Source organism: Equus asinus, chromosome 20, assembly GCF_041296235.1.
Source record: "Equus asinus isolate D_3611 breed Donkey chromosome 20, EquAss-T2T_v2, whole genome shotgun sequence".
NCBI classification, from domain to species: domain Eukaryota; kingdom Metazoa; phylum Chordata; class Mammalia; order Perissodactyla; family Equidae; genus Equus; species Equus asinus.
Window position 1 is genome coordinate 50455918 of NC_091809.1, and position 118935 is coordinate 50574852.

General features: G+C 49.7%; 2 protein-coding genes across 9 annotated transcripts; one reads left to right on the plus strand and one right to left on the minus strand.

Moving 5' to 3' along the window:
• The first annotated feature begins 22000 nt into the window (after nt 1-22000).
• Nucleotides 22001-83651, plus strand: DRD2 (dopamine receptor D2). Of its 5 annotated transcripts, none has more exons than XM_070490268.1 (9): nt 22001-22351; nt 26918-27051; nt 68743-69058; nt 74420-74529; nt 75585-75721; nt 76897-77087; nt 78040-78126; nt 79372-79699; nt 81468-83651. In XM_070490268.1, exons 3-9 carry the CDS (start codon nt 68774-68776, stop codon nt 81659-81661), a joined length of 1332 nt encoding a protein of 443 aa, XP_070346369.1. In that variant the 5' UTR covers nt 22001-22351; nt 26918-27051; nt 68743-68773; the 3' UTR covers nt 81662-83651. The 5 variants fall into 5 exon arrangements, with proteins under 5 accessions (XP_070346369.1, XP_070346370.1, XP_070346372.1 ...); XM_070490269.1 differs by having other exon boundaries at nt 26937-27051; XM_044753331.2 differs by lacking the exon at nt 26918-27051 and having other exon boundaries at nt 22002-22351.
• Nucleotides 83652-90576: 6925 nt separating this feature from the next.
• ANKK1 (ankyrin repeat and kinase domain containing 1) lies at nt 90577-103166 on the minus strand. Of its 4 annotated transcripts, none has more exons than XM_070490272.1 (8): nt 102864-103166; nt 97450-97798; nt 96178-96329; nt 95866-95915; nt 95096-95251; nt 94228-94400; nt 93605-93641; nt 90577-92686 (listed from the first exon to the last, which is right to left on the minus strand). In XM_070490272.1, the coding sequence occupies exons 1-8, from the start codon at nt 103043-103045 to the stop codon at nt 91380-91382; spliced, it is 2406 nt and encodes an 801-aa protein (XP_070346373.1). In that variant the 5' UTR covers nt 103046-103166; the 3' UTR covers nt 90577-91379. The 4 variants fall into 4 exon arrangements, with proteins under 4 accessions (XP_070346373.1, XP_070346376.1, XP_070346374.1 ...); XM_070490275.1 differs by having other exon boundaries at nt 94282-94400; nt 97504-97798; nt 102864-103165; XM_070490273.1 differs by having other exon boundaries at nt 97504-97798; nt 102864-103165.
• Between the last annotated feature and the right edge of the window lie 15769 nt (nt 103167-118935).

Genomic DNA, 118935 nt, shown 5'->3' on the forward strand with positions numbered 1-118935 from the left:
GGTAAATTACCTTGGCTGATTTTTCTAATGTGGACTCAGCCTTGCATTTCTGTATCACATCCAACTTATTCATGATCTATATCTTTCTATAAATTGTTGGATTCAATTTCTAAAATTTTTTTTGAAAATTTTTGCATATATGTTCATGAGTGAGACTTGCCTATAATTTTCCTTTCTTTCAATATTTCTGTCAGGCTTTGGTATCAAGGTTATACTTAAGTTGGGTTCTCTTATTTTTTTATTCCTCATGATTGTATAAAGATTCAAGTAATTCTTCCATTAATTGCTGATAGACTCACTGGTGAAACCATCTTGACTTAGAGTTTGCATTCAGCAATACGTATTTTTCTTTACTACTCATTCAATTTCTTTAATGCTTACATAGAATTATTCAGTTTTTCTCCATAATTTATTTATTTGAATTCTATTGATGGAAATGTCAATGGCTTTCAGTTTTTGCTATTACAAAGGATGCTGCAATGAACACATTTATACAAGTATTTTGCAATTTTGTGTGTATCTTTACATTTTTAACATATTTTTATCAGATCAAGTCTTACAAGAGAAGTTGCTGCATCACAAAGTATGAACTTTTTTTTTTTTTTTTGCAGGGGAAGATTAGCCTTAGTCTAACTTCTCTTGCCAATCTTCCTCCTTTCCCCCCAACAAAACCCCAGTATATAGTTGTATATAGTTGTAAGTTCTTCTGGTTCTTCTATGTGAGCTGCTGCCACAACATGGCTACTGATAGACAAGTGGTGTTGTTCTGCACCCGGGAACTGAACCTGGACCGCCAAAGCAGAGTGCGCTGAACTTTAACCACTAGACCATCAGGGCTGGCTCAAGTATGAACATTTTTAGACATCTTTGTCTTAATATCAGACCATTTCTTTCCTGAAGAAGCAGCATTGGATAGAGAAATGGACTCTGTATTAATTATGTGGGTAAGAAATTAGCCCAAAACTTGATGGCTTAAAACAACAATAAACATTTATTATCCGCATAGTTTCTGAGGATCATAAATTTAGAAATGGCTTAGCTGGGTGATTCTGACTTGAGCTCTCTCATGAGGCGGTCATCAAGATGTTAGCCAAGGCTGTGTCTCAAGGCTCAACTGATGCGGGAGGATCCACTTCAAGATGGCTCACTCGTGTGGCTGGTGAGTTGGTGCCAGTCTTTGAAAGAAGGCCGCAGTTTCTCCCTCAGTGTGGGCTCTCCACAGGCTGCTTGAATATTGTCACAACACGGTGGTTGAGTTCTCCAGAACAAGATGAGTGACAGAGAGAGAAAGAGAGCAATGCCTTTTGAACTGGCTTTGGAAATTACACACCATCACTTCTGCTACATTCTATTCCTTAGAAACAAGCCACTGATCCTGGCCCACAGTGAAGGGAAGAGGAATTAGACTCCTCTTTCTGAATGAACAAGTGTCAAAGAAATTGTGAGCATATTTTAAAACCATCTCAGCCTCCCTCTAAGCCTTGTTTAAATGGATTGATCTCCTTGGTATAAGCCTTCACCAAAAACACGTTTCTGAGGGGAAGTTCTCAGTGTGTTGAAGTCACTGAGGAAAATGAGATCAGCTGGTAAGAGTGTGGAACCGGGGCTACAAGCTGCCGAGCACCTGTTGTCCTTAGTGTCCAGTGTCCTTAGTGTCCTGGCTGCTATCCAGGCTCAAGATTTATGTCTTAATTATGTAAATGGAGTGATTATGCCATCAGGGGCTCTGGTAAGCTAATTACTAAACAAGAAATCAATGCCGCTGAAGTCAAAACTAATGAATCCCAAGGGTCCCAACACTCTGGCTGTAATTGCAATATTGAGGATCTTATTTCAAGACACTGTGCCGGAGGGCTTGGAGGGAAGAGGGAAGAGGGGAGAGGGAAGAAGCCTTCTTATCTAGGCTTCCTTTGCTCATTGATGCTAGGGGCTGGAAACAATCCCTAGCCACCCCTGTCCCATTTCATGGCCACCTCTGCACTTACCCCATCAGCCTGTGAAAGCTCAGGCTCTGGGAAGTGACCATATGGACTATTGTGGCCAGTTCCAGGGGGATGGAGGGACTTCAACCAAAGCATCAACTCAATTAGATGTGACATTTGCGTTTGGAGGATGGAGGCAGGTGAGAGGGTTTCACTAGGGCCCCTTTCTCCACAACTCTCTGCTTTTCATGAGATGTCTGATTCCCCCTGACAACAGACAAGACTGGACAGAGAGGTCTCTTGACTCTAAAGACCCTGGAGGCATGAGAGCGCCTACTCTCCTCGTTGTCCACCCTTCCCCCTCCCCCACTCTGACATCACAGGGCTCTGGGCTCTGTCTCTCTTGCTTTCTGTGGCTATTTTTCCTTTAATTCCAAATTGCCTAGTCTTGGCCTCAGCTTTTATCCAGTGCTACTACAAGAAATAGCCATGTGCAATCTGGTTTTGCAATTATAAAAATACTGTTGAGGACCATGACTGGTACATCTACAACAAGATGGTGAGGGGGATTTATCCGGTGTCCCGGAATTGTGACTAAAGTCCAAACTAAAGCAGTGGACAAGAGGCACTGAGAAACCCTGCATTCTATAGAGAGCTGCTCAGGAGCAGAGCCAGCGCATCCTGGCAATATGACAATGTGGTTTGAAAACCATACATTGCCGAACCAGCTTTCCATCTTCAACCCACACTCCATCCTGACCCTTGTTCCTCCACCCTTTTTTATAGAAGGACAGGACTGAGGAATAAGGGGAGATGGCACCAGAGCAGCCAACCTTACAGTGTTCATGATGATGGACAGTTCCCTTTTCTTCCCATGGGAAGACATACATACAAAGACCACTGGCTACTTCTGGTCTAGAGATTTCTGTAAGAGGCCTATAAAATGGCCCATGTCAGCAGAGGGAGAAGGGACTGTAGAGAGCCTGGGAAGGAAGGACTGGAAGTACCCCATCCCAGTTCCCCTTAGACCCTGGAGAACACAGAGGAAGCCCACAGCCTTTCCTGTGGTTCCACCTAAAGAAGCGTGGAATGAGAAGGGTCAGGAGCTATGAGCTGCCCAGGTGGTTGCCACAAGTGAGGAGAGTCTCCACTCAGAGAAGACTGGGAGCCATAGCCCAGATTGAGGGGGACTTTGCCACCTCTTTTCTGAGTGGGTCCTTGTGTGAGAGGAGACCCAGGTTGAATGGAGCATTGCTCCAAATTATCACCCTACCTTCCATGTGGAGACTACCACTTCAGCACTAGCCTCACATGGTCCAGACTGAACCAGGCCAAGATCCAACATGCCTCCTCACCACCACTGGCCCTCAGCCATGCTGAGATGCCTCCCACCTCCCTGTCCCTCTTTCCTGCCCCTAAGCCTGGAAAGCTAGACCCAGAAGCGAGAGGAGGAGCAGAAGTAAAAGAAGAGACTATGTTTCTAGCTCCTTCCACCTTCGGTCCCTAGAGCCACAATCTTCCTGGGGCTTATGGTGGGGAGGAAAAGCTTTGAATCAGATATGGATTTGGAGTTTTAAACTGACTGGACTGAGTTTTTAATAACTGAAAGTGACAAGAACATTCACTTTCTGCCCAAAGTATCATTAAGTGATGGGGGAAAGGGATTCAACAGAACACAGCAGAAAGCAGTGACTGGAAAAAATTAACTTTTGTGTTTATACCCCACTGAGTTGAGGCTCTTCAATAACTCACTGCACTTCGTTCCAGTCAATGCTCTCTAAAGAAAGGCCCATGGAGGGAAATTATTCTCAGAATTTTTTGCAAGGCTGTCCAGGACTTGAGGAAATGAGCACATTCACACACTGTGGGAGTTAAGGTAAATTGTGAAGTTCTTTTGTGAAGCCTAAAAAGTGTGTATCTTTGACCCAGCAGTTTTTTATTCTTAGGAGTAGATTTAGTTATTGTTCAACAGATTTTTATGGAGTACCAATTATGTGCCAAGCACTGTTCCGGGTATGTTGACAAAGACAGACATGATCCATGATCTGTATCCTCATGGACATTACAACTTGGTGAAGGGGAGAGGCGGGGAAACAGGGTATTACAATACAGCTCAAGTCCTGCTCTAGCAGAGTGAAGGGCAGGTAATGGTGGCCACCATGAGAGGAACGTCTGACCCAGTCTGTGCTGCTGATGGTGATGGCGGGGTGTCAGGGGAAGATCATCTGAGTAAATGATGTCTAAGAGAGGAATAGGGGTAGCTAGGTATGGGATCGCAGGCACAGGAAGAATGTTCTAGACAGTAGGAAGAGTATGTGCAAAAGCACAGAGGCAAAGAGAACATGGCATGCTTAAGGGACCCAAAGAAATTCAGTTTGGCCAGAAAGCAAAGCAAGAGTGAGGGGATTAGGAGGGAGGCAAGGGAACCTAAGGAAATGATTCTGAGCACACGTAAAGACTCACCAAAGAATCATTTGTGATTATGATATCTGAAGCTCGGAGACAACTTAGATGTCAAACAATAGGTTCCTGGTGACACCAGCACAATAGAACACTACACAGCTATTAAATGATGCCGTGGAAGAAGATTTATTGACACAAAAAGATGTTCGATGTTATATTGGCAAATAAAAAATCGGGATATAAAATAGTTTATATAGTATGTGATTTTTTTTTTTTTTGTTAGTGCCCATTGAGTCAATTCCAACTCCTAACAACTCTGTGTACAGCAGAGCGGAACCCTGCTGGTCTTTGTGTGTGTGTGTGTGTGTGTCATCCTCTCATCTTCAGGTGCCATATCAGATAAGGCTCTGCTGCTATTCATTGGGTTTTCATGGCCCATGTTTTTGGAAATAAGTGGCCAGGTCTTCTTCTTAGTTTGTGTAGTCTGGAAGCTCCACTGAAACCTGTCCACCGTGGGTGATATTTGAAACATTGTTGGTATTTGAAATACTGGTGGCATAGCTTTCAGCATCACAGCAACACATAGCTGCTATAGTTTGACAACCAAAAGACAGGTGTTTGGTGTCTTTCCCTGACCAGGAAATGAACCTGGGCTTCAGTGGTGAGAGCGCCATATTTTAACCACTAGACCACAGGGCTGGCTATGTATAGTATGGTCTTATTTTTTTTTTTTATTAAATATTTTTTTTTTTAAAGATTTTATTTTTTCCTTTTTCTCCCCAAAGTCCCCCGGTACATAGTTGTGCATTCTTCGTTGTGGGTTCTTCTAGTTGTGGCATGTGGGACGCTGCCTCAGCGTGGTCTGATGAGCAGTGCCATGTCCGCGCCCAGGACTCGAACCAACGAAACACTGGGCCGCCTGCAGCGGAGCGCGCGAACTTAACCGCTTGGCCACGGGGCAAGCCCCAGTATGGTCTTATTTTTATTTTAAAAATTATACGAAGATTTTGGCAAAAATATGTATCAACAAGTTAATATTTATCTCTAGGTGCCGGGATTTGGGGTGAATTTTATTCTTTCCTTTTGCTCAATTGTAGTTTCTACTGTCATTTATCTGTGTGCAAGTACCGCTTGAGTAATAAAGGAGTGAAACTTGTAAGAGAGAAAATCACCAAAATGTAAACTTAAAATATTTAGTGTCAGGAAAATCTTAGCCTCTCTTTTAAGCATGAAGAAATTATTCAAAACTGAGAAGAGGAAGTTGGTGTAAATGCAACTGACATGGAATATCAACTTTAACACTTATGGGCTTCAGCAAATTCTGCATGCTCATTCAGACTGTCCACCCACATGCATGCTGCCATTCCCAGCCACATGCACGAGTAGCTGGGCCCCAGGAAGCACCAGCTTCTCATCGATGTCTCCAGTTCTGGCTCCACCTCCTTCTTGGCTTTTGTATAATAAAGCTATGTTCTCTAGTTTCATCTCAGATGCTTCTTTTTATTTTTTTAAACAGCTTTATTGAAATATAATGGATATACAAAACACTGCACGTGTTAAATGTGTTGATGAGTTTGGACACATGCATATATCTGTGAAACCATCCACCACAATCAAGGTAATAGACATAGCCATCACCTCCAAAAGTTTCCTTGTGACTCTTTGTGGTTTATACGTGTGTGTGTGTGTGTGTGTGTGTGTGTGTTTGGTAAGAGTACTTAACATGAGATCTACCCTCTTAATAAAATTTTAAGTCACAAGACAGTACTGTTAGCTATAGGTACTACATTATACAGCAGATCTCTAGAATTTATTTATCGTGCTTTACTGAAACTTTGTACCCACCAAAGGATTTGCAAGCAGATAAGTCTATAACTTTACACTAAAGTTGATTCAAGGCCTTATGAATTCCAGGGAGTCGCACAGCTTTGTCCAGGAAATAGGCATCTTCTGCTGGTCCTACTAGGGTGGCCCACTTGCACACACACATCTAGCATTATGAATATATATCAATGTCTTAGGGAGGCTTGTACAGTTGAGGGTAGAGAAGCTTGTGACGTACTTTCTTTTCTTTGGTAACAATCCTTGTGTTAGTTATCAGGTTTCCTTTTTGCCCTGGATGCCTATAATCAGAAACTCTTGATGCTCAAATATTAGGGTGACAGAAGAGCTCTTCAGAGTCAGCACTTTGAGTTCAATCTGATCCTTGGATAGGGCGCTTCTCCAGCCATGTGGCCCCTCTGTCTAAAGCAGACCAATCTCTTCTCTGTCCCTTGAAAGGAGCATGTGGTCCCCTTTGCCGTTCTGGTGTCTATGCTGGTCCTCTCACAAAGAATTCTTTCTTTATACCACTTTTGGTCTACCCGCATGCTACTGATCAGCCCAGCTCACTTCTCACCTTTGTGAAGGACTCCCCAATGCTACAATTTACACGTGTCCAATCCTATGAGCTTCGTGGAAAGAGCACAGACTTTGCCACTGGAAGCCCTAAGATCCAGTTGTAACTTTACCATTTACTAGTTGAGTGATCTTGGGAAATTTACTAATCTTTAAGAAATTCAGTGTTTTTCACTGAGATATTGTGAGGATTACAAGATGTCATATTTTAGGGCCCTCAAATTACCAAATACTACACATATTCAACAAGAATTTATTAAGCACCAATCATGCAACCGACATTAGACTAGACATTACTCAAATGCTAGTTTTGTTCTAACACTCAGTAATCAACAATAGTCTTCTGAGGAATTTATCAAATAGCATTCTGCTTTGTGCTTCTAATGTTTCACCTGTGAATGTCTAGTTAATTCTATTGTATTTTGCATGTTAATTCTTTCATATTATCAAATATTTATAAAATCCCTACTACGAGCCTAGTGAGGATAAAACGGTGAACAAGAACGTGACCTCCTGCAGTCATGTGGATACAAAGGGGAGATTTTGAAGGCTTTAAGCAAGGCTGTTTTAATGGGATTGATGTCTTTAAAAATATCATGTTTTTTCCAATTAGTGGAACTTTCTTCCTTTCTTTTCCTAGCCAGTCCTTCCATTCTTTGTTTCTGAAATTTGATGTTACCTCCTCCGGGGATATTCCCGGACCTCCTCGTCTGGGTTTGTGCCCTCCCATGTGCACTCTTCATATCCCTGAACAGCTCTCATCACATTGGGTTGCAATAGTCTGGTTGCCCGTCTATACGCCCCTAGGCCATGAGCTTCATAAGACAACAGAGCTCATGCATCCCTTTCAAATTGGTGTCCCCAGTGTCTAGCCAGAGCACAGAGCAGGCACTCAGTAAGTATTTGCTGAAAAAATGGTGACCCTGGTAAGAGCAGTTTCAGAGAAGTAGTGGGAACAAAACCAGACTACAGTAAGATGAAGCAAGAATGAAAGATGAGTCCTGGAGACAGTGAGAAGAGGTGCTTCTTCCAAGAATCTTACTTGAGAAGAGTTCGGATGAGATGGGCAATAGCTAGAAGAGGACATAGGGGACACTGAGGGTTTGTTTTGTAAGATGGGAGAGATTTAAACATATTTTAATGTTGATGAGAAAGATCTGTAAGGAAGGAGATTAAGGTATTGGAGATTAATATAAGGAGACTGTATTAGTCAAGTATTATAGCAATAATTTTGCATAATAAACAACCCCCAATCTCAGTGGCTTATGGTAAGAATGAACATTTACTTGACTCACTTATGTGTCTGCAGGTTGGCTCTGCATTGTGTTGCAGGTTTGTGTATCTGGGTCTGCTCCTTGTGCTTCCATCCTCCTTGGACCAATGAGCTAGCCAGGCCATGTTCTTCTCGTGGTTTTGGCAGATGCTGAAGAGGGAGGATCAGAAATGTGCGAGGTCTTTTAAGACTGTGGCTCAGAACAGGCACATTATCACTTTTGCTCACATTCCACTATCCAAAATACGTCATATGGCAATCTCAATCTCAACATCAATAGGGCAGGGAAAAAATACTCTGCCCACAGTGAGCCATGGCAAAGATGGGAAGCAAGAAAGAATTGTAAGCTAATGATAGAGAAGTATGCATGGCCGAGAGAGAGAGAGAGAGAGAGACAGAGATAGAGAGATGGAGAAAGAGAGAGAAAGAATAGATGGAAATAATTGATGAGGTGGATAACTTGAGGATTGAGGATGGCAAGAGAATAAAATATTGGCATATTGGCAATAGAGTGGTTCAAATGAAAATCCATGGAGTCCAGACTAGACAGAGAAGAACAAAAAGAAAGTGGAGGCTGATATGGTGAGTGAGTATGGGAATCAAGGGATGCTGATGAGGCTGAAGTTGAAATGGAGTACAAGGAACTGAGCCAGAGATGGTTAGACAAGAGGTCAGAGAGTAAGGCCTTTGAATTTAAAATTTTTGCAGTGGAGCAGTTCAAACTGCTGACCAGACTCAGGCTGTGGCTATGAATAGGAGAGATAAGGTGAAGGTAACTAGAGCTGAGGCGATCGAAGCCCTGGGAGGCCCAGGGCTTGGATGGGTGGTCATGCAGACAATGCAATCACCCAGGGTTACAGCACAGTAGAGCAGCGGCGGGTGGAGGAGACTGTGAGGCAGGATGTCACTGGGGGACCTGGAGAAGACGGGGATAAAGAGGAGTAGGGATACAGGCCTCAGGGAGGCAGGGCCTTACACAGAAGTAGTGGCGAAATTTCTGAAAGCAGCGTCAGGCGGCACGTAGGATGTCATCCCCAGCTGCTGACAGAGACATTTCTGGGTTGTGGAAGAAAGAGTAATTCTTCATTGAGGAGCCTGTAGGGGAAGCAACATTCTCGGGGAAGAGCCGAGTTTCAGTTAAGCTGGAAAGAGAAGGGCCCTTGGGGTGAAGAGATTGAGGGAACAGGAAGGTTTGTTCCTTGCAGAGTTGGTTCTGCAGGGAACCATGGGATCTCGCACAGTGGTGGAGGAAGCCCGAGGGAGTGCGAGAGGAGAGGTATGCCAAGGGGAAAGACAGCACAGCGTGGATGTGAGGCATGGCTGGGTCAGTTGGGGAAGGAGGGTGCCAGGTGTTTCTGGAAGGAGGGCATCTACAGCCGGGACAGTTAGTTTCTAGGACTCTCACCATGTGGGAAAAACAATAGTTGTCAGGGATGAGCAGCCCTAACTCACTAGAAAAGCACAAGGCCCTTAGAAAATGCTTAATAAAACGAATAAATGTCAAAGAAAATACTGGAAACATGAGCCACTTTCTCTATTAGAAAGGGCCATGGCTCTAATCTTGGTCCAAGCAAGCGAAAGGGCCAATAGTCTGCGATGCTACAGTAACCTGACCCCCATTGCTTCCAAAGCTTGAGAATTATCTGCCCAGAAATTTCAAAACCTCTGGTTATGGGTTTTGATTTCTCACTAATCTTTATGGGGCTTACCTTGATAATTAAATTACATATAATATTTACCAGGTCACCTCCTCCAATTAAGATGATAATTAGCTTCCATGTTGTACCAGGTATTTACCAGCCTCTGTATGGAAAAGGGCTTAATGAAACAATCAGGACATGTAATCACATTAACAATGGGGAGTCCATGGGGAGGATTTGAAATGTCTATTAGTAGAGTGGAGAGTAACAGGACTTCTTGGTAAACACAGACACAGGACTGACTGTCACAGATCCAATGGCACTTGAAGGAGAGTATGGGCCAGCTGAGAAGACTAAGCACTTTATACCATGGCAGGTTCATTGAAACAGGAAGATGGTGCATGGAACAGTGTGGGCAACAAGTCTTGATAGAGTGATAACCAACAACAACTTATACTACCACTGCCATTTGTCAAATGCTTATTATGCATAAAGCACTGTACCAGGGGCTCTACAAACATTATGCCAATTCATACTTACTGAAACCTTAGGAGGTAAGTCTTATACTCAGGTATCTTTTACTGACAAAGCAACCGAGGTTCGAAGAGGTGCCGTAACTTGCCTAAGGTCTTATGGCTAGTAAGCAGCAAAGCTGAGACTTGAATCCTGGTTGAGAAGAGGCATGCTCCTCCACAAGGCAGGAGACTCATGTAAAGCAGCGGCTCTGGGTACAGCGGTGCCTGCCGCTAAGACCACGTGGCTGCCACGAAAATGGCTTGGACCAAGGGTGGCAAGTATATAGCATATGTACTGCCTGTCACTCCCTCCAGTTCTCCCCATGCTAGACAGCTCTAATTTATCGTGAGACTCTTTCCCACTGAGCACAGATGTGGCCTCATAATCTTTCTCACCCCAGCACTCCAGGCAGCCAGTAAGTCAATCAGAACTGACACGTGGGATGAAATCTCTGCCATCCCTGGTGTGGATGCTCCATGGAAACATGAGTGAAAAGCACTGGGCTTGGAGTTTGAGGGACTCAGCTTTGAATCCTGGTTCTCCCTTTTCAAGCAGCTCTAGAACCCGTTTCACCACCCGTGACATCTGAAGGCTGGAGGATTACGTTAAACACCAATGTGTAAACCACAGTGTCTGTTGCAGTGTAAGCCCCAGGGAAGTGTTTGCTTTCTTTTGTCATGAATGATGATCAACATGTTCAGCCTTGTATCAGGGGCAAGGGTAATTTTCTCAAAGGCTTAGAAAACTCTCCGGTGGAGAAAGGCAATGACGGAATAGCCTGGATCCCAGTGCATGGAGAGTGGTGAGTCCCATGGGCAAGGACCTGCAGGGACAAGAAAGACTGATGTGTTAAAGAGCAGTCCAGCCAGGTTGGAGGGAGGCCCCATGGAATAGAGGGGCAAGGAAGCCAATTCTGGCAGAGACTGAGAATCCCTGGGCCGGCCCCAACCTGGATACAAATCCAAACCTATACCAGCCAAGGTGAGCCAGGCAAGGTGACTTGAAGTGAGGCTTTGACAACCCCAGGATAAAGAATGTGTGCTAGACAAACAGGGTGTGTCTTGCTTGGCCTTTGCTTTATTTTCCATTCAGTCTGTGTTTGGTTTTTCTTTAACTTTCTAAAGTTGCAAAATATCAACTTCTTCTTTATTAATCTGAGGGGAGAGGGGACTGTCTATACCAAAAAGGAAGGTTGGGGCTTCAGAGTGACCTGGATGCCAAGAGTCCTGAGGGCAATGATTGTCTTGGGGGAGAATGAGAAAGAGCCATGGAGCTAGAGAAGCCAGGGAGGGGATGCCCCGGGGTGTGGAGGGGAGGTGATCAGGGAAGCCATCAGCAAGACTATAAGGTCTTCTCCTGCCTTTGATTTCAGTTTCCTTCTGTCAGATTTAACTAGGCAGCTGCATGTCCCTCTTGAGTCCCGGTGACCTGCCCTCTCATTTACCCTTTCCAGGTCTCGACCTTGAGTCGATGGAGGTCTAGAAAGAGGCCCTAAAAGGAGACATTAGCAAGTCAGGGATCCCAGCTCAAAGCACTGTATCTGGGCATCTGGGTAGACCCTGCCTCTTAGGGAGAAGGAAAGAAACCATTATTCAGTACTAGGTTCCAGTTTAGGGTGAGTGTGTTAGGCTCTTTTGATGGAAAGGATTGGGGGCTTTCTTGGGTAACCTTGAGTCAGTGTATACATGTGTGTTTGGGGTGAGGGAAGAAGTGTTATAAGGAAGAACATGGAAATAAGGTTATTAGGAATCTCAACCACATGTTCAGGCCTCATGGGTACCAAGGAGGGTTTAACAACCAGGCCTTGCAAGAAGAACAGGAACTGAAGTCCTGCTGGATCATGCAGAGACCAGAACTGGAAGACCGGTCAAGTTCAGGTAGCTCTAGGGGTCAGGACAGATCACCACCCTCAGCACTTCCATCTCCACTGAAGTGTTTTCTACTCACAGGTCCACTTCTTGGTGTTTATCTCCTCAGGCTATGGACAAACCCCTTCATTCTACTCTTATTTTTGGCTTACTTATAATTTACTTTACTCATAAATGTGACTTACTCATGGTTGCTTGTGGCCCTTGCCTCCCCCAATCTCTCTCTGCATCAGTTTCTGCTCCCAATGCCAACAGAACAATCCTCTAGAGAATCTTATAGCTCAAATTCCTAATTAAAAAAATCTATTTGGTCCTGCTCATCATAATTGCCTCACTTGAGAAAGAACTCTTCTAGTCAAATCACCCCATGGATTGCCTGTCTTGGGTTGTCTAACTACAAGAGAAGCTCCCCCATTGAAGGCAGCCTGGGACTGTGCATGTGTACATCTGGTCTGTGTCGTCTCTCTGTCCAGATTGGAAGCTCCCAAAAGTCAGGCCTGGACATTGAGCAGTTCTCTGGCCTGAGACTCTGATACCACATTCTACATCAGTCAGGATGGTTCTAAGGACTAGGGGGTAGGAGCTGAATTTAACAGTGGGAGTCCAATGGCCCCATATATGGAGAGTGAAGGGAAGCAGAGTCTGGGCAGCAGAGCTGAGGGTCAGGCAGTGTCAGGCAGCATTAGTCAGCTGGGTCAACTCCAGTCTTTACTTGTATCCAGTTGTCTAGGTAGAGAAACCTGGTGCTGTTGGATGGCATCTTCCCAAACTGTACCTTGCACAATGGTAGAAGGAGCCTCTCCTGCTTATTGGTTTAAATAATACCCTAGAGCCATTAGTTAGGCAGGAAACTTATTTCCTCCACGCTGGATTTCTTTCCAATGTGGAAAATGCCTTTCAAATGCACATCTTGTCTGGGGCTTATCTCTGTCCAGACTGCCAAGGTCTGGTCACTGAGCAGTGCTCAGGCCAAACCTGAATGGCTCCATACCTCCAGGGTGCCCCTCCAATTCCCACAAAGCCTCTGTAGTCTGAATGGTCAGATAGCTGGTTGTTGCATCCCTGCACACTGGCTCGGGAGTTATCCAGCAGGAGAAAGTAACTAGGAGGAGTCACCCAGTATGAACCAGAAGGTGCAGTGCCTTAGGCTGCAGATGAGTGAGGCCAGGCCTTGAAGGGTTTGGGAGAGGGACGAGTGGAGATATCTGCATTTGAATGGCCCTCTCTGGAGGCTGGGCTGAAGTTGGGTCTAGGGGTAAGTCTGGAGGCAGAGAGAGCAATGAGGAGGCAAATGCTGTGGTCTAAGAGAGAGAGGACCCGGGCTCGAGCTAGGTAAGAGTGCCAGAGAGAACTGGTTCTACAAAGCCCAACAGGGAGCAGCCATGCTGAGCTCCCTGCCCCTGCACCCACCACTCCTGGCACGGGCCTGGGAACCCTCCCCAGCAGGGGCTGCGGGTATTGCTGCTGCTGCCTCCCCATTGCAGTCTGGCTTTCCACAGTTGGGCTCAGCAGTAATTTTCCCCAAACTGTCCTTAGAACTGTCATGGCTTTAACCAAATGATATTGCCTATAGGTAATTATAGGATTATCTAAGGGGCTCAGGGAAACCCAGGTCATTCTCAGGTTTCCAGCTTGAGTGGCAAAGAGGTGAGCCAAGGCCCTCTGGGTGGGAGGGCTTGCTGGATACTGCTGGGAGATGGGCAGGGTGTGGAGGGGGTGAGGAAGGATGGCCGTCCCCCTAGCCAGGGAGGATGTTCCCCATGGGAGTCACAAAGAGAGAAGGGAATGCCCATGCGAGCAGTGGGTTTACTCCATGGTTTCCATGAAGTCATCTGCCTGAGGGGTCAAGCACATCACTAACAATAGTAAATCCCAGCTATGGAGCACTTCCTATGGGCCAGGCATTCTCTCTCAAGGTGCTCAAATATATAGGATCACATTTAATCCTCACAACAATTTTTTTTTTGATGAAGAAGATTTGCTCTGAGCCAACATCTGTTGCCAATCTTCTTTTCTTCACTTGAGGAAGACTAGCCCTGAGCTAACATCTGTGCCCATCTTCCTCTATTTTGTATGTGGGTTGCCACCACAGCATGGCTGATGAGTCATGTAGGTGTGCACCCAGGATCCAAACCCATGAACCAGGGCCGCCAAAATGGAGTGTGCTGGACTTAACCACGACACCATGGGGCTGGTCCATCATAACAACTTGTTAAAACAAATTATTATGTCCATTTTACAGATAAGGAAACTGAGACTTAGTTAAGCAACTTATTCAAGGTCACAAAGCTAGGCAATAACGTACAACTTTTGGAGCCTTATGATTTTGGCCATCCCAGCACAACAGACCCCCGTAGCAGGTATGTGAGAGAACTAGGGAGGGGTAGTCAGAAAGGAAAGCCAGTCGCCTGGCTCTGAGAGAAGGTCAGGAACATGGGCAAGGAAGTTCCTGCTCCTGGACTTGTGTGCTTTTCCCTCTAACGCAAGCAGACCAGTTCAGGGCTGGGTGACTGGTGGGGTGGCTGCTTTCTGCACCATCTCTATGAGGAGGAGAAGGGGCTATGCCCAAAGCAACAGTATATCAAAGTACACAGAGGGACAGTGATGTATTTGTCTTATTCCTTTCCTCACCTTCCTCCTTCCGTCTCTGCTACCTCCTGTCTCTCCTCCTCTCTGTGTCTCTTCTCATCTTCTCTCCTCCACTTCAGCATCAAGAGATCTAACAACATCCAGCTATTCTCTCAAAAGCCCTGACATCCAGCTCAATCCAGTTGGGCTCACCCAACCAGCCACCGTCTGTCCTGACTCTAGACATTTGGTCCTACATCTGGACCACTCTCTTCCCCTGCCTCTGATTCTCCCCATCCCTATCCTCATCAAAACTTCCAGACCCCCAGAGCCTCTCAGCTAGGAAACTGGAAATCAGTCAAAATAAACCAACTCACACTAAGTTGAGTATAACAGACAACTCACCTTTAAGCCCTCGGGAGTGGGGGTGTTTATTAAGCCAAATGGATTACTAATCAGAGAGGTTTCTTTTAACAAACATTTGTTCAATCTACCCTGTGATGGGTTCTGTGCTGGGGGGCATGCAGGACACAGGGGAGCCAGAGGGTCTCAAGAAGTAAGATAAGAACACAAGTAACAATGCCATGAATGTCACAAAGATGACTGTGACTTTATTTAGAGTAGGGAGTTCTGTCTTAGTAAGGTGTGGGAGATGAGGAAAGGCCTATGGAACACAACCATTTGAGCAGGACCTTGAAAGACCAGAGAGAATTAGACACATAGATGTGGGACGGGGTGGGGCGGCGGGGTGTCAGGCATTTCAGACAAAGAGATCAGTGTGGGCTTAGCCCTGGAGGTCGGCCTGGAACATGTATCCAGAACACAATGGGCAATTCCAATGTGTGAGAAAGATGCTTCTGCTTGAAAGTAGGCAGAGAAAGGGATTTCTTCAATACCGTCCCTCAGTTTGTTCCTGCAAGTGAAGGACCTGAGATCTACAATTGCTTTTCCTCCTCTTCTCACGATGCCCCATCCAGTCCAGTCCCTGCCTCTCTGGAAGGAGGGACCAAGTGCTCTTTTGCCTTTCTCCAGGCTTATCCAAGGGCTTGCCTTGAATTACCTCCCAGCAACCCAGCTCCCACCTGACCCTCCAAACCTGTGGGCAGACCCACCTATCATCAGATCTTGCGGAGCCCAGGTGACAGACCTAGGAACCCTCTATGTGGCCCCAGAGCAGCTCCCCAATCTTTCCCAGTGGCTCCTTTCTTTCCTCCAAGTTGACCCCCCCCCCCAAATACTTGGTTTCTGTAGCTATAATAATTGTCCTCCCTCTAAATAACTTAGCCACTATTTATGCCTAATTACCATGTAGCATAATAATGGTATCTATAGCGTGACCTTTGTCAGATTAGCTTTGCAGAAAGTTTTGCTTCATTATAACACCAAACTTGATTCATCATATACTTTGAGTATCTAACCTCTCCGGGCCTTGGCTCCCACGTATATAAAATGAGGGGTATGGTTTAGATTAGTGCTTCCCCACCTGGCTGGTGCTCAGAACTGCTTGTTGGCTTCTTAGAAATACGGAATCCTAACCCCGTCCCCTAAGTTCTGATCTGGTAGATCTGACATTAGGCTCCCAAATCTGCAGTTTTCTCTCAGTTTCCCGGGTGTTTCTATTGCATCCATCCACGGACTGACATTTGAGATACACTCTGGGGTGGATCATCTCTGTGACCCTTTCCAAAACTCATTTACTCCCTCATTGGTTCATTTACGGCAGGGAGGACACTAGCAGAGATGAGGCTGGAGATAGGCAAGGGACAGATGTGGCAGACTTTTAATCCATTTTAACAAGATTAGAATTTATCTCAAAGGCAACAGGAAAGACTTTGGAAGGTTTTAAGCAGGGGTGACATGATCAGATTTATGTTTTAGAAACAGCATTCTTCTGCAGTGTGGAAGATGGGCTGGAGGTGGGAGGCTGGGAAAAGGCTTTGGAAATAATCTGCCTGAGACGATGATGGTGATCTGGATTGGAGTGGTGGCAGTGAGGGTGGAGAGTGGACAGATTCGTGTGGCATTCACAGAGCAGAAAGGACGGGACTGAGTGATTTCTTTTTTCCTTTGGATCTGGGAAGGAGTGGATTATTATTGTTTGGCTCTGTGGGCTTCATCCTTTCCTAAGCTGGAGAACCCCTCAGTGTATGGTTCTTGGTCAGCTCAATGAGAGGCACAGATGCCCCAGATTTTGACTCAAGAGCTGGTGACGCGGCATAGCAGTTAAGTTTGCTCACTTTCCTTCAGCGGCCTGGGGTTTGCCAGTTCGGATCCTGGGTACAGACCTATGCACTGCTTGGCAAGCCATGCTGTGGCAGGCATCCCGCATATAAAGTAGAGGAAGATGGGCACGATGTTAGCTCAGGGCCAATCTTCCTCAAAAAAACCAGAAAAGAGCTGGTGACTCAGAGAAGCAGGGACAGCAGAGCATCCATTCTAGAGGCAGCACAAGTAGCTACAACTTTCAGCTTCCAGAAACAGCATGACAGAATGCCAGGGGGACGCCAGTGTCTGATGCCAGCAGTGGTGGCCATGCCATCTGGTGCCCTGTGTTTACCAGCAATAACTTAGTTCTCACTGGACTGCTGTATGGGCTTAATATTCGTTGAAGACCTAACAGCATCTAGCTCTTTGGTTCCAGACTGTTTTACAAGCCTGGTTCTCTAACCTCCCCTATGATTCTGTGAGCTACTACAATATTGTCAATGAATTCCCTTTCTGCTCGACCTGCCTGAATTGTTTGTTTCTCACATCCACCTTCCCTGACCGCTACCCTGTCTGCATCGGAGGCGGGGAGGGCCTGAGCAGCCAGGGTTAGTCCTCAGCCTCAACTAGCACATGCAGGCAGAGGAGCAGGTTGTGAGGAATAGAATCCTAAATGCTGCTGGTTGGCTTATAGACTAACTATCCCTCTACTCCTGATTTGCTCACACTCAACAAAGAAAGCTTGGACTGAGCTCTTCTTCACTATTGAGAGCTTTCTCTGAACAGCACAACTCCATTCAAAACCTGAGTGGTTGAACGGTCCTTGCACTGCGGACTGTCTGGAAACTACCATCCTAGTTTCACTGCACGTTCCCAGCTTCTGGAAGAGGAAACCTTTAATAACCTTGCAGTGCTCCCCCAAATTAATGATATTCTTGACCTCCCAAGACGGTTGAAAGGTAAATGAGACCATAAAAGAGAAAGTGCTTTATTATCTACAGAAAGGGCTGAAGAACTCCAAGGCAGTGCAGATGGTACATCCCTAAACGCGACTTTGGAAGTTATATATGTTGATTGTTTTCTAAACTCAATCACTTTACACCTATTTACCTGGTAATTCCCAAGATGTTTTATTTTGTTTTTATGTATATGGCGTGTGCAGTGGCCACTGAAATACAACGTTTATATATTTTTTATTGTAGTAAAATATAATTTATCATCTGAACCATTTTTAGGTTTACAGTTCAACGGCATTAACTACATTCACATCGCTGCACCACCATCACCATCATCCATCTCCAGAACTTTTTCATCTTTCCAAACCGAAACTCTGTGCCTTTTAAACACTGACTCCCTATTCACCCCTCCCTCCAGCCCCAGGCAACCACCACTCCACTCTCTGACTTTTCTAGGTACCTCATAAAAGTAGAATCATACAGTGTTTGTCCTCTTGTGACTAGATTATTTCACTTTGAAGTTTCACCCACCTCATAGCATGTGACAAGATTTCCTGCCTTTTCAAGGCTGATTCATAGTCCATTGTTTGTACAGACCACACTTGGTTTATCTATTCATCGATCAGTGGACACTTGGGTTGCGTCTGCCTTTTTGCTACTGTGGATAATGCTGCTATGAACATGGGTGTACAAATACGGTGTATATTTTTACGACCTCTTCCCATCAAGTAATTAAACAAAATTGTAATATGGATAATTGCACTTTAATTTATCTGTTTTGTAACTCTGAAGAATTGTATAACAGACTTGCTTAAAGTGGGTCACACCTGTATCCTTTATTGTTCCAAAACAGGAAAACACAAAGAACATCTACAAATGTCCATTTCACACTGATGTGGAAAAGCCCATTACAGTCTACAGTGAGGAAGTCACTCCCTAACAGTGACTTACACATGCAGATGTCAAAACCCCCAGGTAACTCTGCTCTCCTGCCTTGGTCAGAGAGTGTACCCTGAACCTCTGTCCTCTTAGAAGGCTGCTCCCCTTCCCCACCCCTCCTTCAGGATGACCAGCCCAACCTACTTTCCCTAGACTATTCTAGTCCCTTCACTAGCTTATTCTGACATGAGACTGTGGATCTCAGAGCAACATCAGTAACCAAGAATGCTGCACCTCTCTAAGGTTTTCAGCACTTTGAGAGAAACAACACAGTATAAAAGGATGTGCTCATTTTCTTTTCATTCCACACCTCTTCTGACCCAGAAGGACTGCCACCTTAGTGTTCTTAGAGTCATTTGCAAATGGGGCAAGAACAAAATGACAAAAGAGAAGAAGACAAGAAAAGAAAAATTCCCGGAGCTTGAAAATAGGGCTCGGATTTCATCTGCAAAGTAGGTTAAGAATCCAGAGCTGGAATATTACATAGAGACGGTCTGCATTTCCTTCAGCACTTTCTCCAGGGGAAGTTTTCTGGAAGAGCAGAAAAAGGGCAAAATGTATGGAGCACCAATATGTGTCAGCTGTCATTCCCGCTTAACCTTCATGATAACACTGTCATATGGATTTCTGTCCCCATTTTACAACTGAGGAAACTGAGGCTCAGAGACATTCAGAACGTTCGGAAGGTTGTGGAGTTCGGACGTGAACAAAGTCCTGTGTGACTCATTTTCTCACTCCTCCCAGGAAGGCATTTCCTTTATCTTCTGTGGGATCATTTTCAGAAGGGCAGCTGTGACGGTCTGTGTCTCTCTTCCTGAGGTGCACCAGAATTTGATAGAGACCAGCAAGGGACGCTGCTATCCAAGCCCCAGCCATGCCTCATTCTTCACCTCGGAGGCCGTTCTTTTGGCACAGGAAGAAGTTCTAGATCTTCCTTATCCTCTGCTGGCTCAGTCCTTTGTTCCCTCATTACTGTGGGCCAACAAAACCCCCACATGCCTCCACCCATCTTCTACCCCCATGCCCATTACTAACCTTTTACTTACCACTTTTAACACTAAAAGTGGTAGAAATAAAGATTTAAGTCATACATCAGGAAAAACTTCCCGACTCTGAGGCTGTGGAACATACAAATGAGAAACTTATGAAGGTGGTTGTGCCCCTTTTTCCAGGAAAGCTATAAGGAAGAGGGCCGCCCTGCCCCTGCCTGCCTCCCTGGACTGGCTACAGTGCTGCCTGGAGGCAGGGGGAGGCCGTGAACGACCTCCAGAGAGCCCTGACAGCCTGGGAGGCAGACAGCCTCTCGTGCGGCCGCCTGCTTGGCCGCAGATGTTCCCTGCCATCAATCACTCAGTGCATCTGTTTGCTGTGCTGCTTGTTTAAAGAGCGAGGCGTTTGCTAATTGAAAACTAAAAGATCCATCTGTCTCGCTCGCAGCCAGCATGAAATCCACTCAGCCATGCAAGATTAGGGTGACAAAGGCAGCGTGGAGCTACAGTGTCCTTGGGTTGGTACACCCCATGGAGGTCATCTTGCTCTCTCTTCTGCCTCCTGAGTGAGCAAGGCTGCCCCCCTCAGAGCAGCCAGGGGTCACCCATATTACAGTTGGTCTAACATCTCATCTACAATCCTCAATGCAGCCTAGAGTGACAGGTATTTTTAGCCCCAACTTAAAGATGGGGAAACTGAAGCTCAGAGAGATTAAACAATTTAGCCAAGGTCACAAAGCTGGTAGGTGACAGAGGCAGGACACCAATCTAGGTCCTTTGACTGTCAGGAGAGGGGTGGCCTGTCCACTGGGTGGCTCCGTCTTGGACCAATGTAGAGGTGCTGAGCTTAGAAGCATCAAGTCCTTCCTTAAGTGGGTTAAACCTTGGAAAGAATGGCCTACGGGTAGACAAGAGGGAACATTGAAATTTCAACTATGGCTGCTAGATTTCATTGCTTTAAAAGCAAATATGGCAAAACATTAGGATTCCTGATTGCTATGCTATCTCCCTTTCAAGGCCGCTGGCGGGGTGGTCCAGATCCACATGATAGTGCCAAAGGTAAGGACCAGGAGAAGGGGCCTGCTGGGCCCACTTACAGCTTCTCCCTCTTGCCCAGTTCCTCCAGAGATGGCTGCATTCGAGATAAGTGCCGGCCCAAGCCTCAGGGGATGGTGGACTGGTCCAGAGCTGAATCTCTGTGGAATCTAGAAGGGCACTCCATTTCTCTGGGCCTCAGTTTCCCCTTCTGGAGCGATGAGGATGGGGCATTAGATTTATGCTAAAGTCCTTGCCAACTCCAATTTTCTATAATTGTGTGGGTTGTTGGAGGAAACACAAACTTAATCTTTGTGGCCCAGAGCAGCTTGATTCCAGGCACGGTGGACAGACCTGCTAGGCACGGTCAGTCCTTTGTCCTGTCTGTGCTGTTCCCTCTGCCTGGCATGCTGTGCCACCTTGCCTTCTCCCCCTTGGGAACAGGTGTTGTTTAAGCCACAGGTGCTGTGGTATGTTACAGGTATTATCTGAAGGTCTCCACTCAGCATTGCCAGGACGTGAGAGCAGGGGCCTGGTTTTATTCCTCTCTGTGACCCAGAAACCTGACATAGAACCCAGCAAAGGGAGGATAGTCCACAACTAATAGCTGAAGAAGAGAAGAAAGGAAGGAGAGAGGGGAGAAAGGGGAGAGGGAGGAGTTCTCTCTGCAACCCAAACGACCCTGGACAGAGGAGACCCTGGGCAGAGGATGGTAGCAGGACAGTCCTCACCACCACCACCCTTCCCCTCCTCCCCTCTCCCCTGCCTCCAACTGGAGTCAAAGGTGAGCTGGAATTCCCGAGGCCCCCTTTTGAATTTCCATCTCAGGTCAACTCTGAGCAGGCTTTCTCCTGGAAGAGCCAAGCAACAGAACTGACCACCGGGGTTCCAAGACCGGGCGTCAGAAAACGGACCCTGAACCTCTCCTCCTCACTCGACTCCCTGGATGGCTGGTGCTTCCCCCAACCCTTGTCCGCTGACCCCTCAAAAGAGGGAACAGACAAGCAGGTGATGAGGATGCTTGACTACCAGCAGCCCTGCGTATATACAGGGTGTTACTTTGTGGGATGCGGGAGCACAGCAGGCAGTTGACAGTCCGTTCCTGTTTTCGCTCCGATCGATCTCGGAGCCAGGGACAGCGGCCTCGCCCACCAGCTCGCCTCTCCCCCCAGGCCCTGGCACACGGAGCCCGCACACACACGAGCAGTGGGTGGGGCGGGGCCTCTCCCAGGGGCGGGGCCCCGGGGCCCCGTAGCCAGGGCGGCCCCGCCCCCTCCCTCTGCGCTCCCCGCGCTCTGGCGCCGCGGAGCTGTCCAGCCTCAGTGCCGGAGCCAGCCGCCTCCCGCGCGCACCGCGCCGCCTCCGAGCCTGGTCCCTGCGCCTCTCGCCCGCCCCGCGCCGGGCCCCGCCCCACCCCGCCCCGCCGCGGCCGGTCCACTGCTCCCGGCGGGAGGGAGCCGGCCAAGCGGCTGCCCGCCGGGGCTCTGAACGGCGCGGCGGGGCCGGGAGCCAAGGACCCGCCGAGGAGAGCGGCGGCCCCGGACGGCTGCCGGAGTGGCGGCCGCGCGTGGATGCGGCGGGAGCCGGAAGCCTCGAGCAGCCGGCGCCCTCTCTGCCCCCGGGCGCCCTATGGCTTGAAGGTAAGCGCCAGCAGGATGGAGCGACAGGCGGCCCAGGGCCGAGGCAGGTCGCAGGGAGAGGAAAAGGGAGCTCAAAGGGTGGCACGGCCGGGACCAGAAGTTTGTCCGGCTACTCCGGCGCAGTCTGCCCGGGACCGCCTCGCCTGCAGTGTGGGGCTCTCCACAGACCCTCCGTCGGGCCGTTTGCCTGGAGGGCGACAGGAACCCAGCGGCTACCATCCCCTCTCCCTCCGTCTCGGCATCCTTCGCACAGCCAGGTCGGGAATCCTCGCTCCAGGAACGAGCGGGCGGGGCTGGGGCAGCCTCCCCGCCGAGCTCTGAGAGCGAACCTCGCCGAGCCGCGGCTTCGCAGCGCGGCCGACTCCCGACGGTCTCGGAAGGGCACTTTTCGCCCGGCACTCGAGACTGGGACCCCAGGACACGCGGCCAGAGTTTCCGACCGCCCCAGAGAGAGAAAGGTTGCACTTGGCAACTATGCATTTGTGCGACCTGAGACTTCTCAGTTCCTAAGGACAGAAGCCAGGGATGGGGGAGAGGCTGGCTCTGGCTCTACTCTCTCACTCCCTAATGTATTAGCAGCTGTCCTTGGTCCTGAGTTTACCTTCTCCTTCGCCTTCTCTCCATTCGAGCTCCAGTTGAGGAGCGAGGCTGGGTTTTCAGACCCGTCTCGACCTGGGAATGGGAGTGATGGTGGGGGCAGAAGCGGAGGGTGGCTGTCCGACTCTAAAATGGATCAAGAGCCCCGGTATGGCCGTGTGCGGAGACAAGAAGCAGCTCTAAGCGCCAGGCAGAGCGTGTCCCCACATCCCAGTCTGCTGCACACAGCCTGTGAACGGTTCCTCTTGAAGAGCAGAGGTAAGAGGGTGCGTGTGCGTCTACAAAACAGGCTTCGCCATGGACACAAGTCACAGCACTGAAGCTCCGTAGGGAGCTTGCTGTCAGGCACAGGGAAGCTGTCTGAGCGAGTCACTGTTGTCCCAACAGGCACCCCACTACTTTTTGTGCCAGGGGCTCCTAAGATTGGTGAAGTGCGAAGCACTTTGTGGATCCCTCTCCAGTTCCTTCTGCAGATCTAACAATTTCCACATTTTGACCAGCTACAAACCTTTCAGGCTAATCTTTGCTCCTCCCTGGGAATTAGATGTTCAGGGATTCTCTCCCTCGTTCAGATATAAATACTCTGCTTATCCTCGATTCACTCTGCAGCATTAGGACCACTTGAAAAAGAATCATTCTTCTTGTCCCTCCTCACCACCCTCCCCCCCCCCCCCCCCCCCCCCCCCCCCCCCCCCGCTTCTGTTTGATGAGAGTGTACACAGAGAGAGGCCATGGTGAATGTGACCAATTGAAAGAGAATCAGTGAGCTGGTTTGCTGGCTCCCAATCCCTGCCTTTGACTTTTCTGTTTAGTGTTCAAAATTCCTGGTATATGTGATGGTGGGTGTGTGTGCATTTGATGCTGTCTCTGAAATCAGACATCTGACAGAGAAGACTCTTGAGAGGGTTAGAACTAGGGTCAAGTGAGGGCCGTGGTAGCCCCAGCCTTGGTCTCTTGAGGAATATTCTGAGTTCCTTCTGAGTTCAACCCCTGCACAGCCTGGGAATGAAATGCGCCTGGAAAATGGAGGGTTCTGACTCGTTGTAGAGGTCTGGGGCAGCATTTCTCTAAGGTTGTTTTTTGTTTTAATGTACTCCCTGCATCTGAATCATCTGGGAAGCTAGATAGAAATGCATCCTTTTGGTTTTTCCTGAAGAACTGCTGAATGAATCTCAAGCTGAGGCTCAGGAATGTATATTCTAACAATATTTCTGGGTGAATCATATGTACACTGGGTGAAAAAATCACCTCTCATAAAAGTTCTTTCTTCTTTGACTAGAGGGGGCATGGTTAACGTCTTTAATTGGCCCCACTTGCCTCCTGCAGTTCTACGTGCTAAATTCTTCAGGTTGGTACTATTGATGGAGGGAGGGACTATGCCCTTGATTCAATTCCTTTGCTGAAATAAAAGATGCAGCCCAATCTCCTCTCCCCCATGATCCTCCTAGTCTTTGCTTCTTGCTAAAACAGATTTTTGGCTTCCCTAATAATCACCAATGTGGCTCCAGTTTGACTTGTGTAAATACTAACTGTTCCCTTCTGGGGGCCAACCCAGTGTTCCCCTTACCCTCCCTTTCTGGGGGGAATTATTATCTTTTATTATGAATGTGCTGTGATCTGCTAACCCAACTGCTCCTGAAATGCCAAGGAGTGATTAGTTCAGCTTAGTAGCACGTCATGTTCCCCAAGGCTGGTAGACACTTGTGCCCCGCTGGTGGTGACATATTGACTGTATTGATTTGGTTCTTGTGCTCTCTAAGCTAGGAAGCTGGTAGGGGTGAATGAGGCCAGGCATGATGTTTGTGGGCTGGTCCATCTCCTGCTTCCACCTGCAAGATTGGATTATTTCTGTCTAGAACATGCAATGATGTAGGAGTATCTGAACTTGAGAAAAAACCTTCTGTTCCTCTTCCTATACCAGGGGAAATGAAGGGAGCACAGAGTCTCGTAAAAAATATGGCCTCATATACAACTGAGATTGACCTGCTGAAGCTCGACTTGTCTGAGGTCACTGTTCTCTGGGTAAACATATGTAAGGGGAAAGGCATGTCGACTGGGCCTGGAAAGAGGTGTCTCCATCTTCCCTGTAGGTGGAAGTTGCATTTTGGTGTTGAAGAAGAAGCATGGCTGTGAAGATAGCACGGGGGTGGGGGAGATAGAGGATGATGGGACTTCCTTGGGGCAACCCTGCCCCTTCCAGTGACTCATATTTTCTGACCTGCCGCCCGCCCCTCCCGTTTCTTCTTCCCTTGTGGCTTAATACCTATGAGACTCCAGCAGTGAAGGTGTTTTAGCACCCAGGAAGGGAGAGGACAATCACAGTTGAGGTTTTTTTTTTTTTTTTTTTTTTTTAGGAAGATTAGCCCTGAGCTAACTACTGCCAATTCTCCTCTTTTTACTGAGGGAGACTGGCCCTGAGCTAACATCCGTGCCCATCTTCCTCTACTTTATACATGGGACGCCTACCACAGCATGGCTTTTTGCCAAGCAGTACCATGTCCACACCCAGGATCCGAACCGGTGAACCCCGGGCCACCAAGAAGTGGAACGTGTGAACTTAACTGCTGCACAACCGGGCCGGCCCCCACAGTTGAGGTTTTATAACACCAAGACCCCAAGCCACGACTCCAGTATCTCCCAGCATCAGGTTGTACGTCACAGGTCACAATAACCTAAGATATGAGGTCCTGAAAATATCTTAGAATTGTTGCCCAATCAGTTGCAGTTCCCCTGGGACATAGTTACCAGGACTTTAGATCCTTCCATTATTTGGGCTCCTCAGAGGTCATCTTGAATGCCTCTGACCCTAAACAGGGTGGCTTTTCTTCTAGTCCGGAAACATGGTAATCTCTCTCCTGTTATTAAAGTCCTTCCAAAAGGGAGCCACATAAGCTTTCCAGTTCCGGGGCACCAAGATTGGACTTGGTAACTGCTTCTCCATCCGTCCAGGAGCTCTGCTTAGCAGGAGGGCATGCTGCATCTAGGAAATGCTTGGAAACTGCAGGCAGCAAGAAGGGCACAGCTGGGTCCAGCTTCTTAGCAGGCACCCTCCCCTGTATGTAGCATCTCACTTAGTTAACCCCAGCATCATATCCTCCCACCCCCCATAGGGCATCTTATGGCCCTGGGAGGACTCCAAGATTTGGCTTTGGGATTATATGCAGGTCCTCCAGCTCTCCAGGATACTAAATACAGGATACTCCGGAATACTAAGGATATGTGCAAGTTGCTTATTTACCAATTCTCGTTGGTAGACTGGTTGATATTATCTCCAGTCTATTAAATTACTCTAATAGTGTGGAATTCAATGTTAATATACCCCTGCCTCTCACCTGTCCCCATCACCAATGTAATTGAAATTTTCTTCCTTTTCTTTTTGTAACAACAGAATCATATTATCTAAATGCATCGGCTTGGAAAATAGCTTGATTATACTGTCAGTACATGTGGGTGGAGGAGTAAAACTACAAGATTCAGCCACTTGGTTTGCTCCTGTTTGGGTCCAGAGAAAGGAGAGAAACTTGCCCTTTTGGACTGCACAGTTTCCCTCTTCTTGTCCCTTTCACCTCAATCTGATAAATGGGTTAAATCAACACCCTTGGCAGCTGGGATGTCCCCTGGGAGGGTGCAGCCTCCCTCCTGGGAGGGAGCCATGGGAATGTTTCTCTGCAGAGGAGCAGAGGCCCTTGCTGCCTCCAGTGTACAAGGAGGAGTCAGAGATGACGCATTGGGGCCTGGGGACTCCCCCCTCCCCTGGATGCAAGAGGCTGTCCTGCTGCAGTATCCCAAACTGAGAGACCTGGAGGCTGCCAGGGCATCTGAGAAAGTGTGGGGCAGTGTATGGGGGTGGGAGCCAAGGAGAAGTAAACTCTTGGGGGCACTTGGAGGAGACTGATATTAACTATGCACGTATAAGGCATCAGCTTAGTGCAGTTTTGGCAATTTGTCGTAATCTGATGGCACTTGCAGGGATCTTCACGTTTTCCAGGAGGAGACAGGGGAGTTCTTTGCTGCCTGCAGTGATGGGGAGAGGAAGGAAAGAGGACCCTTGGCTTTCCCTGGAGCCCTCTGAGTGATGTCAGCCTGCTCCCAGACAGAGGCTGGTAAGTGAAGTCAGGCAGACTCAGCCTCCAGGGGCCCCCTCCATAGTCCCGCAGTCAGCCTGGGCAGACCTGCCTTCCAGAGCGCTGGAGCTCATCACAGAATGGCAGCCGCAGCCCCAAGGATACTCCCCTGCAGATGTCTGGGAGCCAAAGTGAGTCCTGGGGCCCATCTGTTCCTCACTGTCCTCCTTCAGAATGTGCCTGCCCTTCTTGTTTCCACCCCTGCCTTGTTGTTATTGTTTGGATTCTAAGTGGCCCAGCAGGGGAAAGGCATTAGAAATGAAATTATTTTTGTTAGACGCTGTATAATTGCCTCCTCTCCTTCCTGTTACCCCAGGCAGCAGCATCACTAGCAATTCCCCAGGAACCCGGTCTGGGAAAGTGTCTTATTCACAGGCTTTCTTAGAAGGACTGCTTTTGACAAGTGGCCCTGCTCACCAGTCCCTCCATCACTGATCTAATCATCATAACAGCCAACATTTATGTGCACTTGCTGTGTGCAGGGTACTGTGTTGAACACTTGACACGTGTTTTCCATTTCCACTCTTGATCCTGCAACAGCTTTACAAAATAGGCCCTGTTATCCTCATTTTACAGGAAGAGCATGAGCTTAGAGAGGTAAGTGGCTTGCACAAGGTCCCAGGGCTAATATGCAGGATTGGGATTTGAAGACAGGCTGTCTGATGCTAAAGCAATAGCTGTCTCTGACCTCTGTAAGTGACATATAGGATAAGAAAGGGAAGAGAATGAGGATAAGAAAGCCCTTTCTTTGATAAACTGAAGAGACAGTGACCTTTGCATGTGATACCAGAAAAGGAAGAGATAGCAGAGGGGTAAGAATGGATGAAATAACTTCTTGGGGTTCTCAAAGTTGAGGGCCATCTAAGAAGTTGTTCTGTACCTGAATCTGGGCCCCTCTGGATGGAAGGCACTGGGAATGAGCCTCAGCAAGTGATGGGAAGAGAGGGGAGGGAAGCAGGAGCAGAAGGGAGGCAGGCTCAACTAGACCTTCTAGTTGAGGGGAGGGTGGGAAAAGAGACAGACGGATGGAAGTGGTGGTTTTCCTGTAAAGCTAGTCTGAAACTGATAAGATCATCTCCTGTCTCACGTCTTTTTGTGGTGAACTGAACTGTCCAAAGGATGAAACCCAGACTTCTGCCAACGTTTTGGCCTTTGGTGTTGCTTTCTTATTACCACGAGATGAAAGCTTGTCACATCCCCAAGACTAAGCTTCTTGATTTTACAGAGAGGGGAGGGATGGGATGGCCTGGGATCCTGCACAGATGTGGGAGTAACTCATGGGAGCTGCCTTTAAGAGCTAACTGATCAGTGCTTTTCTCAGGGACAGAGGCAGTAGAGGCCTGGGTGTCCCTGGGCAGGGCACTTAACCTGAGCATCAGCTTCTTCAGGTACAAAATAAAGGAACAGTTTATGTGCTGTCTATCAGATTGGCATTCCTAAGATTCAACGACACTGAAGACTCGGCAGAAATGATTAGATAATGAAGTTCACCTTGTAATAACCTTGAAGACTCTAGCCTGTGTTGTTGAACCTCACCATGAATTTTATGAATGAGACTTGCCAGCAACTGGTCCCTTATTTAAACCCTTTAAAAACAATGTAGTATGGTAGTTAAGCCTGGGGGCTCTGGAGCTAGACTGCCAGAATTTGAATCCTGATTGTAATACTTGCTTGCTGTGTTACCTTAAGTGAGCTGATTAACCTCTATCATCTTGGGTTTCTCCTCTATTTGGATGTTAGCACCGACCTCATTGAGTTGTAGTGATTAATTAAGGCAATAGATATAAGACATTCGAAAGAGTCCCTGGCAAAAGTAAGCACTCCACAAATGTTGACTATAATGATTATTATTGTTTTTAATAAGAAACTTGAGGGGGAACATTTTCAACTACTTTTGCACCTACTCCGCATCTGAGTTTAGATCGCTGAAATTAAGCACATTACTGAAACGTTCACAGAATTCCAGCTTACATTTCTTTCTTACGCTCTCCGCTTTTCTGCACCACAATTCTTTGGCATTCACCTGTCAGAAGCTCTTAGTCATCTTGAGCGAGAGGGGTTCGAGTTGCCTGTCATCCCTTTGAAATAGATTCAGCTGAACTCCCGTCTTACCACACAAAAGCCTGGAAGAGGCGTCCATCTTCATGGTGATGGCTTTGCACAGCCTTATTTTTCTTCCTGGCTTCCTGGGTCATTCATCTGCTTCCTCGTGATTGAAGCCATCTTGAGTGGCATTGTCACATGGTGTGGCGCACTCTGGCACAGGCCACTTTTTATTAAAAAGGAAAAATAGGGAGAATATAGTGGTGAACAAGAGGATTTTCTTTCCTCTCTCCGGGTTGAGAGGGCCAAAGAACCTTACGCTGAGAAGATCCCCAAAGCTGCGAGAAGTACATGCTCTCCATATTTTGGGGTCATTAATGGTAAGAGCAAATACCACCCATATTTTGGATGAAGTATGGTCCCGCCTGCGAAAGGAGGATGGAACACAATAGCTTCTGGCCCTAGGAATCTACAATCCTCAAAGCTACTCTCTCTCTTTAGCTTTTTTTTCCTTTTTTTTTTTTTGTCTTTTGCTGAGGAAGATTCGCCCTGAACTAACATCTGTGCCAGTCTTCCTCTGTTTTGTATGTGGTTGCCACCACAACATGGCCACTGATGAGTGGTGTAGGTCCACACCAAGGAGCCAAACCCAGGCCGCTGAAGCAGAGTATGCTGAACTTAACCACTAGGCCACAGGGCCAGCCCATCTCTTTGGCTTTTTCTTTTTCTATGAATCTTTCCTTGGGGAGGACTCTTTCCTAACTGATGCATCTCCTTCTGACTAATTAAGAAGGCTTACTGTTTAGCGAAGGTAAGAAACTTTTGAGAGCATGGCAGGTGTTCCATTGCTTGGTCATCTTCCTCAGGTCACGTGGTCATTCGTTTCTTGGACTTTGAGATCCCTCAGCTCTTCCATTCATTTTTGGCAGGGTGAATAAGAGAAGTGTATTAATAAGCAGAAACTAGTGTCCAGGGTCCCAAGCAGAAGATGTCAGGCCCCAAAGTGGATCTGTGTTTCCATATACACCTTAGCTTGAACAATGTGTATAGCAGAAGGCCTGAGATTGCTCTGGAAGACTAATGGCATAAAGTCTGCCCTTTGTCCAGGCTTCTCTGGCAAGCTAGAGGGAGGTAGTAGGAGATGATGACTGTTTTTCATAGATCCATGCTGCCCTCCACACGTTCTGGATCCTTCCTTATTTACATTCTGTGGTAGCCAGCCTCCAAGATGGTCCTCAATATTCCCTGCATCCTGGTGTTCGTGTTCTTATGTAATCTCCTCCTACGTTAAATAGGGCAGACCTGTGTACCAATGGAATAATGCCTAAATGACAGATTGTGACTTCTGAGGATAGGTCCTAAAATGTCTTGTGGCTTTCACCTCATTCTTTCTTGGATCACTCATTCTGGGAAAAGCCAGCTACTATACCATCAGGACACTCAGGCAGCCACATGAAAAGGTCTGCAAGTGAATGAAGCATCTTGGAAGCAGGTCTTCCTGCCCCACACAGCCTTCATTTCAGGTCTTGAACCATGAGGCCTTGTGAAGGGGACCAGACTCCAACCTGAGGGCAGCAAGAAGCCATTTTGAAAGGTTTTGAGTCAATCGACTTGATTTGCATTTTAAAAAATCACAGAGGCTGCCTGGTGAGAGAACTGATAATAGAGAAGCAAGACTAAAAGACTAATTAGGAGAGTTTTCAGCTGTTCAGGATGCTGGAGGCCTGGACTAAGGAGGAGCAGTGGATATAGAAAGACATGAGTGATTTGGAAAGTTATTTAAAATTCAGCAAAGCTTGGTGATTGATGGGCTATGGAGGATGAGGGGAAAGGAGAAGCCAAGGATAGTTTAAGGATAATGAAGCAAGGGAACTTAGGATATTGGTGAAATGTCTGAATATTGGGCCAGAATCTGAGCCAGGTAGAAAGGAAAGTGAAGATATGTGGTGGATTTTAGGGGGGACTGAGAATCAGTGGACCGATGGTGTTGATGAGGTCAGAGAAATGGTACACTTGGAGTGAGTGAGTGATTGACCTGCGATACAGAGGCAACTGTGGTCACAGGGTGGGATAACTGAATTTCTGATTCAGAGAGGAGCAGTCCTGGGTGATGACAAGGACCAGAATGCAATCATGGGACTAGGTGATTGAAGTGGAGAGTGTACCTGGAGATGGGAGGGTCAAGGAGTTGAAAGGCCAAGGTGCTGGAAGCTGATTTCACCTAAGTCAATAGCAGGACTTGGGCTGGAGTGGAAGACAGTGAGCTAGGTGCCAATGGCTTCAGTGAAGGAGGGGACGTGACTAGTAATCTATGGATGACTGTGACAGAGAAGCATAGAGGGTCATACATGGGTGACATGCACCTCAAAAGAACAGGGTCGTTACAAGCGGGTAGACATGGGGATGTAAGGATGAGAGACTCCTGCAAGGGCTGCAGAGGAAGTGGTGCCCTCAGTTGAGGCTTTGAGGGGAGGAGCCTGTTACTGCGGCGAAGTTCAGCCTCCATTCCAGATCTCATCACACTGTCTTCCCTTCTTCTCCCTCACCAGCTCATGAGCTCACTAGATCACATGCCTCTCCTTATCTAAAGGGAATGGAAGAGAGAGGGGAGAAGAAAGGAGAAAAGAGAATGTGACAAGTGGGTATAAAGATGTGGATGAGAGGGATGCAGGGAGTGGAGGTCATAAGGAAGAAGAAAGAACATGGGTCTGTTGACATTTGTTGTTCCTCTGCACTCACTGAACCATATACAACCTCTGAATATGTTGCTTTCTTTGCCTGAATTCTCCAGCCCTTGAGCTTAAATGCTAACTTATAGTCAAGATTTAAAAGTGAGCATGGACATCATCTCTTCCAGGGAACCTTCCCTGATTTTCCTCCTACACTGTCCTGCCAGCCTGGACTAGGGACCCTTCCTCTATATTTCCATAGTGTGAAGTGTAGGATTCATCACAATGTGTTGTAATTGCCTGTTTACTGGTCTATTTCTCCACTAAGATGGTAAATCTGTTGAAGGCACAAATGGAGTCCTTACCTCTCCAGACCTAGGTACCAGCCCATTGTGCTGTCCATGGCAGAACTGTGATTGAGGCTTCCCTCCAACCCCAACACACGCATATACACATATTCACGCAAAAATAAGACAGGGGGGCATATTGTCTTTTGCTCATCCTTGAAATCTCCCATATGATTAAGATAGGCTAGAAAGTTCCTCCAGCAAGTGATTTAGACTGGAGAGATCCCAGCATGTCAAGGCTGTAAAGAGCCGTAGGACCTAGACTAACTTTTCATGCATGGATGAGGAAATTATGCCCAGAGAGGTAAATGATGCATCCAGAGTCTCATGGTTGCTTAGCAGCAGATAGGACCCAGACCTGGGGCCTGCCAGTGACCCAGACCATTTCCTACCACACCAAACCAGTGCCCCGTGCTGTGCCCAATAGCCAGAGATGGTGTTTGCCATACTGCTTGGCCTTAAGTAGCCTCATCAAAAGTTTCCTCAATTTACCCAGCTCCAAAAATCATCCCCTTGTCCTTTCTTCCCATTTCTAGGTCCAAAATTTCTGACTTAGTGGCCCTTATTACTCAGCTCTACTCTATGGCCTGGGAAATACAGATAAGTGAAATGTAAATTAGGGCCACGTTAGTACTCATACATTTTGAGGGGCTCACAGCTTTGAGTAATGGGGCCTCAGAAGCATCAACATCCCATTTTCTCACAGAGAAGCAGATTGTAGGCAAGTTGGTGCTCAGTGTATCAAGTGAAATGCAAAAGCCCTTTGTTGTATTATTGTCACTGATAATAACCTAAGGGGCACTGATTGCTCTTTTGTCATCAGTCGGATCTTTAGGAGTAGGCAGCAAGGAGGGGACAGGAGAAGAGGTAGTTTCCATGCCCTACACCCAGCACATGCTTCGCGAATACTAGGCTGTCAACATATAATTGTTGCATGAATGAATGAACAAATGAATGAATGAATGAATACTGTCCTCTTGCAGAGCAGGCTGAGATTTGCTCAAAACCTGATACATTACAGGCTAAAGGAACTGGATTCCACCGTCCTAAAGGAACAGGATAAAAGCCGGGCGACCAGCCGGGAGAAACCAAATGTCCACTGCCTTCCTTTCTAAGCACTTTTGTTTGGCTCCTAAATGTGGTAGGAGAAGCACACGGAGCAGGGTGGCTGCAAATCCTTGGGTTCCCTGAGCCTGGGGCATCAAGAAGGTCTCCAGAGGGAGAAGGGAAGGTGGGCAGACCTCTGCAGAGTTCATGGCCATGTGCCTTAAACATTTAGGGTCAAGTGAGCTTGGGAAATGCATTAATTCCCTGGGTTGCTATAATAAAGTACCACAAACCGAGTGGCTGAAAACAACAGAAACTTATTCTCTCACAGCTGTGGAGGCGGGAAGCCTGAAATCAAGATGCCAGTAGAGCTGCCTCCTTTGGAAGGCTCTAGGCCCTTCCTCGCCTCTTCCAGCTTCTCATGCTGCTGGGGTTCCTCGGCTTGTGGCAGCATGACTCCAAGCTCTGCCTCCATCGTCACATCATCTTTGTTTCCCTGCATCTCCCTGTCTCTTTTCCTCTTCTTCTAAGGAAACCAGCCGCTGGATTTAGGGCCCACCTTAATTCAATATGATCGCATCTCAATCTTAGCTAATTACATTTGCAAAGACCCTATTTCCAAGTAAGGCCATGTTCTGAGCTTCTGAGCGGGCATGAATTTGAGGGGAACACTGTTCAACCCACCACAGGGAGCTTCCTGCCTCTCTGGCCCCTGGTTCCCTGCAGACATCTTTTGCCTCTTGCAGGGCAGGACCATTCCCCTCCCAGGCACCTATTCTTGGAACAGCTGCACACACATCCAGTTGAAGCCTCATCTCCTGAGTTAGAAGGCAAATAAGGACAAGAAAGAAAGCAATTAGTAGAGCTAGGTGTTCAGGATTAAAGGGGATTCACTGACCTGCTGGCACAGTGGTTAGTAAGAGGAAAAGTGAGGAAGGTTTGGAACAAGACAGGACGCTTAGGCTCAGGCCCAGTGAGCGTGGTGGCTGGGTATGAATAGAAAGTGCGGACAATTGGAAGGAACTCAGGGATTTGAAGTTGTTGACTCAATATTTGTCCCACAGCGTGTATTAAATGCCTCCTATGTGCCAGGTCCTCAGTCTAATGCTCTCATTTCACAGATGAGAACAGTGAGGCTCCAGCAGGCCAAGTGAATTATCCAAGGTCTCCTGGGGGTGGAATCAAGATCAAAATCCAAGTCTTCCAACTTGGTACCTCACGCAAAGCAATGCTCTTCTCTCATATGCTCCAATCTGCCATGGGGATCCTCGATCTCCATTGGGGAATTGTATTAATAGTAACAATCCTGCCTCTGGACAGGGCTTGACCATGCACAGAGTGTGTCCTCAGAAGTCAATTTCCTACTGGTCCCGGTTGTGGTGGGGGCGGGGGCAACAGTGAGGAGGGCTTCCTGACACCTGCCCCTGAGTTCAGCTTTGCTGGGGGCAGGGGAAGGGTGTGGGATCTCCCAATAAAGGAGAAGAGCTGGGACCTCAAAGACAGAGGCCAATAGGGACTGGTTCTGCACCATAAACCATACACACCAAGGGGATCCCATCATTGTGTTTGCCAGGCGGCCAGTCCTCAAGGACATGGGAAATGCTGATGGTGTTGGAGAGCCCTCTGGGTCCTTGGGCATGGATAACATGCCTGCAAATAAGGAACCCGCAGCCTTGCAGATTGACCTTCCTGCAGTCCTGCGTTAGCAGCCAGCATGGCGACATTTGGAGGTGCCTATAGTATGTCCCAGTGGGGCTTGGCCATCAGAGCCTACCTTTCTGGGCTTTCCAATCTGGATGCTGGTCTGTAATGACCTGGTCCATAGGAGATGCTCAGGAATTATGTGTTAAATGACTTGAGTGAGCCCAGAGAGAAAAGTGAATCCCCTCCCTGTGGTAGGTGAGGCAGGGTGTCAGGGAAGGAGGTGCGGAGGATTTCCAAGGAGCTGCTCTCAGCCCAGCTTTGGGACTTGAGGCCTTAGAGGATCAATCTGGGGCTGGGATTGGAGTCTGCATCAGCTCCCTGAGCACCCAGAATGCCAGACACTCCTAGCTTCTCTGGCTTTCATCTTTATCCTGGAGCAGTTACCTGCCCTCCGCAACATCTCCCTGCTCTGTATCCATGGTAATGTCATAGCCCCAGGAGTCCATGGTCCTGGAAGAGGTGAGAGAGGAAAAGGGCAAGGACAGGAGCACACGTGGCCAGCAGTGTCCATGTGCCTCTTCTGAGCAGCTCCAACAGGCCATGGAGGGTGCCCCACCAAAGGCTGGCAGCAAGAAGCGGCTGGGCCAAGGGCCTTTGGAGAGTCTTTGGTCCAGAAAAAGAGCAGCAGGGGGAGTCTCTGTCCCCGGGGGGATTTGGAGGCTGGCAGCTTGGGACTCTCCTTCAGTGGGAATCACAGACAATCTAGCTTGAGGCAGAACTCAGGTTCTCTGTGGCCCAGGGAAAGCCCGCTAGCTGGGTGTCTCCACAGTCCTCTCCTCCCCATCCTGCCCCATCCCTGTTTTACCAGGCAGTGGACCTCTCTCTTCCCACTTAAGTATCTGCCTGTGGCAGCTCACAAGCTCTGTGGGGCTGAGGATAGCCTGTCAGCGGCGTGGGCGACACCCGGGCCAGCTGGGTGAGCGCAGGGTCCTCAGCAAACAGTGCTGGCTGCTTCGGCCCTGGGAACCAGATGAACTGTAATAATGGTCAAAATGAGCAACTTGTCTAAAGACAGTAGATTTGGTGCTGCCTCTAAGCATAGCCTCTGAGTTTCAGTCCCCCAGACACAGAGACCCAGGAAAACCTAACAGAATGGACAGAAAAGCAAAGAAAGAAAAGCCAGAGCCGAAATTCAGTATATTTCTGCCAGACCACGGCACTGCCCCTTGCAGCCCGCTGCCCAGTTTCTTGGAGATTTGGCAATCTGCTAATTTGCTGGGACTTCTTTCTATGCAAACTAGACCCCCGTGGACCTTTATAGGGATCTAGAGAGTCAGGAGTCTTGAGTTCTAGTCTCAGTTCGGTCACTCTGTTACAGAAAAGATTCTTCTGTCATTTGTTAAAACAATAAGGAAGACTTCATTCTGGGCTATTGTGATAGGTGTCAAGACTATTGCAATAGGGGAGAGAGATCCGCATCAACTCCAAATATACAAAGATGACTGGCGATTTATAACCAATGAGCAAAATGAGGGGGTCGCTGGATGGACGATTATCAAGAGGATGGAAAGTTACCAAAGGTGGGGGACTCTTGCTGAAGGCAGGCCAGGCAATCAGGTATCAAGAGTGAGGGATTCTCTCTGACTTATTAGGATTCTTGCTAACACTGGGCTAGGCAGGTCCAGGACAAGGTCCAAGGATGAAGTCTGGTCAAAAAGAGGGCTCACAGGAGCCTGACTAAAGTGTGGCCAACCCAAATCGGGGGGTCTAGGGATATTTCACCTCTCTCATCCTTCGATTCATTTTTCTCAAATGATGGGATTGGATTGGGTGAGGTCCCTTCCCATGGGAACAAACTATGACCACCAATAGCTGCTCTAACTGTCCCTGTTTTCACCCAGAGCTGCATTTGAGAGTCATGAACATTACTTTAAAACACATCTACTATTTAGGTGTTAATTTTACAATCAGATGCTTTCTTACCTACAGTAGTATTCAATTTTACCAAGTGAATAATATTTACCACTTTAAAATACTGACTATACTATGTGCCTAATACACATTGCCTTTAATCCTTGTGACTACCATAAAAGATAGGAAGTATTATTTCCATTTTACAGATGAGGAGACTGAAGATCAGAGATATTAAGTAAATGTACTTAAAGCCACACAGGTGGTAAGAACCAAAGCCGGTATTTGAGCCCAGGTCTGGCTGGTACAACTGCCCCCACGCTCCCTGAGCCACATGAAGTTCTCCCATATGTTGAGTCTGTCTCCTTCACTTTCACGGCAGGACGTGCCACAGTGTATGATAGTGACTTGCCTCTTTCTCTCCCCCTCCTTCTGCCCCCTCCCTGTACCCAGCATGTGAGGTCAATTAGGGCATCTTCCTGTCCTTGATGTTTAGTATACAGCAGACCCTGCACATTTGTGGAGTGAATGTATGAATGAAGGAGTGCGTACATGTATTCCAAAAATTTGGAACTTGGGGACCTTACAGACTGCTTTTATAAAGAGAGAGAGAGTTTGCAGTGCTATGCACAATAATGGGCATTCAATAAATGCCGATCCATATGCCCATGTGCACACACACACACACACACACACATGCACACACACAACCAGTGCTGGTTTGTGGTGCTATACACACAGCACAGGTTGGGATGGACAAGCGCCTTTTTTTTCCAGGTCACAATTGATACGTGTTGTTTCAAAAAAGTGTGCTCATCTTGGCTGACACATTTGGAGGCAGCAGCAAACCTGGCCCCTGTGGCCTCTCCATCCAAACTCAGGAGGGCGGTGTTTCCGCATTAGCAGACATCGAGAGAGCAGTAAACACAGCACTTTCCTCGTCTTTTCCTGGTGATGTTTGTAGGTCTACACCTGGCATTCTGTGTCACCTGTGTGGGCCAGAGATCACACATGCAGGAAGGAGAGTCAAGGCACAGAACAAGTAGATTGATGAGAGAAGTGTTTATCAAAACGTAACCCCTGGAAAATCATTTTATAATTAAAAAATAACACTGTGGGTGTATTACAAGGGTATGTGTGTTTATGTATAAAAATTGCTAAATACTCAGGTTTAACGCTATTTAGCCAGCTGAGCTATGATGGCCTCAGGTGGTTGTTTTTCTAATTACAGGTCTTGGCTGTGTCACCAGCTAGCTAGGAGCCCCGAGGAGACTTAGAAAGTCTTTTTCTGCCCTTTAAATCCCTTTTAGAAGGTCTTGCCCACCCCCGGGGCCTAAGAGGGTGCAGGGCTTCCATGCCCGTCCCCACCCCAGGCTGGTCCTGGCCTGCCTGCCCCACGCCCAGCGGGCAGCCCTGGGAACCAGAGGCTGCTGTTCGGTTCAGCTTCCAGGGCTGGGGCAGTAATTGGCTCTGGCTCTAACGAGCAGGACCAAGGTGACAAAGCCCATCAGCTGCTTGGAACTGCTACCTGCAGAGGGACCAGGACCAGCATCAAACCAGCAGCCTGGAGAGCTGACACTCAGACAGCACATAATTTCCAAATTAGATATTTCTGAGGCCTGGCTTTTACGGTGCAGACAGAGCTCAAAGGCAGCTCTGGCAGAAGCTGCAGAAAGCAGACAAATGGAAATGGTACATGGAAAGTGATTTCATTCATAATCAACAGGGCCCTGGGCTTCCCTTTACCTCTTTTTCATGAAAATGCAAATAGAGCTTTTGTTTCAGGGAAGTCCACTGCCGTGGTCCTGGTTCTGGGGGCAATGGCGATGGTGGGGGATTCCAGCTGCATCTTGGGGACCAAATTGTGGAAACCTCGAAGGAGGGGCAGGACGTGGAGCCGGTGAGCCAGGGCCCGCTAAGAGTAAGTTCGATTGCATTCTTTCATCTGGATGAAAACAGAAGTGCTATCAACCCTGTAGGTTAATCCTCAACTTCCCTGCCTAGAAAAATATAGGAACATCCAGTCCACCAAGAAATGCTGTACAAGAGAATAGGGTCATTGTTTTTGCTGCTGAGAACTCCCCTTCTTTCTGTCTGATGTAGCTTTCTATGATCAAGTGAAAGAATATTCATTGACTAAAGCAACACACTATACTAGGCATATATCCTTTAATCGCCCAGACTCCTGGAAGAGATGCCATCTCCATTTTATGGGTGTGGCCACTGAGCCTCACGGAGGTGGAGTGACTGGTTCAAGGCCCACAGCTCCCCGTGTGCTCATCTGCCTCTCCTACTCATACATAAGCTTTAAGGAGAAGGAGTATGTTATCCTTCTATCACCCTGTATGGCCTAGCAAAGTGCTTTTCACAAAGTAGGCACACATACATATTTGTTAAATAAAATAAATGCATTCATTTTTTAAATTATTACAAAGCGACTTAGCCCTGTCTTAATTAGCTACGGAGACTTGTGCAACTTACCCATGTTTTGTGGGCCTTAGTTTCCTCATGGGAGACTCTTAGATGATGGTCACCTCCAGAGCTGGTTGAACCATCTAAGGTCAGCCTCCTGGCCCAGTGGCTCCTATGGAGATGGCTGCTTCTCAGATGATGCACACAAAGGCCCACAGTGAGCCCTGTGGTTTATTCATTCTTTTTGCGGGGGGGAGGTGGAGAGGGAGAGGCAAATTCTATTTGGAACGACCATTAATTTCTTTTTCTTTTCCTTTTTTAGTGTGGTAAAGAATAGATAACATAAAATTTACCATCTTAACCATTTTTAAGTGTTCGGTTCAGTAGTGTTAAATATATTCACATTGTTGTATAACACATCTCCAGAACTTTCTTGTTTTGCAACATGGAAACTCTATATCCATTAAACACTAATCACCCATTTCCTCCTCCCTCCAGCCCCAGCAACCACCGTTGTACTTTCTGTTTCTGAGTTTGGCTGCTTTAGATACCTCATATAAGTGAATCATATGGTATTTGTCTTTTTGTGACTGGTTTATTTCATTTAGCGTAATGTCTTCAAGGTTCATCCACGTTGTAGCATGTGGGAGAATTTCCTGCCTTTTCAAGGCTGAATAGTATTCCACTGTATGTGTACACCACATTTTGTTTACCCATCCATCCATTGATGGACACTTGGCTTGCTTCTACCTCTTGGCTATCGTGAATGATGAGACTGTGAACATGAGTGTACAAATATCTCCTGGAGATCTGCTTTCAATTCTCTTGGATGGATACCCGGAAGTAGGATTGCTGGATCATACGGTAGTTCTATTTTTAATTTTTTGAGGAACCTCTATACTGTTTTACGTAGTAGTTCCACCCTTTTACATTCCCACCAGCAGAGCACAAGGGTTCTAATTTGTCCAAATTAGATAATAACAATGTTTATTTTTTGTTTTTTAAGTCGTGGCCATCCTAATGGCGTGAGGTGAAATTTCAGTGTGGCTTTGACTTGCATTTCTCTAATGACTAGTGATGTTGAGCATCTTTTCATAGGTTCATTCATTCTTGGTGGAGCTGAAGAAGGAGCCCCAAAGTGGATGATAAAGAGGCAGATATCATGGGGTTCCCACAGACCTTGGCCTGGGTCCAAGGGCCCTGAGTTTTACAAGGAGGTTGAGTAGATGGTGAAACTTTCCTGCTCTCCCCTTCAGCCAGGACGAGGTACAGAGGATGCACTAATTTGATCAAGCCTCTTAGGGCCTGATAGGAGGAGGGGACAGTCATAAGTTACAGAGGAAAAAGCCAGGGCTTTGGAGTGAGACAAGTTCAAATCCTAAGTCTGCTTTATGGTCTGTGTGACCTGGAACAAATTGCTTAACATCTCTGAAACCTAATTTCCTCATTCGTAAAATAGATTATTGTGAGAGATCCATACTACTATGTGCTGGTAAATATTTTAACAGCCAGCTCTCCAAGAAAAAATAATGCTCTGATTTATAGCATTTGCTGATTTCATTGTGTAAATACCTAGACTGGCTAATCAGGCTGCCAACTCGACGTTGTTGAACGCGGGGTTGGGAAGAGAGATCTGCACAGCCAGTCCCGCTCCTCACTGGTCCATACGTAAAATGCCTTTCCTAGTGTTTGGGATGTGTCATGTTTTCTCTTAATATTAGTCCCCTTCCTCTCCTCCCCCAACCAAAGGGACTCTGGGTGACCTAGCTAGTAAGAAAGGTTGCTCAATTCTCCATATTTATTCAACAAGTATATATTGAACTTCTATGTATACAAAACCCAGTCCTAGAAGCAGAGTATAGGGGCATGGAAGAACAGGGAGGGGATTTTTTTTAAGCATGTGACCCCGTCTTGCTTTCAGAGACGCCACTGTGGTTAGGTGGCCCCCTCACGTGCTGTCATCTCTAAATGTAATATGCTTATCACCTTTGTACCTGTCTCTCCCACTGAGTTGTGATCTCCTGGAAGACAATGACTGTTCCTTGCTTGTTTTGGTATCGACATTGCCTAGCACTTTGAAGGTATCCATAAATATTTGTTAAATGATTTCATAAGCTTGAAATCTACCTGAGGATACAAAACTAACACATCTGAAATATTCAGAGCACAATATGTCAATCATAATTACAAAACTTCTCATTTGATAAGAATCCAACTGCTTCAAGCATTTTCTGCTAACACAGTTAACATTCACCGAGTGCTTATGGTATGCCAGGCATCAAAATAATTACTTAACACATTATCTCATTTAATCTTTGCAACAACCCAGTGGAGTAGGTGCTGTTGTTAGCATCATCTCCATTTCATATCAGAGCAAATCGAGCAACAGCAGCTAAGTAGATTTCCCAAAGTTAATCATTGCTGATACTGTGTGTATAGAGCATGTAAACCTACGATTTGATCCTTCCTGCCCCATCAAGTAGATAAAAGTGTTGTTATTCTCATTTTATAGGAGAGAAAACTGGCTTCGAGAGGGAGAGAGAGATTAAGTGACTTGCCCAAAGTCACACAGCAAGCGGGATGCAGAGCCAGGATTAAGACCCAGGCCTTCTCATTCCTAATACAGTAACTGGCATGTAAAGTACGGTGTGAGGTACCACAGATAACAAAGGCTTGTTCAGAGAAGGCAGCATGACTGGGACGTCAAGTGGGCAGGGAGGTCTTCCAGAAGATGTGCGGCTTGAGTTGGACCCTGAGGAGCTAGGGGTTGACCTGGACCCACAGATGTCATCCCTGTGTCCTCCAACACACACATGCACACACACACACACACCAATGGCCCTGCCCCGGATCCCCAACGTGGAAAGCAAGGGATAACTTTTACACAAACTTCCCCCGTCTCATGGAGCCCACAGGAAAAGCACTCGGCAGCTGCTGCGGCTTCTCCTATGCGTTCATTTGTTAAGTTATTTACACAAAGGATCCACCAGCCCCTAGGCAGCCCGGACAGCACTGGCCTTTCTTATGGTCTTCATCTCTGACTCCAGAGAGGTTGTCATTCTTGGGAAGTACTTGCCTCCCACGTATAATCTAGAGCCAGGCCCCTCTCCCTTTGAGGCAGCAGTGCGATCACAGTGGCTGAGCCCGAAACCGTGAGTCACCGTTAGAGGAGGAAGTGTGTAGGTTGTCCTCCGGCCAGGCTGGGTGTGAGCTGAGTGCACTGGGCTGGTGGGGAGCCCGATGAGGGAAGAAATGAGACGGTGGAGTTCGCTCAGCCTCTTGACCCATCCCCAGCTGAATTTTCCTTTGAGTGTTTCTTTTTTGAGTCATGTAAGCTGTTAAAGTAGTAATTTTCAAAAGGTTAAAAACATATTTCTCAAACAGTTACATGTCAAAGACTTATTTAACTCATTAATGAGGGAACTAGTGAGATGACAAAACTAGGTTCCAAAGAGAATGTGAGAAATATATCTTTCTCAGTGGAGGAAAGGAAGAAAGCTGGAATATGATTGTTCAATTAGGAATGAAACTCATTCATGTCTTAGAGGGCAAGAAAATCCTAAAGTCTGGGATTATCTTCTCTACTGGATGGAAGTCATTCACATATTATCAATTTTCTCCCTGTTAACATCTATCTTATAGGCTTGGGCCCCTTTTGGACAATAAACAGTAAATAGACAAAGTACACCCCCTAGAGAGTCGGAGGAGCCTTAGGTGGCCTTTTGGCCTTATTTCCAGGTTTTGGAGACATTTTCTTAACAGCTCAAAGGAATCCAGCTCGTCCTATGCTATGGGGGATGCTGCCAGTTGCTGAGGATGTCTGGTCCAATTATGCATTCTGGAACTGAGGAAAGAACCACAGGATGGACTTGGGGACCCACTGGACCCATTGTGAGAAGGACCAAGCTAAAAACCCCGTTGATCACCGGGCCTCCACAAGCCCGTGCTAGGCCTGGTAGACCATAGTATCGTTTCGGGTTTCCTGGGATTAGTGTCACTTCACAGCCAGTGTCCAGTTACCCCTGAAAAGTCAGATTATTTCCTTTTCTCCAGCGGACAGTCACCCTGGTAGAAGGCTGTAGGTCCCTTTGGGGAAAGCTGGAAGAAAGATTAATAGTGTAAATTTTTGGCAGAGTAGCAAGGTTCCTCCTCAAGGGGACCTGGACACCCCTTCATTCAAGGCTTTCTGGGTCTGTAATTTGGCTCAAATCTGGGAATTGATTAAGGGGTTATGAGTCTCTGTTTTGGTGATTCAAGTTAGACTTCTGTTGCCTTGACCTAGAAGAACTCTTCCGCTTATACAGGTCAGGTAAGAATTTAGTAGCTGCCCTTCTATTTCTCTTCTGAGGACACCGTGATCAACTACCTGATGCCGTAGGTTTCTGTGAGTCAGCCTACTCGGATTGCTGCTTTGAGTGTGCCATCCATTAGGGCCTGCAGACCATGTGGGGTTTGGAGAAAGAGCCTGTGAGAAAGAGTGTTGAGATGTGAGTTCTGATCCTGTCTTTGCTATTAACCAGTTGAGTGACCTTGAGTAAACTAATACGCCTCTTTGGGCCTGCTTCCCCAACTCTTAAAGAAGGAATAATAACCCTGCCCTGCTTGGTCAGAGGGCTGTTGTGAGGCCTCTAGAAAATACAATGATGTTTTTAAACTGTGGCTCTTTGCTAAGCTTGGGTGTTTTAGATGGCGTGAGTGAAGGATGCAAGGTGGGTCTGACCCATCAAAGAGCTTTGGCTCAAATGGTGTGATGAATTAGTTGCCAGCACTTTAAAATAGGGATTTCAAATACAAGTCCAGATTTCCATCTTCTTTTAAAGCACTGGAAACTGGCATATTCTCATACGGCAACAGTGGTCTGAGGGTCCTCCTTGAAGTGTGATGTGCTCTCTCCAGTTTACCAGCGCCCACCCACTACTTCATTCCTGACCATTGTGTTTACTGAGGGGGCCTGCAGGGGTCAAGGGCCATGCTAGATGCTGGGATGCGTCCATACAGACTGTGAACGATTAACTGTGCAGTGTGACAAGTGCAACCAGCAGGGCTGGGGCCAGTCTGAGCCTCCGCCCCCAGATTCCTTCCTGGGCCTTCAGCCATCCTGCTCTGACTTTGGGGTGATTTTTTACTTCCCTTGTAGTCTCTCTGGCCCCAGTTCTTGGAAGACCCATCTGGCTTGTGTGAGTATCTTCACTTGCCAGATAGTAAGGCTAGTTCTGCTCTTTCTTCACCTATTACTCCAGTTTACAATTTTTTTTTTTTGAGGAAGATTAGCCCTGAGCTAACATCTGCTGCCAATCCTCCTCTTTTTGCTGAGGAAGACTGGCCTTGAGCTCACATCCATGCCCATCTTCCTCTACTTTTTATGTGGGTTGCCTACCACAGCATGGCTTGCCACGCAGTGCCATGTCCACACCCGGGATCCGAACTGGCAAACCCTGGGCCACCGAGAAGCGGAACATGCCCACTTAACTGCTACGCCACCAGGCCGGCCCCCTCCAGTTTACAATCTTGACCTAAACTTCCAGTAGTGCCCCCCTGGCAGGCACCATCTCGGTGGAGACAGTTCCACATTGCTCTGTCACTCTGCTAGCACAGCATTTATTCATCCAGTCAATTTTACTGAGCCCCTACGGTGGGTGTGTGCTCAGGGGGAGAAGCCTCGTGCTTTTCAAAACCCAGCATGCTTTTCAAAACCCACTGTGATCTGTGCCTGTTGGAAGGACACCTGCAGTTCACAGCTCATTTGCATAGCACAGGTGCTTGCCATGCCTAAACCTAATGAACGGTAAGCCCTTCCTGTCTTACGTGACCACCTTCCCAGGGCATCTCAGGTTCCCTCATTCCCCAGGGATCTAGAATGTCCTCATCTTTATAATGAAATGAGTTATGAAGTCATCTTGTCTGAGCCTCACCTATCAAACTCGCTGGGAGTGCAGAGGGAAGAGGTGCTGCCGGGCTCTGGAGTCAGGGAAGGGCTCTGTCGGAGGTGAGTTTTGCCCCATGAAGGGTCTGTAGGATTTGGACAGCTGGGAATGGAGGCAGGTGGAGAAATGGCGACATTCAAAGTTGAGGGGATGGGGAGGGTGAGGCAAATTGAAGAGGCAGGAAAAGCACGGAATTGATCAGCTCCTGCTGGAGTGTAGCCTTTCTCCAGGAGAGCGGCAGGGTTCACGGAGGAAGGTCGGAGGTAGAGAGCAAAGCGTCCAGACTGTATCCTTCAGGGAAGTGAGCACGGTGATGACATGAGCCCAAGGCCATGGCTTTGGGATGTGGACTTAGGAGCATGCGCAGAATGGTCCGGAAGTGAGGATAAAGGTAATCGTGGAGGAGGCACTCCCGAGTTCCAGCTTCCCGCAACTCCTCCCATTTCCTCCATCCAGGCCCTGGGCCTGTGGCCACGTGTGACACAGCTCCTCTGGAGGTGGCCAGGGAGGGCTACCCTGCTCCTTGTCCACCCTCCTCACCTCAGGAGGCCCCAGGTGAAGTCTGAGTGCAGGCCTCTCCGGAAAGCGAGACCCGGCTTGAGGACGGCAGAGGGCAGTCTGCTTTCCCTGGCCCCTGGGTGAGGACAGGCAGCAACACCAGACCCCTCTGGTTCTGTCTTCCCCCTGTTGCTTCGGTGTTGGGGCCGAGACTGAGAGAGGCGATTAATGCTACTGCCAAGGGATCACCACATTGCGATTACTGAGACACCAGCTCCTCCAGCGGGGAAAATATTGTGGCAGCAACCCCTGGGCTTATTAGAGTAGGGAGCAGCTCTGAGAGCGACAGGACTGCCTGTGTTTCCGGGAATAGCAGGGGAGTTCCCCCAGAGTTTGGGGTGTGTTTTCCAGCTGCAGCTCATCGGGGCTGGGGTGGGGTGCTATAAACACAGTCAGTGGCCTGTTGCCTCTGAGGCTGGGCCATCCCCGGTTGAGCCTAGATTCCCTCCCATTGCTCTGGGCTTCCCTCGGGGCTTGGTTGCTCTCCTGGCCTCTGGACCAGAGATCTCATGAAGATTTGGAAAGAGTGTCAGAAGATGTCTCAGCCTTCCTGTCTCGAAGCTCATTATCCCTGGTGACTCAGCCACTGCTGATGATGACTTCCCAGCCTGAAGGTCCTTGGAACATGTTCTTTCTTGCTAGGCCCCACCCCTAGAGACCCTTCAGGATCCTTTTATGGGGTCTTACCCTCACCACAACCACAGACATCTGCGTTAATAGGCAGTAAACACGGCAGACAATTGACCCAGACTAACAGGGGAGGACGTCCTGGACACTCTAAGCACCGTCCTTCCTCCACCGGCCCCTCAGCACGGGCAGGCCTGGAGATCCCGTCATGGCAGGGTGGGAGGACAAAGCCTTGGTGGTCCTCTAGTGCAGTCACACGCATTTGTTCAAAAAGGAAACGGAGGCCCAGAGGAGGGAAGTGACTCGCTTGAGGTCCCGCAGCTGGAAATGAAGGGCAGAGCTGGGCCAGACGTTGGGGGCCGACCGCTGGCCAGAGCTCTTTTCCCACACATCCCTAACTCCTGTGTCTGTCGGTCTATCTAGTCTTGTGTGCACATTCAGCACATAAGGGTTCTGCTCATACACGAGGCGAACGGTGACTTTGCTGGCTGGCTGGCTCGCGTGCTCTGTGAGTGCGGAACAAGCCACACATTCTTTTCTCTTTTTTTTTTCAGAGGGTGGCACGGAAGCATTAAACAGTGGCAAAGTTTTCTCTCTCTTATTCTCACAGCCACTTCCATCCACCCATACCAGGTATTCTGTGCAACAGGGATGTGCCAGAAATCACAAATTCAACAGGAAACCCGAGGGAGCAGGACAGGAGAGGTGCAGGAGTGGGAGAGGATTTTATGATTTTAAAAAACAGCATCACGGAGCGTGTGCAATTGCCAGTGCAGTGATGGGGTGAGGGTAGGGGGGGACAGACACGGGTACAACGGAACAGAACGCGGCCATGCAGGGCAGGGGGGTCTCCCGACCTCACCCCACCAGCCTCTCTCAGTGCAGGCCCAGGGTGTGCAGGGGCTGCTGTCTTTGGAGGCTGGAGCAGAGTGCGGACAGGTTTGGACTTCTGAGGGCTGCAATATGCTGCCAGATCCATTCCCGAGTGATCCGAGGGCTTCCCCACGGCTCTGCATTTGCTCCGCGTTTACACACACTCTTCTGGGCCAAGTTCCAGCTCTGCATAAGTCAAGGCTGAAGACAAGATCAGCGGTGGCCAGTTAGGGTTTTTGTTCCACCAGCCTATCAGCACGTGTGGCAGGAGGACAGGCAGATGTGCAGAAACTCCTCCCACTTTGGAGACAGAGAACAGGCCTTCCCGTGGGTGACAGCATCATCTTCAATTGCTACAGACACCTAGTTCCTAAATGGCGCCACGATGACCACCCATCTCAATAGGGCTTCTCTCAGATTGATTGCACATTGCCAGAAGGCCGAGGCCAGTGGAACCTGGCTTTGGTGGTGACAGAAAGAACATGGGCTTTGAAGAGCCAGAGGGGCCTGGGTTTGAGCTCCAGATCTGCCGTTTACAAGCCGTGTGGTCATGAAGTTTCTCAGGGCGATTACAGGTGGGAACAAGCAGCCCCTTATTCCAGGAGAGGCAGCCTTCTGTCTTCACACATTAGCGTGATAAACACGACAGGTTTCTTTTTCTTGTTTTCACTACTACTTGCACCAACCTGCCTTGTAAAATGGGGCTGTTGTACTGACTTTTTAGGAGGACTTAGCAATGATATGGGTACAATATCCGAGAGAGTGTCGTGCCTCAAACCCCGGGAAAAGAGGGGCTCTGCAGAGACCCACCCAGGCTCCAGTCCCCCACTGCGCTTACAGCTGTGCTAGGTCGTGAACCACTCTTAGCCTCGCTCGCTTCATCCGTAGTGAAAGGATTAATGACATTCACCTTTTAAGGTTGTTTCAAACATTAGGAAAAAGGCGTATGAAGTGTACAACAGTGTCCAGCACACAGCAAGTGGTAAGCAAACAGTAGTGCGATTACTATTACTGTTGTTGTTGTTGTCGTTGTAAAGAAGTCAGTTTTCTCCAGCATTACCCGGTGCCTGACCCCCAGTGCCAAGGGAGTTGAAGCTGGTCTTCTCAGCAGAAATGACTACAGTCATTGTCACTTAACAACAGGGATGCGTTCTGAGAAATGCGTCGTTAGGCGGTTTTGCCTTTGTGTGAACGTCATGATGTGTACTTGTCCACACCTAGGTGGTGTAGCCTACTGCACACCTGGGCTATATGGTACTAGTCTCCTGGGACTACTGTTGTATGTGGGGTCCATCGTTGACTGAAACGTCTTTATGCAGCACGTGACTGTATAAGAGGCTCTTGGAGGGCAGGGGTGCCTGGATGATCAAGGTTGGGATCCGTGGACCTCTGGCTCGGGGAGCAGCCCGTGGGCTGCAGTCAGCTCCATCATCAGGGGCCCTGAAAGGGGGGAAGTGGGCAGGGGGAGCCTAAGACCCTCCATTTGCTTCACCTGCATGAAGCAGACTCCACGTGTCCCAGCAGGAGTGATGCAGGCCCCCTCCATCTGCTAGGAAGCCACAGCAGAAGGAACGTGGGTCAGACAAAGAGGAAAACTTCCTGGGCCAGGGTGCTGGGCAGCTCACTGGGACTCACAGACTGAGGCCCCTGGAAATGCACCAGAACCATGAGCTCCCAGCCACACCCAGCATCTCTGCACCCAGCACTGGCTCTGGGCACAGGCTGGCCTTGCTTAGTGTCCTGCTTCCACCGCCTACCAGCTGGGATGGTGGATGCATCGCTGAACCTCTCTGGGCCTCAGTCTTCTGAAGAATAGGAACATTACAAGAATTAAAAGACAGCACCTATATAAGGAGTGTCAGTGTGTCTGGAACACAGTAGGTCATTAAAATGACAGTATTAAAAATTGATCAATTGGCAGATATCAATTTGTCTCTCTTTCTCCTTTGCTCCCTGCCCCTTGCACAGAAGCTTGACACACATGTGATGCTGGCTCTAGGCTCCATCCATGGATGAGCTGGGAAGGGGACCTCCTCTTTGCTAGGAGAGGAGTTCCAGCATCCTTGCCTGTGGGTGGGAGCTGTGGCCCAGCCCCCTCACACAGACACCTGGGTCTCGGGGTGCCTCCCACCTGACCGTTCAGAGCTCCACACGGGGACATCTATTTCTTGTTTGAGATAATTTTAGACTTGCAAAGTAGTACAGAGAGTTCCCACATACCCTTCACCTAGCCTCGTCTAATGCTAACATCTTACCTAACCGCAGCACAATGATCAAAACTAAGAAAGCAACGTTGGTTCAATACTATTAACTAAATGACAGTTTTTATTTGCATTTTGCCGTCTTTTCCACTAATGTCCTTTTTCTGGTCCAGGATCTAATCCAGGTTTCCACGTTGCATTTAGTTGTCATGTATCCCCAGTCTCCTCTGATCTGTGACAGTTCCTTGGTCTTTCCTTGTCTTTCATTACCTGGAGACTTTTGAAGAGTACTGGTCAAGTATTTGCAGAACAGGTAACACCTATTTTAAACGTCAGTGATGGACCGGGCAGCACAGACGTCTACAATCTTGCTTTCATTCTTTTCCTTTTCTTATATTTCTGTAGCCTCCCCGAGACTCTGCTTCTGCCAAAAATCTGCCCAGTGGAGTGAAAGATCCCATTCAGCTACAAAGATGATAGGGAGTTAACACATCTGTTTAGTGTGGCACACCAGCCATGTCACCTCTCCTGGGCAAAAGCGTGGCCTCTTTCTGACTCACACTGTCCAGCTTGTGCTCACGTCTGAGCCTCCGCCATTGAACCGGTCACTCTATCTAGACGGTAGACTGCACGAGAACAGGGGGGCTGCCTTGTGTTCAATGCCGTGTCCCCAGTTCCTAATCAGTGCTGCATCCGACGGGCAGCACATGTGCTGAATGAGTGACAATCACCATCACCATCGGTCACTGTTTATGGATGGCCCCTGGAGTGCAAAGGGCAGGCCAGCAGGTTACAGCAGTGTAAGGCGTGTCTTTTTCTCAAGGGACATCAGCTCTGGTAGGGAGACTAAAAACATACAGAAAAAGCTAACATACTGGCCAGACAATACAGTACACGCCCTTTTTTCCTCTTGTCAATCAATGGTTGATTGACCAGTGGAAAAAGTTCGCTAAAGAGAGGTCAGGGGCTGGCCCGGTGGTGTAGTGGTTAAGTTCGTGTGCTCCGACTTGGCAGCCTGAGGTTCGTGGGTTTGGATCCTGGGCATGGATCTATACCACTCATCAAGCCATGCTGTGGGGGCGTCCCACATACAGAATAGAGGAAGACTGGCATGGCTGTTAGCTCAGTGACAATCTTCCTCAAGCAAAAGAGAGGAAGATTGGCAACAGATGTTAGCTCAGGGCCAATCTTCCTCAAAAGAAAAAAAAAAAGAGAGAGAGGATTCATTAAAAAATAATGCTTCACACATTTCATTTTGCCTTCAAGCATCCATTTACCAAACTTTTTGTGTGTATCTTGGGTCTTTTCTTTGAGTACGAGTCTACCAATTGGAGTTTACCTCATCTTATTGGCGTAAATATCCCAATAATGCTTTATCTACAATCTTTATCTGCAAAAATACTGCCAGTAAAAATATATTTTTTAATTTTAAATTTTATTTAAATTTAGTTTTTTAAATTTTAAATTTAATTTAAATATTTTTTTTTTAAGCAAAGGAGAGATTTAAACACAAAACAATACAAACTTGGACTCCTAGATTTTCAGAATTTTTAGTTATCTCATTCACGTATAACTAGTCGGGAGTTGTATTTTTGTTTTAGTGATTTTTCTTTATCAAAAAATTTCCCCAATGCATTCAACTTAGTTTTTATGGAATCAACCTTTCGATTTTGTATTCGTATTTCATTGTTTACGAAATAGTGAACTAGGTTCGTGGCAGTTGCAAGAACAGCCAGCGTGAACAGGGTCGGGAACAGATCTGACTGACTGGTGAGCGTCCAGCTCTGCAGGTGTGCCAGGAGGATAGGCAGAGCACAGCTTCCTAGAGCGAGCGTGCGGTGTGCTGCGGGTACCGGTCAGCATCCTTTCCTCAGGAAATGATTGGAGAGCGATGATGAATCCAATGTGCCAGTGACGTGAACGGCATTGGAGAGCTTTTAAACTGTATGATCTTTCATCTCAATTTGGTTGTCATTTGCTGAGCCCCTGCTCCATGCCTAGCGTGTACTAGATGCTGGAGGAGCAAACCAGGACCGAGACACAGACCGTGGCTTGAAAGAGCACAGGAGATGGGGAGAGACAGGCTTGCAGGTTTTGATACCACGAGCACTAAGAACAAATCATGTGCTGTGAGATTGAAGAGGAATAAACAAGTGGTTCTCCCTGGAGGAGCTCATGGAAGGCTTCTTGGAGGAGGTGGCCTCACAGACTGTAAGTGAAAAGGGAATTTGGAAGAGGCAGAGCATCATCCTCTCAAAAAACTGAAGATATTGGTGTTCTCTGAAATGGAAGCTGAAGGTGCCAGGGGCAGCTGGGTCCACTGGCTTATTGTCATCACCATCCATCCTGGAGGGGACAGGGTCCTTGGGCCTCCTCAAGTAGACCCTGATTTATTTGTTGAATTACAGATAAGGAAGGAGGGTGGGGGTGACAGAACCAGCTCTCCACAGGGAGCCCTGCACTGCACAGAGTAAGGAAGGCAGCAACGATAATGGCAGGGCGCCTCTCCCAGGTCCCCAGCAGCCCTGACTGTCAGGCTGGGGCGGGCGGTAAACGCCAGACCTCAGTTCGTCTCCCGCTGGAAAGATGGAATGTTTTGTTTCAACTGCACCTCAGTTGCTGAAGATTCCCACTTCCTGGGCCGCAAGTGTAATTAGGTAATTAATCATAGAAAGTCTGAAGCAAAGGCAACCTTTGGGGAGAGAGATTTGTTTCTACTGTGTCACTTCGAACATCAACCAGGCAGAAGGGGCCCCACGGGAGCCTGTGCTTCAGGAACAGGAGGACAGAGGGCTGAAGTTTCCTGCTGGGGCTGGGGAGGGGTAGAAAAATCTCTACTTTGCCCAAATGTCACCCATATTTCCTAAAGCTACCCCAGCCTCGAGAGTGCCCATCTTCCTGCCACCAGCAGCCTTGATGGTGAGGATCGGGTAAGAGGATCCTGGAGCATCCTCAGACACAGACTTTGTAGATCAGCGACGTGAGCAGCTCTGTTTCCGTGGATACTGTTAAAAAATAGGAGACTCAACTTAAATCTATTCTGGGGCCTGGCAGTAAATGTAAGTTAAGTGAAACCAGCTGAGTGTAGGGCTATAAGGATTGCTGGGGACTGTGGTAAACTTGAGGGCACTGTGCTTCAACCAGCTGGGGTTGGATGTGGTGACAGGAGGTCGGGACTTCTGCTAAAGCCTTGGGGCCTTGCTCCTTTCAAGCTGGGGCACCTGGGGAGAATGTAGGCGGCAAGGAGCACAGAGTAGCGATGTAGCTTCTTCTCCTTCCCCGTCTTCCATCTTTGGAGTGCAGACACAGCCTCTTCCCCATAAGCAGGGTCCTCCTCTGGTTGGGAGGGCCCCTTCCTCCTCCATCAGTGTGTGCCTTGTGTAAAGACAGCTGCCTCTACTTGACCCCAGCTTGTTGTTACCTTGCAAGAATGCTGACCTTGTGTTTCCAAAATCTTATGATTCTTTTTGTAAGAGAAGCTAGAGATCTTTATTTGAATGTGAAATCTCAAAATTTTAAATATTGACAATTAGTTGCAAGTTTTCAACCCTGCTACATGAGCCCAACAAAACTTGTCTGCAAGGTAAATGTGGCCCACAGGCTGCCAGTTTGCAACTTCTGGGATGAAAGGGATTAGCTCACTAGCGCTGAATCTCTGTTGCTGGGCTGGTGGAGATGATTAAATAGGCAGCCAGCCATTGCCAGCCTCAACAAAATGGATTGATTCTGTGTTCTGGCCTGCCCAAAGTTGTTGCTGGCTTGGGGCTTATGGCATGTGGCTCATTGTAGGAAGATAGCAAACTCTGTTTCTCAGATATGTGATGGCTTAAACTGCTTGGATGGTGACTTTGTGGGTAAGAGTGCATGATTCGTGGATGGAAGCCAAGGTGCCTTGGCATCAGCGGGTTATTTGCACGAACTTGGCAGCTCAGACTGATCCTTAAGAAGAGCTTCCCCTCCCTCCTGCCACAGCCATCAAAGCTCTCCGTCAGCCTGTGCCTCAGGGAGCTGTCACAGCCTCATTACTGCTAATTCATCTTCACTTAGTGCATCAAAAGGCTGATTTATCAAATTGGGTGGGCGCACAGGAAGTTTGATTAGCCATATTATGTTATTTGCCATGACGGGCTCAGAAATCTTAGCTCATCTGTGTCCCAGGGGTCCCAAGATAAGACCAAAAGTGTTTATGTTCTGCCTCAGAAATTCTCAGGATCAGAAGCCAGCGTGACAACTCCAGCCAGAGGTGTTTCCTTAGTGACATTCCCGATGGGGGCCTTCTCCGTTTCCCTCTTTCTCTCTTTCCCTCCCTTCTTCTAGCACCCCCCAACTCTGTAGGTGGTTTTCTGGATTAAAGTTATCAAAAGAGGGCCCGGGGTAAGCAGGGTCCCTGGTCCCATCCATTGTCCTCTTTGGCTGAGCAGCTCTTCTGCCTGGGAATTCCCTGCCATCTTTGCAACTAACAAAGCACTCCTGGATTCGGATTAATGGCCTCTGCTACTGTCCCCATCATTGCCCCTGTCAGTCTGCCAAGCAACAAATCCAGAGGTGCAGCCCTTTCCCCTGAGGAAGAATGGGACAGAAAACTTCCCAAAGAAGTTGTCTCAAGAGGCAGCATCCCACAAAGAAACCTAACAAGCTCAAGGCCCTGGGCTGCTTCCTGATCATCTGGGGCACACCACCCATGGGCACATACTCTGTGGTGCGCACAGCTTTACCAACATCCAGGAGCAAGTGGGGGAAGGGTCGGGCTTGGAAAGCAGTCCTTATAAAGAAAAGGGTTATTGCCAGGATGTGAACAGGCTGAGTAGGATAGTACATGTTGCAGTTTCCCAAATGCCATCTGTTGCCCATCTCTGCTGAGGACAGAATGGGGAGATGAGTGCACACAGAAGTTAGAGGAATTTAGATCAGATTCAGGAGGGACCCCCATGGAGCCTCCAGAGTCATTTTCCTTTAGCAGACTTAATATCTTCGAAGATGCAGATGATGCTGATGATGACAGGGACCATAGTGGTAGCCACTACCTGCCATTTATTGAGCCCTTGCTATGAGCCAGACAGAGAGCCATGTAGGTAAAGCAGGGGATCCGTCTAGAGACCTTAACTGCCGTCCTGGTAAGGAAAGCAACCAGCTCTGCGAACTTGGGTGAGTCATTTCACTTTTCTGGGTTTTCGAGGTTTTTTTTTTGAAGATTTTATTTTTTTTCTTTTTCTCTCCAAAGCCCCCCGGTACATAGTTGTATATTCTTCGTTGTGGGTCCTTCTAGTTGTGGCATGTGGGACGCTGCCTCAGTGTGGTTTGATGAACAGTGCCATGTCTGCACCCAGGATTCGAACCAACTGAACACTGGGCCGCCTGCAGCGGAGCGCGCGAACTTAACCACTCGGCCACGGGGCCAGCCCCCTGGGTTTTCAGTTTTTAATCCATAAAATAAAAAGATTAGATTAGGCCTTCCCTAAGGTTTCTTTCAGGAGTAAAAATTCAGTATTCTACAGTTTTCCAGGTTAGTCATCAAGAGAGTAGTAACAACTGAGCGCATCCTCTGGGCCAGGCAAAAGGCTCGATGGACCTCCTGTAACTTCGGAATAACCCTGGGAGGAGGGTCCTCTCAGCCAGTGTTGGAGCTGTCCACAGCAGCGCTGTTGCTATCAACACGCACAAGCACCACGAACACTAATTAACACTCATCAAGCTGCTGGCCTTCCCAGTAGATGCTAAAGATGTACACAGGTTTACAACAACCTCTGCCCATCAGGCCTCCCAGGCATGTCACACAGAGAGGACAGACACGGGAGCAAGTGAGCACACAAGAGCACGTGCGAGGAGCAAGTGATGGTGTCAACCGCCACGGCTCCTCAGTGAGAATGGAGGTATGATCCGTTTACAGACCGGCAAAGGGAGGTCTAAACGGAAGTGATAACACACTGACATTTTTATAAGACTTTAGAGTTTGCAAGCACTGAAATAAATCATTTTATTTGATTCTTCCACCACTCTCTGAAATTAGGTATGACTGCTCTCATCATTAAATATTATTAATTATTAAATTGAGAATTAGAGAATTGGCTCATCCAAAGGAACTAGGTTATCTTTCTGTATGTCAAACAACTGCAATTCGAGGAAATAATCCAGGGCTAACAATCGCTTGATATGTCATAGAGTCTGCCAGGTCCTATTGCGTCCTTGGCTTGCCTCTGCCTTCAAGGATAGAACTATCTCATAGCTATTGTGGCCTTAGAATTTACCAGAAAGCCTACAGACCAAGTAGGGCTTCTTTTCCCCCAAGATTTAGAGGGAAGAATCAGAGTTGTTGCAAATCCACATGGCACACACTGAGAAGACATTAACTAAGGTCCCCTGCCAGGTGCCCCCAATGCCTCAGGCTTTTGGCTCAGCGCTGGTTGGTGGGAAGTACATGTCAGATACAGCTGAAGTTTCTCTGGAGTGTGCAGAGGATTGGGGGCTGCAGAGAAATAAGGGATCTCTTTCAGGGCCTCTCATCCCAACTTGGGTCTTCTGCCTGAGACCCTCACACAGCTCGGCTCCCCCTCTCTGGCAGCTGTAGCATCCCTCTTAAGGATATTAGCTGCCATTTATTGAGCGTCCACCACATGCTGGACCCTTGATTTGTGTTTTCTAAGTTAATTTCACAACCACTCCAATGAGGAGGGAGTTATTGTCTCCCTTTTACAGATGAGAAGACTAAGGCCCAGAGTGATGGCATTGTCAAGGCCACACTGCTAGCAAGTGTTGGAGGTGAGACTGAGACCCAGGTCTGTCTGTTTGTCTGTCTGTGTGATTTAAAAAACCAGGCCACATTGACTCCTCTCCTTCAATTCTCGGAATAGAAGGAAGGTACTCCTCCTTATAGTCTGGTGATTGCTGCTTAGAAAAGCCTTAAGTGTTGGGGGCAGAGACGGGGACGAGGAGGTAATGCAGTGCCATTGGGCACACAGCTTGCTATCAGGATTCCGTGCCCATCGCTGTGGCTGCCCTTTCGACCTACTTCCGTTGTGGGGCAGAGCTCTGTTGGTGACCCCCAGCCTGTGGCTTTGGCAAGGAAACTGCCTTCCTGCTCCCTTCTATGGTTGTACCCGTGTTGCCTCTCCTCTGAGTGAGGTACCAGGAGCCCGGGCAGGGCAAGATGCCCAGACCCACAGGGTTTCCCCTGTTGGTGGGTCCATAACCCATGGAATGAAAGGCACCACAGGGAAGAGCAGGAGGAAGTCGGGCAGGACTGGCCTGAAGGGCTGAGGCCAGAGGCAGCCCCTGGGGTGGGAGAGGACACGCTGGACCCCAGCTCTGCCCCCACTCCTCCACTCCCCCGAGAATCCAGGTGTCTTCTCCTCAGAGCTCACTTTGTCAGAGCAGCATGATGCCCTGGAGACGCTAAGAGTGTTGTTTTCCAGAAAACATCCAGTTGCATAAGGACACTCAGGACTCTGAGTATGGGGCCCAGACCTCAAGGTCCCTCTTTGCAAAGCTGTAAGGGGTTCTCGTGAGGGCCCCTGTGGACACCAGTCTGAGACCTAACAACCTAGTGGGGTGAGGCCCTGGACGTGCCTTGAAGGATCCACGTTTGTGTAGGCTCCTGTCCGTATAGATGCATGGTGGATCTGGACCCCGAAGACCTTACTCCCTCCCACTCTAGATCCAGACTCAACTATTATAAGGGAAAAGTCTGGTTTCTGGAGGCAGATGGACCTGTGTTCATAACCCACTGCACCGGGTGCAAGTGGGCAAATTTGGGCAAGTTACTCATTCTCTCTGTGCCTGTTTCTTCGTCTGAGACCCAGAAATAATATCTAATCTCATGAGACTGTTTTGCAGATTAAATGAAATAATATATGCACAGAGCTTCACACAGTGACTGTCATAGAAGAGGAGCTTGGTAGCTGTTACAGTTGTGATTAAAATGGTCTTCTACCCCCTCCCTCCTGTCCCTACCAGCTGACCCACCATACTTTGCAAAGGGGAGGAGATGGCCCTTTAGACCAAGGCTGTCATGTTGTTGAGAAAGGGTCCCAGAGCTCTAGCTGTGCTGGACCGGCCAAAGGAGTCATCAGGACAGAGGGAGTGTCTGTCAGGCCCGACTGGTAGGAAAGGAGACCAGCATTTATAATAAGGGAACAGGATCGGAAAGGCAGTAGGAAGCCTGGCTTGCATCCATATATTTTGGCGGGGCGGGGGCGGGGGAAGGGTTAAAGAGCAGATTAAACTTCTTTTTTTTTTAACAGTTTGTTATAGAAAATTTCAAATTTATTCAAAATTAGAACAGTACAATCAATCTCAATGTACCCATCAGCCAGCTTCAACCATGATCAACTTATGGCCAATTTTGTTTCATCTGAACCCCCCATATTATTTTCAAATAAATCCCAGACATCATATAACATCAACTGTAAATATTCCAGTGCATATCTCTAAAAGATAAGGACTTTAAAACAATTAATTGGAATGCCATGGCCACACCTAAAAATTGTTATTGATAATTCCCTAATATCATCAAAAATCTACTCTTCAAATTTTCAACGGTCTCATGAATGTCAAGGATCTTTTAAAAGTTAGTTTCTTTGACTCAGAAGTCAAATAAGGTCCATACGTTGCAATTGGCTGATATGGCTTTTAAGTTTCTTTTATTATAAAGGCTTCCCCTGTCCCCATCTTTTTTTTTGTTTCCTTGCCATTTATTTTTGGAAGAAATCGGGTCGTTTGTCCTGAAGCGTTTTCCACAATCTGGATTTTGCTGATTGCATTCCTGTGGTGAAGTTTTCTCTTTAATTTGTCTTTGACGTACCGACATCAAACAGATATTTGTGTGGGAGTCGCGAAGGTAAATCTTGCTTGCCCCCGGCTCCGTTTCAGAAAGGGCTCCTCTCTTCTTTATGGAAAAGAAATGTCCCCGCTGCCAGCCTGCTGGAGCAGGAGGAAGGGGGACATGGCGAAAGGGGTTTCCAGCAGAGCAATGGTGGATGTTGGGCGTTATTTGGACTGCAGCCTCTCGCTGTTTTTATGAACAGGGATGTCTTTTCATAAAGCAGAGCAATTTTCTGCCAAATAGCAAGGATTGTTTTTCCTCCTTCTAGAGCAATAAGGTTCAGGATTTGTCTCCCTCTTGACTTTCAAGAGCATGTTTTCTCAATTCTTTCCTGAAATTAAAGTAAAGGTCAAGGAGGCTGGTCTGAGACCCAGCCCTCCCTTCTCTCCAGGCTCCTGCTGGTGCGACTTTGGCAGCCAAGTGGGCTGTCTCCCCGGGCTCTGGTGACCCGGCCTGGCCCCCAGGGCAAACCAACCTCAACTTCCCAATTCTTTTCTTTGTGGGGGAAAATTGAGGAGGGAGGGAAATACAGAGAAAGGAAAAAAGAAAACAGTGTCAGCCTGTGGGCTCCGTTCTGAATTTAGATCTCCTGAGCAATTTCCAGAGGCTTCCTTCTTCACACCGTGTTCCTTTCCTCGGGGAGGGGGCCCTGGGCCCCACGCCCTCCGCCCTGCTTCCCACCCGCCAGGTTTCAGCGCTGCACGTGAGCTGCCCCAGTGATCTGCCCCTTCCCTCGCACGGGGTTGAGCAGCGAGGATTTTTAATCAAAAGGCAGCGCATGCAGGGAACATACCACCACCACCCCGCTCAGCATTGCGGGAGCCGTTCTCCCCCACCCTTCCCCACACTGAGTCACTCCAGCTAACAGTTAATTAATTTGTGACACTTTGACAGTTTGTGAGGAGACATTTTTACGAAGCCATCAAAATCCACAGGGATGGAGCTGTCAGGCAGACACCCCTTTCTGCATTCACTCTGTCTCCAGACCCTTCCTCACCCCACTGTAGACCCTGGGGCCCTGGGCCCAGCCCTGAGGGAGGCCTGAGATAAGGCCACAAAGTCCTGAAGTCCTCTTGGGGCACTCCACACTCCCAGAGTGTGGGAGGCTGGAACAGACCCGGGAACACCTGGCCACATTGGGAAGAAGCACAGGATGAAAGCATCAGAGGCAAGGAGGCCCCCGTCAGGCTCCACTTGGCTTACTCCCAGCTCCTGGACAAATTCTCCCTCAGGGGCCCCTTCCACAGCTGAACAAGGAGCTGTGTGTGCTCCCGCCTCTCCGGGGGACACTGCACCCCACCCTGCAGCTCTGGGGATGAGCTGCGACCCTCACTGCACTTGGTGGCTCATTGTGGGTGCTTTATAGTTCTGGTGGCACTGAGGGAGAAGATGGGTCCTGCCGCCCGGGCCTGCTGCAACTTTGCACCTACGGTGGAGCGGCAATCTAGACGCTGTGAAACCCTGGGCCCCCCAGCTTTCCAGTAGCCCAGAAGCCATCCCCACCAGCTCTGTGCTCCCCTTTCCCCAGAACTTAGATTACCTCCCCACATAACGCCCTCTCCTTTGCACAGGTGCATTCTCTTTTTCTTTCGATGCCTTGAAATCCTGTGTGCCCCAGTGACGGCCCACCTGGGGAGCTCCCTGGATGGAACCAACCAGCTGGGCATCCAGCCCAAGCTACCGCTCTGACTGGGACCCAGAGGTTCAGAGAGGACCTCAGAGGCTACTGGTACTGCTGGAGAAGGATCCAGGGAAGAAACAACAACCAGGGCAGAGAAGGATCCTGGGACTGGCTCCTTCCCACCTAGGGGAGACGCTAGCTCCCATGGACACCTCTCAAATGTATATTGAGCACCTACCATTGCCCGGCACCATGCTGGGAGGTGAGAAGACCAAAATAAAACGAGACAGGTGTGATCCCTATGCTGGTGTAGCTCACAGTTTGGCAGGGAGAACAGACACTAAACAAATAATTAGATGAATAACAGTTTAATTACACCTGTGCTAAGTGTCACCAAGGAGCACATGTGCTGTGAGAGCATTGAGCGGGGGTGGGGGGGGGGGGGTAGGTCCTAAGCCCAGGTGAAAGGACTGGCCTGGTTAGGAGTTGGGATGCTGGAAACCGAGGGGAGGGATCATGTGGTACCTATGCTGATAGGTCTGTGGCTTTGGTGACAATAAGTTGAGTGAGCATCCGAGGATAGCTTCTATTTGCTGTGAGGTAGGAGGCAGAGCCAGGACTGCCTGGCCAGGTTTAAGTCCAGGGAGCAGGGGGAGAGACTTTGATGTCAGTGTGTGGCCTCCCCTCCCACCACGGGCCACCAGAGGGGAGATTGCCCCACTAAGCTAGGTCTTTCGAAATAGTCCGGACCCGTCCCCCTGTAGCAGCTCTGAGGCTCTGGGTAGAGAGGGGTGGGAACGAAGAAGGAGTCCAGGAGGGAACAGGGTACCCCCACCACTCCTCTGAATGTCTGTGGCCTGGGAATTTCTAGGAGCAAGACCTTGCCTGAGCCTGGGAAGGGCGGGTGTCCTTGCCCTATAATTGAGAAAAGGCAATCAGTGTTTCTTCCCATGGAGTGACTACTGGTGCCTGAGCCAGACTCACAGCCTCATCACCTAGCTCCCCTGCCTCTGGGCCTGGGAAGCCGGAAAGATGTTCAGGACCAAGCAGAGAGTGAGCCGTGGAGGTGACAGCATCCATCTCCCCACCTCCACTCCTGTCTCCTCTGTTCTCTATCCCAACATTCCTCTCCATTCCTCCCACCCCCTCCTCCTTGATCCTCTCCTCCTTCTCCTCTTCCTCCCCCCCAACACTTCCCCACCACCCTCTACATCCCCAGCCCCAGGGCTTGGAGGTCTTTCCATCCAGATAAGATGAGACTGTGGCTGTCCACCCACCACACAGGCCTTCCCAGGGTCTGGGCCCAGAAGGTTCTCCCTCAAGGCTCCTGGCCTAGGGTTCCAGGAACCAACCTCTGCCTCAGTTTCCTCTGGCCCTGCTGAGGCCGCCCTCCTGGGCTCAGTAAGCAAGGCATTATTCAGTAACTCGCTCCTTTTCCTTTTGGAGTAGGAAGGAATGAGGGGGCTTCCTCCCCCTCCTCTTCCCCTTCCACCCTCTTCCCCTCCCACCCTCCCCTCTGGGAGCTGCAGGAGGAGGTGGGGAGGGGCCCACTTCCAGGGCACAGCCTGGACCTGTGTCTTGAGGAGCAGGGGTGTGGCCTGAGTTGGGGGCCCTGGGGAGGAGCCCCTGACCCACTCACTCTCACCCAACTCACGGTTCTCATCCAACTCCAGTGCTCCAACAAGCTGCTTTTGAAATGCAAATGCAGAATGCTCTCCCCACCCCCCTCCTTTTTCATTGAAATGCTTCAAGTTTCAGAAAAGAGGGAAAAATGATGTGTTTAAGACAGCAGTGTCTCACCCGCCACGAGCCTGATAAGGGATTGTTAAATTTTAATTAGACAATTTGATTCCTTCAAATGCCAAACTTTCCGAAGAGGCAGCACCAAGGGAACCGTTGAGTTTATGCTGCACCAAGGGGCTCCTTACCCCCACTGCCTGGCCCTGCGCCCCAGGGTTGTGCTGCTGGATGGAGGAATCAAAGCCTGGGAGAGAAGGGCATCCTCTCCTCTCTCCTCCTGGACCAGCCAGCTGTCCTCCAGGGTCCCAGGCTGCCCTCACAGATTGACCCTTTTGGCCCCACCCACTCCAGGCTGGGGACCAAGGGTGACCACACCCTTCAAGGTCCTCTTCAGAGAAAATGTCAGTTTGGGGTGTCAGCCTTGGACCGTGGAGCTTATTTTCTTCCAACATACTTGTGAGAAGCTGTTTCTGTTTACAGGCTGGAGAAGCTGCCGGCTGCCCCTGGGGTGTGACCAGGAGAGCAGCTCACCTCCTTGTCACAACATCTACCCCCCTGGCCCCTCTGCAGTGGGTGTTCTGAGCAGTGTGGCTGGCAGGGGCAGCCTCTGCAGGCCAACTTGGCCCAGGTGTTTGGGCTCTAACAACGCTCTTCAACTTGAGAGCTAGTGGATTTTCAAATCAGGGCACACACAGAAAATGGTCACATTTATGAAAGACAAAGGGTAAGTGGCAGAGGCAGTGGAGGCTGGAAATGCCCAGCTCCACATTACACTTACCCTGACAACCCCACCTACCTCGGTTCATTCCAGACATCTGCTGGGGAAGCTCTGCTGTCTAGGCTCAGAAGAGAGCAACCATCACAGCGGCTGGAGGTGGGCTGGGTGTGAGGGAGGACTTGATGGAGAGGGGTACTGACCACCCGAGTGGCTGATTCTGGAAGATCTTTCGGTAGACCTTTGCCCTTCTGAGTTGGGACAGGGCAATGAATACCGGACACCCATGAGGGTCAGGTGATCTCTGGTACTTTGATGGCCTGAGGCTTGCAGGCTACCCACACAATGGAGGTCCCCATACTCCTGGCTCCCTCCTCTTTTCCAACGAGCCAGGGCAGCTGAAAAGGAAAAGCCTAGGAGGCCCCAGAGCCCACCTGGAACCTCGTCTGCATGCGTCTGCCTGGTGAGATGGGGTGGAGAGCAGCGGTTGCCCTGCATTGCTGCCCAGGGGAGATGAGGATAGTGCCGTGGGAGAGAGGCAGCCAGTCCTTCATGGAGGCCTGACAGCTGCAGGCATCTTTATCAGTTCGGGCTGTCATAACAAAACACCATAGACTGAGCGGCTAAAACAACAGACATTTATGTTCTCCCAGTTCTGGAAGCTGGAAGTCTGAGATCAGGGTGCCAGCATGGTCACGTTCTGGTGCCTCTCACTGTGTGCTCACATGGCGGGGGTAGAGAGAGAGCAAGCTCTCTGGTGTCTCTTCTTATAAGGGCACTCATCCCAACACGGGGCCCCACCTTCATGACCTCGTCTAGACCTAAGCACCTCCCAAAGGTCCCATCTCCAAATACCATCACACTGGGGGTCAGGGCTTCAACATAGGAATGTTGTGAGGATGCAGTTTGGTCCATAGCAGCAGGGTTAGGTCATCCATCCCTCTCTCAGGAGACGGGACTAAGTAGCCAAGCCCATAAGAGCTAAGAAATGGCAGTGCCCGTGCATGTAGTCGGCCCTCACTAAAGGCCTCTTGACTGAGGACTGTGATTTGGAGCTTTGACTCTCGAGGCAGGAGCCACCTGGGAGGAAGATGGAGGTGGCATATGGTGTTTGGTGAGCAAGTTGATCATATTTTCATAACTCCAAGTCAAAATGCTTCATCTGACAAGAGAATTTTCTTTTAATAATATGTAATCTTATTTATCTGAAAACTCTTCTAACTGTAAGGGTAATTTACCTTGGGTTATATATTTAGCCAATCTCCTTTCTGAAAAAGAACAAGAAATTTGGATCTTCCTGGCAAATCCAGGGTGCCAGCTATTGTGTGAGATTGGCACTTCCCACCTGCACAAGCTCCAGAGTGGGCACTGACCTCACCTGGCTTCTCTGGAGCCAGGACCAGGCCAGAATACCTGGAACTCTCCCCTCCCCCCACAGGCAAAAGCTCTGCCATGGATGGAGAAGCTCGAGGGGCAGGCGAGGGCAGGATCTGAGGGGTTCGCCAGGTGCCCCTGGAGTGAGAAGGACCACATCCTGGCCCCTCCCTTGTGCCTCTTTCTCAATGGATGGCCCATGGAGCCCAACAGCCTGTGCAGCCCAGGGACAGAAGGAGAAGAGGAAAGGATGGGGCTGGAGCTGGAGAAGAGAAGCCTGGGGACAGGCAGGATTTCTCAGGCTTCAGAGAAATGCCAGGAGGTCACTATATTTTATCCATTCTAAGATGCACATTCCTCCCGCCTCCCATATTATGTCTCTGAAATCAGAGCACATTTTACAACTGACCCCATCTTACAGCTGTATCTGGCTTGATGGTATTTTTCCTTTCCTGGTGGTACATAAAATAATGGCGCATCATACATTTGATCTGTTTTAGAAATATGGCTAGGAAATATGGCAATTGGTATTACAATCCCTGGCTATAGCAGGTGGACTGAGAGAGCTGAATCTTCCAGGCCAGCTGCTACCCCATCCCGAGGGTCGCACAGATTTATCCTGCAGCCATAGCCCAGGAACAGACTTTGCTTTCTCTTTCCTTGACTCTCTCCCAAGGGGTTGAGTGCTGCATTTTGGAACCCTGCCCCCTCATGCAGCCCCCACTTTCCAAGGATGAGCCATAGGAGGCAGCATGGTGTAGAAGGAGCAGCGCAGGGGTCCTCTGACCCTACTGGGCAGTGTTTGGATGGCACCAGTGACTTCATCTCTCTGAGCCTCAGACTCATTGTTTGAGTGCTTGGTTCTTTTGATTCTTTGGCTTGGTTTGGTTTTAAAAGTCAACATTTCTTGATGGTTTACCTGCTCCAGCCACACATGCATCATCTTACTCAATCCTCACAATAATAGTTGCTGTCCCTATTTTGCAGATGGGAAAACTGAGGCTCAGGAAAGCCAAATAATCTGGCCAAGACCCCAGAGCTAGTCAAGCTAGAGCTGGGATTTGAACCCAGGTTTTCGGTCTTCAGCCCCTATGTTATGCCAGCACCTCCAGTGCTAGAGTCCCTCGTCTGTGGAGGTGGCTTTGCTGATGTCTGAATTCCTGCTCAGTCTGGTATTGTGTGAGAGCTCGCCAGGCAGCCCCTGCTCCTGAGCAATGTCAGCCCCAGGTAGCAAGGGTGCTGAGGACATAGAAGGGACTGGGGATTGCTCTGGGGGTGGGAAGACAACCCTCTACCAAGACATTAATAGGGTCTACGGGCATTTAGTCATTGTCTGTGTTTTCCCACTCTTTCTGTAATGTAAATATGTTACACTTGTATCAGCAAAAAGCAACAAGAAAAATTGAGAATAAATACTAAATTAGAAAATTCAGTGCATGAGGTCTTTCCAGCCTCTGGTGAAGGGACGCACCACGGCCCTGCAGAGTAACCAGCGTGCAGAGGAATGAGTGCTCACCACCAAGCCCTTCCTGACCGGTACACTCACATTTACCATCTAAACTGTACCCGTCATTTTAAGTCCCAGTTTAAGTTCTATCCCCTCCAGGAAGCCCTCCGTGAATGCCCCCGCTGTGCCCACGTGCATATCCTCTCTGATTTCTGAACATCTGCTGTGTGGGGTGCTGTGGGGATGCTGTAGATCCCATGAAGGACTGAGGCGCTCTTTCCACAATTCCTGGGAGTGTTGACACCTGACAGTTCTCAGCTGGGTCCACCCTCTCGGTGATTGCCCACTGCTGAAGAGAGAGGCCTCTCTCAAGGTCACACCCTTTCCCTGGGATGGCCCACAACCGGTGACATTATGAGAGGGCACAAAGGGCTCCCTGTTGCCCTAATTTAGGCAACTCTGCAAGGCTCCCTGAGGGAGTCACCAGAGGCCTTTGGCGTGATTGCAAGGCAGCCTGACTTCCCCCTCTGCCTGCTTCTGCTTCCTCCACTTCCCTTCAAGTCTCCATCCTGAGAGTGTTCCTGATAAGTTTCCTACTCAGAGTCCACTTTCTGGGGACCCAACCTGCAACACCCGTGATACTCTTTTGTCCCTTGTTAGTCTGGTGACCTATGTTAATAGCTGCATTTCAAGTGTGGAGGAGTTTTCTTCCCAGTTAGACTCATACAGCCTTTGGTTCAGTTCAACAAGCATCTGTTGAGCACTAACTGCCCGCAGATCACAGCATTAGGAGTGTGAAGAGAAGAACAGGATAGCATGCTCTTTTGTTTATTCTGTGAAGACAATGAGGCATGAGCAAGGCACGGTGTGACCCTTGAGATACTTACAAACCCGTGAAAAAAGCAGACACACAAATGGGGTCTGTTCCAGAATAGAACCACAAAACAATGTTGTGGAAGCCCTGAGGAGGGAGGGAGATGGTCCAGCCAGGAGGACGTGGGACGGATTCCAGAGCAGGAGGATTCTGCACAAGCCTTGCTTTGAAGGATGTGTAGGGACCGGGCAAGTAGGGGGAAGGGAAAGGAAGTTTTCCAGACACTCTTCTGATTGGTAGAGTGGGGATCATAATTAGAAGCCTCAGAAAGTTGTCTTGAGGACAAATGAGACAGTATATATATAAAAAAAACTTGACAAACTATCAAATCCTTTGCAAGCACATGAAGCTGTCTATCAGCATAGGCAGGCGCAGGAGTGTGCTGCAGAAACAGAAGACTGGTTGGATGTGGAGAATGGATGGGGTAGGGGAGACAGGAATGTGAGAGTCTCCATCAGATGCCACTGGTCCTACCTGGAGAGGGACTAAGGAAAAGGGAGGAGAGGTAGTGAGGTTGCTGGCGGAAGTGAGTGCCTCTATGTCTCCAGCCCTAGACAGTGCTTGGCGCAGTGCTTTATGTCTAGCAGGCTCCATAGACGCTGATTGAGTAAATGAACGGCAGGAGCAGCCCATGTTGCCTGATCAATACATGCATACAGGTCTCCTGCTGTGTGCTCCAAATGGGAAGAGGTAGTAGCTGGCTTTACAGATTTCAGCATCAGTATGACACAGTGCTTCACTATCTTAGAATTGGAAGACTCGTTGCATGGGTGGCATTCCATGTCACTCCACAAGCTTTCCCGGCAGACTCCAGAGTGGTGGTGCTGGGCGGGACATCATCCATACTCTTCTGCTGAGAGCTGGCAGGGAAGATGTGTCACACAGGAATGAGGGTGCAGAGGTGGTGGGCAGACCATTCTCCAGGGGTCTCCTCTGATCTGTTGCAGCTGGTGTGCCCTCTTCTTGGATCTGGACGTGGTACTGTCTTCATCCCGAATGGCATAAATTTGTGCATTTCAGATCGATTTGGGTAGCAAAGCATCTGGAAATCATGGTGCTTTGTGTGGAATGCCTTGAAGTACTGATAAATTTAATTCCATTGTGTGAAATAGGAACACTTTTGATAGCAGGAACACCAACTATATTATATGTACATTATGTTTCAGTCACAACCAAAACACAGGCTGTTAAGCTCATCAATGCCCAGTGCCTCCCTAGTCTGCCTTGGAGCCCCTCTGCTTTCCTTTCTCAGTGAGCAGCACCATCGGCCTCCCAGAGCACAAGGCAGAAATCCAGAGTTATCCCCGACTTCTTCTCTCCCTGCTCGCCCGATCCCCACTCCCACCCAACATCTATCCAACGACCAAGCTCCAAGAAATTGACTTCCGAGTTAGCACCTGATTCCGGACACTTCTCTCCATCCTGATTCCCACTACCTTCATTCAGGTGACCACCATCTCTTACTTGAATTACAGCTGTAACCTCGTTCCCTTCCAAGATTCCCTCCATGTCACAGCAGCCGGTGACCTTTCTAAAACACCAGTCTACTGGAGTTATTTCACTGCACCAAACTCTCAGGGACTCCCAAGCTTACAAGACCCAATCTGGCCCATGAATGGCCTGACAATTTAAATTTCCCCAGCTTCACTGTCATGCCCTACATTTTTCCCCAAATGGAATTATTTCTTGTTTGGGACTGTGTTCTGTTCTCTCTGGCAAACATGTCCTCCCACTCCATTGTCTGGCTAACTCCTCCTCCTACTTCATCTCAAATGGCACCTCCTTCAGAAGTCCCTCTGGGATGAGACACCCATTCCTCAGGGCTCTCAGTGCACAAATCCAGAACCTCATTGTCTCTTACTTGGGTTCCTGCAACAGCCTCCCAGCTGGTGTTCTACCATCCCACTTGGCCCCCCTCTTCCATTCTCTACACAGCTGTCAAAATTTCTCAAAGGCAAATCTGATAATGTGGTTCCTGCTGCCCTTAGGGTCAAGTCTGAATTCCCAGCATGACTGTGATCTTGCCTGTTGCAACCTCCCTGGTTCAGCTCATGCCAGTCCCTCTGTACTCAGCATCCTGAATTTCTTCCCAGCCCTCCACCGTGGCCCACTCTCTAGCTCTGTCTTTTCCATATGCTGCTTCCTATGTTGAGATCCTTCCCCTGGCTCCCAACTCTTTACTTGGCTAATTCCTACTTGTCCTTCAGGTGGCTGTCGAACATCACTTCCTCTGGAAAGACTTCTTCGAATCCCTAAACTGGGTTATGTGTCTCTCCCCACCATTCCGTTTCCGAGAGCCTACCACTCATAGATTTAATGGCTTGATTAACTGGCTATTGTTTCTTTTAGAATGTGAACTGGAGAACCATGTATATTTTTTTCCTGCCTATGTTTCTAGTGCTACAGAAAACAGTGCTCAATTAATATTTATAGAATGAATGCATGTTTCTAGTCCTACCACTGGTAGCTGGAACTCCTTGCCAATTTGTCTTGAGTGTGGTGCATGGGATGTGCTTAATAAGTGTTTGTTGAATAAATGGGTGAATGAATGATCAGCTCTTTTCAAGCTCGTTTTTTTTTATTATACATTTAAAAAAAATTATATTTGGTCATTTGTTCTACCATCTGCAAGAATCGCTAGCAGAACAGTGGCAGCAGTTCTCAATGTTTTAAGAAAATTGTTAGATGCTAAACGAAATCCTGAAGCTGGAGAATTCTCTCTATTAATTTTCAGTGGTTGGTTTTAGCTCCAGAGCCCTCCATGGGAGGCAGCACGCTTTGCGATGTCCTCCTACTCACTCCCTGTGTCCATTTTTCTTGGCCAGAGCCTGGCCACCCAGTGGCCCCACTGCCCCAATGGATCCACTGAACCTGTCCTGGTACGATGACGATCTGGAGAGCCAGAACTGGAGCCGGCCCTTCAATGGGTCTGAAGGAAAGGCCGACAGGCCCCACTACAACTACTATGCCATGCTGCTCACCCTGCTCATCTTTGTCATCGTCTTTGGCAACGTGCTGGTATGCATGGCCGTGTCCCGTGAGAAGGCGCTGCAGACCACCACCAACTACCTGATTGTCAGCCTTGCGGTGGCCGACCTCCTTGTGGCCACGCTTGTCATGCCCTGGGTTGTCTACCTGGAGGTAGGTCTGCACCTCTGCCTTGCTCCAGCACCTTCTCCAGGTCGGCGCTATGTTGGAGCCTGGGGAACAGGCTCCTTGCTGGTTTCTAGCAATAAGTTGCCTGGTACTTTCTCAGGTGGCCTCTTCCTCCACTCTGGGCTCAGTTTTTCTCCTTATAAAATGGATAGATTATCTTTTTAACAATCTCAGCTACCAGTTAGAGAGTGCTTCCTAAGTGCCAGACCTCATGTTAACTCCTTTATATGCAGCATTTCCTCAATATACTCCTCACAGCAGCCCTAAGAGGCCAGGATTATCATCATTTTACAGATGGTGAGCCAGATAGTCAGAGAAGTTAGGTGACTTCCTCAGCATCACACAGCCGGCAGGTCCAAGCTGGAACTCCGTCTGACCCCAGAGTTGGTTTATTGGGTCCCACTGAAAATGGGAATAAATGATGAGGATCCCAAGGAAGGGTGTTGTTCATGCTTCCTGGCCTGAAGTCTTCATTCCTCTCTCCCCACTTCAAATATGGGGGCTGCCGCTCAATGCTCTCCTTCTCCCTTCCCTCTCTCCTGGTTTATTCTAGGGCCTGTGTCTGGGACCTCCAGGTAGAGGCCGCTGTGCTGTACCCCCTGTCCTCAGGAAGGACCATATAGTCACCCATTGCTCAGCTCAGGACAGAGCCTGGCGCTGTACCTTGGAGTAGTAAGGCAGCCCCTGCTGTGGTCCAGCCACCGCCCCCTCCACTATGGTCCAGGAATCCCTCCCCCTATAGTCCAGGCACCCCCCTCCCTCCACTATGGTCCAGGCACTGTGCCAGGCATTTTGCAGACACAGACTCAGCAAACACTCATGCTCATCCTGGGAGTCAATACTACTCTTCTCACTTCACAAACGAGGAAGTTGCCTGGTGCTTTCTCAGGTGCCTGTCTTCACCCAGATCACACTGCCAAGGGAGAAACTGCTAATAGAGAAGTCCCTGAGAGTGTCCTCCCTTCAGGAGGACACTTTTCAGAGCAAGCAGGCAGATGTGGGTGGGTCTGCAGGATGTGGGTGGATACAAGCTGGATCCTGCCCCTTTCTCTGCCCAGGGTTCTGGGGTGGCGTCTGGGTGCATGGGAAGCTGACCAGGCATTCAGGAAAGAGCCAAAATGCCAAGGTCCCTAACATCACTGAGCTGTTACCTTCCTGCCCCAGGCAAGAGAGGAATTCCCTTGTGCCACGGAGGAGGCACATCCCTGCCTGGGGGGAAGGGCTTCCACTCTTAGGAGAAAATGTGAATCCTTGGTAGGTTTGAGCAGAGGAGACATCTAGGAGAAGAAGCTGAGTGGGGCGGGGAGGCTGGGCAGTAGGGGCACCTCTCCCGGTCTCCATACCCCAAGGGATTCCCTGTGCTTCCTGTTGCCACTAACGCTGGCCCCAGGGCCATCAGCTCTGGGCCATCACTCCCTTGGTTCCCTTTTGCACAGACCATACAGGCTGGAACTTTCAAAGTGACCTGATTGAATGTTAAGGAAGAACCAAAAGGAAACAAACAATAGATACAAAACAGCATAAAGACATACAGGTGCCACAGGCCGGGGGTCAAATTCCTCCCTGACACTCATGTCTGTGAGGACCCTAGACTCTGTCCAGCCCACATCTGTCTGAGGGCCTCTCCCTGAGGGGCCCCTTCTTAAATCTTAGGACTATTCCCCTCCTGCTTCCTTTCAAAGGAGGGTTCCAGGCCTCAGACCATCAGGGAAAAATGATGGGTGGTTGGCAGAGCAAACAATGTCTCTGTGACTCTCTTTCCATGTCTGTATAATGGGGATAATAATAGCATCTGCCTAGAAGCATTGTTTGAGAATCACATGAGTTGGTATATGAAAAGGGCTTACAATGGCACCTGGCACATGTAAGCACTATGTAAAAGTTGGCCGTGACAATGGTGATGAAGATGAAGCTAGGTATCCACAGGGAGGGGACCCTCCCCATGCCCAGGCTAAGAGGCACCCTCTTCCCAGAGTGAGACGTGCTCTGCCCAGGGCTCTGGGCCTGGGTTCTGGGCCTTCCAAGCCCACCATCCTTACCCAGACGCCTAGGGTATGGCCAGATCTGTGCATTCGGGCTCCTAGGCACCTCTAAGTCCTCAAACAGACATTTTAAACACACCTGTTCACCATTATTTTAAAGGTGAGGCTCAGTGTTTCAAGGGGCAGAGTGGAGAATGGCATCTCAGAGGTCAGTGCTCAGAGTCCCCCATAGTCTCCCAGCAAAACAAGAGCTGGACAGTAGGCCCTGCATACGGGACATTGTCTCAGCTATTTGTTATCCATAGAGAATGTCCCAAGTGGAGTTTCACCCTATGCCAACATACTGTCCAGATATCCTCACAACCAGACACTGTACCATCTCCAAGAGATGCTTTTTTCCAGAATTTTCCATCCTGTTCCATTTCTAACAATGTAAAATGCCTCTGATAGCCTGCCATGTCAGCATCTGTCCAGTAGGACTGGATGTGCATTATTTATTCTGCTCAGTATATGGAAAGCACACTGGTTTTAGAGAGAGAGAACCAGGTTCAATTCACAACTCAACCACTTTCCATCTGGAGCAGCTCCTGAGAGAAGAGGGCCAGGGGCCAATTGTCTGCAGGTGCCATTCCACTTTGGCCTCCCAACCCTTGGAGGTGAGGGTTTGCTGTGTGCATCTTCCAGATGAGCAGATGAGATTGAGAAGGTGAACAGACTAAGGTCGCAGTTATTAATTCACTCATTCAACGTGTCTTGAGCGCTTCTCTGTCCTAGCCCATCTGTGAGGCTGAGGTCTAAGGCATTGGCCTGCCGTCGATGAGGAGACTAATAGGGCCATTACAGTGCAGTCTGATAGAGATGACAACAGAGCAATCCTCGCAGCAGATGTGGGAACACAATGGGGGCACATGGCTTTGGCATATGGGGACAAGGAAGTCTTGCAGGAGGAAGTGGGGCTTTTGGAACAATTCTCCGGGAGAGGGAGTGAGGCAGAGAAAAATAGTGTGCAAAGCCCCCGAGCTGGGGGGAGGGGAGTAACTGGCTGGAGATTTTGAGGAGCAGTAGCCGTGTCATTAGCCTCAGAGATTTGCTGTCATATTCCATGGATATGAGTGTGGAACGTGTGGAACAGTGCCTGACACAGAGTAAGTTCTTAATATGCGCTAGTTATTATTAAGACTTAGCCGAGTCAGCTCGAGGCCTGTCGTGAAGGTCTCAGCTTCACGTGAGCAATAAAGCCAATAAATGGTGCCCAAAGGTGCAGAGAAAATAGCCCTGGAGTTGTACTGGCAGACCTGGAGTCCAGTCCTTCCTCTGCTTCTAAATCACCAGGACATCTTGGGCAAGTCCATTTTCCTCTCTGACTCCAAGTTTGCCTACCCTTGCAATTTTAATCTCTCCTTTCACAGTTGGTTCATTTAGTACTTTTTACATAATCACCTCCTCTTTTGCTAAGCTAGATGGTCTCTCCCAAGACAGCTTAGGAGAGAGCACAGGATGTGCTGCCCGTAGAACTTGCTTCCAGCTCCAGCCCTGCTGCACGCTGGCCCCGTGGACTCTCTGAGCTTCCTTTCCCTCATCCGTGAATGGGCATAAGCAATCCCCTCTTGTACCAGCTTTAAGAACAATAAGTGAGATAAAGTACTTGCCCACAGTAGGTGTTCTAGAAACGGTGGCTACCAACACATTCTCTTGAGTCTCTGAGTCGACTACCCCTAACTGTTCTAGAGCAGCTGCTCCTTGGACCACGGAGGAAACCCCTCGCTTCTTCTCTGCTCCAGAAAGGCCTTTGAGGGTGGGGATTGAGAGCTCCCTAAGGGCAGGGACTATGTCAGCACTATTTACTACTGTACCCTAGAGTCTAGAACAGAGCCTGGCACATAGTAAGTTGCTCAATAAGTGTCTATAGGAGAGAAGGAAGGCAGATGGAGGGAGGGAGGACAGGGAAGAGGGCCCTAGATCCCTAGGGACATGAAAGCAGCTCTGAAAAACTGGTCTAGGAGGGGCTTCAAGGTGGAGAGTGGACCAGGTGGACCTGGAACCCTCCCCATGGTGCCCTAAAGGTAGATTCTGTTTACACCAGGGAAGCCCTTCCATCCCCCACCACATCTCTATGCACCCCTCTCCAGCTCCTGCCCACTTGGTCAGCACTCTGCTTCAGTACGGGGGCACCCTGTGCTGCAACATGGGAGGGGCCCTGAGGAAGGCAGCTCCATGGGAGAGGTTTTCCTGTCTCCCAGGAAAAGCCGCTGTTCCCTGCACGCCTGACAACAGCAGCTGCAGTGGCCATCCCTGAGCTGGAAGGCCAGCATCGGGTTTATGCCTGAGAGCAGAAAAGAGGCAGCACTGAGAATGAGTAATGTTGTCATTAGCCCTGCTGCTCTGCTGTGACATGCAGAGGGGGCACTGCCCCGCCCCGGGCACCGGAGGGACTTTCCTGCTCTTCATTTCTCCTATGGTAGAGGCCCCAGGTGGATCTCCCTGTCCTGACTCTCCGATCAGGGATGGGGACTGCTCCAGACTCCCAAAGTTGCCAGGGCCAGGCTGCTGTGTGAGTGTGAGTGCATGTGTGTGTAAATGGGAGGATGGGGGATGTGGATGTGCATGAGGAGGGGCATGGGAGTGTGTGTGTGGGGGTGGGTATGAGTGTGTGTGTAGGGGGAGGGATGAAAAATGCTCCTGCCAGGGGCTGGACACGTGTCCCATCATACCAAGGATAAAGCATTACAGCACACCCACCCCAGCCCGTTCTGGTGTTCCTAAAGTTCTAGGCCAGATTTTCCTCTTTCATCCTCTAGTGTAACAAGGAGCAGATATGTCTTCCCTATTTCACAGAGTCATCGTCTTCATCATGATTCTTAACAGACATTTATTGGGCCCTGACTCTGTGCTATGCACCATGCTGGCCACTGAAGGAGCGAGCAGCCTGCCTCCCCCAGAAACCCCAGCCAGCCAGGACCAGAAGCTTGGCTGAAGGGCTTGGGCACATCCCGGCACTCTTCTGAGGCTCAGTTGCCTCATTGGTAAAATGGGGTCGCAAGGTGATCACTCAAATGTTTGACAGATGAAGGTTCAAAGTCGAGGCACGTGGTATATGTTGGTCTTATTTCTTCCTGCACGGTTCTTGGCACAAAGTGGCCTTCTGTCTCTAGGAGGAGAGGGGCCAAGGGCCCGGGCCTCAGGTACTCATGGGCATGGCTCCCCATTGCTGCCCCTCTTCTCCCCCAGACCCTAGCTGGAGACCCACAAGACCCCCACAGCTGCCCCCCGAGCCCTTGGCCAGATCTGCCCCAGGAAAACCAAGCTGGGGGCTGAAGCTAACCTCCCCGACTGCTGTCTGCCTGCTATGTTGCTTTGTCTACAGGTGGTGGGCGAGTGGAAATTCAGCAGGATTCACTGTGACATCTTCGTCACTCTGGATGTCATGATGTGCACAGCAAGCATTTTGAATCTGTGTGCCATCAGCATTGACAGGTGAGCCCAGCCAGGGTGGGAGAGGTGACCTGGACCATTCACCTTTTGGGCCACCCCACTTCTCCTTCAGGGTCGGGCTCTGTCTACGATGCTGTGGCTGTATGTTTGTGTGTATATATATGCATATGTGTGTGTGTGCGTGTGTATGTGCATGCATGGGTGGTTGTGTGTCTGGCTGGGAGAGTACAGACCCCCTAAGGAGAGGCCATTTTATGGACAGGATGCTACCAAGAATAGCCAGACAGTGAGCGGCATAGAGGAGAAAGCACTTGATTTTGACTGAAGCCTAGCTCTATCACTTCCTACTTAGGTGACCGTAGGCAGATGATGGAAGGTCTTGGAACCCTAGTTTCATTGTCTAGAAACCAAGGATGATGATACCTGTCCACCTGGGGCTGCAGCGTCTGGTTGTGCATTTTACGTCTAGCCCAGGGCACATGGCCAAGGGGGCCCAGGCCATGTTCGCCTTGCTAACCTGTAGCCTTGGAGCCTCTCACTAATTTCCACAGATGGGCAACTTGGGCTCCCAGAGGCCCCAGCCCTACTCCTCTTGCAGGATTTGTGGAGGATGAAAGGAGCTACCGTATGAGAAGTGCTGGATAGAGGAATGTGAGGGATCATAAGCAATTACGTTGTTATCATTTTCTGCCAAATGGGGCTTAACCCAGGAGAGGCCTGGCTACCAGTCCATCAGCAAACACTTCCATTGTCTTCAGGCACAGCAAAGGTGCGGTGGATACAGTGGCAAAGGCTCAAAGACCTAGGCAATGGCCCTTGAAAAGCCTAAAATCCAAGTAGGGAGACTAGAGGAACAGAGATAGTCCAGGAGAAATGGTCGCCAGTTGGCCATGAAGCACGTGATCAGGTATCACCAGCCGTCCTCACTGTCTGAGTCTAGGACAGGAGGGAGAGCTGACTTAGAGTAGATGGGTGGGCTTCATGGAGGTGGACCAACTGTCCACTCCCGAGGAGCAGGGTGTCTCTGGTGTGTGCATGTTGTGGAGTGAGGGGTTCCTGGGCCCGTACCCCAGACTCAGGCCCCACCCATCCTTCAGGTACACAGCCGTGGCCATGCCCATGCTGTACAACACGCGCTACAGCTCCAAGCGCCGAGTCACCGTCATGATCGCCATCGTCTGGGTCCTGTCCTTCACCATCTCCTGCCCGCTGCTCTTCGGACTCAACAACACAGGTGAGTCCTGCCTCTGTCTGCCTGGGGCTCTGCCCGCCCCGGGTCCCTGCTCCTGTGCAGGACCCTGAGGGAGCTGAGTCCCTGATGCAGACATGGGCAGAGGCCCAGTGGGGACCCGTTCACAACCCAGACTGAGGCCAGGCTGGGTCTCCTGTGCCAAGCCTGACTCTGGTTGGCCCAGAGAGGAACAATGGCCCAGGAACAACGGGATTGGATGGGGAGTGGGGTAATGATCGGGAGGATGTCTGGCCATTTCCAACTTTGTTTATTAAATTGAAGCAGGCCAGACAGCCTCACGTGCTGCATGTGTGTGCATGTGCGTGTGCACGCACATGGCGCGAGGCTGCTGGGCTTCCATCCACCCCGACAATCGTATTTGTGTAATGAGGCTGCAGCCCCAGGGCCGTGCCACCTGGAGCAGGAAAGGTAAAAGCAAGTAGGAGGCTAGCCCACCGCGGCTGGTCCTGTGCGAGGCCGTCAGGAGCATTTCCGACAGAGGGGGCCCAGTGCTGCCGGTGTGATGAGGAGCTTACTGTCCTCAGGGCCCAGAGGGATGCAGGTGTGCCTCTGGAGCCACGACAGGACAGCACCGATGAAGCCTTCAAAGCATATGGTACAAAAATCTAAGCTTCTCAGGAATTCCAAGAAGAGGCGCTAAGGCTAAATATGTTCAGATTAATCTGGAAAGGCCCTGAGATAGAGAACCTGGAAGGGAACTTGGAAACACATGGGAAACACAGGTGAGTTTAGCAAACAGGACCAAGTTTTCCTGTTCCTAAAATTAAAAGGTGGCAGAGGTCCCTGCAATATACAGGAAAGGCTAAAGAAATGGCTTATTCTTTTAAAATAATTTCCTGCCATCATTTTTCCCAAACTCTCTGGCTCCGCTTGTATGCGCATAGATGACAAAATGAATGATGAAGTAACAAGGGAATGTTAATGGAGAAACTCAGAAGCAGCCGATCACAGCTTAGCTTTTCGCTCACGGTTGTATTTAATGCTCCAGTTTACACTGTGCATGTATTTACATTCAACATTTCCAGGCAGCCTTAGACACCCAGCCATATTCTCTGTAACCTTGCTCCTCGTTCCCATCGAGGAGATGAGGTGCTCTGGTGGCACTGGGGCCCCTGGGCCTGCTGATGCCCGCCCACCCGGGGCTCTCCTTCCTCCAGACCAGAACGAGTGCATCATCGCCAACCCCGCCTTCGTGGTCTACTCCTCCATCGTCTCCTTCTACGTGCCCTTCATCGTCACCCTTCTGGTCTACATCAAGATCTACATCGTCCTCCGCAGGCGTCGCAAGCGGGTCAACACAAAGCGCAGCAGCCGGGCTTTCCGGGCCAATCTGAAGGCCCCGCTCAAGGTCCCGAGATCCCCCCTCCCCGGCAACGTCCCCACCTCACCACTACTGAGGGGCTTGTCCCTGCTCAGTGAGGGGCTGGGACACTGCAGCAGGATGGGGCCAGGCTGGAGGAGCTCTGAGGAGCTGGGCGAGGGCAGATTTCCAAGGCTTGACCTCAGCGGAGCACCTTGAATCTCCAGGAGTGGGAGGTGGGGCGGGTGGCGGAGACCACCTGGGAGGAGAAGTCTGTGCCCGGAGATCTCTGTCTGAAGGCAGCAGCTCTCGGCACCTTCCTGGACTCCTCTCCTCCTTCCTTCGCCTCTCCTGTCCTCAAGCTGGGCCTCTGTCTCCCTTTCCTTCCCTCTGACGCCCCCATCCTGTCTCCTTTACCTTCCATACTCTGTCCTCCCCTCTGTGCACGCCTCCTCCTTCCTCACCTGTTCTTGCGTCTTCTCTGCTCTGCCCCTCTTTCATCTCCCTGCTTGTGAATTCTCCCCTCTGCTCAGCCCTCCCCGGGGAAGACACCACGTGGGCATAGAAGGAACAAGAACCTTGGGGTTAAACACATCAGGTTCAAATCCTGGCACCGCCACTTTTTTCCTGAGTGACCTTGGGCAAGTTGTTTAACTTCTCTGAGCCTCAGCTGTTTCCTCATCTGTTAAGTGGGACTCATAATACTGACCTCACAGGGTAGTCTTGAGTATTCAGTGTGAGAGGGATGTGAACATGCTTAGCATGGTGCCAGACCCTTAGCAGGGGCCCTGTAAAAGTCAGAGCCCTTTTGTCCCTCGTCCTGCCCACCTCTTCTAATCACAGTACCGACCTTCTCCTTTGCCTTGATTGTCTCCTCAGGCCCCCACCCTTCTCATCTCTGCCCTTCTCTGAGCTCCTGTGCCAAGTCTGACCACTCCACATTGGGTTTCTGTCCCCACCCACCTCCCCATCATGACTCATGTGCTGGCTCCCTCCACAGGGCAACTGCACTCACCCCGAGGACATGAAACTCTGCACCGTTATCATGAAGTCTAATGGGAGTTTCCCAGTGAACAGGCGGAGACTGGTAAGTGCTCAGGGCAGGGACCCGAGCCAGGTCTTTCCGCCCCTAGGGAAGCCCACTGCCATGATTCTCAGACCTCAGCAGCTGGCCAAAGGGACAAGCACCTCCCGGGACCCACCACTCTACCTTACCATGCACACCTCCCACGCAGGCATGGAGCAAGACAGCTTGATTCTGCAAGGCACAGAGAGGTACCCCTAGCACAGGAAAACAGTTGGGAGAAAGGAGTGGGCCACCATGACATGATAAAAAGTAACAATAATAATGGTTATTCCCATTAATTGAATCCCTACCATGTTCCTACTATCTCATCAAATCCTCACAAGACCCTGAGAGGTAAGTCTTATTGATTTTACCCATTTTCATTTACAGAAGAGGAAGCAGAGGCTCAGAGAGGTTAGGTAACTCATACAAGGCTAAACCATAGTTAGTGTGAGAGTGCATAATTGAGCCCAGACCTGCATGACTCTGAAGGCACACCTTTGTTCTTTCCACTCGCCTATGCTGCCTCACTACGTGCAGGTTCTGGGGCTGGAGGCTGGGAGCTGGGGGAGGAGGGAGCAGAGCAGCCATGGGGCTGGCGGTGAGCTGCATCCTGTCGGGGACGCCTGGAGGGGCAGAGTCACAGCAGACCCCAAGCTTAGCCCAGTGACAGCAGCCCCAGGGGCCATGCAGCAGGGGACCCATCCCCAGGTGGGCAGAGGATGGGCCAGGGAACCGCAGAGGGCCGCCCACGAAGTCTAGGTCAGCCATCTTCAGGAAGCAAGTCTCCCACCATTCACTTGCAGGCAAAGGCCAGACTCCAAGAAGCTGTTTATGAGACAGATGCTGAAACAGAGACTCAGGCTTGGGGCACCTGGGCACACAGCGAGGCTGCATTTCAGAAGCTCAGGCTGAGACCTCCAAGGCCTCAAACAAGGGAGCATAGGGAAGACCTGGGAGGCTGTGAGTGGATCCAAGCCAGAGCAGTTGTGGGGCCTTTGAGGTTGACTGGGGATTGCTCTGGGAAGGGGCCTGGGGTGACCCTGCAGGCAGGGGCTGCCGTGCGTCCTGGGTGATGCCTGTTCCCAGTGATCATCCTCCTTGCCTCTCTGGCAGAGTGACCCTGCAGTGTTTGCAGGAGTCTCTAGAGGGGGATAGAGAAGGGCAGGGTGGGGCAGGTGGGGCAGGTGGGGCCAGGTAAGGCTGAGTGGCTGATGCCTGAGAACTTGCCTGGTTTTTTACCCAGAGCTCTCTGCCTCTCTGCAGGATGCTGCCCGCCGAGCCCAGGAGCTGGAGATGGAGATGCTGTCCAGCACAAGCCCACCCGAGAGGACCCGGTACAGCCCCATCCCACCCAGCCACCACCAGCTGACCCTCCCCGACCCATCCCACCATGGCCTCCACAGCACTCCTGACAGCCCTGCCAAACCAGAGAAGAACGGGCATGCCAAAGACCACCCCAAGATTGCCAAGATCTTTGAGATCCAGTCCATGCCCAATGGCAAAACCCGGACCTCGCTCAAGACCATGAGCCGTAGGAAGCTCTCCCAGCAGAAGGAGAAGAAAGCCACCCAGATGCTCGCCATTGTTCTCGGTGAGTTGGCCCCAAGGGCTGCCACAGCTTAGCTCTGCCCAAGGCTGGCTGGGGGAAGGACCCATTACTGCTGGTCCCATTACCTGCCATGTCCTTCTTGACCATGGTGGGAGGGTCACCCGACTGACTTTCTCAGGCACAAGGCAAGCCCATTGATATACCTTGTTGGGTAGATTCTATAACTGTGCTCACTTTACAGATGGGGAAACTGAGGCTTGGGGTGGTTATATTAATTGACCAAGGAGGACCCATGATTTAAACTCAGGCAGCCTGACTCCAGAGTCTGTGAACTTGACCCGTCTACCATAGTGACCCCAGAACCCCATGATCCTGGGCAAGTCACTTTCTCTCTCTCTCTTCCCCTCATCATTAGAGTAGGTTACTTCTCAGTGTTGTTGTGATGGCCAAATGGCATACGGTGGTGAAAGCATTTTGTAAACCGCAAAGTAGTACACACAGGTAAGTGTTATCACCATGGTTTTGTTAATCTTGCTATTGTTGAGGAATTCGGAAATTCAGTTCTCTTGACTCGACCAAGACCCTGTGGGACCAGAGCTGTGAGAAGGGGGCCCGGATCGAAATGAGGGCGTGGCCCTGCCAGTGAGGCAGGGCTTTCAAATGAAAGTCTGCTAGTAAACCAGATAAGAAAGGTCAGAAATCGAGGGCTGAGTTGACATGTGTGGTTGGGTACAGGAGGGCTGATGTGGCTCTGCCTTCCATGTAGTAGCCACGGCAGTGTGTGACATCCTTCCACACCCGCCATTCCCTTTGACCTCCCGACAGTCCTGTGACGTGAGAGGGACAGAGGTTAATATTCAGGTTTTATGAATGAGAACACCTGGTCACAGTAGGTTAAGGGACCGACCACTGATCATGTGGCCAGTGGTGACAGCAGAGTCAGACCAGGCCCTCTGCTCCAGTCCCCAGGGTCTCTCTCTGCTCTGTGGTCCTGCTCTTCTTGGGCACAACTCTGTCCCTGGGGACTCCCAGTGTGCCTGTGGGGCATTCTGTGTACACGATGCCTCCACACCAAGCGTCTCACTTGAGCAAGAGGTCCCGAGTTAGGTAGAGCGGGCGGGTTGGAGGTCAATCTAGGTGACAGTGCATGTCCCAAGGCAGGGACTAACAAGGGAGTCCATCAAGGGCTGGGGGAAGTGTGGGGAAGGTAGCAGGGGCCTGGCTATTTGGGGCCCTTGATAGACTGGAGCTCAGCTCTCAGCTTTGCCGCCTAAGAGGGGAGTGGTCTTTCGTGAGTCACATAACCATTGCCAGCCTGTTCTCTGTCTTCCTCACTGGGATGCTGTGAGAACTAAGAGGGCGGAGTGCTTGGTTCTCCCTTCCTACCTCTGGCCCAAACTGCACTGAACAAACCCTCCACTCCCGCTGCCGAGGAAGCCCTTGTTCGCAAAGACGACCAGAAAGTAGACTCGAGATGTCAATTTTCACTGGCTGGCGTGTCAGAAGGTTAACCTTTCAGATTCATTTTCAAGCCCTTTATCTTTCCCTATGAGGTAGGTATTATTATCCCCATTTGTCAGATGAGGAGAATGAGACTGAAGGAGAGGAAGTGACCCGTCCACTGCAAATGGGCATCAGAGGCGGGTCTAGAATCCAAGACTGCACCTCCTCCCGCAGTGCTCTTGCTGCTTCAGCCTCGGTCCTGAGCCGCAGCCACAGCACACAATCCAGGTGCCCAGTGAGCGCGGGCCTTCCCAGCCCAGCTTCTGCCTGGCCCTGGGGCCAGCCTGACCACCGCCCTCTCCCGCAGGCGTGTTCATCATCTGCTGGCTGCCCTTCTTCATCACCCACATCCTGAACATACACTGTGACTGCAACATCCCGCCCGTCCTGTACAGCGCCTTCACGTGGCTGGGCTATGTCAACAGCGCCGTGAACCCCATCATCTACACGACCTTCAACATCGAGTTCCGCAAGGCCTTCCTGAAGATCCTACACTGCTGATCCTGCTGCCCACCTGCACAGCAGCCTGCTTCCACCTCCCTGCCCAGGCTGGCCCGGCCTCCATCCCTGGGAGCTGCGGGCAGGAGGGCACAGAGCGGACTTGCCTTCTCTTCCCCCCGGCAGGCCCTGCAGTGTTAGCTTGGCGCCACGCCCCTCCCTGCCCGCACACCCTCACTCTACCAGGGGAGTGCTAGAGAGCCAGGCATGGTGCAGCCTTGCGCTGGACCCCCTGGCTCAGGAGCAGCTCACAGAGCCCCCCCCTCCCACTTCCAGGCCCCCTCTCCTCGGCACCAAAGATGCAGCCGCCTTCTCTGACCCTTTTCTGGACTCTGAGGTTGCCGGGGCCAGTCAGGGCTCAGAGGCCATGCTCTCTGTTGGGCTCAGCCTGGCCTTCACAGGCCTGTGCTGGAGCAGGCGGTGGGGAGGGATGGACTGGTCACACTCCATAAGACCCACACCAGGGGAGCCAGATCTCTTGCCAAGGTCCCAGGCAACTCCAGTCCTGGGAGACCCATGTACATACCAGACTGTGGGATGAACCCCAGAGAAGCCCAAGCCAAAAATCTTCCTCTCCCGCCCGACAGGAGCCTCTACTTCCCACAGCAGTGGCTCCTGACCTGCCCCACCCTGTTCCAGCTCCTCTGAGGGGAGGAACCCTGATCTTGAAGGGCCCCAGGAAGGTCTGTGCAGAGGGGAAGCCCACCCCAAGCCCACTCTGCCACCTCCCGATAGACTCGGTGCATCCCTTCCCATAGCAAATGCTAGGCCAGCCAGGTGACCCATAAGGTGGGCTTATGACCACGTCTGGGGCCTGGGTTGGGGTGTCTGAGCTTCTTTAGGGGGCGGCCTCCTGCCACACTTGGCCACAAAACCACTTTCCTTTTCTCTTCCTCTTGCCTCTTCTCTCTCCCGCTCCCTTTCCCTTCTATTGCCTCCGCCTTAGAGAGCCCATGGCTAAGAGGCTGCTGAATACCATTTGGCCTGGCCTGGCCCTGCCCCGAGGGACAAGGGGAAGCTGCAGCTTGGGGCATCCCCCGGGCCCCAGACTCTGTAACATCACTACACATGCTCCAAACTAATAAAACTTTGACAAGGGTCACATCCGAGGTGTCTCGGGTGGAAGGGTGCAGCGTCACCTTCGTCCTCTGCATCAAGTATAGCCAAAGCCCTTGTGTCTGTGCTGGGCATCAGAGCTGCAAAGGCCTTCTGCAGACCCCTCCAGAAAAGGGTGACCTTGACCACGCCAGCAGAGTGGACAGGACTTTGGGAGAAAGGAGGAAAGGAGCTGTCCTAGGGAGACGGAGGAGAAGATGTGTGTGCTTGTGTGTTTTCCCCTCCTCTGTGTCCTCTCCTCCTGAATGGACGTGAGAGCTCTCAGTCCTGCTCTTGTGTGGCCCCGACCCTCCGGTGTCAACCCAGATGGGAGGGGAGAAGATTCCAAGGGGAATCCCACGGCATACCCAAGACTCCTCTAATCGTCAGAACAGCAGGGTCCTACCAGAGGGAAGCCAAGTTGTCCCCACTTCCCACCTCCTCCTCTCCAGGTCCTGGCGTGTCTGAAGGACCCATCCTGAGCCCTTCTCACCCACTAGGGCAAATAAGCCTCCATGGAAAGGCGACCCTCGGGGTACCGGCTGTGCCTGTGCCTATGCCTGCCCCCTGCCCTGTCTTCTGTCTCTCATCAGGACCCCCTTCCTCTGAGGTAGGTTGTGGAAGCAAGGAGGCCCTGAGTGATGTGGCCTGAGTGGTCTTCCCTCCCCTCGGCCTCCAGACCAGTCACAGCCCCAAGCCTTCTGGGGCCATGACTTGGCATCATCCCAACAACAGAAATTTAGCTTTATGAAAATGAAGTATAAATCAACCCGGGAAGGAGGAATATTCTTACCACCTTGAGAATAACAGTGGTGATGACAAACAAGGTGCAGCCCCCACGGCTCAGGCTTCGGGGAGCTGTCAGGGCATAATTTGCATGCTAAATACAATATTTTTAGCACCAAAGTTTGGAGCACTTCACTTGCCCTGAACACTTAATTATGGACTTTGATCTTCTCCCTGAACCTGAATGTAGCACTGAGCTCCTGTCCCCAGAGGCACCCTGATTCCAGGAGTGGGTGCAAAACAGGCCCCTGGTCTAGCTCAGGGGTGTGGGGTCAATAACCCAGTGATCATCTCCTGGGGAAGGAGTCAGACCCAAGGGGGGCTAGAAACCCCAGGGACCTCTCAGCTGCTGATACCCACCCCATAGCCAGTGCACACACCTTTACACACACTTACACACATCACACACTCAGTCTGTGAAAGATCTTGACCTGGATGGGAGCTTAAAAGCTCATCCCATGGTTGGAAATCTTATCAGCTGTGGGAATTGATGTGGGGATGAGATGACAAGGGTGGGAGAGAGAAAAGGAGAGGAAGAAGGAAGAAAGGAAGGAGGGAGGGAGGAGGGAAGGAAAAATGGAAGGGAGGAAGGAAGGAGGCAAGGAAGGAAGGAAGGAAGGGAGGGAGGGAAGGGACGAAGGAAGGAAGGAAGGAAAGGAGGAGAGAGGGAGGAAGCCAACCTTAGAGCCATCTGGGAAGAGCACTGACAGGGAGGAGAGGGGAAGAGGGCAGGCAGGGGTGGGAGGCGGGGCAGGGAAAGTTGCCCACAGCTGTCATGAAGCTTCAAGTCTTCCTGCCAGACAGCAGATTGACAGCTAGAGTGGGCAGGGGGAGGGCTGGGCTCCACCCTCTCCCCCCTCAGTACTTCAGGGGCAAAGGAACAGGAGGTGTGCGACCCGGGAACGCTGAGGTGGAAGGGGCAACCCAGGCTCTGCTCTCTCCCAAGGGGGCCTGACCATGGCCCCTTCGCCTTGACAGTGAGGGCCGAAAGGGAGCTGGAGGTTGGGCAGGCTGCAGCCTTCTGATTTTCTCTCCTCGCTGCCTTTCCCTGTGCCTCTGTCTCCGTGCCTGCCTTTCTCCGTAGAATGCCTTTTAATCAAAGGATCATTCATCTGCCTTTACAGCAGGTGGAGTCTGCAAGCACCCCCCCTCCCAACCCAGAGCACAACAGTGAAGCCCCACGTAAGGAATGAGCCTTCCCGGTCAGGCACGGCTGGTCACTTTGCATATGTCCTCTCAGATGTCCGCATGTGACTGCAGGTTTCGAAGCTTCAGGCCCTTATTCTTCCTCCAGTGGGTTCTGGAGGACTCCCAGGTGGCCACGGGAGGGGGAGATGGGCCACGGGAGGGGTAGATGTCCTGGGAGTTGAGAAGGTGAGCAGTGCCGGAGAAATTGCATCACTTCATCCATCCTCCACCCCGCCATTGTCTCACTCAGTGAATGTTTATTGAGCAACTGCTGTGCTCCAGGCCCTGAGCAAGGTGCTGGGAATGAAACAGTGGAGAAGGGGGCCTTGATTCCTGCCTTCGGGGAGTTCACAGTCCACTGAGACGATGGGCATTAATCCAACAATCACATGATAACTGTAAATGCTCCCTGTCCCCCAGGACAGAGCCCTGGCTGGGTGTGGCATGCACGGCCCAGCTCCAGGGCACCATTTACCAGATGATGACTATGATGTGGGATGCAGCGGCCCTGATGTGCCTTGGCCTGGGACAGTAGGTAGGGAATTGGTGAGGACACGAAGACCGATGGCGTGGAGGACTTCCTGCACGGTGGGCAGGAGGCCCTGAAAGAAGCGACTGGTGGTCCCGCTTCCCTGGTGGTCTCAGAAGAGGAGCAGTTAGTTGCCTGCAACCAGGGACATTGAGGACTGGCCTGCCTTGGGGGCATTTCCAGTGCCCCCACCTATCTAGCATCCCTTCCCGCATCATCCCTGTCCCAGGGACTGGTGGCCCAGCCCTGTGCCCCACTGCCTCCCTGCCCTCTGGGTCCCAGGGCCCAAGGCTGTCTATGTGGCCTTAGCTCCCATCTATGCAGACGCCTTGGTGGGCCCCAGCGCACATGCTCTGGTGATTTCCTCGGAACCCCCAGAGGTCGTCCGTAGGGTCCCCTGTTACAGAGGAGAAGTCTCACATTAAGGGAGGGCGGTTGCCCAGGTGGCAGGGCTGGCCTTTTAACACAGGTCTTCTGACTCTGCATCTTGTATTGTCCATTCTGCCCACTTCTTTTTTTTAAGGAAGATTAGCCCTGAGCTAACAACCGCTGCCAATCCTCCTCTTTTTGCTGAGGAAGACTGGCCCTGAGCTCACATCTGTGCCCATCTTCCTCTACTTGATATGTGGGACACCTGCCTCAGCATGGCTTGATAAGCAGTGTGTAGGTCTGCACCCAGGATCCGAACCAGTGAACCCTGGATCGCCAAAGCAGAACGTGTGAACTTAACCACTGTGCCACTTGCCCACTTCTTGAGCAGCCCTGAGTAAAGCTGGAGGAGGATAGTGTGGTCAGAAGATTAAAAAGAGAGAGAGAGAAAGAAAAACGCTTTGGGACCAGACTTTTAGGATGCTGCTCTTGGGGTATATGTGAATAGCCAGCTCAGCCGCACAGCCAATGCGTGGAGGCAGGGGTGGAGCAGGTGGTGCAGTTTTTACCGGGGCTTTAGTGGCAGGAGGTGAGTCTGGGCATCCATGTGCCCCTGGTTCTGCTACGCCCGGGTTCTGGGGAGTCCAGGGGAGCAGGAAGCTGGTGAGGAGACAGCAGACCATCTTTGGAGGTGGGGAGACCCCCTCTAGCTTTGTGGGGTTATAGGGGCAGGGAGAAGGGCGTACCTGGCAAGAACAGCTTCCCACTCCCTCTCCCATCCCGGCTCGGCTACTTGACAAATAAAGCAGAGTGAGAGCTGCTGGGCGGAACCCCGGCCCAGAGGGCACTGGAGAGGCCTTTCACTCCCAGGTGGAACCACCACAGCTCCAGGTCCACAGGACATGCTGCAGGCCACTGCACTGGCTGGAGGCTTCCTCCTCCTCGTCTTCCCACCTGCCTTCTGTCCTGAGACCTGGAGACTTGTGTGAGGCCAGAGAAAGGGAGGCAGCCTCCCAGCATCTCTGGGGCAGTGGGAGTCAGATGCTGCCGGTGAAGGGAAGAATCGGGGTCAGGCAAGGGGAGGGAAATGGCACCATTGGGGGACCTGGGGAGAGTGTGACAGGGTCTGGGGCAGGGGATTTTGCAGGAACAAAGCTATGGTAGCCACATCTTCTGGGTTTTCCTGGCCAGGCCTAACTCCAAATACTCTGTCCTGTTGGCCCCATGAGTATGCAGTCTGCAGGGGTGAGGCTCCATGTCGCGTCCAGGGCAGGTAAGGGTGGGGTGGGCAAGAGAGGGAGGAAACAGCCTGGAGAAAGTCCCATCATCTAGTTCTCCCCACTGGAGGTGCTTCTCTGGGGTCCAGAGCTGGAAAAGCCATGGCAGGGACCTGACCATACCCTTCTCCCCACCCAGCCTAAGGTCCCCCCATCACCGTACCCACCTCTTCCTCCTCTTCCTCCTCTCCTCCTTACAGTGCTGTATCCATCTGCCCACCCTTCTCTGCACAGGCTGAGCCCTCATACTGCCTTTGCCCATCTGAAGGCAGAGTAGGGTCCAACACCAGGCCACATCCGCATCCAACCCTCTCCAGGTGGGTGCAGTCATGGGCAGTGTCTGCTTTGCTGACACTGAACCCACTATCTGGCTCTTGGGGTTTGGGGCAACACAATCCATGGATATCCCTGGCAGCTGTGTTTCAGTGGGCACGACCCACTAGTGGGGCTTGCCTCTGCCCTACAGCTGACCTGACACTACTGTAGGTGTGTCCCAAGAGGTCTCAGCGCCACAGCCCACACCAAGGCACTGCAGGAGGGTCATCCCTTCCTCCCCTGAATGAGCAAGCCAAGGAAAATAGGCAACTGCTTCCAAGAGCATCCCCTCCAGAAGGTTCCAAAAGGCTGCGTTGTGAGTGCCCCCTTCAAGAGAAAAATTCCTCTGACTTGGGAGAAACTGCAAGAAACTAATGTGTTGAGTGCTTACTACTGCTTTGTCCTTTGACCCACGAGGTATCTGATTTAATTATTACTACAAGCCAGTGAGACAAACATAATGGCTGTTAGATGAAATAGCCAAAGCTAAGAAAGTTTCAGCAGCCTAAGGTCACACACTGGTGGATGACATAGCCAGGATTTGCACCCAGGTCAGCCTGGCTTTGAAGCCCATGGTCTGTCCACTACCCAGCTCCCCACTGCTTCCCTCTCCTGTCTCAGCCCAGCCCAGCTCCTGCCCTCTGTCCCTTATGTCACAGCAACAACCCTGCTACCTATAATCCGATTCGGCAAGCCCGGATGGAGTACTGAGGGAGGACTGGGGGGAGTACAGAAATAAGCAAGAGCGGTGATGTGGCTCACAGTGAGAAAGGAAGGCAGGGGGCAGCGGCTCTCTGAACCTCACTGCAGGGGGTGCTGGTGCAGGGTGACATCTCCAGCCGCACCATCAGAGAAGGCTTCACGGGCAGGGACAGGCAAGTGGGATCTTGAAGAGTATAGACTGTGCTATCCAGCAGCCACATGTGGCTACTTATGTTTAACCTGTTGAAATAAGAAATGCGGTTCCTTTGTTCCTCTAGTCACACTTTAACTGTTCAACAGCACAGGGGGCTAGTGGCTATCCTATGGAACAGTTGCAGATATAGAAAGTTTCCATTCTCCCAGAAAGTCCTGTTGATAGCACTGGTCTAGAATGACACCTAGGTTAAGAGTTTGGGTACCTTCAACTAAAATGGGGGAGAAAGGGTGAGGAGTACGCCTGTAGACGGGGTGGGAATGCTCATCTTGGGACCTCCCAAGTAGGAAATTCCTCCCAGTAGGAAATTGGGGTGTTCCTATCCTCCTCCACCCCCAGTCTCCACTAAACAGGGTTTGAGACCCTCCCCTTGGGAATTTCGAGGGCCTCACTAAAACCCAATTCTAAAAGTCCCAGGAAACCTCTGAAAGGCAGCTGTGTTGAAATGGGACTCAGAGTATATGTGTGTGTCTGTATGGTCTGTGTCTACGCTGGCAAGGGGTGGCTTGAAAAGGGAGAAGAAGGGGCTTGTAGTCAATGAAGGGGCTGTATGGCCCAGAGCTGGCCAGAAGTCACGACCTCAGGTGTCTCCCGGAGGAAGTGAGTAGAGGAAGCAAGGCTCTGAGGATCTCAGCGTAGACCCAGGATCACCAGAGTTGAAACGATTTCTAGGGACAGTCCTGCCCACTCCTTCATGGGTCTCTGCCATTCATGGACAACAGGTGCAAAAAAACGTCTACCTTTTCTACCTCCTTTCTTCGAGGTCTTTCCCTAAACTCTTATCAATGGGATAAATCAGACGCTGTGGTCCCTGTGGTTCCCTCGTGACCACTCCCACAGAGGGATCTGAGCTCACCTGGCTCTGAACCCGTAACCCCACCCCCTTTCTCTGGCCCATGGAGAATCCTAGGCTTGGAGCTAGACTCAGACCTCAGGGTACAAGGAGAAGCAAACAGCGCCGTGTCCTCTCCCTACCCTCCTTCCAGCTCCAGCATGTTCTGGCAAAGACAGAACTCCCAGGGGCATTTTTAACTACAAGCCTTGCCTCAGGCTTAGACTCAGAGAACAAGGAGAGTGGGCCAGGAGACCACCAGAGAGTAGCAGGATGGAACAGTCGGCTTAATGGCCCCTGCCCCAGTCCTCAGGACTCCCCACTCATCTAACTAGGAGATGGAAAGAAGACCCCCCATCCCCAGGGCTGCTGGCCAGTGACTGTCTTCAAGGTTATGCTAAGGAAGGGTACAGAGAAACCAGGGGACGCCCCCTGGCGGTTGTTCTCGGCCCTGGCTGCTCTCCAGGATCCTACCCCAGAGATTGTGGTTTAACTGGTTAAGGGTAAGGTCAAGTGTTTAAAAAGCACCTCCAGCCAAACACACACGTCACCCAGGAGATTCTAATGTGCAGGCTTGATTTATGGCTGCTGCTCTAGGGCATAACCCAGTTCAGCGCTGCCCCCTGGGCTCTCTGTGGTGGCTGTAGGCTATGGCATGGTGGGGTGAAGTGTCCAGGACCCAAAAGGCTGGCACCACGGTCCAGAGGCCACAGGACGGGAGATGCTATGCTCCAGCTCAGCTAAAAAGGCCTCATGTACTCAACACATATGTGGGGCAACAGGTTTTCTTTGCCCTGCCTCTCTCACCCCACACTGATACGAGGCTGCTGACTGGTGGCCCCGTGCCTGGGTGCCCAGCCCAGGAGGGAGACACACAAAGGTGGACCTGCCAGCTGGCTGGGGGTTGGAGCTGGCCAGTAGTTGGGGCAGAAGATTCCTTTTCTCTAACAATTGCAAAACATCCTTGAGTTGGAGGGGCTGCTTTAGCAGTGCAGAGAGATAGAGAAGAGCAGGATAGGACCCCTAGTACACCTGTCCTGTCCCCACCCACAGCCCCATCCCACCCACTCCCAATAGTCAGCCAGCCTTGTCAGAGCCAGAGAGGAAGCAGAAGCTGGCTGGTCACTGAGCCAGGGCCCCAGCCCTACTCTAGCCTGCCCCACAACCAGCAGGACAGGCCAAGCCTGCAGATGAGTTGCCAGGGTGTGGTCACAGGAAGGGGCACCCTGAGCCACTGCTGGAGAGGAAAGTCCCTGCCCTGCAAGCTCCACACAGAGCCCAGATGACATCTTACCATCACCACCTCACCATCACCCACCCCCCCAATTCATCATCACCACCTCTCACCACCCCCACCCCCTCCAACTCACCATCACCACTTCTTACCACCACCAACCCCTCCAACTCCCACATATACCCTTGCCTCCTCCCCCAATGTCAACTCACACACACATATTATACACTTTCAGCAGGCCACACACACCACACCCCCACTCCCCTCATCAGCCTCCTATCCCCATGTGAACTCACACACATATTATACACACACCACACCACACCACACATACCACACACACCCTATACTAACACTACTGGCCCCTACATGCAACCTGGTCTCAGAGGTCCATCTGTCTCCAAAGGGGAGACTCAGGCCCACAGCTTTATTGACTTTGGGGTTTCAAACCTGGCCAAATGACTGGACACAGCGAATGGTGGGGCAGGGAAGGCCAGGGGCTGAGTGTCCCACATAGGATCACTTGAGCGCAGTTGGAGCACACCTTTCCTTCATCCCCAAGAGACTGTGTGGGAGACCCAGGCACTGGGACAAGGGCCACGAGGAAGGTGTGGTCAGTGTGGCAGCAGGGAGCTAGCTGGGGTATTAAACGGTGAGCAGCAACTTCCTCCAAACTTTTAGCTCCTGCCCCTTGAGCAAAGCATGTGTGCCTGGCTCTCCTGGCCCAGCTCGAGATTGGGGACCAAGTCCCACAGACATGAGCTAGGAGGGAGCACTCCCCTCTCCTCCTTGCCTTCCTTCATCTTCAGAGGGGGTTTCCTAGGGTGCAAGGGCCCCTGTGAACTCAAGGGCAAGTGGTAAAAGGTGGCAGAAGTCTTGGGAATGAAGAGGAAATTCACTTCGGGGGTCTGAGTCCAGTTACAGGAGGAGGAGGGTAGGAGTCTGCTGGAGATGCACTTGGAGGAGGAGCTGAAAGAAGCTCTCCATGCCAGGGCCCCTTCCCCAGCTACAACCTCAGTGGTGCCTTCCCATCCCTCCATCACCCAGGAGACCACGTTCCAAGTTTCCTCTGAAGGTCAAGGGGCAGGTGGCAAGTACGGGTGGGGAAGGGGCCCTCCCAGAAGTCCAGCTTCACTTCCACCAACCCCTCTTCCTTAACAGTAAGGAGACCCCAGGTTGTCTAAACATCCATCTGGGCTCCAGACTCATCACTGCCCAGAACAGCCAATAAGGGCTCCTTGCCCTCGAGGAAGGGGACGATGCCCTGCTTTTGGCTCCGGAGGGCCAGCTGCAGGGGTGTGCAGCCCATTCCATCCTGGATGTCCAGCTGGGCACCGGCTTTGACCAGCACTTTGAGGATGGCCATGTTGCCCTGGAGGGCAGCCAAGTGGGCAGGTGTCCAGCCTACCTTGTTGCGGGCATGGACATCTGCACGGTGCTCCAGAAGGTTGACAACGCTCAGGAAGGTGCCCCTCTGGACAGCCAGGTGGAGGGGTGTCCAGCCTGACTGCTCGGCAGCATTGGGGTCAGCCCCACATTGTAGCAGTGCTGACACCACCACCTCTGCCCCATGGCGGGCAGCCAGGTGCAGGGGGGTCCAGTTCATGCCTCCAGGAGCCCCCAAGTCTGCGTGGCTCTCAGCCAGCAGGCGGATGATTTCCAGGTGGCCTTTGTAGGCTGCTAGATGCAGGGGCGTCCAGCCCTGCTGGGTCGGCAGCTCGAGGCTGGCCCCATACCTGAGTAGCATCTTGCAGACAAGGTACTTGCCCCTGGCAGCTGCGATGTGCAGTGGGCTGTAGCTCCTCTGGTCAAGGGCATTGGGGGCGGCCCCACTCTTCAACAGGTGTTGGATGGCCCTCACCTTGCCTCGTTCCACCGCCAGGTGCAGTGGTGTCCTCAGGTTTCTCTGCCGAGCATCCAACTCAGCCCCCTGGCCTGTCAGCAGCTTGACCAGGTTGACGTGGCCAAAGTAGGCAGCCACATGGAGGGGGGTCTTGCCCTCAGCCTCATGCAGGTTGGGGTCAGCTTGACGAGAGACCAGAAGCCGTGCCACATTCTCAAAGTTGTTCTGTGCAGCCAGGTGGAGTGGGGTCCACCCCTCATGCTCCTGGGCATCCACGTGGGCCCCGTGGTCCAGAAGCAGGCGGGCAGTGCGGTCGTCCCCATTCTGGGCTGCAAAGTGCAGTGGGGCCCAGTCGTCCTCATCAGCCAGGTTGGCATTGGCGCCGTGCTCCAGGAGCAGAGTGCAGAGGTCAGGCTGCTGGTCCTGGGCAGCGATGAGGAGGGGCGTGTAGCCGCAAGCCGTCTGGCAGTCCACGTCAACCTCGTGAGCCAGCAGCAGCTTCACCTGCTCCATACTGCCCTGCGCCACCAGGAAGTGGAGGGGAGTGACCTTGTTCTCATAGATACGCAGCTCTTCATCGCTTGGGACCAAGCTCCCACTGTCCGAGAGCTGCAGGACCCGCTTCAAGTAGTCTCCTGAGTTTCCTGGGAGGAAGAAGCGGTTGACAAAAGGACCTCTGACCTATCCAGAGGTCTTCTCAGCCATCCCCCTGCCTCCTGGAAGTACCATCCAAGAACAGAGACTACATGACTAAAGGCTATGTCTTTCCTGATATTACGCATCTCTGCATAGCCTCCCTTGTCCTAGAGAACTGAGTCTGGCAGTTCTTCCCGTGAGGATGAGGCAGAAAGAGGCCTGGGTGCAAATCCTAACTCCACCCCTTAGCACCACTTGACCTTGGCCAGCTCTGCCTGTTTGAGCCTCCAGGCCCTGATCCATAAAGGGGACACGAACAATGCCCACCTCTTACGGCCACTGTGAGGACAATTATGTAGGTAAGAACTTTCAGAGGGGAGTCTGGCACAAAGTAAGTAAATATAAGTTGAAAATAAGTTTGTGGTGGAGCCCTACGATCTGGACTTCTCCTGAGGCCATTAAGGACTCACTTTCTCCTGCTCCACCCAATGGTACATCAGAATTTAAAGCAATAATAATTACCCCCCCACCACCAAATAAATAAATAAATCACTGCCCAAGCCAAACCCCGAGATTCTGATCTAGTCCAGGGTGGGGCTCAGGCATTGGCATTTTTTTTCCTTTCCCAAGTAATTCTAAGGCACAGCCAGGGTTGAAAACCAATGCTCCTCCTCCAGGCCAGGAAGGGAGGAGTCTGGCCTTGCAAGAACACAGACCCGAAGGGGAGGCAGAGCCAGGCCCCCAAGAGCCTGTGCATTTCTAGAACACGGAGCCGGGTGCCAGGAAAGAGATACACCGACTCCTGATTTGTCACAGGCCTGGGGAGGAGGGTGGGGGCCGGGGAGGATGGGGAATGGGGATGGTTGGATTGCACTTTCTCGTCCACTGCGAGTTCTCTGGTTCCCGCTGTGGCACTCCGGACTCACCGATGTCTGTTAGCTCCTGGTTGACCTCCACACTGACCTGGGGAGGGGGAACCAGAAGACATAGGGGCAGATCAGATGAGCCGGGCAGTTCTGGTCTGTGCTGTCCTCCACTCCTTCCCTCTCTCCAGCATTCCTCGTCACCTGTCAGGACTCACATCCCACCCTTTCCTAGGAGACCCTGCTTTTACGCCAGAGGAAAACCCTGAGCAGGGGAGACCCTGCCAGAAAGAGATGGCTCAGGGCCTTGACTGCCTCTTGGGTCCCACGTAAAGGAGGGTGGCTCTGCGGGTTCTGCTGGAAGCCCCATGCTAGTCCAGGGCTGGTTCCCATGTTAGGGAATAGAACAGGGCAGCAGAGTGACGACGTTGGTGCCCATGGTGGGAAAGCCTGGGAGAGCAGAGGTCTCCCTCTGTAGGACAGGGCTCTGCTTAATCCTACACATGTGAGAGAAGGTATGTCCTTCTCAGGGGCTCTGAGCTACGGCCACCCTTAGCCCTGAGTACATCTTTCTGCAAATTAGGAAAAGATGTTCCCAAGTGGGCTGCCTGGCTTGGCCAGCAGAGTGTGGGCTGGCTCTCAGTCCCCATTTGCGCCCACAGCCAGGTAGCTCGTGAAGGACACACCTGTGCACGCATCCTCAGCACGTGCCAGAGACCATGCCCCGCCACCGCACGCACCTCCCAGGACCGGCACAGAGAGGGCTTGCAGGACACCTTCCTGGCCAGGGCCTCACTCTCTGGGTCGGCCACAGTGCTCTGGAGCAGGGACAGCAGCATGTCTGTCTCGACTGTGATGTCTGCTCCACGAGGGGAGAGAGAGGAAAAGGAGCACAGGCTGGTCAGCAGTCCTTCCGCATTATAGATACCCTGACATTTCCCACAACCCCCAAAATCCATTCCTGGGCCCATGTGCATCCATACTGGTACACCAGGAGGCAGGAAACCCGGGTCCCAGCCTGGGCTCAGCAGGGCCACATTGGCAAGTCACTGACCCTCCGAGGGTCAGTCCTTTTCCATAAATCAAGGGGGAGGGACCAGGCGATCGCTAAGATGCTCACTCTTACACACAGCTGTGCGTTTCACAGTCTCTAAGAGGCTGGATGACCTCCAGGTCCCTCCATGCCCTGTGATCTCATGGTTTTGGAACATGTTACAGATGAGGACACCATAGCCTGAAAGGACCCGGGTGACTGGAGACCCCAGCAGCAGCAGAGCCAGGTCCAGAAGCCTTCCGACAATCAGAGTTTTCTACACTACCTCCCACAGGGGCACATATCAGCCCAGAGAGACTGGACTGTAGTTCTCGGCTGCCCCGGTCCCCCTTGCCATCCTCCCAGCACTGAGAGGTGGATTCTGCCCTAGTGCCATAGCAGGTGTCTCTCTGCAGAGCTCTGCAGTGTAGCCTGGGCTCTAGTCATCTCCTCTTCTGGCACCTGGCACCCCAGCTCTGCCCAGCTCCCCAGTCCCTGGGCAGGTCAGACTAGACGAGAACCTGGAAAACATGGCCTCTTCTTGGGGTCCTGGTCCCAACAGCGCTTCATCAGGTCCACCATCTGCTGGGCCTCACCTGGCCACTCCTCGGAGACGGGCTGCAGGGAGGGCCGCCCGCCTGTGGCCACTCGGATGATGATGGTCATCATGCTGAAGCCTGCGAGAGGAGGCCCAGGCTGTGCGGGTGCTGTGGGGCAGGGGCAGAGGGGCTGGGCAGGAGGCAGGGGCTCTGGGGAGTCTGACAATGTGGTACACACAGCAGGGACTCCATAAATGCACGGGGAGTAGACAGCTGGATTGCAGGTCGATTGGAGGTTCCAATTTGAGCAGCTGAATCTCTGGTCCAGCTCCAGCCACCTCCCAGGCCAGGACCGGACATGACCCCACCTTGCAGGCCTCTGCTGTCCAAAGGCAGCAGGCCTGATCAACAGGCCTGGGTACAGGCTTGACTGCAACATTGCAAGGTTATCCAAGTTCCCTGGCACTCTATTTCCCCGGCTCCTCAGTGGCAGGGGTCAGGTGGGAGAGGCAGGAAAGGGCCAGAGAAGCAAAGGTCCCAGAAAGCATGGGCTGGGCTGACCTTTGCCCTTCCTTTTACTGTTAGGAGAGCTCTAGAAAGTAGGGGGAGGAGGGAGGGAGGGTGCGGATGGGAATCTCTGAAGAGAAGATGGGTCCCCGACACAAACCTGCCCCTGTCCTGCTCCCACAAACCCTCAGCCCTCCCACAGCCCCTTCTAGGACCCCACCCCAGGATGCCACCACCGCTGCTACCTGAATACGGTTTCTGCTGAGTGAGGAGCTCCCAGATGACAATCCCGAAGCTGCAGAGGGGAAAAGTGCTCCCTGAGTGACTTTCTCTCATATCCACGGTCTCCCCAGCCAGGAGGGCCCCATGGACCGCACAATCCCAGGCATGGCCTCTCCAGCCAGAGTCCCCCTCCAACCTTCACCCTCCCACGTGGGCAGGGAAGGGCTGGACCTCCTCTCTGTCCCATCCTGTCCTTTGGGCGGCAGGGTCCAGGCAGGGCAGTGACAACAAGCTACCTCCCCGGCCTGCGGCATGGAGCCCTGCCTTCCTCTCACCTGTACACGTCGTACTTGGGCCCCGGGGCCTTGTTAGTCTCCACGAACATCTCAGGGGGGATGTAGCTGAGGGTGCCCCGCAGAGCCGACCGCTCAATGTACTGCATCCGGGTCGACTGTTCCATCCACTTGGACAGGCCGAAGTCTGAAATCTGCGAGGAAGCCAGAGGTGGGGATGGGAGCAATTGAGTCTCGCCTGCAGAAAACTGCCTTAGTTTCTCACCCTCCCGCTGTCCGCCTCTCCAGTCTAGGGCAGCAGTTAGGAGCACAGCAGCTCTACCACGCAGCACCTGGCCGATCTTCGATAAGTTACCTCTCAGAGCCTCAGTTTCCTCATCTATAAAATGGAAATAATATGAATACTTAACTCATAGTACTAGTATGAGGATTCAAGGAAGAAATATGCAAAAAGCACTTAGTAAGTGCTGGCACATAATAAGTTCATGGTAGGTGTTGCCATTATTCAGAGGGACCGTGGATAAAGTTGCCGTCTTTGGTGAGCTTCTGTTCATCCCACTTCCACAGGCACTGAAGTGCTCACACCATGAATATTTATCCCCTCTTTGTTTCCATCCATTGCTTCATTCAAATGCCAATTGACCATCCACTGAGTGCCAACTAGACTGGGCAGCGAGGACCAGGCAGCAGATAAGAAAGATGAGATCTCCTCTGCCCATTGTTCTCATAAGAGCTTATTAAAATAGGGGGTACAGTCACTAATGAAATAGTTTCACAAATGACTATACCTATAATTGGGGTTAGCAATATGAAGAGACAGAGGTACAATGAGAGTATACAACAGGGGCCTGTTGGGTGGATCAGAGAAAACCTCACTGAGGAGGTGATGTTTAAGCCAAGAGCTGAAAGACGAGTGGGCCTTTGCCAGACAAAAGAGAAGTGGGGGAACACTGTTACAGACAGAGCAAACAGAATGTGCAAAGGTCCTGGGGCAGAAAAGAGTGTGAAATGTTTTAGGAACTGAAAAAATGGTCATCGTGATCTTTTTTAGGATTCATCTCATTTACACACATCTATTTATACCCAAAGCAAAGGATGAGAGGGATAGGGATTATTCTACCCACATTAGAAATGGAAGACCAAGGCCAAAGAGGGTTATTGCAGGCATACTGATCCCTGCTTCATGCATCAAATTTCACTGCTCATCCATCTCTGTTTTAGGTGTGATCTCTGCCTTCAGTATGCCTCCATGAAGGGAGCTGCTTAAAACTCTTGATGGACCAAAGAGTCAGGCAGGTAGATAATCCTGCTCACCTGGAGGAGACTTGGGAGGGAAAAGGAGGCAGAAGGGTTGCCCAGGGCCCTGACCTTGACGTGCATGTTGCTGTCCAGGAGGATATTGCCTGGCTTGAGGTCCAGGTGCAGCAGAGGCGGCTGAATGCTGTGGAGGAAGTTCATGGCCAGGCTGGTCTCATGGATGATGCGGAACTTGAGCTGCCAGCAGAGGCAGTGGGTGGACAGCATCTTCTCCAGGGAGCCATTGGCCATGAACTCCATCACAATGCCCAGGGGCTTCCTGCACACCCCATAGATGGACACGATATGCTGAAACTTGATTTTCTCCATTTTGGCTGCTTCTTCAATGAGGCAATTCACGTCGGAGCTATGGAGAGTGGGGAGCGAGAGACAGAAGGAGGTGACCCATTAATTACAGAGCAATTAGCAGAACACACAAACTTGGCTTGATGCCAGGCTGTGGGGACCCAGAGAAGCCTCTGGAGCTTGCAAGATGGTGGAGGAGGGGAGAGAGACATGAAAGGATGCCCAGCAGGATGTGCAGATTGAGGTCCAGATGGCCAGAAACAATAAGACAGGAAGGAAAGGAGTCTGCAGATTTAGGAGCAAGACCATTCTACAGAGGTGGCCACAAAAAGCCTGCCATTTATTCTGTGCACTTGTTTAGATGCTTATCTCCTCCAGGAGATTGCAAGCCCCTGGAGGACCAATATCATTGCCTCATGCCTCTGTTTTAAAACATCATTTATTGCCATTTTGACTATGAAAGTAATACAGATACCACATAGAAAATCTAGGGGATACAGAGAGCTAGAAAGAGGAAAATTAAATCCTCAGTAACCCAACCTTCCAGAGTTGGCCTCTGTTAGTATTTTAGTATATTCTCCTACGATACATTTTCAAGGTCCGTCTGGTGTTCTCCCCCTCCTTTCACTCCTCTCCTCCTCTCTCTCTCTCCATCACACAGTGTGGGCTGTTTTGTGATCTGCGTTATTGTAGCTGAGTGCTTCTCTACATCATCATTCTTCTGAAGCAAGCTCTATGCGGCTGCACGCTATCCCATTCTACGGATGGACTGTCATCACTCATCATGGTACTCCCCACGGCCGATTGCCATGCACAGCACAATACGTCTTTGTTGAATTGAACAGAAGTCAAGTCTTAAGGGAAGGCCTTATAAAATAAGCATTTGCAAACCCTCCTGCTCTTTTCATTGTATGAGCCCACAGAACAGTAAATATGCAAATTGTTAGAGATTGTTTGGGGATTGCACGGATGAGGATTAAGGAGAAATGACATTTTTAAAAGCACAGTATTTGCAAAGCTGTGTTGGCCCTGCAGTCAGAAGCTGCTGGAAATGTGCTCACAGGGCCACCCTGGGAAGCCAGCCAGAGCCTCCTGACCTCCAGGAAAAACCACCTGCTCTCGCTTGCATCTGGACAGGCGGGCCCATCCAGGTTTCTCCTCTTCTCGCCTCTACTTCTCTACTGTTTCAGAGACCTCCCCTCCACCTCCGTGATATTTCTATCTGTCTCCTCTTGTCCTTTAGAGTTCGCAGGAGCATCTGTCATGAAGTGGAAAAAGCATGGGATATGGCATCACATTGCCCTGATTTCAAATCTCACCGCTTACTCTCTGCATGACCGAGGAATAAACTCGCTTGGCCTCAGTTTCTTAACTATAAAATGGGAACAATAGTGACTTGCACCATTCCCCTTGACACCCTGACTTGTTGAAAGCGTTTGCTGTACCTATAGTCTCTCTCTTTTCCTCATCTCGCACCACCTGCTTTCATCTAGTGTCTGGTCTCAATACTTCACTGAACAGCTGTGGTGAAGGTCACCAATGACACATGGCTGTAGCCTATGCACAGTTTTCAGGTCAGATTTCTCATTCTTTTTTTTCAAAATATTCACTTGCCTCAGTCGTGTGTCAACATTCTCTAGGACTTCTCCCTCTCTTTCTGGTCACTTCCTCTCTGTCCCCTTTGCAGGCTCCTATTCTGTTACTTGACTGCTAGGCTCAGTGCTAGGTCCTCTCCTTTCCTGCTGTTGCTAGATGCTCTGTCTGTAGGCAATCTCAACATCTCCAACTGGGTGTTCAATACTTCCCGAGTCTAAAGCTGAACACTCGATGCTCACCCTAAACCCGCTCCTCCCTCAGCCTTCCTCATCTTCCATCCCTCTAGTTCCCAAAGATCTTGATGTCATTTTTGACTCCTCTCTTCCTCCCCCTCAGCACCTCCTGTCAGCTCTACCTGCAAAATATAGCAAGAAGCTCATTACCTCTCACCACCTCTACCCACTGGCATCTTGGCCCAGTCTCCTAATTGGCCTCTCTGCTTCTCTCTCTTCCTCTCCACCATCTATTCTCAACTCAGCAGCCAGAGTGATGCTTCTAAAATGTAAGTCGGAGCACATCCCTGCTCTGCCCAGGACCCTCCAGCGGCTCTCTTCTCATTCACAGTAAGAGCCAAAGTTTTGACAATGGCCTACGCAGCCTTGCAGGATCTGCCCTGGGCATAGCTTGCTGGTCTCATCTACTAACCACTCCCTTCCGGCTGTGTTCCTACCATATTGGCCTCTTGCTCTTTCTCCACCATGTCAAGTATGTTCCTGCCTCAGGAACTTTGCACTTGCTGTTCCCTCTGCCTACAACACTCCTCCCTAAGAGAGCCACATGGCTTGCTCCTTCTTCGCTTCAAATCTCTACTCAAATGCTAAAGCTTTCAAATCTAAAATAGCAACCTTACCCCAACTCTAGCAACTCTTATCCCCCCATATACAGATGGCCCACAAATTAATATTTCTAGATTCTAATTTTTCTGGGAAGATCAGACTACTCAACTGTCCTTGGGTATTTTAATCAAGAAAATGTCAGGTGGTGGGAAGTGTTACAGATAAAAATATTTACCTATTTATTTATTTACTTTCTATCTGCCTCCATTAGATGAGAAGCTCCACGTGGACAGGGACTTTGTTTTGGTCTCTTAGTGCTGAATAATACCATCCACGCCCTGGCTTCAATTACCGCCTATCACAAGTGACTCACACATTTTAATTTGCTTAGCTCACATCTTCACTCTGAAGTCTACTTGACAAAATCCTTGGCTGTTTAAAGGCACCTTAAACTCAACATGTACAAAACTGAACTCATGCTCTTCCTCTCCAAACCCGGGCCTCTTTGCGTGTTCCATTTATTATTTGTCAATGACACCATTTAACAAATATTTATGGAACACCCACTATGTGCCAGCCACTGGGGATAGAGCAGAGGACAAAACAGACCAGACTCTGCTCTCACAGAAGAGACATTCTAGTGAATCCTTTCTTCCTTTGGGCAAGCGAGACAATGAGTTACCCTTGACACTCACCTCCCTTATCGTGCCCCCACAGACAATACAGCACCAAGGAAAGTGGATTTTTACCTCCTAAATACCGTGTAATTTATTCCTTTCCCTCTCTCACCAATACATCAGTCTAGACTCTGATCATTTCTTGCCTGAATGATGACAACAATTTCCTACCTGGACCAGCATCCACTCTACCTTTCCAACCCATTATCCACACTGCAAATCTGATCAATTCCTCCCTGTCACCCCTCCCCCCGCCTGGTTATAAACCCTTCAGTGGCTCTCCACTGCTCCCTCTCTCAACTCCAGTCACAACAGCCTTTTTTCCATCCTTTTACTTCCTATGCCCCTCCTGCCATGGATCCTTTGCACATTCTGTCGCCTCTTCCTGGAAGGCTTTCTCCTCTTCATCTACTTAACTCATACTCATCCTTCACATTTTAGCTCAAGTGTAACTTCCTCAGGGGAGCTTTTTCATATCTCAGTCAAATACTATTAATAAGTTCTCACAGAACCACAAATCTCTCCTTTCTTACACTTCTTACAGTAACACACTTACATTTATGTGTGGGATTATATGATTAATGTCTTTCTCCCCCAGGCTGTAAGCTCCAGGAGAACGGGGCCATGTCTGTTGCATCCATCATTATATCTCAGGGTCTAGTGCAGTCTGACACACAGTAGGAGAGCAATAAGCTCATCAAATAGATGAATGAATGAGGAGATGGAAGGAAGCTCCAGGGAAGTAGACATGTGACAGTCTTAGTATAGTACTCCATGCACGGCAGGACTCAATTACCATTAAATTCCTTAGCCCTTTCCACCCAGGGAACTCCCAGGACTTGGGAAGGGAAGTGGTGGGAGTTACTGTCAGTGTCTGACAATGTAGTCTTGTCAATGCCATCTGTCTCCTTTTGTTCTTTGCTTCAAAGGCTGTATATGATTTGGACAAATCTTAGAATAACCTGACTCTACTCCAAAGCCAATGGGAGGATGCTGAGGGAGGAAGGTGAGTGAGTCTGGAGCTCATTCATTTTGCCCCTATTCATTAAGCAGGTGGGGTCTGGGAATTAGAGAAGAGACTGGCTTGAGTGTTTGGGAGCTAAGGCTATTTTAGGAGCTGGCATGGTGACCACAGAGAACATGACAAAGAATATCCAAATTAGATGTCACCCCAGGCTCTCCAGTGGATGTCCCAGGGGTCTTGGGAGGAGGACATGGTTATCATGATGAGACTCATATCCCAAGTGTCTCCTTCATGGTTGCACAGGGGGTAAGTGCATAGTCAGTATCAGCATATTTGGTGGGAATGAGACTGGAGCCCATCCCAACAGGAAGGCAGAGACAGGTGGAAACGCTGGGAAAGAGGCAGTAAGAGAGAAAAGGAGGCATGCCGAGGAGTGGCCATAGAGCGTAGGATGAGAGTTGGGGAGGAGCCAGAGACAAAAACAAGAACAGAGACTGTAGTATTCCAGGTTTGACCTTCCAGCAGGACCTCTGTGAGAACCAGTAAGTGGCCTGGGCAGGTTCTCAGGCCAGCGGGTTGGGCCATCTCCATCCCCCAAGCCTCCTCCAGCCTGAGCTGGCTGGGCAGGGGCCACACCAGAGGCCGTGTGGAGGGAGAACGTGGTTCTCCACAGATCGCTGAGCATCACTGAGCGAAGTCCCCAGCCTCCCAGCAAGCCCTTGCCTGCCCTGAGAGTTTGGGAGTGGGTAGGAGAGTGGCAGAGGGCCATCAAGAGCAATCATCACCACCCTCACCCCCAGAAGGAAGGAGGCCAGACCAGTTTGGGAGGTCAGATGGGACAAAGGCATCTTTGGAGGGTACTTCCTGTTCTCCTTTGACCTCTGTGGATTCCAAAAACAGGTATGGTGTGCCAAGTGCATTTCAGGGGTGGAAACGAACTGACATGGCTGTGCCTGGGGAGCTCAGGCCACTGGGTGGAGTTCAGAAACACTGAGGGGAAAATCTTCACCTTCAACCTCCGCCTGCCCCCCCCCCCGCCCCCTCCTCCCACGGGGAGCTACCTGGGCCTCAGTTTCTCCTCTGTGAAAGGAGAGGGGCGGGGTGGGCGGGTACCTGGTGGTGTCCGGCAGGAGGCAGGGGGAGCACTTGATGGCATACTCGGTCCGCCAGCGCTTGTGCCGCACCTGGAACACCTGGCCAAAGCCGCCGCTGGCCACTCGGCGCCAGTCGCCGTCGAAGTCGTCGCGGGTGAAGACCGTGAGGCTGCCCAGCCCCTGCTCCACGTCCGCAGCCATGAGGTCTGCGCGGCCGCCGGGCCCCTCCGGACCCCGCGCACTCCCGCGCCTGGGCTGCAGGCTCGGAGCAGCCGCCGCTTCCTGCTGCTCAGGTCCCGGGAGGGTGGGGATGGGGAGGCGAGCCGGCCCTCCCTCCTTCCGCGTGAGGAGGAGCCGATCCTGCCCTGCAAGGGAGGGGAAAACCCAAACCTGAGCCCTGAGGCCCCAAGCAGCCATGGGGGGCCCGAGCCTGGGAAGAGGGGATGTCCCATTGAATCACCCCCAAGAGACCCCTCCCCGCCTCAGCATCCTTCCTCAGTCTCATCCTTTGAGTGTGAGGTCCCAGAGGCAAAGAACTCTTAGATGCCTCATTAACAAGTGGAACGATGCTTAGGGATTTAGGGAAGAGCAAGGTCAACCTAGAGGCTGCTGATTTCTTTCCAATGGTATGGGTAAGGAAGTTCCTAATTCCTGTCTGGCTAGGAAGTCTGCAGCCATTGGGTAGAGAAGAGAGAGCCGGAAAGGAAAGCTCTGCCTTCAACTGCCGGCTCATATCTATGAATGGGAATGGGCACGAATGAATGGGAATGAACCGTATAGTCCACGTATGACCCAAACCCACCATATATGTTCCAGCAAAGGAATTTTGCCCCAAGATGCTGAGTCCTTTCTATTGACCTTCATAAATGTATTTTATTTTGGCAGATTGGGATGGAAATTCTCTGGATTTGGAATTATTATAAGAATGTTGCGTGTGTGTGATTGTTTTGAAGGAGCCTAAGATTTTCAGCCTGCCACTCCCAGACCAGCGAGCTGTCAGAGCAGTTCTGCAATATTCTGGAAGATGCTGAAATCCAATGTGAGCCTTTCCCCAAACCAGAATGACAGGCTTTCGCATACAGGGAAGTTCCCCAGTCTGTCTCCAGTCTCCACCCTGCAAACATGTCAGAGGACACCTGGACAAGTTCTGGCAGACTCCAACCCCTGGTAGCGTGTGTACTGAGGTGAGGGCAGGGGTGGCCAAGATGAAGGAATGCATGCAGGAAACTGGAACGTCTGCCCAGGAAGCGAGACTCTCCCAGAAAGAAAGGGATGGCTTGAGCCAGTGGGGCAGGGGTTAAATGCAAGAGCATGTGAGTCCGTTAAACCTGCGTTCAAACTGCGGCTTTTTCCCCACCACTTATCCACTGTTGGGCCTTGGTCACATTACCAAATCTCTCTGGGTTTCTCCACCTGTAAAATGGGATAGTAATGTAATACCCATTTCAAAATGTTGCTGTAAGGATTAATACACCTAAATGAACACTCATAGGCAAAAAATGAAACCAACCAATACTTCACATATTATCCAAAAATTAACTCAAAATGGATCATGGGCTTAAATTAAAATGTAAAACTACAAAACTTTTAGAAAAAAAAATAGAAAATCTTCTGGACCTAGGGTTAGGCCAAAAGTTCTTAGGCTTAACACCCAAAGCGCAATCCACAAAAGGAAAAGTTGATAAATGGTGCTCACCAAAAATTTAAAATATTCACTCTGTGAAAGATCCCGTGAAGAGGATGAAAAGTCAAGCCTCAGACAGAGAGAAAATATTTGCAAACTACATATTTGACAAAGCACTAATTTTCTAGAATATATAAAGAACTCTCCAAACTCAATGGTAAAAAACCAAGCTATCCAATTAGAATAGATACGAACAGGGGCCGACCCAGTGGTGCAGCGGTTGAGTTTGCACATTGCCCTTCTCAGCAGCCCAGGGTTCACTGGTTGAATCCTGGGTATGGACATGGCACCGCTTGGCAAAAGCTGTGCTGTGGTAGGCGTCCCACGTATAAAGTAGAGGAAGATGGGTGTGGATTTTGGCTCAGGGCCAGTCTTCCTCAGCAAAAAGAGGAGGATTGGCAGTAGTTACCTCAGGGCTAATCTTCCTCAAAAAAAAAAAAGGAAGAATAGACACGAACAGACATGTCACTGTGGAAGACATACATCTAGCCAATAACTGCATGAAAAGACGTTAAATAGTATTAGCCATTAAGGAAATGCAAATTGAAACCGCAATGAGATATCACTATGCACTTATCAGAATGGCTAAAATTTTTTTGAAAAGTAATGAGACCACCAAATGCAGGTGAGGATGCAGAGAAACTGGATCAGTCACGTATTGCTTGTGGGACTGTAAAATGGTACTCTAGAAAACAGTTTGGCAGTTTCTTATAAAGCTAAACATACAATTATTATACAACCCAGCAATTACGCTTTTGGGCATCTATCCTAGGAAAATGAAAACTTACGTTCACACGAAAACCTTAACTTGAATGTTCATATCAACTTTATTTCTAATAGCTAAAATCTAGAAACAGTGTAGATTTCCTTCAACAGGTCAATGTTAAACTGTGGTATCATCACGTTATGGAACACTACTTGGCAATAAAGAGGAATGAACTATCAATACACAAAACAACTCAGATGAACCTCCAGGGAATTCTAGTGAGTGAGAAAAGCCAGTTTCAAAAGGTTACCTATTATATGACTCCATTTATATTACATTCTTGAAGTGACAAGTTCATCGAGATAGAGAAGAGATTGGTGATGGTCAGAGATGGGGGTGGGGACTGGGTGAGTGTAATATTGTGATTTATAAGTAAGAGCATTTCTATTTCTGGCACAGAGCTCCTAAAACCCTTGGAATTTCCTAAGTGATGAGAGTGGTAAGTGATAAAAATTTATTGAGCATACAGGCCATTTCCAAATAAGATAAAATATTAGACATTCATTCCTAAACATAGGGTTATCTACTTTTGGTTTCTTATTACAGAAAGACTAAAAGATGTTTGGGTCTATTAGTAAACAAGTCTTGTGCCACATTAAAATAATTTTGTTCTGTGAGAAAATGTATACTTTCAGTAAAGAACGTATAAAGAATGGAGATATATTCTTTGTGAAGAAGGGAAGTAATTTTTGTCCTAAGGAGAGGCTGGGAAGGAGAGAAGGGATGGAACACAATCAGAATGTAAAAAGCGAATTATAGAAGGTTTGTAGAAGAGAAACCCTGAGAAGAGTTTTGTGCATGGTCAAGTTGGCTAGGATTGAAATGAATTTAATTAAGTAAATCAGTTTTAATATCAAAAGTAAGCTGGTGCAAAATTAGAATTTGGTTTTCTTTCTTTTAAAAGAACAGATTTCTTGGACTTTTAGTCTGCTCTTGACAAAGAGATTATGAAAGGTTATTCTTTACTTTGAGTAAGTCTACCTAAAGGGCAAAAATTCTGGGTTTTGTCAAAATAATTTCCTATGTTCAAAAAGCTGAGGTCTCTTTACTAAGAGTGCTAGAGTTTTGGGTTTTTTTTTTTTTTTAACTGTTTAACTCTTTGTGTTTGCCTTTAACAGCTTCTGTTGTTACTTTGGTTAAGTGGATAACTATATATTGTTTCACAGTGCCCTATGATCCTATTCGGCCAAGTGTTTTAAAACCTTTTGATATTTTTGACAAAATTTCCAAAAATTCAAATTCTAAATAAAGTCTTTTGACCTGAAAGTAACTTTAAGAATTTCCCTTTGGTCCCTGTGACCTCGCAAAAAATTTTTTCTCTCTTATAAAAATGGAAATATTGAACTAATTTGATTTATTTGGTTTATTAAATTGCATGGGAAGCATTGTCAAATAAGTTATGCTAAGCCTCCTTTATGGATACCCTTGTATGCATATACATTATTAGTATGAGTTCTAAAAGTTATATAAAATTTCTAAAATTCTGATACATTCTAGCATAATGTTATCAGTCATAATTCTAGTTAGTATCCTAAAATGTTGCGTGTCACAGAAATAACCAAATTTCCTTTTCAATTGCATTGTAATCAAATCTTTATGCCATTTTAAGTCTTTTGTTATTTACAGACAGTTATGGTTTTACTCTGATGTCTTTGCAAATATGTTTCATCTTCAGGGAGATTCATGGAAAGGACTCGGACACTTACTCTAGAATATAGTTTTCTGATAAACTTTCAGATCATAAAACTGAACAAGGTAAGAAATTACGGAACTCTAATGGAGCCTTCTCTTTCTTGGAAAGACAACACTCTTCTCTGCATCTCCCAATCTATTACGAAAGGGTGAAATTTTCTGACTGTCAGGTTTGTCATCAGAAATTCATCCTGTATGTGAATCCAGAGAATCTCTTATTACATTTAACTACAATTCCTGCACTAATTCTCTGCCATTCCCCCCCTAAGTCCTTGTGTTAAGTGTCTAGAAGTTCTTGCCCAACCAATCAAACTTCCAGAGATTTAAGAGAGAATATTTGTAACTGTTGTGAATACCTCTTGCTGAACTTGGGCAAACTCCTCTGGCAAAGCAGAGACAGAAGTAGACAGACCTTGAGCACGAGCTGAACGGTTGGATGCTGTGCCCACTGACATCCCATGGTTCTTTGATCTCTTTAGCTCGCTGCCTTCAGGAATGGCCTCCTGGCTCAGGTCTATTCTCCAATTTGGACTTAGCATTTTCTTTCTTATTGTAGGACTTCTTGCTGTTGTAAAACTTTGTCTGTTTTGCATCGCTTGATGTTATAAAAACACCACTCAGATAATGGTGGCTCAGTGCTTTAAAGTGATTGCTAAGGCTTATGAGCCTTCACCTGGGAAACTTCCAGGAACTACACACAATGTTGACCTTTAAAGGAACTTGATGGTAAGGCTTTTCTCTGCTCTGGCACTCTTGTTGCTCAAATGTGGCCTAAGGCTCCTAAGGAAACCACTTTCCCTCCTACATGGGATATGACATACTGGGAATGAGCCTTCCTGGCAATGAGAGACAAAAAATGCTTTGACGGCTGATCAGCAGTGGTTTCCAATAGTCAGTGAATAATACTTTCCAATAGCCAGTGAACAAGGTTTTCCAATACTTGACCAGCAATGCTTTCAAATGGTTGTTCAGGGGTGCTTTCAAAGAAAGATCTTGATCAAAATGGGAAAATGTCAAAACTGACTATAGTGGAGCCATTTTAAAATAGAGTTGAAGCTGTCCTTCCAGAGAAACTACCTTGTCTTGAACCTTGGACTGGACCAAACCTTTGGACTGGGCCAAAGTGGCAATTGTTTTACAACCAATTGCTTGAGAAGTCAGCAGGAGAACAGACATCCTGATCACAAAGACTGAGGATTATGGACTTCCTGAAGATGGAATCAATAGTCAATCAATGTTTAGCCAAGACCAGCTCTCTCTGCTTGCAGCTCCAAGTAGATTTCTTTGTAAAATAACCTCCCTTCTTTGCCTTTAAAAACCCCTGACTTTTACTGCCTATTGGGACGCTATTTGAGTTTCTACCTGAATCTGTGCTCCCTGAATTGCAATGCTTTGATCCCAAATAAAATGTTTTGCCTCCTAAATTGGTTTCTATTTTTGCAGGTTGCCAGAGAGGGTCATGAGAACCTCCAATCTATAGCCACTTGGTCAGAAGCACAGGTAACAAGCTGGACTTGTGATTGGCGTCTGAAGCAGAGGGCAGTCTTATGGGACTGAGTCCTTGCCTTGTAGGATCTGATGCTAACTCTGGGTAGATAGTGTCAGAATTGAGTTGAATTGTGAGACTCACAGCTAGGGTCTGAGAACTTCTTGGTGGTTTGGGAAACATCCCTCCCTGACACACATGTCAGAGTTGTTTCAGAACTGTTAGTGTGGCTGTAAAATGGCAGCACGAGGGATCCCTGTGATGAAACTATTCTGTTTCTTGACAGAGAACCCACTACTGAATTTACACACGAATTTACACATGATAAAATTGCATAGAACACACACATCACATGAGTGACGTAAAACTGGCGAACTCTGAATAAAGTCCATGACCTATATAATTGTCACTGTTGTGATATTGTGTCGTGATTATCACATAAGATGTTATGTTGGTGGGAAACCAGATGAAGGGTATAGGGGATCCCTGCATTATTTCCTACAATTGCATGTTTATCTATAATTATCTCAAAATGAAGTTTTGAAAAATGTGTGTAAAGCCCTCTTCCTCTTCCCTCTCTAATTTCCTTCTCTCCGTCTCCTCCCCCTTCCCCTCCGTCTCCTCCTCCTCCTTGTTCTTGTTATTTCCAGGCAACGCTACATTCTCAGAAGCAAAATCTTTCCATAACAGGAGAAAAGGAAGTCATCGAACATTTAGCACAGAAAGGCTTGAGGAGAAGACCTGCCCCCTCTGGACACATAGAAACCTAAGAAGGGAGAGAAAAGGCCACTGTGTTAAAGTGTCTGAGGCGGGAGAGGATGGTGGGGAGGGAGCCGAGCAGTTCCCTCTAAGTCTCAATGCTCCCCCTCAGGTGACTTGGTCACGTAAGCCGGTACTCACAGATGAAACCAGAATTACATCTGACTGACTAAATTTGCAATAGTCATTCAGAGAAAGCCAGAAAAAAAAACCCACTTGCTATTCTCAGAATCATTTCAGAATTCTATGTATTCGGCGTACCTCACCGAGGTTCATGGGATCGTGTCCCAGCAGTTGAGATGTGCAGGCATACAGATAGAGGCTGGGCTGCAAAGCCAGGGGGCACCAGGCATGGCTCCACTGGGGCCACAGATGTCCCCATGGGGCCTGCTGCTAGTCTGCTGCACCCAGATGGTGAGTGCCTGATGTGCAGGTCTGCTGGGCATGTTTTTACCCAGGCAGATGGACTTGCTCCTGAACACTCCAGAGAAATAGCTCCTCTCAGGGCCAGGGTGGAGTCTGGAAGCAGGAGCGAGACTGGAGTGAACCAAGAATGGAGTAAAAGCATGTCTGGATTCGGCAGGATGTCAATTCCCTGAGAGTGAACATGTTTCCCCTTTGAAGGGCTTTTGATAAAAACTATCTGAAGCGTCAAGGAGCCAGAAACAGAAGCCCTGTGTTTCAGGAACAGCAGTTCTCATTGTCAAAATTATGGCCAAGGTTCTTTGTGACCTTGGGTGCTTGTGATCCCTGGGTTGTGTCCATATCAAAATTGAAAACAAATGTCCCAAGAATCCTGCTGCCTCAAGCAACTTAGAAGAAATGCCCTGGCCAGGGCTTTGGGAAACCTTGGTCGTGCACTGGCCTCATTAGGCTTAGAGCTTGTGCCTATTCCAAGAGGTCATGGTGTATAGCCTCTCTAGGAGCTATGAAGGGATTGTGAATTTAAATGTAAAGCTCTTTTAATTTAATAACGAGTCAGGCAGGGAGATGTGAAGAAATAACCCGTGACTCCCTCTGTGGGGACCCTGGAGGGAAAATACCCCCGGACATCAGCCTTGAGAATGGTCAGAGCTGTACTGTTTATCTGGCGATAAGCCAGCTTCCTCCTTCCTCTGGGCCCTTCCACGATGGGTGTGAGCCAGGAACGGCTGGGACTGGGAAAGGAGCTAAGCACTGAAGGGCAGCTTTCTAGGCTGTGCAACAGGGAGTGTGGGAAGCTTCTAACATGAAATGAAAGGGACTTCTAACATGCAACTGATTCCACGCTTCTAGTGTTCTGTCTGTCCCTTGTATTTCCTCATTGTTTGGCAAAGTTCTTTCTTCTTTCTTTTCTTTCTTTTAGGAATGGGGAATTAGTCAGACTACTTTGGGCACACTCAAAGAAACCACAAAAAGGATTTGCTTGCCTTTTCGCCATCTGGTTTAGGTGGTTGTAAAGAACACAAGTCTTCAAAGTCAAAAAACCTCAAATAGACTAGTGGCATGTGAGCTCCTGTACAGGATTCGTGGTCTGTCTTGTCCACTGCAGGATCCTCAGCACTTGGCATGCAGGAGGGAGCTCATGTCATAGCTGATGGATGGATGAATAAATGAATGAATGAAAGGGAAGGTGAACCTCAGGAGGTAGATGCTAACTTTTGGCAGTCCTGCCCACCTTCCTTAGGGTCCTCTCCAGTCTCGTCAGTTCTTTCCTTCCCTTCAGTTTCCACATGGCCCACACCCCAGGGCCAGGCTGCTAAGACCTCTAGGCAGTTAAGCTTCCTGGCGATTAAGCTTCTGTGACAGCCCAAGGACTCCTTTTCCCTGGGGAAGATCCTTCAGCGATTCCCGTCACCGCTGCCTTCCTCTAATTGGATTCCTTATGATCATGGACGATGCTTTGCGAATGTTTTTGTAAATAGTTTTCTAAGCAAAGAGTTTTTCTGATGATTAAGAAGAAATTGATGGTGAAGCGTTAGGGAGCAAAGCAATAACAAGACCTGTCATTCACTGAGTCTTTGCTTTGTGCCCACTCCATCCGGAGTGATCAACCTGCATTGTCTCATTTAATCCAATTCCCTGAGGTGGGTACTATTATTGTTCCCATTTTTTTTTTTTTTAAGATTGACACCTGAGCTGACATCTGTTGCCAATCTTTTTCTTCTTCTTCTTCTCCCCAAAGTACCCCCTGTACATAGTTGTATATTCTAGCTATGAGTGCCACTGGCTGTGCTATGTGGGACGCCGCCTCAGTGTCGCCCAATGAGCGGCGCCATGTCCTCGCCCAGGATCCGAACAAGCAAACCCCTAGGCCGCCGAAGTGGAGCACGCAAACTTAACCACTGGGCCACAGGGCTGGCCCCTATTGTTCCCATTTTTACAGGCTTAGAGGAGTTAGAGGAGCTAAGTAACTTGCCTATGGTCATGCAGTTGGTCATTAGATGCCCCAGGACTTGAACTTGGCTTGCCTCTGGCCAAGGCACATACTTTTAACTCTGTAATACGGCCAGAAGGACCTTGATAAAATCAAACATGGCCCCTCAGACTGTGAGGTTCACCTGTGAGGTGATGGGGTCATGGCCAGGACTAAGTAAAGGGATCTGCTGGGGCATAAGTCAGCTGTGGGTGTTCACTGACACCCCCCATCCTCCATCAGCCCCTCAGGCAAGTGTGAGGGTGGGTGGGCTGGTACTGAAGGCAGAGCTTTGACTAATACTATACTCATCAGGACTTTGCCTGAGGCTAAAAGATATCTTTGGAAGCTGTGCCCGTAGAAAGGTCTGTATTCACTCAATCAAATTTGGCTTCTGGAGAAACTTCAGGATGACTTAGTCACAGTAGAAATGTCTCTTTGCCTCTCCTTTTTTTGGCTGAAAAGAGAGCAACGTGTCCTTGGGACTGTCAAAAGCCTTTTCCACCAGTAAGAGGGAAACTATACATGTGCTGGTAAATTTGCGTATGAAAACTTGGGACAGAAGGTGTCAATCCGATGGAGTTTCAAGCTGGGAAAGGGAGCCCTTTAAATTTCCTCCAGCTCTGAGCTGTCCTTTCTCTCCTGGAGGAGTTGCTCAGGGATGACCTAGACGAGAAAGGAGAATGGTTGGTCCTGGGAGCAATTTGGAGTGGAGGAGGTGAGTTATTGAGGACGAGAACTGAAATACGCCGTTTCCAGGTATACAGTGGTGGGCAGCATCTAGTACTGGACACAAGGGTTGGCTTTTCATAGAAACCAAGACTGGTTTAGACAAGAGCCTACGGGTATTTCCAGATGTTGGCATTGAATGACGTGGGAACAGGTAACCGAATGAGACTATGTGTCTTTTTTGCCTTGAAAGTCAAAAGACGAACAGGACCCGCCCCCCCCCCCCCCACCTCCCTGGCCCCCCTGGTGAGGGAGACTCTGCTCTGGAAGCAGAGAATAGGGAAGAGACCAGTGGCGCTGTCTTCAGGTCAGCCCAAACAAGGAAAGTGAAGGAGGAAGTCGGAGCACATTTTTCTGCCCAGCCTTTCGTGTGGTCTGAGTTTCATTCATTTCTCCCCATTTTCTCTCCCAACCCACAACCCATGTCCATTTCTGAAAAGTCCTCCTTCCAACATAGGAAAGGGACAACTTAGACATCACCCCTTCCAGGGAGTCATTCCTGACCCTGTGTCCCTTGCTGGGCTAGAAGCCCTATCTCCGTGTCACAAACATCACGGGAGTACCAATGGTACGTGATTCTGTGTTCACCCCTTTCTCTTGACCAGGTGCCCCTGGAGAGAAGAGACTGACCTCTGTGCCTTCTCCCAGTGCCTGGCTCATAGTGGGCACTTGATCAATGGAAGCTGTTATTCACTATAGTATCCAAGCCCAAACCATTACTATCAGTGGGGGTGATAGAGGGGGGCATGGAGAGTTTAAAGTGGGTGAGAGTGGCCAGGCCTCACCCCTGGCTGGCCCTGGTCAGAGTCCTCTATTGCCTCCCATGCTGAATTTCATCATTCAAGCCACAAATATTTATTGGGCACCTATTATGTGTTGGCACTTTTCTAGATACTTGGTCATGTCAGTGATCAGAACCAACAAAAATCAGAGTTCACATCTTGGCAGGAAGAGAGCAGTAGTGCAAACAATAAACAATGTATCCTGATAAATGGATTATGTAGTATCTTACAATGGTATGTATCTGTTAAGACAGTATGTTTCAGAAAGAAAGGAGCTAGGAGAAATAAGGCAGGAACGCTTAACATTTAAACAGGTACTTTCAGGGCAAGTAGAATGTAGGTAGGATAAAAGGGTCGAGGGGAATCAGCTGGAGTATTGATAAGGGCTCTTTTGGTAACAGTGACAACTCAAACTGGCTTAAGCAAAAGGGGATTTATTATTTCACAAAAGTGGGAAGCCCAGTGATAGCCCTAGACACAGCTGGATCTGGGGGCTCAAACAATGATGTCAGGCCTCTCCTTAACTCCATCTCTTGGTTCTGCTTTCCTCTGTGTTGACTCTATTCTCTGTGACGCCTCCTCAAGGATGAGAGAGTCACCAGCAGAGCTCCAAACTCATATCCTATCTTCCCAGCAACCTCAGTGAAAAAGAGAGCTTCTCTCTTTCTTTTGCTCTGGCAGAAGTCTGGGCTGAGCTCTGATTGGCACTCTTCAGGTGACATGGCCATCTCTGAACCAATCACTACGATGAAAGGGATGTACAATGCTGTGATTGGCAGGTCCTGGACTCATGCTTCTCTCTGGAACCAGGGTTAGAATCAGCTCCACCTGAATCAAGTGGACTAAGCCTGGGGGAGGAGTCGTTCTTCAAGAAAAATTGAGATATCATTACCAGAACAGAGGGAATGAATGGGTGTTGGGCAAGTGAATACCAAGTGTCCAGTCTACAAGGAAATAGCAAGTCAAAGGCCCACACCCAGAAAGGTGAGCTGATCCGTCCCAGGTTGTAAGCCTGGCTGGGGTGGAGCTGGGACTCCTGGCTCTTGGTCCATGCTAATTCCAGAGTGCCCTCAGAAAGAACCCACGGGGGCCACCTTTTCTAGCCTCTCACTGCTGTGTAACCCCCCTGCAGATAGTGACTATCATTTCTCAATGACTCCAGGTACAGAAGCAAACAGCCAGCTATCTGGGAAGTCCTTATTTCAAAAACACCATTCCCGCTTCAATTTCTGACCTGAATTTCATATGATTCCACTAGTTCTCAGAAGCCCAAAAAAAAAAACCCAAAAAACACCTATTTCTTTATTGCTTTTTGAATGGTTCAGAGCCTCAGAAGTGTGGTCCAACCAGGACGAAGGACCCTAGACTGAGAGCCTTTTAATGGAGGAGGGTGTCCCAAGGAAACTTCTAAGGGAAAGATGAGAACAGGTCTAGTCTTGTCAGAGGTTAGTCACCGCTGCTCCGAGGGCGTCATCCCTCAGCTGATGGGGTGAACAGGGCACACCACATTTCTCCTGATGGACTTCCAGACTCCCATGAGAAAAAGTCACAGCAGAGTTCATTAGAAATCATGACCGCCTGGGAGAAGATCTGTTTCAGCAGACGTGATCCTTCTGTTTATAAACTGCTGTAATACTGACACACACAGACAGGAGTCTGAGACTTTTAAAGGCCTCCCTTTGCTTGAAGGAAGGACACCAGGCACCCTGCCAGACATAGACATCAAAGTGATAACCCTTGTAATCCAAGGCTGGGGTTCAGAGGACCCCTGCCCTCAGCGGATGCTTCTCTTGCCCTGATGGATCGGGGCCAGCAGCATGTTAGCTCCCGGGGGGAGTTTTTGTTTGGTCTGCTTGGTTTTCCCCCTGATCGTGCCCTGCTGTGGTGATAACAGACATGGATGGGGAAATGTTATCCATTTTGCCCAGTTATTTTATACGATCTAGCACAGCACTTGGCACATAGGAGGTGCTTGATAAATATTTATTGAATGAATGAGGAGCTTTTCAGGATCAAGCTGTCATTTAAATAACCTTGGCTGAGGAGCCACTTGATACAACAACAGGGCTCCCCAGGACTGCAGTATGTGGAAATTCAAGCACCTCCATTTCCACAGAGAAAGCGTCCTGGCCTCCACATGCCACCACCCGTCGCCTCTTCTTATGCGTCCTGCCCATCAGATAAGGGGTAATCTTTTGCAGTGGGGAGATTTAAGCTGTTATCTCACAGACTGCTGATGGATGAGCAAGGCTTTCAGATAAAACCTTAAAGGAGTTAGAGTCTCAGTTTCCCCTTCATGTGCAGGGAACAAGCAAGATGAACTGGCTGTTTCCTGTGCTGCCATTTAGGCCAGAAAATTCGTGAGAGAGGGCTGAACAGTGGGCAGTGAGGGTCGAGGGAAAGGCTGGATTCTGATCCTGGCTCAGCCCTGATTTCCTCAGGAAATTCTGGACAAGACATTGGATCTCTGAGCTTCTCTTTCCTTAGCCTCAGATGGGAAATAATGCCTAACTGACAGGCACGATGTGCACATGAAATGAGGGCAGCCACGTGAAAGCCCTTTGAAGAAGTTAAAAGTACTTCCCTGTGTGAGGCCATTATCATCTCACCACAGGAGACAGACTGCTGGGGGAGGGTTCTGCCTGAAACACCAGGATTGTCTGCGGGGGAGCTTAGGATGAGGGTCTTTGGCCTACATTTGCCCAGAGGAAGCACAAAGGGGGCCATCCTGTTCCATGTCCCGTGGACATGATGAGGGAGAATCGTGAGAGTAGCCACATGCTTCTCTGAGGAGCGGGAGACTCAGCGGTGTGGGAGTCAAATGAGATAATGCCATGACCGAGAGGGAAGCCACTGTCACTACTGGGGACTCACCCACATGCTCTTGAGGACAGGGCCAAGCACCAACTCAAGGTCGTGCCCTCCAGAACGGCGTGTCCTTAGAATAAGTTTATTAAACTGTCTCTGTGTACACCTAATTCTCTTTTTCTTGTCCACAAGTCTTCTCACAGAAGAGCTCTTCCAGGTCCTCCAACTAAAATTTAAATTCTGCTTGTAGAGAAAAAATAGACACAGAAAAGAATTTCACAACAATGAAGAACTTACAAGTGCAGAACACTGCAGTAGGAATTCAGAGACAGGGCAAGTAGTGTGGGCAGCAGAGGGCTTCACGTGGAGTGGAGCCACTGAGTGTCTAGAGGGACTCAGCGCAGATCTTGGACCAGTTTCTTGACCCCTCTGTGCCTCAGTTTCCTCATGTGTAAAGGGAGAATAATAATAGTACCCACCTCATTAGACAGAATCTGAAGCCAGTATTTAAGAAAAGGTACCTGCCATTTTTATTAGGTTAGGGCTTTGAGGATGTGTAGGATTTAAAGAAAGGAAAGGAGAAAGTCTTTTAAGTGCAGGACAGCAGGAGCAGAAGGAAGAAGATGGAAATGAGCAGAATGGAGGCAGACAGACATAGGGGAGCTGGCCTAAAAGAAAAACAGGACATGGTGGGAAGCCACCATTCAACAAATATTCCTCAGGCTTCCATGAGGTGCTGGAGCACCATGGCAAACCACAAAGACATGGGATGCAGGGTAAGTACCACAAAGACATGAGACCCAGGGTCAGTACCACAAAAACATGGTACCTGGGCTAAGTACTACAAAGACATGAGACCAGGGTCAGTACCACAAAGACATGGGACCCAGGGTTGGTACTGAAGATTGGCTAGCTGAGGTAGCGACCAGAATATGACCCTAAAACCAAGCTGACTTCAAGGCTTAGGGAGACCACACTGGATGGGTAATGTGGAAAGGTCACGTGTAATTTTATCAATATTATTTATAGGGAAAAATAACTTGAGGGGTAATAATAAATATGCTTATTTTAAATTATACCTAAAATTTATGAGTCATAGCAGTTACTCATACACAGTGTAAGGAATGCATATAAATCTTACAGTAGTTTAAGTAAAATAATGTGGGTGCTTTATCAGCAAAACTTGAAAAAATTTAAAAAGCGCTATGTTCTTACTACCCCCACCACACCCGTAGGCACACACTCACACACATGCACACACATACACTTAGACACACACACACACCAGTGAAAGAGTTTGCCCTTTATCCTGTAGGCAGTTGTGAGAAGGTGCCTAAGGAGGGGTGCAACACAATGGAAGTGGTGTTTAAGAGGATTATTGTGGCTGCAGTGTACGAAATGGCTTAGAAGACACAGTAAGACAAGGAGATCAGCAAAGAGGCCATTACAATAAATCAAGTCAACCAAATTCCGTGCCTGTCTTTTTCTCATTTCCCCCAATATTGATAATGCAGTGCAGAGTTCAGCAAAGTCTAATCCCATCTAATGCACTTCTCAATCCTTCACGCTCTCCTGTGCGCCCCCCGACCTCATCTTCATTCCCACCATCCATCCTCCCAGACCAGTCCTCCACTTCTACAGGCCAGTCGACATCCCGGATAACATTGAACTTGGAAGCCCACTTCTCTATCGCCCACCTTCTGGCAGAGTCGGCCCCTTCTAATCCCAATAAAAATCCTCATACTGTATTTAAGAACTCTAGAAAAGAGCCCATACGGATGCCAGGGAAGGGACATATATAGAAGCAGCCGACTTTAGTAGAACGACAACTACTCCGCATGATGCTGAGAGCTTTACAGAAATCCGCTCATTTAATCCTTATGACAACCCTTAAGTACGTGTCACAGTGCCAAATCCCCCCCCCCTTACCTTTTATGGTCAAGAAAATTGAGGTGCTCAGCAGTGCACTGAGGTTATAAAATTATAAGCAGTGGACTGTGCCCTGAGCCCTGGCATCAGGACATTGTGTCTGCGCTCTGGCCACTGCACTTACCGCTTCCAGTCTCCCTTGAGTCCCTGCCTTCTCTGCACCCCTGGTCCAGAGGGTCCTCACATATTGAGGGCAGCTCACTTAGCCTTTTGGAGTCTTGCTTTCTCAACTACTTATTTGTAAAATGGGGGGTGGGGGGCAGAGGTACACACTTTTGAGCAGTGAATTATATTTGCAATAAATGAATTCCAATAAAGCAGATACTGGATTAGATGGTCCCTGAACTGTTTTCAGCTTGCACATTCTAGGAGCCTTTGTCCTCACCACCCATCCCAATATTTCTCACTGTCTTGCTGTGCCTTTGATCTAGTCTAAATCTCCATTGCATGTGGACTGATCCATTCTTACATGGAAATTCATCTCGGCTGCAGAGAGATGAAGTCCGCCCGTGCATGCCTATGTGTGGGTGGACTTGTGGCTCGAGGGGAAGTGAGGTATCTAAATGAGCAGATGGAGCTGATGAAGACTAAAAGGACAAATGTGAAGTTAGAGGCAGACATGTGACCAGAGGAGTGATGCTCAGGCTGAGCTGAATCGGCGCATATGGTGGACTGCCACACTCACGTGGAGCAGCTCCCCTCAATCTGAGGCTGTGGGGTAGGAGGAGCTGGCAGAGCAGGTCAGCCATCACTGCTCCCACTGCTTCGCCGGCACCCAAGGGCCTCTCCCCACCCCCTGCCAGGGCTGGGACCCAGAGCAGCCAGAGAAATCCAATCTTGGCTTCAGGGCAAAATCAGACCAAGGGGCAGAATGCCTCCAGGGAGAACTCATTCGGCATTTTGCCTTTGAAATTGAGATCAAATTAGAGGTGTTGTTAAAAAAAAAAAAAAAAAAAAGTCATCCAGCAGGCTTCAGACCCCAGAAGCGCAGTGCTTCAGGGGCTCCGCAGCAGCACTGGGAGCTGTCCGAGGTGCCGGTCAGCTGGAGGTCCTGCTGTTAC

Excerpts from the sequence above, each read along its gene's own strand:
- DRD2 (XM_070490268.1), top strand. The coding sequence starts at position 68,774 with ATGGATCCACTGAACCTGTCCTGGTACGATGACGATCTGGAGAGCCAG. Across the intron at positions 77,088-78,039 it reads ATCTGAAGGCCCCGCTCAAG|GGCAACTGCACTCACCCCGA; the intron begins GTCCCGAGATCC and ends CTCCCTCCACAG. Across the intron at positions 78,127-79,371 it reads CAGTGAACAGGCGGAGACTG|GATGCTGCCCGCCGAGCCCA; the intron begins GTAAGTGCTCAG and ends GCCTCTCTGCAG.
- ANKK1 (XM_070490272.1), bottom strand. The coding sequence starts at position 103,045 with ATGGCTGCGGACGTGGAGCAGGGGCTGGGCAGCCTCACGGTCTTCACC. Across the intron at positions 94,401-95,095 it reads GAAGAGGCCATGTTTTCCAG|ACATCACAGTCGAGACAGAC; the intron begins GTTCTCGTCTAG and ends CTCGTGGAGCAG. Across the intron at positions 93,642-94,227 it reads TGCTGAGGATGCGTGCACAG|GTCAGTGTGGAGGTCAACCA; the intron begins GTGTGTCCTTCA and ends CCCCCTCCCCAG.